Raw genomic sequence first — 144,179 nt, forward strand, 5'->3', positions numbered from 1 at the left:
TTTCATGTCTGTCTTAAGTCTGGAAAGATGCCCAAACCCAGAAAGCAAATACACCTTGGGGATGCAGTGTGGTTAAGTGCTGTATAGTAGCTGCAAATCATGTTCCTCTATTCCTGGCTGCAAACATGAGCTTTGTAAGGCATGTTCCCCCTAAGAGCTATTAGGGTGAGATTACATGCAACACATCTAATGAAGAGCTGGATTCTCATCTATCAACATAACAGGTTTTTCTTGAAATCCTGTGAATGTAGCCTTGGGCAAAACTTTTTAAATTCATGTGGTGTTTTCTTAGTTTTGGCAAACCTGCAGGTACCAATGGTTACCTCCTTGCTTCTATAACCCGACACGCTTTATTTTATTGCCCCACATAATCAGCCACATTTAAAAAGTGGAAATTAGTAAAGCTAAACCACTGCACATGTGCTTGTAAATGGTCTGCATCTGTGCATGGCTTAGCTGGGTGCTCTGTAATCTAGGTATAGTAATGTGGAGGTCTCCAGGATTATCCTGGCTGCACTGAACTACTTACCTCTGACTAGCAAATATCAGTGGTTGCATAATTTCTCATTATTTCTTATTGTTATTTATATTACGAAATACTAATTTTGACACAAGCCCCTATTGCTAGAGCATGCCTAAAGCTATAAGGTGAAGTTATGGATCAAAGCCATTTTGTTTGTCCGGACAGAGACAAGAGGCAAAGTTCCTTATACAGACTTGGAACAGATGAAACCCTGACAGCTGAAAAGAGGAGACAGTGGACAGGGATGGTAAAGTTGTCAGTCATGATGCAGAAAATAAAGTTACACTAAATTAGCATTTTCTTCGGAAAGTAGCAGGAAGATCAAACCAATATATTACAGTAAGGGGAGATACTTTATATCTCCTCATTATCTACTAGAGCTTATTAAGAAATAGTCATGTGATTAGAACAGTCATGAAGAATAGTCATGTCCCCACCATATTAACAGAAACAGCTAGTCTGGAAACCATTTATTAAGGACTTAATTAAAAAACAATCTCAATAATTTTCAACCCAAACAACTGCTTGAACCCTGAAGAAGTTCTATTTAGACTGGAAAAACCCCACCATTTTACATGGGGAACTATGGGCCACGTAGTCTGCCCTGAAGAGAAACTGCAGAGATCACACTGTGTAAGTATCACAGCTAATGCCAATCAACAAGGAAAGGGCAGACACCCTCCTGGTATGAAGGCTGTGGAATGGATGTGCCTTCTTCCTAACCCTGCTAGTGTCAGATCATGTCCTATTTTCTACTGGCAAGAACTGAAAGCTTTCCAGTTCTTCACCATGCTGTAATGTCTCTATAGCTTCTTGTGACTGATACATTTTACTGAGAAACCAGAGAGAAGAGCAGGAGTTACACCAGGAACCCAGAAAGCCACATCTGAAGCCAACTGTATCAAATACACTTGGACAAAATGACAGATTTGATTGATATACTCAGAAATAATTACCTGATGTACTAGATTCTTTTGAAGGCTTTTCTAAGATATTAAATATTTATTTGTTAGCTTTTTGATACAGAAAATTACAGCATATGAATAACTTTCATGCTGATTCACAAGCTGCTAGATATATGACAACAGCAGCATAGATATTTGATGGAGAAAGGTTATAGGCATATGTTTTAAAGCTTCTGCTGGAGCAGAATTAAATTAGGATATAAAGATATTTTCACATAAGAAGAAAAACTAAAAAAATTACAGTCAAGTCAAGCAAGACAGGTAATATCTGCAGAAAATATAATGCTGCCCCTGGGCATTCAGCTGTTTGTGGGCTTGTAGCTGTTCATCATGATCCTAAAGCCACAAAAGGAAAATTAGTCGTTATGATATTAGATCACAGTGTATTTTCTTATATGAATGTAAGAGAAATACAAATTTTTGATTAGTAAAAGAAATGAAATTGGAAAATAGTGTTAAAGGAATGTCAACTAGTAAAACGTGCAAAAACCTGTTTTCTGAAGAAAGGAACAAGGTGCTGTATAAACCTTGCCCTGCATCACACAATGGAAAGCAGGAGTGACTCTACCAAAATCTGAAATACATGGCATGGAACTGCTGGCAGCAGGAGCTGGCTCAGGCTACATGGTTTCTTTAAACACAATGCATTTGCAGCTCTGCAGAAGGTGTGCAGTAATTCCTTGCTCTGCCAGGGACAGGGAGGTGTGTGCCTCCCCAGGCGCTGCTGATGCAGATGATGTCAGTGAGGTGGAATAATTGCTGAGGTACCTGTCTCATTCTATCTCTGCTAATGGAACCACTCAGGTGTTAATGGATCAAGATACTGCATACATGTACCACAAAACAGGCAGCAGCTGCTCAAAAATTTGCACTGAAACTGTAATATCCTGGTAAAAAGGGAGAAAGATTCAACATGTACCTGCCTGAAAGTCATAATTTAAACGTTTTCAGCCCCATGCATGCAAATACACACTGATGTAGAGACAGTGCATTTCCTGAAAACTAAAAAAAAAAAAAAAAAAAAAAAAAAAAAAAAAAATCATATTACCTCCTGGGCTTTTAATGGGATTTTTAGCTTTGCAGTAAGTGGAGAGTGGAAAATGTCCTTACACAGAGCCTGTATCTGCACTGCATAAAGCAGCTGCATTTCAAAGTATCAAAAATACTCAGTAAGAAAGAAGATTACACAGCAATATACAAACAGTAGCATTAGTCTGCTTGTAATGAATTTTTATTTCTACTATTAATAAATTCAGTAAAAATTAATTCTGCCTTTTTTTTTCCTTACATTTTTTTTTCCAGGTGTATCTGCTGTGAGCCACCTTTTTTTTTTTTTTAAATCTGTTCTTTAAGTTTTCTCTGGCTAGATTTTTCTATGGTGGTAGCAATGACTCCATACACAAATGAGGTTCATGTACAGGGCACTACCATAGAGGCCACACATGCTTGCAGCACACAATCATTTTAAGGACTTAATTTCTGGATATAATAAAGCAAAAAGGGATAAACTATTGTTACCATTTTCAGTGCAAACAGGACAGAACGTATCTGGGACGACTTACTGCCTGGCTAGCAGTACCTAGTATAACACACTTAAAAAAATCCTTGATTGTATTATTCAGATGAAGAAATCTAACAGAAGACTGGCAAACCGGTTGTTTTTAAAAATGGGTGATAGCTTAAGTAAAATTAGTGAACAGCCTAAGAAAGTTAATTGCAGCTATTTTCTAGCCTATTACCAGCAATTCCTTGGGTCTAAAGTTAAAAATCACCACATCTGACAAATATCACGTCTTAAAAGAGGCAACTCCAGCACAACCTCAAGACTACAGAAATTTGGACAGAAGAAACTGCATCACCAGCCAGCAAAACGACAGTCCAGCACATGCTGGGCTTGACTGGCTCCACGCCCATGCCAGCACCTGCCCTTCCTGCACAGGCTGCTGTGCTGGTAGCAGAGGTAGGGAGCCTAAGAAAACCAGCAGGCTATTTCAAGGATGGAAATATTCATCTGGAGGGCTACAGGCACAGTTCTTTTCTATAACAAGACCTGAACAATCTGCAGAGAGCTCTCCCCAAAACAGAAATGATGCAAGGTGAAAATGCCTTTTGGTCACTATTCTGTTCCACACAAAGAATGGCTTCATTTTAGGCAGTCTAAACGGAATGTTTGATTTCTTCTTCTGCCTCACATATCCTATCTGGGAAGTTTGCTCATTAATTTAAAGGAAGCCAAAAGTGAGACTTTCACTACCTCATCCTCTTTATTGCCCCAGGGCACAGCTCTTAGAAACAGAATGGAAACCACCAAAGACCCTTGACTTCCCAAAAGCTATTTTCAGCAAATTGCCAAGAGCTGACAATATGCATACTTTCATGTTTCTTCCCTCCCTGCTCCCTGCTGCCAGGGCTGTGTATGGGTTTGGCTCAGCTCTCTGTCCCAGCTGGCCTGGCCAACTGCTCTGTGCCAAGGGCAGGCCTTCCAGTGCAGCAGGAACTGCACCTTGCTCAAGCTGGGCTGCTCTGCCAGGTCATGCTACAGGCCCTGCCACGCTCCCTTGCCCCAGGGCCACTCTGCTGTCAAGGACCAATTGAAACAACAAATTTGCAGCATTAGCACTTGCTCCCTTTTGGAGCACAGTTTTGTCTTTCTGTCAATATGGGACACGTTGTTGCTTAAAGTCCCACTATGAGGCACAACACTGCATCCCCTTTCCCCCATCCCCTTTCCCCTTACAGCAGCTTCACTGCTCTTTTGGTTGCTATGCACCCTCTAAACCCACACAAATATTGTGACAGCCATCACCTTCCAGGTTGTCAGTGACTGGGATCATCTCTCTAGTACTCATACAGAGACATGTTTTATTGTTTGACAGACAGAGCACCACAGGCTATTGAAGAGCCTGGGCTGGAAGGGACCTTAAAGATGATCTAGTTCTACACCCCTTTGCGTGGACAGGAACACCTTCCACTAGACCAGCTTGCTCAGAGCTCCATCCAGGTGGCCGTGAACACTTCCAGAGATGGGGAAATGTTATATTGTTAGGAATACATGGATCTCTAATGAAAACACAGACTTCTGCTAAGTGTCATTGTACTAAAGGCACATTAACAGAGAGCTCTGTGTTCACACCAAATACCCCAGCTTTTATTGAAGCAAAATAGTTTTTGGGACCTTAGATTTACTGTGTGCTAGTAAAGACGTGCCCAAGCATGTTAGGACCTGACACACAGGATATGTTTCATGGACCTTCTGCATTAGCACCTGTGTGATTTTATGAAAGAACTGAGAAGCCACAAAGCACCACCCAGCTCCCTCAGCCATCCGCTAGAATAGCACCTTCAGGTACCCATGTGCAGATTCAATGCTACTGCTTTTCCTGAAGAGGAGTGCACATGGAAATACTTCTCCATTATTTATCTGTGCAATCATTCCTACTCTGCATTTCCACCACTTCTCACCTTCCCTTAATTTTGATATTGTTTAGACACACATTTTTTCCCAACTGAGAAGTGTGAACCATGAACCACATTGACATACTTCTACCTTTTACATTGTGCATACATGTGTAAAAACAAAAGCAGTATTTTCCTTGAAGATGATAACTGCATTCTATAATATTCAAGTGTACAAAAGCAAGTGCAAAAGGATCCAAGTTTTGTCCAGGACTTGTCTACATGTGAATGTTATTTTGTACTTGCTCTTTAAACTGAGAGCTCTTCTAAAAAAACCAAACACCATGTATGATAATAAGCATTTGTAATCTGACTTTTACTGAGTAATAAATGCCCAATGCTCAAATATAAATCAAGTAGTTTATTTTGCAGAAACTGCTGCCAACATGCAAACTATTACAGTCAAAAGGTTATTAAATTGTAGCTATTAAGTATCACAAACAGTCCTTTGCTACTTTGCCCTGCAGATGTCATGGGAATACTAGTCAAAAGTTCTAGATGGTATCTTGCAATACAGTAAGCATAATCCATCTCCATTATGATCTCTTCCCTGTTCTCTCAAGAGAGCATGAGCACACTAACAAAATCCAAGGTTGGAAGCAGTGGTTTGTGAGATGTGGTACATTCTAACACAATCCTGAAGCAAGAGGTCTTTCCGAAGGCAACTAGAAGAGATCTTAGTTAAACAATTTCTTGAGTTGAATGTAGAATATTGACACGGCATCAGTGCTGGTATTTTCAGCACCATACTGCACCAACACAAACCATCTAGACTGGCCTGTCATGAACGAAAGCAATTTAAGCAGCATAATACAACACCAAAGATACTGGGCTGAATAGTCTGGAGTGCTGCTCAAATGCAGCTGTGACACCCTGGATACACTCTCACAGTGCAGTCTGGGTGAGAGGCAGATCTGGGTACTCCAACCTGTGTCACAATAAGTGCAGGTACCCTATATCCTGCCTGGCTTTGATATTTTACCCCACTTGCCATCTTGTAAGTTGCAGTATCTGCATATTGTGCATTGCAAGGGAAAGAAGCACAGTGCACACCAAGAACAGAAGTGACATGAGAGGACTGTAAACAAGGCAAACAAAAGCTTTCTTTCTTCCCTCTTCATTTGTTTCTCTGTAGCCTATAGTCCTATCTAACACACTTCTGTTTGTTACAGAAAAGCCATCTTGTTGTACTGGCAATTCTTAAACACAGTGTCTAGTTGTCCAGCTACTCCTAAAGTGCAAGACTTAATCACCAAGGAGAGGACAAGGAAGAGAGAAAAATACTGTTTAATGGGAAAGCACAGTGCCAAATTAAGCCAAGAGCAGAAATACTGCTAACCTATCATTTTGTTTTAATTTTGCCAAAATAAAACACAATACTTTATTTTATACCTTGTTTACAGAAAGGCAAAACACAGTGTAAATTTTCTTTTTTTTCTTTAACTGCCACTTAAGGCATTGCTCTGACATACACCACAGCAGACGGATGGACTGCAGTGGAAACCAAGAACACCCTGTGTGATCTCAGCTGTATATACAAAGGCCTTAAAAACTAGGAGTAGGGTTTTGGCTTAAGGTACTCAGCATCAATTGAACGGAGACATTTAGTGTATCATTCCAGTTCACATCCTAGATATGTTACTGTAACACTCCCACAACAATGACGTGACACATCTACGTTCTTGGGACAGTCCAGTTTTAGGTGGCACTACACAAGTCCAAGAAAACTGAGAAGCTGAAACAATTACAGAGTAAGGAAAAGCTTATGTAGGAGTCCTTCAGTACTTTTCTCCTGATGCCTGAAGGATTCAGGCATCCTGTTCTTTGTAGAGGCACAGTAATACACATTTTAAACACAGAAGCTAGTAAGTTGCCAGTACTATTTTATCTTATTAATTACAACTTTTTCACTTCTTAAAAAAAAAAAAATCTTGTTTGCAGAACCTTCTATCCATTTCAGAACATGTGCCTCTCTCTGAGGACAACAGGTGCTTGATCTGCTCAGGACTGAGTTTCTGTTAAGTGTTAGTTTCGAAACAGATGAATACTAAAACAGTGACTGCATCCTGAATACCAAAAAACTAGTCACACCTGTCAATTAAAGAGAGTCACATAAAAATCTTGCTTACCTTTCCATAAACAACATGATTTTTTGATTATAAAAACCCAGTAGTATAATCTGGTGTATAATACCCATTTAACACTGCATTTATTACATGTTATCAGAAGGGACATACTTAAACCAAATTCCAAGCACTTCGTTTTTAACTACAGTGAAATCACCTTAACCATTTCTGCTGTACACTCCCCCACCTTATGATCATCAAATATGCCATCATCATTTGGGGATACATAAGATACCAAAGTCAACAACAGCTCATATTTAATAATTAATACTCAGACTCTCTTATGGGATGGGAGAAAACAGAGTTACATTACACGTCATTATGTTCACATAATATTTACTGAGGAATGCAAAATCCAATCCTACTATGATATCACAGGTTGTTGTATTGATCAATCTTTCAAATGACACTAGTGCTAAAAATACTGCAAATGGATCGAGATCTAGCAAGGTTAAAGTGAAGACAAGACACTTACTTCTGCAGGTGTTCCAGCTCTGCGGGGAGGTCACAACCTATATAAACTCTGTTCATTAAACTGTATTCTAACAGTGCACAAAAACAGGGATCCTACAAGAGAAGATTAATATATAACTGTAATCACGGTGCACTGTGAAGTGAATTTTCAAACAAATGAACATGGCACATGAATGTAAGAGATTTAATAGGACCTCTTTCAGAAACAACTCTACAAATGGTGCAAGCATGGTGTAACATGTGAGGAAGGTATCTACAGCTGCTCTAAATTACATGTAATTACATGTTAGGTATGGGTGAATTAAATTTTTACTCAGACCATTTCTGGAATACTGTTTTCCTTCTTGTTCCTGAAGTAAGACTAAATAATAAAACAAATAAAATAGAATAAAATGAGATATTAAGACAAGCTCAACTTATTCCTGTGAAAGGACCATGCATGAGTTCAAAAGGAGTCCTCTTCCCTGGCACTCATTGCATCAACTGGGAACGATCACTTCTGCCACACTCCATTTAAAAAGTGAAGCAATTACATTTTGTGAAGAATCTGACTGCATGAGTTTATTCGGAACATGCTTACTGGACTTGGCAGGCTGCTGGAGAACTTCAGAGGAGGTCAGAGCCTCCATGCTGGAAACAAAAAGGAGCTAGGAGTCTGTATGCACAGAGCACCACTTCCTTTGCGCTTGGAAATCTACTGTATGTGTGCCTGAACTGTCTTTTCGTATGGGAACCCAAGGAGTTCAGATATTCCTAAATGCAGATTGAGGACAATGTACGAATTCCTAGCATATTCTGATGCTCCCTCACATCAGGTTAAACCACAAAATCATTCAACTGCTGTGGCAAATAACACACACAATTCAAAGATATGAACCCAAAACTTACTTTCACAAGAACGTGAGGGTTTCCCACGACAATCAGCAAAGCTTTTGCTCTAGTAATTGCTACATTAAATCTCTTTGGGTTACAGAGAAAGCCCAAACAGTGTTTTTCATCATCAATTAGGACTTTCTGAGATCGCACCTAAAATTAATTATAGATAGTTTTAGAAATAAAATAGTAAGAACACAACACAGGGTAACTTTAACATATTTCCTTACTCCAACAATCCACTCAGGTGAACGACATTTCACAATGTGTCTTTCAGTACGCCTTCTTCAATAGCCTCATCAGTGTGCTTTGACTTAGCATAGGAAAAACAGCCAAAGCAAGTAGTGTGCTAAAACTATGACTCATTAGATTTTCACCCATATTTCATCTATATTTGAGCCTATGTTTGAAAAAAGAAAATTTTCATAACTAAATAACGAGTTCTTATAAATAAGAGCATAGTACATACTCAGAACTACTTTAAGAGAGATCCAATGGTGGATTGAAAAGCTATGGTATTATGTGGAACACTGAAAGTAAGCTCAGTACCACTGCCCTCAGGAAAAAAACCACAGGTGAGAAAACCCCAGACTCTTCCTCCAAGCTACAAATGTGAAATACTACTACCATATTTTAAACAGAAAGCAACAGATTTTTAATAATCCAGATTTTAAAGAGCAAAATAACTCTACATGCATGCACTTAATAAGCTCTGCTTTCAAATACTGTGACAGACTGACAAAAATATGGCTTCTAAATTTTCTTTTAGAGGCCTGCATCAAAAAGGAGACACAAAGAATTACACATGTAAAAATTCTCAAAAGGACCACAGTAAATTTACATACTGTTGATAAGATGATAACCATGTACTCCTGCCCTTGAAACTCTTCTACTGTGCCAACTTTTATGTCTTCCAAATCAATACTTCTGAGAAGAAATCTAATTTTTTCCACCTACAAAACAAAACAAAACAAAACAAACAAAAAAACCAACAAAAAAACCAAAGCAAAACCAAAGGGTTTGAATTTAGTTTTACATTTGAGAGTGGGCTGCTTTAAAACCAAAACCATACCACATATATATGTATGCGCTTCAACATGGCAATGTTGAAAGGAATGACTACACCGAGCTTAACCATCAATCATTAGCAAGATTTTAGAATAAAATAGTAACTTTCCTACAAGAAAGTATCACAGTTAATACACAACTTAGAGACTACTCCTTCACCTTCTACCATAAATTGAGCAGAAGGCGAGAGATTTTTAGTAGTCCAGATTTTTAAAAAAATAACTTAGATCCTTAAACTCTCTTTTTCCAGTATGCATCATATCCGAAACCATGCACACCACAGACGTGGCAGGGCAAGCAGCTTTCCTTAGCCCATCAAGAAGACTACAAAGATTCCACCTTTGCTTGCCAGATGCATCATGCAGAGTGAAAGGCAGAGGTGAGATATGATCTTAAGTACCCTCCCAAACCAGAAAGAGAACAAGGAGTTTCAGGCACTGGGATCCTGGTACATGTGGGATTGCTGTACTGCCATCTGCTAAAAGCTGTTTAGAGATTATAACTGAAGTGCTCCAAAAGATTTAAGAAGAAATCATGCCTGACTAAGCTGAAGATTATGGTCAAAGACTACTTTCTAATCAGTGTTCCTGCAATACAAAGTGACTTTCTTAATGTGGACCATACTATCACATGCCTTGTATTATAGGCAGATGAAGGACACATTAAATCGTGTGAAATCATCATTTAGGGAGTATAAGAAATTCAGTCATATCAATTCTATGAATACATATTTGAAAAAAACAAATGACTGCAAACACAGGCAGGTGCATGCACCTGACCAGTCGGATCGGTACAAGCAAAGCTTTAATTTGCAAGTGAGGTTTCTTCACAAGGGCTTGGTCTTTTCTACACACCTCCCAGTGTTTCCCCCAAGCCACATGTGCAAGGTTACGAACGCTGAGATGTGAATACCAAAAAGAATTATGTGCACTGTCCAAAACCTTCTCTGCAACAGAAAGGGGATTAAGTTTATTTTTAAAATGAAAGTAAACATCACATATTTAACACACCTGGATACAAATACATCAAAAAATAAAGCACAGCATTTCAAGTTAATGTTCAGCATTCTCTAGAGGTTTCAATAGTAGTAGAAACTTCAAGTCTGACTATAGGACAGCTAAGAAGTCACAGTAATTGTTTCCTCTAGTCTCCTCAAGGCCACAACAAGGTGTCATGCCACCTACTTCACAATAATTCCCTTTTGTTCCAGTCTTCAGTGCAGAGAGTGACAGAATCAGACTGCTATTCCAGCTGTTGGATAATAAATTCTTGACTTGCACTCTTTAGTTTCAGCAACTGAAAAATCTGCTTCTATTTCCAAATTGGTCTCCTTAATTGCTTGATTTTTAGAACTAAAAAACCAGTAGAACACCACTATTGCTGTCTTTCTCTAGGTTCAGATTTCAATGGCAGCACCGTTGATGACTGATAATACACTGTGTAACGTCACAATTTCACACAACAGTGAAATTCTGACATATGCCCTCCTGCTTGAACAAACCACAGCCACCATATAAATAAAAGAGATGAAATACAGCAACTTTGAAGCTCTTAAGACATCAGACCTGTTAAACATTATACCTGTTTACGATATGGTGCAATCACTCCAATATCTGTCACTGATACTGCAGAGGCTTCACTTTTAGCCAGTTGGCAGCAGTACTGCATTACTTGAACTGCTTCAGTTGGATTAAACCATGAAGGACTGCAACCTTCACGTGTTTCACTGCCCTGTATTAGGGGAAAGGAAATGACACGATGGAGATCAGGTGCAGAAACGACTATGTATTTATTAATAGATTATTCTTATACCTCCTGAATGCAAAAAAAGTGATGGAATGTTATATATATAATTTCTTTTCCTCTCTATACACCTTTTCTAATGAACAAGTATCACCTCACAATTTATATATATTTTTTATACATTTATAAACATAATTGATATGACAACATTATTATAAGTATGCAACAAAGGAGTTACATCTCAACTCAGAGTAACATGTGTTAACACGCTGGTATCTTGCTTTTGTGAAAGACGGAAGAGTTCAAAACCAAGCTTCTCCAAGCAGCAGGTATTACCACTTCTTACTAACTTCTTGGAAGACGAAAGAAACCTTACTTTCCAAGGTACTATTTTTTCCTCTGCCAAGTTAAACCCTCATGATCCTTCAGTTTTAGAGGCTTGTATCCATCCTAACATAGCAAACTCTCATCAAAACCAATCTAAAGCAGCTGATGGTAACTCTATCCTGGTCATCTGCTATGAATTTAAACCTGTATGAAAATGTCTCCACAATGCACCTCAAGAGGCAGCTGCTCAAGTTCTTAGCAAACATTTGACTTCAGCAGTTGTTTCTAAAACCAGATGGCTAGGAAGTCACATTACTTGTGAGAGACAGTTTAATCTTTTTCACGTCCTTTCTAGAATTTATTCTAAAGAAATCAGCAAACTGCTAGCAAGCCTATACAGTTCACTGTATGAACATTTTACATACCTTTATTCCATGAAAAATTAATGGAAATCCCTTCCTGGGCAATTTCCCCCAATTCAAAAAAGAAGTTACTACTGAAGTATCTGCACAAACTTCTAGCTCCTTATGATAAAACAATTTAGATGGCAAAGCAAGCAATGCAGAATGCGACCTGTAGTTCTTTGTGAGTTTAGTGATCTGCAAAGACAAAACCCAAAATCAGTAACTGAAACAGGTAATTATTCATCAGACTTCTCAGAACACACCTACTACCTTACCATCTGCTAGCATTCAGCATTTCTAAAGCTGCCGAAGAACTGTATTCAAGGCAAAAACCGCAGGTGTGGTGCTCTGTAAGTAAAAAGTACACCAAAGCGGTTTTTTTGAAGCACCATCTCCTTCCCCTCCAAAGGGGAAACCAAGAGAATTGAATGTACATGATAGATGAATTGGTCATTCTCCAGTTTCTTAAAACATGTGATCTACAAACATATCATCTTTTTTTAAGGGACAGATTATTTCCACGTGTTTCCCCACGGATGTAACATGCTCTTCTGAGGAAGTACTGACAGGCAAAAAGGGAGCATCAGAACAGCTGATAGAAGCTGGCCTTAAGACATCTGAAACTATTTGTCTTTAAATGAAAGAACAGTCTCAAGGAAGCATTCCAGACAGTAATAACCAGCTAAAAAAACCCCAGTGCTGTAGAAAGGATAATGTACGATATTCCAGTTGAAACGTATCCTTAAAGCTCTCACACTTCCTGCTCTCTCACTATGCCAAATCTCCTTAAGCACTGCATATGGAACACAACAACCAAAGTTTGTGGTAACAGATTTGAGGAGGGCCAAATACCCTCACTTTCACCTTAAATCTGCCATCAGATTTCCTGCCTTCTCTACTTCCATGGCCATCTAGTCATCCTTTGCTCTCAGTTTAATTCTTCGAAATATGTTACCATGAGAATAGGAAGGTATCTTAGGAAGCTTAACATCAGCCCTGTTTTTCAGATTCAGACAGTAACTGAAAGCAGCTCAAACATCTGTACATGTTTAAATACTATGCTACCTCTGCCACTTAATGTGGACTTTAGCTACTTGCCCATACAAGAGTCTGGGGAAGCTATCCTTCAAAGGAAGAGATGATGAAGAAATAAGAGCAGTTTCTCTTCTTCCCTTTGTGAAACATGATGTTTGCAAAATTTATCATCAAAGAAGAGATTCTGCTTGTCTTTTTACATTAAAAGCAGAAATTGCATTTTTTCATCTTGAAAAAATAAGTTATGATGGTATGGTAAATGTGGACAATGAAGATGAAAGAGAATTTGAAACTATTGTGCACCATATTTGACTTATACTGCTTAAGAATAGAGGACCCCTTCAAGGAAAAGTTTTAACATGCTGGAGGGCTCAGCATCTTTACTGTTCAGACTACATATGCAAACTAATCAAGCTTTTCTAGAAAACTAATGCTCAAGATAGACTTGTCACTAAGCATCAGGGAGCAAAATCATGGTAAGTAACCACAACTTCTCCTTTTTTGACGGAGCTGAAAAGGGCTAATGGAAAGTTTAACTCACCAATAAAGGATTATATGCTCCACAGGAACCAAAAGCATCCTCATCTCTCTGATACAGCTCTCTTGATGACAGTCTTTCTAGCAAGGACATACTTAATCCAAAAGTCTGTGCAAGTTTCGATTTTATTGCTGGCCCTAACTGCTTTGGATCTCCAACGAGAATTATCTGTATACGAAATTTAAAAACATCCATCTTAAATTAAAACAATTGTTATTGAAACTTCATTTTATAATGACATACACATTTCAGAATTCAGAGATCAATTAATATCTGCTTTCCTTCAAACATTTTTTTGCAAAGGACAGAAGTATGTTTTTGTCTTAAACGGAACACATACTTTTATTTTGGTATCTTCCACACACTGACCCAGTCCTACCAACATAGACTTGTTCTAGATGTAAAGAAAGTTGTTTTAGTGTAGAGAATTGATATTATGCATGAATAATCTCTATTAAAAAACGAATTACCAAAATGGCTGCTTGCTTTCTACATAATTCAAAAATATGAAAATAATAAACAAGCTTTTTCCCTTTCAGTAAATGATGTTAAGAGAACTACCTGCCCATCAGCTTCTGAAACCAACCCAACTGGAATCAGACTCTCCGGTTCACTTGCTTGACCTGCCTCATCCACAATCACATGAGTGAAATGTCCAAGCCTGTAATTAAACAACATTAACCTGAAACAGGGCTTTTTTCAGATTACTTCATTCTGCCACCCTGTGGTTGACCTCAGCAATTCTGTTAACATCCCTGACAGGCAAGTATGCCAGGCAACCCCACAGACACAGAACAAAGATGGGTATTTCCAGAAGGAAATACAGAAAAAACAACTCTGTAACTTTAAGTTCTCATCTTTGATTTCACTTACATACTCTGATATACATAACCCTTAATTAAAACATTGTTTGTACCAATAAGCTTCCCTTATTCTCGGTTTCCTTAAGGTATTAAGTTAAAACAATGCACTTGATATAGCAAAGACAATCCCCAAGCTTTGTTTCTGCCAAACAACTCAAGATAGTAAGGTCTCAGAGTGTCCTTTTCCAAAGGTAAAATCTAAGACAGAGACAACCTTGGTTAATAGCACTTGATATGATTGATAGTTGTTTACAGTTAGTAAAGGTGACTTGGTAAAAGCCAAATACAATATAATTTTTAGTGTGGCAAGCATTTTGAGCCAAAATGATTGTCAAGAGCAATACAATTTCCACTGGTGGCAGAGAAGTTATTGTTTCAAAAACCTTAAACACTACTCAAGATAATTCTTAAATTTACCATGAAGAAAGTTCCTGCTGAAACATTACCAAAACCAAGTGCTTTGCTTTCTTCACAATAAAGGTGCACGCAATAAACGATTAAAACAGCCCAAGTTACAGTTCAGACAGTCTTCAAAAGCTCTGGGGTTTGTGTCATCCAGCCATTTCAGTGATATTCCTATCTATGGTACTGTACCGTGTATTTGTTTGATAAAACAATCCTGCACTGCTGCATGTTGTAACCACAATCCTGGACCACAATGCTTTCTGAATATCATCCCCATCTTTGCAGTAAGGTTTCACCATGTCATCAATTTGCTGCAAAACAAAAATGGTGTAACAAAATGCCAGCCTAAACCAGAATTTTAAAATTTGAATAGAAAAGCTCTCTGAAGACTATTTTAAAAGCTGAGCAAAACACATAGATTTAGACCCATTCATACACCAAAATGAATGAATTAATTAGCCAAAGCAAAGCAGTACATATGCAGGACATCTGTGCTTTATTATAAGGATCAATATGGAACACTTGGATACTTCACATTCGTATCTATATATACATCCACATACATACATATATATACAAATATATCTCTATATATATACACACACATATGTATAAATATATATACATATGTATAAATATATATGTATATATGTAATGAACCCACAATGTATGTGTCCTGCATAGAGATGATGGTTCTACTTGCTTACTTTCTGTCTAAGTAGTCTTGGACTGATAAAAAAACCAAAACCAACGAATCAAATAAAAAATCCCCAAAATGCCTATTTGCTGCTTGTAGAGTTAAGCACTACAAGAAAGAGGTGAAGATCTTATGCTCATACAGTAAAATTAAGGATTATGATCAACATTTTCCACTTAATCTTCTGGAAAAGCTGAAGCAATACTTTGGATCCTCAGCAAGCCTAAGCAGCCTAATAGCCACTGAGAGTTAAAATACTAAATCAGTATTTTAAGGTAAAAATATTAAAATGGAAATATTAAGTGGCAGGTATCTGTAATACTTACCTCTGCTGACCTGAAGGCAGCATTAACTCGGACCATAGTTCCTGGTTTTAAGAGATTGCTCTGATGCAGCCGCAAGCAGATCAGATCTGTTGCAGCATTTGATGGTGCACATACCAAAATCCGACTATCTGGGAGACTAAAATGTATCTATATTAAAGAATACAGATATTTAAAAAAAAAAAAAAGGTTATTTAAGAAGCATCAATAGCACCAACATTCCCATTTTATTTCATTGAATATGGAACCCAGAAGAGTTTTGCACACGTGTGATATCCACTCATTCTTCTGCAGTTCAGTAACACTCCTGTCAATGGTCACGACTAAGTCCTCTCAAACTGAGTGTATCCACAACAGAATTAATTCATGGTTATCATATCAATGTACACCTGTGCTTCATGAATACATTATGGACTACTGGAATCACAAGGCAGACACTGTTCACTGAACTTTTAAAGACAAAGAGACTTGAAAATAAGCCATTCAGAATTCTGTTACATCCATATGAAGATGGGATTTTCCTCCTTCATGGAACTATAGAAAATGATTTTAAAAAGAGTATTTTGAAAACTCCTTGGGAAAAATATATGATGGTACTTACGGAAATACTATAAATGTTCCAACATGGAAAAGACTAGAGATGACTGATTTGTCATTCACCACTACCTGTAAAATAGCTTCAATTACTGTTACTGTTTTTCCAGTTCCTGGTGGTCCAAAGAGAAGATAAGGTGTGGGGCGACATTCACCGCTCAGTATCCTTTTCACTGCCAGTTTCTGTTGCACATTCAGCACAGGATTGAAAAATCCACCATCTCTCTGTTTAAGTGCCACAGTTTCACCAACTATAATCAAGACAAGCATATCTCAGAACTTCACATATATATTTTTAACATATGTAGATAAAAGCAATTCCAATTCACAATATGCTGCTGCAAATTTTTATTTTCCTTTTGTTGTAACAACTAATGAATTTCTCAAAAATCAGTTTTCATAGAATACCAAGTAGAAAATAAGCCATTAATATTTCCAAAGTGTACTGGCTTTTTACTGAAAGCCAGAAAAGGACCATGATTACATAACCCAACAATCCATAAAAGCTCTATTCAGTAATTTTAGAATCAAGCTCACTTTCTTGTCCTAGAATAGCAAAACTTGAGAAACTTCCAGTAACTGGCACTTCGGGGATGGTACCAGTACTACATGATCAGTCCTCTGTTACAACTGCTGGAATTTTTTTCTTAATCCTGTCTGAATTAGTCTAGCTTTAGCTTTCAACAGCAGAATCTTACTAACCCTTGGACAGAAGTGCATTCTAGGTAATTACTCAGTAATTCTTTAGCACCCTTTTGATAAAAAATGACACAATTACCCTCTTAGGCATTTCAGTACAGTGATATTTAAAGTCACATTTTCCAAAAATAGCGTAAGAATAATCTGAGATACTTGAAAAAGTTTTAGCATCTTTAGCGAAGCTTTCCCGAAGATGAAAGACAGCATCCCAGTAACAAACTGAAAACCCTCAGTATGACCAAAAAGTTTTGAGTAATTGACTGGGATATGACAATTTATTCATTAAAAAATATATCATCAGATGCTTGCTCCCCCTTCCCCGAAAGTGTTCAAGGCCAGCCTGGATGGAACTCTGAGCAACCTGGTCTAGTGGAAGGTGTTCCTGACTGTGGCAGAAAGGCTGGAACTAGGTGATCTTTAAGGTCCTTTCCAACCCAAACCATTCTAGGATTCTGTGAATTAGCGATGTTTAAGTAATGCACCAAAAAAGTCTCCATAGAAACCTCCTGTTAGTAGTTCTAGAATCTGTCTTTAAAAGACAGAGCACAAGGACATGTTAAAGGTATCTTACTCAGCCCTGATTTACTGATGTGATACTTATTATTCAAGCACAGAAAATACACCAAGTTGGCTTGTTTGTAGAGTTACTTCCATCACACCTGTTATGTCCACCTCCCTCGATGTCATACCTTTTGTCTGTTTGTTCTTTTTTTTGACCTGAAACAGTAAGTGAAGACAAATGCATTTATAACCTTAAGAAGACAGGCAACTACCTTCCCTAATACTTTTGAAGTTGCTAAGCTTTAATTTTTTCCCATTAAATAGATTATCTACTGTTAAGACAGAAAGATAAGAGTAGTAGATGATGGTGCCCGGAACTGGCATTTTAAGTTTAAGATTTCTAATAGTTTGGCTCTGCTAACATTAAACATATATTCCACAAATATTTTGCAGGCTCAGATGAGGATTTTGAAGCCATGACTACACAACTTGTTTGCTTCCACAAAAGCAGTCATATTCCAGACCACTACACAAGATGCACAGACACATGCATCTTCCTTAGTGGGCATGTCCTTTCAGACTGTAGCATGGGAGAAAACTGCTTGTAGGGAATGTGGTGTTGGCAAGGTTCTGGACATCATGCCTCAATCATCTTAATAATACTGATTTCAAACCAGATTGATTGATTACTCCTTGTTGCAAAAGACAAATTGCAGCTGAAATAATTAGGGAATTAGGAAAAAATCTTGAGTGTAAAGGTGGTGAAGCATAGGTTATGCAGACGCTGTGAAAACTCTAGACAAAAGTAAAGAAATGCTGCCCACATCCCCCAAGCTGACTGATTTACTGCTGGTGACAGTCCTGCTTCAAAAAGGAAAGAGAATTAGGCAGCCTCCTAAAGTCTGTTTTAAGAAATATTTCTACATTTTATTAATACAAGTGGCAGCTGAACCTGGGTAAATCTACTCGGAAGAGGATGATTACCTTCTATCACAGTATTATTTCCTGCCACAGTGACTGGACTTAAGTATCTACTCAACAGTAGCCAGGAAAACTAGTCTAAGGCAAATCTGATAATTCCCATCACAATCACACATTTTTTTAATAAGCACTTTCCATTTTGTTAGCTTTATAGTATCAGTTATCATAAAATCCCCCATCTCCAGGCAGCAAACAAAAACTTCTGTCATCAGAATACAGCTTTGATTCTTTGATACTCCATTATGCAATTCCTTCCTGCCAATAGCTGTACAGTTAGTATCTGTAACCAATCTGAATGGAGGTTAACATTTTAAGGAACATTTACAGAATAGATACCTTACTTTCCTGCTGTGAAGGCTGTTTAAGGCTGTCATCAACAGCACAATACTCTGCAGTGTTCTGGGTCTTGACAGCTTGTGGTGATTGTAACACAAGCCTTTCCGGAAATAACACTTCACATTTAGCAGAGAAAAAGAAAGTAGAGAAATTTCAAAGTCATACAAACACTTGATATTTCACTGATTAATGTTACTGTTGATACATCAGCTTAGTCTGAGCTGCCAAAATTGATTTATCAGAACTAATGTGGTAAAGACCTGCATGAAGGTCATATGCATCATTCAACTCAACCACAGAACAAAAAAATCAGTGTTTTTTAACAAATTCTGAGATAACACAAAACATGGCCATTTCACTGGCTATTACTATAGCAGTATGTATGAGTCCTACATTTCTTGTTGGCTCTAACAGTTCACAAAGTTTGCTTCCACCCATCCTGCCTGTGACGGCCAACAGATGAAATAATTTGGACAAAACCTTCACTACATTCAGCATTTTTTTTCTTAAAAACCAAACCAAAAAGCCCCCAACAACACATGGAAAACTCCTGTAAGAACAAATTACAATGCATTCTTCTCAGTATGCCCTGATGTGAAAGCAATAAAACCCACAAGACTCCGCACACAGAAACTCCTCTAGACAACTTAATAGTCAAATGAAGTGTATGTACCTTTTTCACCCAGGTAGAGAGCTTGCTGAATGGCCAACTGGCATCGCCTGCTAGGAATCCTGTAACCACAACACAGGTTTGTAGATTAAAGTAAAAGCTTACATTTTCATATACTATGACAGTACACACCTATGAGGTATCTGGTACTTTTTACTATGCATAAAAAAAAAAGTTTTATATAAAATGCGTATTTTAAAAAAAAGCATCTGTTGAGAAATATGCTGCAGAAGTATAAACATCTTTGCTATGGATAATATTGATACACATATTCTCTAGCTTTTCAGTGATACAAAGATGGCCTGGTGTTCAACACTTTCAATGAACTTCTTTACAAGGCTGAATTTACAGAGAAGATTACGTAACTTCAAACAGATAACAACATCCCATGAATAAAACAAAAGTATAAAAGAATGGGTGATTATCACCAGCTATTTTTTTGTCCTGCATAGTCTTGCAACCATATTGTTACATTTTTTAAAAAAGAAAAACTAAGAAAAATACCTACAAACACCTCACCTCATTCCCCCTCATTTCACTGTCTGACATCAGTGTGACTATCTAGAAATGATTAAGATAATAGCTCTTTGTACACTTGTACAGTTACAGAGAAGGACATACTTAAAATCTTGCCAATTTTTTTCACTTATTTCCCTCAACACAATTTTGCCATCATATTCACTGTTAGAAGACTGTAACTACCAAAATAAATGATCATATTTTAAAAGTCACTTTACTAGAGGAATCATTAAATGCAGCTTTGGAAGCTTATAAAAACACCTGCAATGAACAAATTCCACATCCATGGGTTCCAAGTTGTAAGTCTGTTCGAAGTCTGCATTAACCTTAAGTGTAACATCTTCCTCACATATCTGTTACAAAGATAAAAAAAAGTCAGGATAATCATGAAGATTTAGTACTTTAAACATAAAGAAGCACCTCTGAAAGCACTGAACCCCCCATCAACACCAGAAAGTATATCTAGATTTACCTACTGTCAACATATTACAAATCTAGATTATGTTAAAAGTGCTTTCAGAGCAGGCAAAGATTATATAATCTCAAAAGAATAGGGAAGGCAGAGTCTTCAAAAATACAATAAAAATACAAAATCACCATTCAAAATATAGATAAATAAACCTAGCTTCTCAGAAGTCAGGTTTAACTAGTCTGTAACTCCATGAATTACAAGCTTCTCTTATAAAACCTGTGGACCACAGTATTTTCAAGAGGAGAGACACTTTGCTTACCTCAGAAACATAAGCGATGTACTCTATGATATGCTCCGAGTAGATCTGACTTTTCAGTATCACCTTATCACCTAATTGTAAAAAAAGTTAAAAGGCAAAATACTGTTACAAGGAATAGCAACATTTTTACTGCAGCATATAATTTCTTTTTCTCTTCTGCATGTTTAAATTAGGAATTTGAAGAGGCTAACTTCAGCAAAGTTGCTGTATCCATCAGTACTGTTCTGAAATGCCGTATGTAGTTGTATATTACATTTTAAAAGACATCTAGTATTGATACCATCAGACAACACCTCCTGAAAACGCTATCTTGTTTATTATATTACTTGAAATTCTGAATTTAATTTTAGCTGCTTTCACAGCTTTTTGCTGCACCTATTGCTTTTTAAGCTATTGCTACACTGCAGTTTATTGTTGCTGAAAACCCCACTGATTTACATTGTAAAAGAAAAATCTATAGAGTTGAAACATTTGTAAGAACAGACACGTGCAACGCTACTTCAGATAGCAGCACCTTTAAGACTGAGACACTGTGTTCCTGTGTCCCCAATCACCTAAATGAGTAACTTTGTGCTCAAATATGTGAAAGACTTCTTGAAACAAATGAATAAACAACAGAGTTTGCATTGAAGTGAAAATACAGATCAACATGCTATTTGATTTTATCTCATGTTCATTCCTACCTGGAACCAGGCGAGGTCTGCCCTCTTCTACTCCTGGCACTTCCAGTGCTAACAAGTTCCCATTCCTTTTTAAAATAACCCCACTCATGTAGTAATCTTTTAAATCCATTTCTGCTTGGATCTCTTCAAGCCATAAAAGAGTAGAAAAGTTTGCTTTATAATTATCTAGGTTAAGACGCTGAAAAACAAAACAGTATACATTATTGTTGTACACTAAGATATGGAACCCACTGTTGCTAATGTTATACAAAACACCTCTTAAGATAGACTGCACAGCAACTGGGTTGCCAAATAAAATACCTAAGTACATGCATCCATACACTAGATAATATTTTAAACTCCCTTAATAGTCAAAGCAAAATTAGTACAGTCCTTGGAGCTCAAATACAATAGCCACTCAGCTAAAGAGTTAACCAAGTCTCTCCCTACTACAGTGGCAGTTTCAACATCTGAATTCAGGGACACTCTACAAACTGAGTTCTATGCTCAGTTTATTCCCAGAAAGCGTAAAATCTAAATACATGGACAGAGACAGCTGAAAAGAGAGAGCTATGTCAGTCTTGGCCTTGGCTGATGATTATAAAATTTATGGCAAGCTGAAATAACCTGAATTTTCTCACTCAGAGCTTAATGAATCTCACTGCAGAGGTATTCTCCAACAGTACAACGTCCTATCTAAACAATGATAGCACAGAATACTTTTTACTTGGCATCTCTCATTCAAATACAAGGCCAATAAGCAGCACCTTCTGATGCAGACATTTAAGTCACCAGTACCAGCCAGAACTTAAGGTGTGGTTAAAAAGAAGTAGCCATTAATAGCAGGCCTTCAGTGTAAAATTATTTTAAACACTACAGATCTTCTTTCAGAGAGAGGATCACTAACCTATTAGCTTAATGCTGTGACCTCAGGTTTAATGTGAGCTGTTCAGTCAGCAGACAACATAGCCTCTTAAAAAAGTGTCAGCTCCAGTTCATAAGTACTTAAAAATTTACCATAAAAAAAAAAAAAAAAAGTGAGTTGCAGCAATGTTCTACCAGAAATCAGGGCAAAGTTTTGGAAAAGGAATCATTGTAATATTCTTGTTAGGACTTTATAGCTTTTTTGGGGGTGTTTTGTACGTATTCTGAAACTGCTATACTTGTGGAAGAATTTGAACATGCTGTAGTGAATTAAAGCTGAAGATGCTTAAGAAAACAACTTTGAACAACCAGAAAAGAATCCTCTGTTACTGCAGTAATTTAAGAAATTGTGCTTTCATTTTCTATGAAATAACTGTTCTAACACCTCAAAAAACCCTTTCCAGTGATGCCTAAGAAGTGAGAATACAGAGAAATCTTTGTTCAGCTTCTGTGATGTCCCCCCCACATAAACAGAAGTTATACTTCTACTCTCTTTTCACATTTATGCTTTTGTGGTTTTGTAAGCTCGGATTCTGTAACATACTGAAAACCATGGAAGTTATGGGATCCAGATTGAAGTCTAAGTCTACCCAACAACAGAGTTATGTTATCTTCTCTTACACTAGGGACTACACATTTTTTTAAGTTAAGGAAGCTTAAAAAAAGCACCATGTAAGAAAATACCTTTTTTAATAAAACCTACACTTACATACCTCTGCTAGAAGGGGCTGAAAGGTCAGTATGTCCAAGTGCTGTTCTACACATTTTCTTAACTCATCCGGTATGGTATAATGTGGGAGAAAGTTTGAACACCACCATCTCTTATTTCTAAAATGAAAATATATGACATATCATTTAGCTTTCTCAAGTAATGTATGTGAAAAACAGCTAATTAGCATGCCACATCACCAAGATTATAAAGCCAAAACACACACACATGACAGACTAATGACTCCTTCAAAGGGACAACTGAGAAGTTTGTTACACTGGGAAAAAAAGAGATCCTCTACAAAAATGCTACTCAACACTGTAGGGAAAAAATTCATGTGGCCAAAGCTCAATTGAAGGTGAAGCTGTCCAGCATTGAGGGAGGCAATAAAAAGGTTTTAAAAATGTGCCAGTAGCCAAAAGCACCACAGGAACAACATCAGCCCATTACAGGATGAGGATGGTCACCTCACACACAGGGACACAGACAAGGCACAGATGTTTAATGCTTTCTTTGCCTCCATCTTCAACAGCAATGAGGGACTAAGGGGGTGCCAGTTCCCTCACCTGGAGGGCCATGACTGTGAGAATGATGAACTCCAAGTTGAACCTGAACTTCTGCAGGATTTGCTGCTCCTGCTGGATCCCTGTAAGTCTATGGGGCCTGATGGTGTTCATCTAAGTACTCAAAGAGCTGGCTAATGTCACAAGACAGTAAAGCTTTTCATACTGTCTCTCAGAGCACCCTTCAGGACAAAATATCCAGCCCACAGCTGGATAAATACATCATGTGATGAGTGGGCAACGGCTCATAGGTTGGGCACAAAGGGTTACAGTGAAGGGAGTAACATCTGACTGGTGACCTGTCACTAGTGGGGTTATGCAGGGCTCCATCTCAGGGCCAGTTTTCTTCAACATCTCCTCAAATGATTTGGATGCAGGATTTGAAGGTATACTGAGTAATTTTGCCAATGATACTAAATTGGGAGGACCTGCTGACTCCTTCAAATGCAGAGAGGTGCTGAAGAGAGACCTACACAAATTAGAAAGATGGACAACCACCAACTGTATGTATGACACTGAACAAAGACAAGTGCCAGATCCTGCACCTGGTCCACCTGGATGTATGGAGAGACTGGGGGACAAGACACTGAAAAGCAGCACTGCAGAAAGGGACCTGGGGGTCCTGGTGGATGGCAAGTTGAACATGAGTCAGCAGTGCCCTGGCAGCCAGGAGGGCCAAGTGTGTCCCGGCGTGCATCAGGCACAGCATTGCCAGCTGGGCAAGGGAAGGGACTGTCCCACCACGAGGATGGTGAATGGCATAGAGGGGATGCCTTATGAGGAACTGCTGACTCACTTGCTCTTTTCAGCCTGGAGGAGACTGAGGGGAGACCTCACTGCAGTTGCAACTTCCTTGTGAAGGGAAGAGGAGGGACAGGCACCGATCTAGTGACCAGCGCACAGGACCTCAGGAAACGGCATGAAGCTGTGTCAGGAGAGGTCGAAGTTGGATATTAGGAACATATTCTTCACCCAGAGTGTGGCTAAGCACTGGAACAGGGAAGTGGTCACAGCCCCAAACCTGAGAGAATTCAAGAAGTGTTTGGACAAAGCTCTCAAGCACATGGTGTGACTCTTGGGGTGGTTCTGTGCAGGGCCAGGAGCTGGACTTGATGATCCCTATGGGTCCCTTTCAGCTCAGGCTATTGTATAATAAGTGTTATTCATACAGATCATTTGAAAACACTGTTTCTGCTTTTTCAGATTACGTATATTTTTATAACTAAGCAAATACTGTAATTAAAATGGAAGCTTATTTGCAAAACAAAAGTTTTGAATGAAAGATAGGAGACATTAGCCAGATGTAGACATTAAAGTTGTGTAAACAATTAAGAAGCTTATTTCAGAAATCTATTTTCAGTTTCCTGTCTTTTTTCTTAATAACATAGTTGTTACTAAGTAGATAACTAAGCAACAGTGTTTTATCTTGTATATTACCACATTACACATTAGAGATCCTGTTTGAAAAATCTACAAAGAAATCACAGTTACTTACTTAAACAACTTCTTCTATCAGCAATGTTCACGACCATCTTGTTTACTATATATATATATATATTAACATATACAGATTCTCCCAGTTTCATATCTTCTTTCTCAGCATTACAGAACAGATATAGCAACACCAAACAGAGCAGTGTTAGGTGTTATTTTTTGCTCTAAGTGACAGTACCTTCTGTGTTTAGGGCCAGCCACTGTTGTCTTCCTTGGCTGACAATCTGGAGTAATTTTAGGCTTTCTTGGAGAAAAAGGTTGTACAGGTGCTATAAGTAATTCTTCTTGATTTGTTACAGTGGCTTCAATATAGCGGCCAACAGTAAAATCAGGAAAGCCAAGCAACAGAAGCTCTTTACTGTGTCCCTGAATCCTTCAAGTAAACAGAAGTTATCTTCTTAAAACCAACATGTTCACACTTCATTTTCCCTGGCCATGAGATAGATTCTCATTTCAGTTACATATGAGAATTGCTAACTTAGGGTAATTCCTCACACTTACTCCCCACCTCAAGTTCAATCCAGGTATTACAAATAATTGAAAAACCCAACCAACCAACCAACCAAAAAGACCCAACCCAAAACCACAGCAAAAATGTCAACCCCACAATTTCATCAAAAAAAGAGCAGGATTCCTCCACTCAACATACTAGGGTACAGAATTAATACTTCTCTCACAAGGAACATCTTGGAATTACTGCTACTGAAAAAGATGAGCCAGACAGCTCCATCAGACGAACCTGATGCAAATCCTTTCACTGTCTGCAGCAACAGCTTTGCAGCACCTTGCGAAAGGCTACCCAGAAATGAAACCTAACTATAAACACATGGAGAAAGTAAGAAAAACCCTTTAATTCTGAAAAACTTACTTTATTTCTACAAGTGTTGCTCACGGAGTGACAAATGGGAAGAAATCAGGAGGGAAACGTTTCTTCAGAGTGTTTCTAAGAAACTTAAGCACAACTACAGTGCAATTCTCTAACTACATGGTCCAACACTGCTTCCATGTGTCTGAAACAAATGTATCCCAGAAGTATTCCAGCTTACCTTCTCTTTGGCAGGAGAGCCACTTCTTAAACTTCTGCCAACTAACACTACCTGCTCAGGTTAAAACTATAGCCTGTTTTTCTCTGTTATAAAAACTCAAACCAGACACTGAAGTGTCCAAATTTATGGTCTAAGTTTGCAGCCTCTACGGTCTCTTAAGTGGACAGCAAACACTTGTTAAGTTCATGCTGTAGCCTTCCATGGAGTTTTGTGTGGATTACTCTCTATTATTAGAATATTCTGAGACTTTATACTTTATGGCTTTTACAGATTTAAAGTGAAATATAAATTGTTCTTTCTACATGTCTATCTCCATTAAGGCAAGCCAGGCCTGAGCTCTTTCAAACTAGAGCTAAATCATCCTCCTAAGATATTTTCTACCCCTTGCTTCGCTATTTAAAATGACAAGAGAAGTAGTGTGAATACTATTGCAGCATTACTTTGATGAATGAAACCTGGTTTTCCTCTGTCCAATTTTTTACTTTACCATCCTAGGAATCAATGGCAGTGGAACACAAAGTCTGCAGAGCTACAGCTGGAAATAAGTGAAAAGTACACAAACGTAAGCTTTGCTGCATAAGGTTCCTACCCCTACATGAATGAAAGCGCTCCCACAAAGGCACCTTCCATTCTTAACTAAATTAATAAAGTATTTTGTACAGCAGAGTATTTTTTGTTTCTGAAGGGTTTTCTAAGACTTGCAAACTACTTCCTCTGTGAATTACATCTTCAGTGAAGAAAGCTTTTTCTCTGTTATTTCAGCATACATAACTTTAATTTCCTATCACAAAAAGGAAAACTTGAAATCAGGGCATGTAGCAATACAAGATACTAAAGACTAGAAGAAACGTATCAGACGTAACACAGCAATTCCCAGGAAATCTGCATTAGCTCTAGTGCTCATGGAACGATGGATATCCTGCAAAGAATATATCCATCTGTAGGCATTATCTTCACCTCACCGTGTCATTTTAGAGATGTTACCTACTCCAACTAATATCGTTTCATTAACTACTACCATTTTCTTTCAATAAATATTCAGGATCAAGCACTAAAATGCTAACTACTTTCAAAGTCTAACATTGTTTTCCAGATAATTTGCTGATATATATTGGCTTACTTTACACTATACCATGTACTGGTTTTGACTGGGGTAGAATTAATTTTCTGCATAGCTAGTAGCTATGAAGTATGTTAGTATGGGGTTCTGTTTTGGGTCTGCACTGAAAAAAGTCTTGATAACACAGGGATGTTTTTATTGTGTTGAAAAGGGCTAACACAGAGTCAAGGCCTTTTCCCCTTCTTATATTGCCCCACCAGCGAGGAGGCTGAGGGTGCACATGGAGTTGGAAGGGGACCCAGCTGGGACAGCTGACACCAACTGACCCAAGGGATATTCCACATCATAGGGTATCATGCTCAGTATATAAAGCTGGGGAAAGGAAGAAGGGAGGACATTCTGAGTGATGGCACTTATCTTCTAAAGTCACCATCATGCGTGACAGAGCCCTGCTGTCCTGGGGATGGCCGAACACCTGCCTACCCATGGAAAGTGGTAAATAAATTCCTTGTTTTATTTTCCTTGTGTTTGAGGCTTTTGCTTTACCTTTTAAACTTTATCTCAACCTATGAGTTTTCTCACTTTTACTCTTCCCATTGTCTCCGCCGTTCTGCTGGAAGGAGTGAGCGAGCAGCTGAATGGGGATTAGTTGCCAGCTGGGGTTAAAGCACAACATGCCAAGAAGAGAACTATGCCCAGAATGAGGGAACTGTTAAGTCTATTTTCATTACTTGTTGCCATTGTGTTAGTTAGAAATAATGGACAGAAATACTTACACAGCTGTGCATATAATCACTACGAATATTTTTTCACCTGGCGGTATCACAATTTCTGCAGTAATATTGCTGTGCTTAACTGGTTGCTCCACATCATCTTTTTGCTCACTTTCTCCATTTTGTAGATTTTCATCTTTCACCCAGGAAATGTTTTCTTTTGTCCTTGATAAATTTGTATCTTGAAAATTAATTCCTTCTGTAGTAAACACATAACAATAGATTTTGTTATCACAATTTCTATTGCTAACATAGGCAAGTCTTCTCAAACAAACCTAACGGTCTTCTGAGGAGCAAACATTCAGCACTCAAATGTTATCATTTCACTGTACCTGGAATGACTGCACTCTTCATAATGGATGTATGGTTCAATGACTCATATGTTGTTCCTCCACTGTTGTTAAATGAATTCATTTCAGCTTTTGAGAGGTTTTCTTGATTTTTTGGAACAGATAGCAGACATGGTTCTGGACTGTTTTCACCTTTTTGAGGAATCTCAACACTGAACTGCTTGTCTTTCACCCATCCAGCTAATCTGCAGCTGATTAAGGACTGTGGTACACTCCCTTTATTCCTAGAAGTAGTTATGTGATTAGTTGCATAATTAAGTGCATGGCAAATGTTCTCATTTGATTTCTACCTGAAATCAAATAAAATTGTCTGTAGCACGTTAGCTCACCCTGATTTAATAACTGCTATCAGAAAGAAATCGCACTGCTGCTTCTAACTCATGAGGACAAGAACCTCTGCTTTATGTTAATATTCCTAAGTCACATCAACTACCATATAAAGCATATACAAATATTGTGTTTAATAAAAACCAATGGGAGCTTAAAATTCATCTTCAGGTAACTAACTCTAAGGAAAGAACATAGAAGAACAAATAATGGGTATTTAGGTGTGTCTTCATTTAAGCCTTTATACCCAGATGTAAAAAAGAAAACACCAAAAAAAAAAAGAAAAAAAAAAAAAAAAAAAAGAAAAACCCACCAAAACAAAAACCTCCCAAGGATACACCAACATAGTTCTTCAGCATCAAAGTTTACAAAAAAAAAACCCAGGAAAAAAAAATCATCTGGTCTGCTTTTAATACATGAATATGCACCAGTTCTCTTGTTCTAAGATTTTGAAGATGGCAGACTATCTGCAGTTTAAATTAAACACACAAGTAATCTATTTTACTTCAATCCTCGTTCTAAGAAGGATTTTACTAGGATTGAAAAGAGATATAGGATTGGGGAGTCTCAAAGCACTATCTGCAGGATAAATGCTCAATATCAAAAAGGCTATCCTACAGACATTAAATTCTGCATGAAATTCTTTAATTCCATAATATCTGGAGGTTAACTGAAGATCACAAACCACAAGGCTCCAGTAGAAAAGGCTTCTGTATGTAAGACAGGCTAACAGACTGCGGAGTGATGGAAATAAAGAAATCTTCAAACAACCAGAAAGGCTTACTCTATCCAAATGATCATTCGTTTAGATTCCCCCTGCTTCAGAGTTCCAAAGTTAGTCATTCTTGATACTTTCAACTCTCCTTTGTCTCTCATTAAGTCTTCATAAGCTTCATCCATATTACCTCCATTAGAGTGAGACTGTCTGTAAAAATAATTTTAGGTAGCAATTTTTAAACACTAATAGAGACTCAGCAAGTATCTTTGATTTAGCACAGGTTTAAGAAACACTATACCAAGGCATAGTCACAATATTTAGAAAGAAGCAGGTGAGACAGTTCATTTTGTTCATTTATTAGATGACAATTAGATTAACTTTACTAATTTAAGCAGCAACAAGTCTTTTGTCAGTAGCACAATAAACCAGCATAAAACTTTGGATGCAAGACTAAAATGATTGAGAAGTTAACTAATCCCTGCTGAAGAGCTGAATCAAATGGTGAGTGAAGTCATTATGGCTCTCTTTGGGGGCTGAGCAAAGACATGACAAAGACCAGCTCCTTAGCAGGAGTCATGATTAGCACTGCAGCTAAGAGATAAAATGACTAGACTGGAAGTGTTTCAACCTATGCACTTGTGTCTTCTGCTTACTGTTCCAATCTGAAATCAGCAAGCTGAAGACAAAATTAAAAAACAGCTGGAAACCAAAAAGTGCCCTTAAAAACTTTTATCACGTACGACTGATGAAAAATGCCTATGAAACCAGGCACATGCTCTTTCCTGTCAGAAACACTGAGCCCAGGTCTAACCCCTTGGTGTCTTCTAGCTGTAGAAACAATTTTTTACATGGTTTCTACTCTGTAATTAAGAAACTATTCATTTAGATAAACTGGCATGGAAATAACTTAGAAATATTTTAATAATATCACTAATATGTACACACCCTCAGCATTCCCAAGTTATCTGACATACTGAAGTAGAAAGTGAGTGCAGCTGCTTTTCATTAGCTGCATCAATTTACTAGCCAAGCCCACTAGGTGTCTCCCACTGCAGCTTAAGCTGCAGTTTTTGATATGGTAGGATGTACACTCAACCTGAGAAATCAACCCGGAAGTCTACTTTTGTAATTTGGCTTTAGTAATAAATTTATGTATAAAATCCATCACTAAAAATAGGTGCAACTGAACAAAATATGTGCACAGTTTGTACTGTTTTGCAAAATGATGTACACATTTCAAGTTTCATCTAGGTTCAATTTATTGTATCTGTTATCTCTAGAGAAAACAGCTTATTCCATTCTTTATAGATCCTTTGAAGACTTACATACTGCCTTGGCTAAATTTCCTAGAGAACTCCCAAAGACTATGTTTAAAATATATCAGAATGTCCTTTTGCTCTCCCCTTTGGACTTTCCAATTGATTGACAATTTATTTTTGGCCTGCAGAATTAGACTCTCTAATCCTGCCAAGACCTCAGCATGGAAAGTGATAGATTTTACAGGTAATAGATCTATTTATTTAGGTGGTATTTGTGTGTTTCACAGGACAGACACTTAAACTCGCACGTCATATTCCAGATCTTTGCTGAGGTCTGACTAGTTGCCTATTTTACCTTTGTGTATTTGATTATTTCATTAAGTTTTGCTTCTTCTCCATACTGAACATCATCTACATTTTCCAACCTCTTCTGCAGTCTGTTCGGATCCTCCTCACACCACATATAACACCTAAAGTGCCTGCAGAACCTCTCAGTTCAGTACCTGCAAGCCCAATGAATCTCTATTATTTAGATTATGAAACCTTTCCTTTTAGGACAGATATCTGAACCATCACTGTAACTTAAGCAAAAATCAAATAAAGAAACATGAATTTTATATGAGTTTTGCTGAGAATTGTTTTCAAACAGTAAAGTCTCTTCTGAATTGTGCTCCTCTAGTAGGAACACATGCACTTGGCATTTTTCTAATATGCATACCAAACTCCTTTCCTGCCTAGCAATATCCCTCATGCTCCTAGTAGCTCTGCTGCTACCAGTTTTGGTTCTCTAGTAAGCACTCACGTCCCCACCTACTGGAAGAAGAAAAAAAAAAAACAACCAACAAAAAGAGCCAAATCATATCGTGCTCTGGTTTTTCCAATGGTCTATTATGCCTTCTAGTCAACTAGGGAAATATTCACAGTATTTCTTGCTTAACAGATGCCATGAAATGTAAGCTGTATGTAAGCACTATGTCTCTAACAGTTATAAAGAGAACAAAACAATGTTACCCATCCTGGCTGACTGGCACCAAGCAGAGAGCTCTCCAAATGTAACAGGACTGACTGCTCTCCACCACAATCGTGTTCACTAGATCATGCTTATGAGGTGAGTAACCATCAGGAAGTCTCAGTGAATCCAAAGTGAAAAATATACTGTCATCTACTGTCCCAGTTCTTCCACAGATGCTGGAAATGCGAACCTGTAATAGTTTGTATTCACTGTTACTTGATAGTATCTTCTTAAGCTAACAGATGTACCAACATTGCCTATTTTTTTCCCCTGAAACAGCCCTTCCACCATTAATAAAAAGGCATTCTGAAATTACAGTTATTCACAGGAGGTAAACATAGAGCTCTAACCCAGAATCCCTGTGCTTGTCTTCAGATTTAGAACTGTAAAGAAACACAAGTACTTCAGACAGGCATTAAGTTCCACTGAAGTGCATACTACAAAATGTGCACTTGACTTAATCATGATTCTTGTAACATATCAACTTATCTAATTTATACTTCCATACTAGCAGTAATGAGAAGAATTTTTTTCCTATGCTTGACATGCAAATATTCAATACATACAGTTAAGACAAAGACAATAAACCATAAACCTAGTGTAGCCTATGCATTACTAGAGTGAACAAATAGTTTCAATTAAAATAAAAAAAAAGGCACAGTGGTGTTTTTTAAGCCAAAACACTTGAATAAATGAAGCATAATAAATTCCCCAGTCATGACACATCCTCATTATAACCAACTGTAAGCATACAAATCAGCAATTCATAATAGGTAAGTTACTTACTCTTCCTGTTCAACCCAAAATGTGTATACATTTTCAAAATGTCTTATTATTTTAGAAACATCCTCTAAATGGATGAATTGATACATTTTATCTTTTAATTAAAGATGTGTTATACAAGATCTGCCAATATTTGTAAACTGAAACCAACTGGAAACCTCATTTCACCCAAGATTCCTCTTTGCCAAAAACAATGTGCAGAACATTTACCTTGTTTACTTGTTTATACCTCAAAGGCCTTACAGCAACTGCTTCACTCTTCCATGTTGTAGAGTTAATATAATATTTGGCTTGCACCCAGTCACCCTCACAAGGTTTGAAATCTATACAAAACAGAGCATTTCTCAAGGTTAATTACTATTGATAACATATACAATACTCCCCTACAGAACTAGTGTAAGTTAAATATAAGCCAGAACAATACTTTATTCAGGCCCACCGAGTCCAAAGTTCTTTTTGCAGACCTTCGCCTTGCTGGTTATGACAAACTACGTAGGAGACGCTAGTGGAAAAATACACTTGCTTACATGTAACTTATGCTTAAATGCAGGTCATGCTCAGTGAGAACCAACAGGCAGCTTTCCTCATCCATGTCTGCCTGTTTCACTATGTTTCACTGCATACTCCATCAGAACTTATTTGAGATGACAATGGCTACTTTATCAGAAGATATTTCTATTGTATACACACAAATATTAAGAAAGAGGAAACAAGAAGTCCCTACACACCTTCCCAGACGTCTTGCATTGCAAAGTAAGTATTCTGATTAATATAGCCACCATCCACAGAGAGAGAGGTAATACTGCCAATTAATGTTTTCTTATTTAGTTCAGAGGCGTCACAAGTAGGACTGAAATCTTCTTGTGTATTCCGGATGGTGTCTACCTATTAATATAATAAAAACCCCAACATTTAAACAGCTGATACTTAGAATGAAACATATATTGCTACAATAAATATACAGAATTTCAACTGCTTATGGAGGCAAAGCTTCTTATTAGAGAATTACTTACTGTAGCTGTGACTTTGTACACAAAAACAATGAATAACGAACAGTTACTTCCCTTTTAAAGACTGCTGACAACTCTACACACTGCAGTGCTCACAACTACTATAATTACATGCTGATTTTTCAAATCTTTCTCACACACTCCTCTCTTTAGGTCTGCTTCAGAATTTTCTTCATATTAACAAGAGGACCATCCCCAGCAGTGTGACTGCACCCAACTTCTTGTGTTGTGTGCACAACAAATGACTCTTTCAGAAAGCAAAAAACATGTTTTCAAAGTGGTATTTATAAACACTACATGTATTTCAAACTGACCCTCTGCCATTTTTTAATTATTTAATTAAGAAAAGCCCTAGAGCTACTTCTTACAGACTCTTCATATCACCACCTCACATGTAAGTTGCTGAAGTCTGATCCAATTTGAAGTATACTATCATACTAAATTTTATATGATTTTGTTGAACATAACGCTTACCATTTACAATAGTAATAAATAGCCTGTGTCTACCTATACTTCAGAGTTTTGCAAACACTACAGTTCACGATATATAGCTATTTATTTTTCAGTCCATACTGTTTTACTTCATTAAAAGAACTATTATTACATAATATTCCTTTTGATGACAAGAAAACTTACTGGGAAAAAAAAAAAATCTATGTTTTGTTCTAGTCATATCTTCACATTCACTGAGAAGATCTGAGAATATCAAACTTTCTCCTAAGTGATTTTTATGGCTTCATAGGGATAGAACATGAGTAAGCAAACTGTTCCTCAGAAGACCAGTAAATTTACATTTCATGTAAATTACACATGGAGTTATACTTGAAAGTAATTTGTAGACCTAATGAAATATTTTTAAGACATGAAAACACCTTAAAACTCCCAACATACATTTTCTTTTGATACTTCTCAATTTTTCCTTACCAGTAAAACTGTAAAGTTCTTTCTCATACTAGATCAAAATGGCCTTCCTACTACCTCTGGCAGCAGCCTGCTTTTAAAGCTTGCTACAGAACCTATAATCATTTAATGCAAAGTTTAATTAGGACTTGACCTCAAATAAACTGAAATCCAGACTTTTGAGCCAGGATCTTTCCAAAACACATGGCCAGAACCTCCAAAGAGCAGCTGAAACAGTACATTGAGCAGAGAGCCATCCAAGGCTGACCACACTCTTTCTTAAAGCAAGTAACATAACCACACTGACAGCACCAAAGTTTAAACTGCACCTTCCAGATTCTCCCCCAAACTGCAGTGTCCAGGCTGCAATTAGAGGAGTACCTTCTAGATCACTTAAAAACCAAAGTTAAGTGGTAGTATCTCAGTTATCTGGAAGGAGATAGTACTGGTATCCAAGCATCATTTTGTATAGTATTTAATAGTTATGCTTGTCAGGAAGCTAAATTTTCTCCTCTAACTATGGGTTTAAAAGGGACTTAGTTCTCCACCATCCAAGACAACTATTATTCAAATACTGTTGTCTCTTCTTATCAAATGTTCAGAGTATCTGAAGTTTGTGCCTCTATATGGAAAGTAACACAATACATCACAAAGTACAGAACAGTTTAGGGGTTTTTGTTATGTTCTTAGAACAGACTTTGATGAAACGAGCTTTTTCTTCTTGCTTATTGTATTAAGACTGCCCTTGGACTTTGACTTTCTACAGAGTACAGTCAGCTTTTGACAGAAACTTGTCTCTAAGCTTTTCACCCAGCCACCAACTTACACTGCCAACAGTCCAAGATGCCTGCAGGATTATGGCTCACAAACTGGAATAAGATAAATCATTACGCTTTTGAAAAAAAGTACTTTTGAAAATTGCCATTATCTAGAACATACAGCAAAACATGCCACAGCGGCTAAAATATTCTAGTTGCTTTGCAGATCCATATGCAGTTTCTCAGTTACCAGGTTTACATATTTTGGAGCAGTGACAGTATTTCATCAGTATGGTGAAAGCTGTCAGTCAGAAGAAAAACAAGGAAGAAAAAGTAAGATTTAAACTACTCCATTTTCTGACTGTGAGTACTATTTTACCAAACAGCACTGCAATTGCTTGTTGGACAAACAATACTTAGTTTTTATGCAAGAAAGTAATTTAAATTTAAAAAGGAGAAATAGAAGCAAATAAGAAGACACATAAGGTTATCTTACAAGACACTAGGTTTTTGATAGCACTAGAGCTGGTAATACTTTAGAAACAAGTCTTCCCATTTACTTTCCTCCTACGTTTAATTTTGGATTGCAGAATAAAACTGTCTCCCCACTAAATCTTTCTTTGGTTTTATTTAATCAGTGAAACGACATTTGGTTTCAACATGAAATGGATTCGCTAAGAAAAACTCCCCTCAAAATTTGTGACAAGATATAATCAAGGTTGGAATAGGTTTGCAAATGAAATGTCAAGCAAGAAAGGTAGCAAAAGCTCCATTTTTATAGTTGTCTATAACATTAACTTGCCAATTTTTACAACAAGAAGTTTTAAAATTTCTGTTCTTATTCACAAGAACATAAATTACTTCAGTGCAAAAAGAGCAAACTTTGCACAAGATCAAACTGCTTTGATCTTCTTATCCATTCATATAACAGTAACATAAAATTGACTGTGAAACTCGGAAAAGTTGTACAGATCTGGAGTAGCCATGACTAAAATTCTGATGCAATTATCTCAACTAATAGCTTCTTATTCACTACATCTACACGTATATTCAGAGAATCAGTATTAAACATAATTTGAAAGGAGATGGAATAAAACAACCCAGAAAATCCAGCTTATTCCCACTAGGTGAAGGGCTTGCAATTTCTCCTATTTTGTAGAATTTGTGAGGCTAAAACTATAGCAACTTCCAAAACAAAGCCTCAAGGTGCTTACGGAAAAAGTGAGAGTGCTATTTATCTTCACCTCTTACCCTGACAGCCTTCAGGCCACCTGATGTTATATCCTCTTCCACAGTGGCAATGACTTCTTGTCCAACAGCCAGCAGCATGTTTTTTGTAACATCCTTCGTGAAGACTATCATGTCATCTATCATCCCATAATCATGGCAAAGTCTCGTCACTACTCCTTGTATCCTTTTCAATTCCTTATCACCTGCATCAAAAGGAAAAGTGTTCACAAACTCAAATCACTTGTTTATAGAACTATGCAAAAAGTTATGAATGCTACTAAAAGGGACATCCATTCCATCAAAAAGCCAAATGGAAATAGCAACAGTTACCAACTAATTATTTTCACAATTAAGACTTGAAGTCTTATTGCAATTTATGGTTTCAACCAATTAATAAAGCTAGTTAAATACAAACTATATTTTAAAACCAACATGCTCTAAGCTCCATTTAAAAAAAAAAACCAAACCACACAACATGTCACACTGAAAGAGACCCATAAGGATCATGGAGTCCAACTCCCTGCTCCTCACAGGACTACCTAAAACTAAGCAATATGATTCAGTGCATCATCCAGATGCCCCTTGAACTCTGAGAGGCTTGGTGTCTTCCCTGGGAAGCCTGTTCCAGTGACTGACCACCCTCCCAATGAAGAACAGCCTTTTCCTACTGTACAGTTTGAATCTCCCCTGATGCAGCTTCCTTCCACTTCCTTGCGTCCTATCACTGGTCCTCAGGGAGAGATCAGCACCATCCCCCACACCCAAGGTGTTGACTCTGATGAGGTCACACCTCAGCCTTCTTTTCTCCAAGCTGAACAAGCCGAGTGACCTCAGCTGCTTCTCCTAAGTCACAGCCTCAAGACCTTTCACCATCTTGCTCAGCCTCTACTAGACCTACCATAATGGTTTGATGTAGCTCTTACATTGATGCATCTGAAATTGCACACAGACTTGAGGTGAGGCTGCCCCAGTGCAGAGCAGAGTGGGACAATCCCCTCCCTCACCCAGCCAACGATGCTGTGCCTGAGGACAGGACACAGTTCGCCCTCTTGGCTGCCAGGGCACTGCTGACTCATATTCAACTTGCCATTGACCCAAACTCCCTGATCTCATTCTACACAGGTGCTGTCCAGCCTCTGTACCCATCTTTTTTTCCATTCAGGTTGAAAAGGATCTTTAAGATCAGGAAATCCAACTGTAAATCTAACATTAACAAGTCCACTACTAAACCTTGTCCCTAAGAGCAACATCTACACAGCTTTTCAAGTATCTTCAGGGATGTTGACTCAATCACTTCCCTGGGCAGCCTGTTCCAATGCTTAACAACCCTTTACATGAAGAAATAGTTTCTAATATCCAATATAAAACTCCCCTAGTCCAACTTGAGGCCATTTCCCCTCATCCTATCCCTTGTTTCTTGGGAGATGAGACGGACCCCCACCTCACTACAACCTCCTTTCAGGCAGTTGTGGAGAGCAGTAAGGTCTCCCCTGGGCCTCTTTTTCTTCACACTGAACAACCCCAGCTCTCTCAGTCACTCCTCAGCATTTTCCTCATCCACTAAGTGGGTCACCTCCTAGGAGGAGATGAGGTTGGTTGATGTGTTTCACAAATCCATGCTGGCTGAGCCTGATCCCTTGGTGTTCTGCACATGCCACACAAGATGATCTGCTCCACAGTCTTCCCCAGCACTGAGGTCAGGATGATAGGCCTATAGTTCCCAGACCATCCTTCCCACCTTTCATTTAGATGACTGTCACATTTGCCATCTCACATATGGGGATCTCCTTGCTTAGCCAAGACTGCTGGTAAATGATGGCAAGTGGCTTGGTGAGTTTCTCTGCCAGCTCCCTCAGTGCTCTGGGGTGGATCCTGTCCCATCCCATGGACTCATGCTTCATTCTGCTCCTCACCCCTATCTTCCAGCTCAGTAGGCTGGGTACCACTGGTCTTGCTATTAAAGACTGAGGCAATAAAGGCATCAAGCACCTCAACACTTTCCTCATCCTTTATTACTATGTTTCCCTCCAGACCCAAAATAGATGGGGGCTCTCTTTAGTCCTCCTTTTGTTGCTATTACATTTACAGAAACGTTTAGCTGGGCTTTGCCCCTTCTAATTTACTCCCTTCATAACCTCATGACATCCTTGTAGTTATCCTGAGCTGCCTGCGCCTTCTTCCAAAAGTCAAACTCTCTTGTTCTTTTCCTGAGGTTCAGCCAAAGCCTTCTGTTCAGTCAGGCCAGGATTACTCCATTTCAGAATCTGACACTTGAATACAAATATATATATTAAAAAAAATTATTCAAATATGCTGAAAAACTTGAAATAAATAAATAAATACCTGCACACTAAATAGCTTCTCCCAAAAACTGTGAGGCATCAACTATTTTTAAGATTTCCTACAGCAAAAGAAACTTGTCAGCACTGTTTGCATGGGGAATCCAACATAGTTAAGATTTCTATACTGAAAAAGCAGGAAAAGTAAACAAGCTATACAAATTAAGTCTTCAGATTTGTTTAAATGATATTATAGTTAATACACTTCTGAACCTAGATGTAGCGATGTTTCTCTGTAAACCTAGAAGTTTTTAGTCTTTGGATTATACGTACTATCTACTCATGTATCACACAGACAACTCAACTGCACTGCCCTGCAACTTCAGACTTAAAGGTGGGCTGAAATATGCAAGTTTAGACTTCGAATATATTACTAGCTACACTCACAGTCAAGACAAAAAGTGTTTTTTTTTTTCTTTCAAGCATTCATAAATATGAAAAGGCATTTCCTGCTACATTGAATAATGCTACTAGAAGCATTCTTAAATGTACATAATTTTGAAATATGAAAACTACACTATCATCTCCATTCTACAGCCCAAGTAAAACAAAAGTTTATTCATTAGGACACTAGCACAAGGGAAAGCCCAAAGCTTCACCACAACACTGCTCCTACACCTCACTCCATACTCTCAGCAGCAAAAGTAACCTGTCCTACCCAGGAAATGGTAAAAAAGCACTTCTGGGAAAACTTCCACATGCTGTGTAGTCAAAATGATGCCTTATAATCTCAATCTTCTCCTTACTTCTGAAAGGAGTGAGAAGGAGGTGTCTTAACAAACCGTGGGCCGGCTGTAGATAAAGCCAGATACAGAGAGATGAAAGAAGCAATGGGAGGAACCATAAATTCCATAGGAATTCCACTAATTGACACAGACTGTCACTCAAGACTTCGTTAAATCCCTCGATTCAGAGAAAAAGAACAGAGACACAAAGAAAAAGAAAAGAAGGGGGGGTACACATTAGAAGAGGGTCTTTACTACGCAATTCGGGAAGTCTGTGCCTCTCAAGTACCTCAGCCAATGGGGAAAGCGAGGGAAATGCGGCCGGGAAATTAGGATAAAAAGGAGGCCGCGTCCTCTAACAGCCTGAGAGACCCCATGGGAAATGCCCAAGACCTCTCCTTTGATTTGAATAATGTAACAGGACTCCTCCGTCTCCTTTTTGGACATAAACCTCTGGTGTTTGCGGACTAATTTTCCTAACGCTTCTTTTCTTAAGGAAACAGGTCTGCCCTCAATTGCACTCACGTGGGGGACAAGCACGCCTAACGGCTCAGAAGCTGCACCACAAACCCGCAACCGGCCCAGAATTCCTACCTGAGGGAGCCCATCTCTCATCTTCGTCATCTGCGCGTCTCCAGAAGAAGGAGACCGCCTTAGAAAGGAGAGACAGCATGCCGGAGAGCCTCAGCGCAGGGTCAGAGCCCTGCAAAGTCCGCCCGGCCGAGGCGTGAAACCGCCGCCGCGGCTAATGGCGCCGCTCGCTGCGGTCACGGGGCAGCGCCGTGCGCCGCGGGGGCTCCCGCGCGGCCGCGCAGGGGTCGCTCCGGGAGCCGCCCTCAGCGCAGCCCTGGGGAGCGGCGGGAGGCGCGCGGTGTCTGTCCCGGGTGTTGGCTCGGGGGCGCTGTGGAGGTGGTGTCGCACGAGGTTACCACAGAAAAGCTTAAAGCAAAGGGGTGCGTGCAGCTTGTTGCTTGCTGGTGGTGCTGTCCGAAATTGTGGTCGTAGTGTGTGACGGGGCTTCTTTGGTAAGACGCCCAGGGAGAACCCAAGGACAGGATCTCACCTCGCCTGGGCTGAGACCTCTCCGTGCCCTTCCGTGGCCCTGGGAATAAGCCAGGAATGGAGTCCTTCCAGTGTGGTGAAACGGAGTGGGTTGGAAGAGTATTCACGTGCAAATGGCATATTGATGGGGTTTGATGCTCTCAGTAGCAGCCGGTTTCAAAATGATAAGCTCTAGAACACGATAAACTTGCCGAACAGGAAAAAAAAACGGTGGTTATGTCTTAATATCATGAATGAAGGAGCTGCTGTAGTGCTAGTGGAAATAGAATTTTACTGACTTGCTTACTATGTCTGTAGTTCATACTTTCGCCAGTTCTCTTCACACAGTGCACTTCAGATATCTCGTATAAGCCCTCTTTGCATTTTGTTTAACAGTATTTCACAAGGCAAAGCTTTTTGAGTTGACGAGCTCAGCATCCCAGTAGTTTCAATAGGAACTGCCATATAAAGCTGTTAGAGGAGGTGGTTTCAGGAGGTTGAGCAGAGCAGTGTGTGCTTTTTTGTAGAAATCACAGAATACACTGCCTAAGTTGTGTGACTGAAGCACCAGTTGTCTTTGGCAACTTTTTAGTTTCTGCTTGTATGGTTCACTCAGCGTTATTTAGGCAAAGAAGGGCTAGGAATGCATTTGAGGTGCTTTAACACTTACAGAGTTCTGTACAGTTCTTAGACCAGAATAAATTCTGGTTGCTAGTAACTGCACAGAGGTTCCAGTTTTCATTCTGAAGTAACTGAGATGGTGCTATTGGAAGGAGAAACATGTATGATTTCTGTAGTCAATGCTGTGTTTAGAAAAGTGCTGAGAGAGTGTTAGCCTCTTTTGATACATTGGTTTAAAGAATTTCAACTACTGTTTTCTTTCACTGAGTTTCCAGTGGAGTTCTGGCAGGGGACTGTTAGTTGGCCAAAATGTGATGGATGAAGAAATTGTGTTTCTGGAGAAGATGATGGTTTACGTGAAGGACTAAATTCAAAGAAGTTTGCATTATACTGCGGGAGTAAATGTTATTCTGGGGGAGCAAGACATCAGTTTGAAGCTATTTGCTCTACATTTTGATCTTGGTTCAGTACATGCCCCAAGACAAGAGCTAGGAATCATGGACTGAGGAATAAGCTTCAGAGAAAATACATCAAAGAGCTAATTTTAAAAGAGCTGAAAATATTGAACAAAGAATACAGGTAACGAGCTAAAATAGTGTAGTTAAATATCGTGTGGAAGAATACAAGTGTAGCGCAGCTGTTAACTTACCAGAAAATGGAAGAGTTAGTCAGGATGGTAAACGTAAATTTCACCAGAGCTTCAGGTGCAGTTTTCATTTAGATTTGGGAACATGTGGCAAACCTTTGTTCAGGGCTAGGGAACCTGGCCCAGGACAGAATTCTTTTTCATTAGTCTTTGATAGCAAAAGTAGGACTATGACAAGCTTATGTACCTATTCGTCACACTATCCCTTGGCACTTGAGTTACAACTGTTAATCTATTTTTTTATCTTTTGTGGTTACTGTGGGGGCATTGCACAGCCTGTGGCAAATGACCAAATATCTGTTACAGCTGCATTTGTTCAGTGGTCAATCCTGTGGTGGAAGTATGTAGTTCTTCATAGCTGCTCACAGTTTGATTCGATTGTTGTCCCTTGACATTCTTTGGCCTAAGATAGAATTAAACCACTTAATTTTTAAATCCTTTTCAGAAGCCTGTCATGTTGTGTTGGAATTGTTATACATGGAGCATTCTTTGTGTAGGATTCCTATGCATTCTTTAGAATTAGGAGGAATCTCTTTGTACAGCACATTTGTACCTTATTTAACATTACAAGGTCTTGGTCAGTGACTTGTGTTCTAGTTACCAGATCTTGTTTTATAGTTGTGTATCCACAAAAAAGAGACTTTTTCTGGAATTAGGAACATGAAATGAAGGGAACCTAAAATAAGGGCCCCAGAAAATTTTTAGAGTAGAAGCTGAACTTTGAAGTTTAAGTGTTTTTTGTTGATGCTGATGCAGAGGATACAGTAATTATGTGGTGAACCTCTGTGCAAAAGGGAAATGGGAAATACTGAGAAGTGCACAGGAAAGGGGGTAGGAGGAATTTCACTATAACCTGAGAAGACACTGTAATACCATGCTTTAGAGAGGGAACTTTCAGGTACAATACTGGCTCAAACACTTGGAATTGTGAACAAATTGTTCAGGGTTTGAAGCCTGCTCTGGTCAGCAGTACAGGACTTTACAAATTCTTTTTATTCAAAGAGATTAGATCAAGCAAATACCTGAATATCTCACCAATTTTATTTAAAAAAACCCCAAAACAAACCTTCTCCCTAAACTGGTCAAAAGGGTTAAAATATGATTGTCTTTTGTATCTATGATAATTTGTGTTAGCATTCATTGAAAAAGCTGTCAGGTAAACAATACCCATTTTCCATTAAACCATAGTCTTTGGAAAGTTACGGATAATGGAAATAGTTGTGCAGTGTTCCTTCCATGAGCAGAGGAACAGAAGGGCTTAATTACTTCAGACAATTTTGCTTGACTGTACAGTCTTTTTTCCCCCTCTTTTCTAGCACAGTTTACAGCTGTGTCTACTGCTGTGTATAGTGTAATAATTTCCCTGTTTAAATCTATTAAAACAACTGTAACATTTTAATATTCTTTCAGTATTGGCTGACATGAAAAAAGGAAAATCTACAGTCTGTACAAACTGAGAAGTTGTGCTGTTCAGAAGTTTTTCTAGCATACTTTGAAGGTGATGCCCTTCAGAATACTGAAGATTTAATTGTGTCTTGGTTACAAGAGTGTTTAAAGTTTAGACAAAAGACCCTGTCATTGCTGTAGCTGTCAAGGTGCCAACATCTTCAAGATAAAAATGTTCTTTTTTGTTTCCCTTTTCATTGCCTAATAAGCAGGAGGACTGGATCCAAAGTATGCTGGCCATTGCATGTCACTGCTGCCTGCTAGATTTAAAATATGTTGTTTAGTCATCTGGTTGTTCTGTATGTATAAATGACGGCACAATTGAAGTGTATGGGGTTTATCTAACCACTCCAGAAGACTGAGGTTAGTGGAAAAGGACAAAGAAGTGTTCTACAGTGAAAATCATAATGTTGATAGATTTCTAACCTCTAACTTTTGAACCTCCCAACTTGCTGAGCTACTGTAATACTTGAATTTTTATTTGTAGTTTTTTCTAGGAGAATATTGCATTGTAAGTACATTTTGCTCTTTTGAAACAAGAACTCGTTTGTTGGATATTGTGATCACTGGCTATTATGGTAGCTAGAACTGTTCAACTGTGAGGAAGCTTTTATTTAAGATGCTAAGTAAGGCGTAGTATTCAAATAAGAAAGAGACATGAAACTTTTAATTTGTTGGTCTGATTTGGAAGCAGCCCTATGAGATGTAGTACAGTCATTTTCTAGTGTGTTCTGTTAATTAAAATTCAGGAGGCATTTTCCTGTTCCCTGGCTTAACTGAAGTTCTTGCTGTGCTTTTGTTCCATATCTGAATAGATGTTGTTGAAAGCCAAAGTGTAAGGGAGAACTTTTCAAAGCCGGCATGACTCACTGAACGGTGAGAATATCACAAAGTGTACAGGCAGCTGTGTCCACAGGGCTGTTTTAAACTGACAGTTAACTTTTCAGTGGAAGGTAAGCACAAAGGTTTTTAACTGTTGAAAAATCTGCAGTAACTTAATTCTAATATAAGATACTCCTCAAGGTATTTTAACAGATTGGCAAGCAGTGAGGTGAACAGAAAAGGACGAAGTGAACGAGAGAAATGGTTGATACTGGGTAAATTAGAAACAGTTTGCTGTAGCTGAGTTATTGTGAGTATGTGTGTTCATGGGACTCATAGGGAAGTCTGTCATTTTAGATAGGTGATAAAAAGTGTTGAAATCAAATGGAATTTATATTGAAACCTGTTTGATTATCTTTTCTGTCCTGGAGTTGAAAAAGAAAAAAGCTTTGGTTATAGAGGTATGCACTAACTAAATACCTCTAAAACTGGTTCTTAGATCTTGAAATAAGAATCTGTTGCAGTATCATAGATACACAAACTTTCAGTTTGTTGGTACTTGTACTGTATTATTATGAACTGTGACTGTAGGATGTAATTTACTTAATGTATTCAAGTAAGTTGTTAGAAAGCTTACATACTTTGAAATGTGAATACATCCAGTAATTAAATATTGCTTTTATTTATTTTGTCTTGAATACACAAAAAAACCTAGTTGAGCACTGATCTGAGTATGTGAAGGATCTAACTAATATTTTTTTCTCTTTCTTCATAATTTCCATTATTATTATTATTATTTAATTGCCTTTCTGAAGTGTTATGACCAGGGAAGAAGGTTACAGAGAAGAATTTAGCTATGACAGGATGGCAACTTTGGAGCGAGGAAAACAAGAGAATGGAAATTATATACCAGATATCAAATCCAGTGACCTTCAGCTGTCAAAGAGGCTGCATCCTTGCTTTAGTTACAAAACGTGGATATTTTCTTTGCTGATGGGAGTAAGTACTTTAAATTATACCAAATTTAAAAATATAGGTGAGGCCTTAGTGCCCAGCAGTCTGTTCTGTTTGACATCATTTGAAGACTCATAATTTCACTGATAGTGTTGAAAAAAATCTTTGTAAAAATAGAAACGTATTAGCAAATCTGGAATGTAGTAATTCACTGACTACTGGTATTCTTTGGATATTTTTCTACTAATCAGAGATGATATGTGAGGCTTATTTTTATCATTAACATTAATCATATAAGCAGACAATAAGTGTGATAGTGGTAAATACCAGCCTGTGTGTATGTATAAGCTGTGCCTTTTGGTAGAGCATATAGAGTATGCTGACCATATGCATTCTTTTAAAAATATTTTTAACTATTAAATGTACTGTGGCTGCCATGATAGCATTTTGGCGTTAAAAATATACTTGCCACATTCATCTGTCAGGGTTCAATAGCCACATAATTATTTGGTATAATCATTGTGTAGTGAGGTGTATACTTGTGTTTCTTACATGAACATCACAGTGATTTGAATTTTTTTGTCACTGCTAGAATCACAGGATACTCATCTTGCATGTACATCATATGGTTATCCATGTTCTGAGCCAAGTTAATTAAACTTCATTATAGCAATTAGAATTTGATCTTTTCTTTTTCTGTCAGCTCGTGTGTTTTGAAGCGTAATTTTTATTAAGTGCTAAAAGTGTCTCACTGTTAATATGGTAATTGCTTGTTTTTACACAGTGAATAAAAGTATTGCCTTATTTTTGTGGAAACAGCTGAACATTTTTTCCTTTCTGACAAACTGCAAGGCTTGGATTTCCTTTCAGATGTACTCTCACATGAAAAGAGAGCAAAAGAAGTGCTGGCCTTCTTTGCACTAAATTTTCTCAAACTTAATTGTCAAAAAGGACAACTGTCTGTAATTTACTGAGTTGTTGTAAATTTTTGGAGACAATAATGTCTAATGATAATTTGCTGAAGTCATATTATCAAGAATAAACTTCATGGAAAAATGAAAATGCAGTTTTATTAATAAACTAATGGAATAAATTCCTATCAGATTTTTCTCCCAAGCATTTAGTTTCTATCAACTCTACTGAAAGACAGTGTCCAGAAAAGAAAGTCTGTATGCTGAGCAATGTAAGTCATAGTGAACAGAATGATGCTTCAAGGAGCGGTTGCAAACTGTAGAGTGATACCAGAGTGGCTGATGGGCTGGTTTTGTGCAGAAACAATTTGATGAGCTTCAAGCACAATTTCAGCTTGTGGTCCATAGACTGTTCTTCCAGTCTGCCAGAGTTCTCTCTCTGTTTATACATGCACATATACTATCCTTATTTTCTGTCTTTATTTAACAAGGATTTTTAAAGACATCCAGTAATTTTCTAACATGAAAAAAATACCCAAATAAAACAAAAGAGCCCTTCTCTTACCTTCCCCAGCCCCTTAAAAAAAATGCCTACTCAGAAGAATGACAAGGAAAAACAAAATAATGTTACTAGAAGACTCTAATCACTTATTGCAGACTGTGTAACTGTGGTAGTTATGAAATAAACAGAAGACTTATTAAGGGAAGAGGAGCAATTGAACATTTTTGGATGCGCAGCTGAATGAAAGCAGGAAGAGAATTTGGAGGGATGCAGGAACATAGTGGAAGAAACCTCATTAATGTATCCCAGTACTATTTTTGCTGCTGTGTTCTAGCTGGCAGTTGCCCAGCTGCCCATATGCATAATGAATGTTGGTGGAGTCAAGCAGAGAATGCAAAGTAGAGACATAGCTGAGGTTTCAGAAATGTTTGTACCAGTAAAGACTGCAGTTACCTTTTCAGTATTTTATTGAGGTATTTGCCAGGTCAGGACAAAATGCTTGATTTAAACATGAACATTATTCATTATTAGGTCTTGGTAATCAGCAAAATATCTCTGGAAGTCAGCATATTTTGATGTTTTTCTTCAAATTTATTCACACAAAACCTGCATTCTTAAAAGTTCATCAGTAGCTCAGTTCAAAAGGGATTGATTACTGATTTTTATCTGATTAGTTGTTATTTTTAAAATAGTTTTATTAATATAAATTTATTTTATTTCTTGCTTTCCAGACTTGCCTCCTTATTACTTCTGGATTTTCACTATATCTGGGAAATATTTTTCCATCTGAAATGGATTATTTACGTTGTGCAGCAGGTTCAGTAAGCATTCTTAATTATTTGCTGCAGCTGTTTGACAGCAAATGGAATAGTAAATATTTTTTGTGGGTTTATGTCTTTTATTCTGTCTTTTTTTTACAACTAATTTTCTTCATGGAAGATTTAATTCTATTTAACAGTTCATTAAATGGATTTTTGTCCCATGGTTAAGGGAGTAACAGTTGTCATAAAGACAACTGGGTTTGTGTTACCATGTTTGTTAATCAGCTCACCACTGGCATGCAATATTCATCTGTTGAGGAGTTTCTCTGTGCTTGATTTTAAGAAAATTTTGATTGCTATGCATTTGGGAAGTTTTCTGGCTATATGGTATCAAAATTTATTTCAGATTGTATCTCAAAGTATTGATTTTTGAGTTTATTTTGCAATAATGTCCAAGTACTGAAGCAGACTAAAGTTTTGTTGAATATTATTATTTTATTAGTAAAGTATGCATTAAAGATGCCTGACATTTTCCAAAGCCCAGTATTTTTTACTATATTTTTAGGGGTGCATATATATGTTTACTGTATTTTACACTTTAGATATTCATGAGTCTGATGTACTTGCTTTATGGCAGTATTCTGTTCTGTCATTGTTATTTTCTCAAATTGACTTATATATTTAAGTTAGGTCCAAGACTAGTGCTTTACTTGGAACAAACAAGTCCCAGGAGTTACTCTGTGAATAAGTTATCACTTGGGTTTCCACTAAAGGTGTTAAAATAAAGTTGGAGGAGTTTTTGGCAGTCAGTATCCTCCCAGATACATTATTCTCTGCAACATTAGTGTTAGTTACTGAGATGTCTCTTTCTCTGCCCCTAATCTTGACTCTTTGAACTTCATGTTTATTGAGAATTTCCAAAGACCTGCTGGATCTTTGGATGCAGGTTGTTATCACATTGGGTTTGAAGGTGTATATGTTTGTGTGTCTGTATGTGAGGAAAGTGTTAGAGCTCCTGCTGCAGGTAATGGCATCGGTGCAGTCAGAAGAGCCTAGGCAGATGTGGAGCCAGCTGGCCACCAAGTATCTCATTTAGCCTGAAGCTCAATTGCTCTCTAGACATTCACCATCTGGACTAGTACTAGGACTCAGTTGCCTAAACATAGTCCTGTAGTGTTCTAGAGATTCCTATGTATCCAGGACATAAAAGGAGGTTTTAATTATGTTCAGTAAAGGTCATTTAGGTGTTAAGGAAGTGCTGCCAAGAATTTTACATATCAGTATTAATCTCTTTATAGTATTCCATTATTAAGCTGTCAGTGTTCAGATGTGTGGGAGGAGAATTAGAAATGTGGCATTTATTGCATGATTCATTATTTAATATAAGAACATTTTAATTATTATTTTAGGCATTTGTGTAAAACAGAGTTGGATCTGTAATGGAGCCATGTCTATTGTGGTGGGGAACAGCTAAGGGACAGAGAAATTACTTCGTGAGAATTTTCATTTATGCATGACTTTTCCATTTATCTTTGCCCTCAAGTATGGAAACATAGTTTTTAGTGAACGGAGTGGAGATCCCAGCCACAATTCTCCAAGTGTATCTTGACTCAGCAGATTTTTCACAAGGTCCTTCGGAACTGTTCTGAGATTGGGCAAATTTTAGCTTACTCAACCGGGATGATGTCTGTTTAAAGAATGTGCAGGCCCAGTTTGGGAGTAGCACTGTTTTCTCCTGCTCAAGGATCTCAGGCCTTCTAGAGTTAATTTAAACTAACAAAGCCATGAAATTCCTCATGAAAGACTTTTCTTTCTTTTGTTCATCACATTGTGCTGGGTAATTAATCAAAACTGAGGGATATGGAAGGTATATTTAAACTTCATGTAATTCTCAGACACTGATTGTGATTAATGAGCTCAGTCAAGTAACACATTTTCTTCAGAGTTTTTGGTCTTCTGTTTGTCTAAGTGTACTGAAATATAAATTCAGACACATAAAATACATCTATAAAAGTATATATAAAATTCGTTGTGCAGAATATCCCACTAGTCTTCTCTTTTAATTTTTCCAGTGTATTCCTTCAGCAGTTGTGAGCTTTGCTATAGCAAGGAATAAAATTAATGTGGTAAGTATGAAATTTTATTGTCAATTTTATTTATCTATCTGTCTGTCTGTCTGTATCTGTGTATATCTCTCTCTCTCTATATATATATCTATATCTATGTGTGTGTGTGTGTTCATATTCCCCACGTGTTTCAAATGAGAGAGAAACCCATTCTGAAACTGTTTTTCAGATACCAAATTTTCAGATTCTGTTTGTCTCTACATTTGCTGTTACAACAACGTGTTTAATTTGGTTTGGATGCAAACTTGTCCTCAATCCATCAGCTATAAATGTAAGTTACTAAAACAATTACTAATTGTGATACATTTACGTTGTTAAAAAGCAAGGCGGGGCGGGACATTAGGTGGCTGGAGATCACATTACTTTGCTGCCAATATCCCGGTGTTCCTGCTTGGTCTGTGAGGAGAGATCATATAGCATAACTTTACATTTCTCTTTGACCAATGTTAGTTACTTGCAATAATATTCACAAGATGTCCATGATGATGTGATTTTAATTCTTTTCACTTGCCTATTTCTTGTCCATACTATGTGGTTGATTACTGAAGAAAGATAAGGGAGAATAACTGTGTGTGCAAATCTGGCTCTGATGCTTTTTTTAAACTCTTCTGTCTTAAGAGTAATTCAGCTGCTGACTTGCCCTCCTCTTCAAAGGGTACTGTTCCAGTGAGACAGTCTCACTGTTAGGCAGTTCACTGCCAGCTGTTTTCCATTACCCATGTGGTACAAGGAAGATGTGGAATACCATCTCTAACTATTCTTTCATCATCATATTTATTTTGCCTTCCCATGGGAAACTGCACAAGAAACTAGTAGTAGGTCTTTGAAATCACTGCTGGTAGTTTAAAAGCAGTAAGACTCATAAAAAGGGTAAGTTTATCCAATTAAGTCAATTCACATAAAAGACCTGGATAATCCCTCATTGGTGTTACTTGTGTTGATACATATTTCCATGAAATAACTTTAGATAGATAGATGGAATGCAAGATACAAGCTATGCCCTAGTCCATGACTGTGTAGGACCACTCCAGGAGGGTACAGTTCTGTCATTAGTTTGCTATCAACATGATGGATGCGATGTGTAAAGATCCAAGCTGCCACTCTGTTCCTTCCCAGCTCTTAAAATAAGAAACCTGGTGGACAGAAATAAGTGGAACCTTGTGCATGCTGGCCACTGCAACTGAAAGTGTTCAGATCTTGAACAGGATTCAAATTAACTCCAAATTGTGTACATGCATTTTTTTTTTTTTGTCCTTGCAAGCTGAGTGTCTGTACCTTCATTATAGTTTGTGGGATACAGTCGGTGGGACCCTGCAATCTTGTTTTCCTCAGCATAGATGGCTAAGTCAGGATTCCCTGGCCTGAACTTACACTTCTCTTCCTTAAAAAGTGCTGTGAGATATTCTGCCCGACTTCTGTGTCTACTCTGGATGGGTGAGGGTCTCCCCTCAGTCTTGTGTCCAACATCCCATTCATGCAGGCACATTCTCCATGCAGCTGGTATAATTGAACTCCACCTCTAGTTACTGCTTGGCCCAGTAGCTTTTAAGGCTCCCTGTTTTTTCTCTTATGGATAAGGTCTCCACTGACAGTAATGGAAATATAGAGAATGTGGGTGCATGCATCTACTGGAGTGTAGGTGCTTGATTTGATCGCCTAACCATAAATGTGTGTCTCCATTAGGTGTGTGCTTGCTTGTCCTGCATTGCTGCAGCCACTGGTCCAGGGGGGTACCAGTGTCCTTTAGATCCTCTGTCATTTGTCAGACCTGTGCAGATGTCTTGAAACATCTATAGGATATCTTAAATCATATTAAAAGTGTGGATTTAAACAACTGTATTGAACTTAAAATTATTAAACTTGACATTAATTCAACCCTTTCATACAGTTTCAGTGAACCACATTTTAATACCTGATGCAGGTTCAGAGAAAATTGGATTAAAGTTGTGGTAATTTACTACTTTCTACTCAGTTGCACTTGCATGTTCTTTAGTCATGGAAGAGGGTTAGGGACACAGCTAGTCTGGTTCTCTGTGTCTAGTGATGGATTCTATGTACAGTGGTAGTTGTACAGGGAATTTTCTTTAGCTCTTAAAAATCCAACATTGAATCTCCCATTATTACAGAAGGTACTTCTAGCTTTAGCTGTACTTCTTTTTGAGAAATAAACTCAAGAAAATTATCTAAGCTCTGAAATTGGAGATGAGATAGTTTTATATTGTTCTAGGTGTACTGAACTAATTTTGAGTGAAAGAATCTATCTGATACTCTAGATATGTCGTATCAGAAAATAATACTGGAAAGATAAAACTCTAATTTGTTTACTGTTATTTTTTCAATTTTTGTTATTTACGTCTTGTACCTAGGACTAAGTGAGATGGTCCATCAGTTTTGTTACAGTGCTTCTGGACTCACACTTGTGCATCTACTTGGCACTGCGTTGCCAAGTGTGACGTGTGGCCTTGCCAGCTCACATCAGTATTAGTGCTGTACTAAAACATGTCTTAAGTCATGGGAATTTATAATCTGGTTTAAATTCCTCTGCGGGTCACACATTTGAAACCTCTTCTTTTGCCTAATAATTCCTGTATTCTTCACTGTAGCACATTTTCTAGAAGTTTACCACAATGACATTTTTTGCTGTTTGTGGAGTTAGTGCAACTGTACAGTCTGTTGGGTACAGCAAGGCACATAGTTCCAACTATTATTTCCTAAGCAAAAGTGAATTTCAGTGTCCAAAGAAGCCTCCTAAATCTACCACTTACTATTTTTTTCAAAAAACACGTGCTGCAAGATAGGTGTCAGAGAAAAACTGAGATTTCATCATCAACAAAGCAGGTGTGACATGAGGAAACAATATAAATCTGTTCTAATTTGTCGAACAATGGTTTACTATAATTGTATGGTTTGGAATGGAGTCAGTTCTCCTTAGACTTTTGGTACTTTGCCCCAGTGGCCTGACTGACTACCAGATGTTTTCTTGTGCTGCTGGTGGAAAAAACATGGTGCTTTTGAAGACAAGAAAGGGAGATCCACTCTGCCTAACTTGTGTGCCTCTAGGAAATGTTTCTGTCCATTTAGTGTAGGTATCTACCTCTTTTCATGAGAATAATAAGGAACAAAAGAGCAATGTTAAGTATTACATTCACTTACTTGTCTCTTGGATGTGACCAATGGCGGCACCCATGTTTTCACACAACAATGTAGACTGCGAGAGTCATGAAACCATGAAGAGTGTCTGTGAATGCTTTATTAGCAGTAGGCAGGCCACAGAACTGGGATCCTTGCTGCAGTTCTTTGGTTTGTGTTTTTGTTCAGCATCCACTATGGTAGCGCACCATTTGGGATTGCAGCCTAGGAGTTGCGACTTGTGGCCCTCCTTCCCCGAAGAATCTTCCATAGTTGCTGCAGTGTTCCAGTTTCATGTGGAAGGGCCTGCAAAAAGCAAATGTGCACAGCAAACGCTCCCTTGTCATAAGCTCCTCTTCTGGAACACAGCGATAAAATCCAGGCAGAATAGTTCCATAAATGAAGTAAATGTGTCTTTTTTAGGTTAGGCACTCTGAATGTGATTCTGAGTTGTTCTTGAAATTCATCAAGAGCCAATAAAATAGTTAATGAAGTATGTAATCAATAGATATGACTAAATCTGACAGAAGCCAGACAACCTGCCTAATCATGCTAGACTCAGCCCCTTCCTTTATTTTTAGTATGGAAGACATAACTCATTTATGTCTGGGATTTTACTGACAGATAAATTTCAACTTGATTCTACTTATTCTGCTGGAAATCTTCATGGCAACTACTGTGATCATTTCAGCTAGGTCTACTGAAGACTGCTGTACAAGAAAGAAAGTAGGTACCCTTAAGGATTGTGTGTGTCCAAAAATTTTCCATTTTCCTGTATTACATACACTGACAATTTATTGGCAACTCTAGTATATAACTTTGCATGCTAAAACTATATTTGAACTATAAATAAAAGTACCATACAAAACAGTTATTGCTTCTTCTATCTTTTAAAAGTGCAGTGACCCCTCTGCAAAATTACCTGTTCAAAATTATACAGCACAGAGTTCTTTGAATATCTTATGAATGGGCATGGCAAATGTTTTATTTCTGTTTTGTAGAATGAAACTTGGTCATGTGTGAAATATTAGAGTATGATAACTTGTATGTATGCAAGCAATACCTTTTTGAAGCCTGATGTAGAGGAAGTATTTGTCTTGTATGCCAGTTTCGTGGTATCTGGACAATGAATCTTGGCTTCTGGATTTGGGGCTATTGATAAAATTCTTTTTATTCACATGTGCTTTCCCAAACTCCACTCATTTTTCTACAACAGTACTTCTTTTAAGTAAGAATGAAGCAAACATGCTATGCCATTGGAAATGCTGACTGATAAAATTGTGTAGTGTCTTGTCCTCCTTTGGCTCCTGCTAGTCCACATCTGTAAAATCTGAAGGTTCAGGAAGAAAGTGGAAAAGGGAGACAAGATGACAATATTTTGTTATCAAATGGTGGCTGTGGAACAACTAATCTGGGACTAATTAATTTTGTTTTAATGTAATTGATGTAGCCTGGCACTGGAAGACATCCTGATGTGTCACTGTCACCTCTGCTGGGCCAACCAGATGTTGCATACCACTGTTAGGATCTGTAGCAGGTTGTACAAGATATTAGAAAGAAATGTATTGCTTTGTATATTTTTTTATCATGATTTTTTTATTCCCTCTAGAATACTGCATATGACAGTGCCATTGTTTTGAGCAATGTCAGCTTTCCTGCTCGAATTCTGAAATCATACTCAGTAAGAAAAGCATTGCTTCATTAAATCAATTTATTACTTCATCTTTCTAAGTGCTAAGGTTCTCTAAAGCCAGGATGAGATCAGTGTAGTTAAGAACTTAAAGAATAAAGACAAAATGAGAGATACATAGTAAAATTGCAAGATAAATCATAACTGCTCTTTATTATGGGAAGGAGACTATTTAATGACTTAAGGATAAATAGTGTAAACTGAACTGTTGTTGGGTGGAGCTAATAAATGAAAGCATAAATATGTAAGCTAGGTAGCATTTTTCCATATTTTAGTTGTGAGAAAGTAGACTTCATGCCTAGCTAGTAGCATAAATGCATTTTTTTCTTTCCAGTGTGTTCCTTTCTATATGCAAGTAGGAAATTTTACGTTCAAATACGTTGTTAATAATTTGTGTGGTCTTATTTGTTTTAGGTAATTGAGGTGATTATTGGAATTTCATCAGTATTTGGTGGAATAATTGCTTTGAATATGGATGTTCTAGTCTCAGGTCCATACCTCTCAGTAACGTTCTTTTGGATCTTAGTTGCTGTAAGTAGTGCAAATGGAAGGTACTCTTTTAAAACAATGGCTTTTATTTAATGTTTTTTTCACTTTTCTCCTCCCTACCGGAGTATTTATTTGGCTCTAATACTGTTTGGGAATTGCTGCTTAGCAAATGAATTAGTACTTCAATATACTTAATATATTTGTGCAATATTTTTGTTCTGTTTTGGTTTGCAATACTTAGGTAAACTGTTCTGATACATTTTCAGTCCTCAATTCAGTAAAATGGAAATGAGTATTAAGGATATTAGAAATGAGGTGTTTTGTCAAAAAAGTCATAGGTTCTAGAATATTTCAGGATGCAAAAGAAAAAGTTGAGTTTAGTTTCAGCGTGGTAGAATCCTTAGAACGTCTTATTTAACCTCTCAGTTTTAACTGTTTTAAAAGTCTGAGTCTGTGATTGGTAGCCCTTATCCCTAATAACAGCCTGTACCTGTGAGCAATGGATTCATAAAGGATGTTGTGCCACCCTGCTTGCCACAGAGGAACTGATTGAGAAAGAAGACGATGATTAGGTTTATATATGGCTCCTGTGTCTGTAAAATTCCTCTGCATGGAGTGGGAAAAGTTCATAAACAAGCTTTTCAGCATTCAGAATTCACAAAAGAAAAAAAGCTGTGAATAGTGGGAATTACTGTAACTCAATTGTAATTTTTGTAGTTTTCAAGTCAATAAATACTTACTTTGTTGCACTTTTTTGTTTAGTGCTTTCCAAGTGCTATTGCAAGTCATGTAGCTGCTGAATATCCAAGTAAATGTCTGGTAAGTGTGTAAAATTCTTGGATTTTGTCATTAGAGTGGAATAATGCTAAGAAAGTCTGCCTGACAGTGGGCACTAATCAAGTTTGCTCACTTGTTTTTAGCTGCTTCTACAAAATGTGACAGAAATGTGTTAGCTGGTATCCCTTAAAAGAACTGTGGTAGATCCTTTGGAGGCTTAATTTCATCAGTTCTAGAAAAGAATTTGAAGAGTTTGGTTTTTCTTTTTTTTTTGTTTTGGATTTTTTTTTTTTTTTTTTTTTTTTTTTTGTAGTGATTCCTTGGGCAAAGATATTACTATAGAAAAATGACATGCTTCATATGGTATGCCCAGAACTGCTCTCAAGCTTGTGAGATGAGGTTCCCTTTTTCTTTCATTATCAGTTGTGGTTTCTGAAAGAAGAAAATTAGGTGTGCAGGCTACACTGGACCTAGAACCTATTTTAAACAAGTTCTTCATGATTAGCAACAAGAACTAAGTATATTTAGTAGAGTGCATTTATTCCTTGGATGTTCTAGATGTGCAGTTAAGGCTCCTTAAAATATCTGTTCAAAGTAATAGTCATGCAACCATATTTAAGTGAGTAATGATGCATGACCACAATTGAAGTCAGAATATAATCCCATAGGGGTGATATTTGAATGAAACTTGGCTGCTGTTGTATGGCAATAAATTTGCCTCAGGGCAACTCAAATTTATTTGCATAAGATTTTTTTAGGTTGCAAGTCTGCAATATCTGTTGTTAATTCTCATGAATTCATATAAATTGAAGAATAAATGGTACTTCTATACTGGCTCTTCAGATTGGGTATTGCTTCCTCTATGTGCATATGAAAGGCACTTGTAAAATAAAGCAAAAACATCATCATCTGTATTGAATGAAATATGAATTACAAATCAACAGTGTTTTGGCTAGGAAACTTAAGTTAATCAAAGCTTGCTTCTGTATCTCCATGAAATGTGGATGGCTCTTAGTATTTCCCTTTAATGTGTAATCTTACACAGTTTTGCACACTTGTTATGCTTGCTTCAAGGGAACAATTCACAAACCAGAGTTAATTTTTAAAATTATTATTTAACATTTATTATCTTATTTTTTAGGTTGAGGTCCTGATTGCCATTAGCAGTGTTACCTCTCCTTTGTTGTTCACCGCTTCAGCATACTTATCCTTCAGTATCATGCAAGTGGTTGACATCTTTAAAAGTTATCCACCTGCTGTTAAAGTAGGTGTTTTTATGCAATTGAAAAATGAACCTCTATCTATTACAGTAGCAAGTTAGTAGTAAATTAGGCAATATATGAAGACAAGGTACTGCATTATAAAGATTGAATGAAATGTTATAGAAATTATTTAACGACTTTTGTTTAACTTATGATATACTTGAAAGTATGTTACATCTATTGGCACCCCAGAATTAGAGTTTAAAAAAAGTAGGATATTATTTTAAAGGCACAGTAAAAATAATATACAATATGCTAGACTCCTTGAGGCTTTTATAATTTGTAGCATTTAAATTAAAGATTCTAGGTCTCCTTGAATACATTTTTCTGTTTCTTAGGATGTTTACTAATAGTCGGGATTGTAAGCCTGTACCTGGATTCATTCAAAGTCTGGATTGGGACAGAGAAGAAAAAGTTTGCAAAGTTTAAATTATTTTGGTATGAAGTGTTACTCATGCACTGCTGAAGAGCTTTCCAGGGCTCTACTGGCAGTGTTTACCAATCCCTGACAATGTTCAAAGAACCACTTATGGGCATTAGACCAGTGACAGTTAAGAGTCTTTACTCTTAGCATCCACTAGTCATTAAGTAGTCTTGTAATTTTAGAAGAAAGGATGGAAAATGTTTATTAAATTGGTATCTCAGGGACTGGAAAATCAGCTTCTGAGTATGTGATCCTGTTCTTATTCTGGAGGAGTGTACTGTGTTGTTGAACCTCAGGAGTGGCCACCGCTTACATACCCTCTTTAAGTAGCTTCTCCTGTCACACATGTTGGAGACAGATGACTGCACTGTCTAGACAGTTGGTATGCCCTGCAGAGCATTTCCTATATTCTTACTCTGTGTCTGGTTACAGCAACAGTGGGCTGCTCTGCACAGGAGGATGAACAATAGAGCAGGAGTAACAGCAAGGCAGAAAAAGAACAGTAACTTCATTGGCAAGCAGGGCAGTCCTACAGCACCCCAAAAAATAGTAAAGCAAGGCAGGTCCAGCCATGGTAGCCAGGTTCAATCAATGGTTCAGTGATTGCCAGGTAAGTCTACAGTACTGAGACTGGAAGGTCATCCAGGAAGTCAGGTCAGCAGGGCAAGGTCAGAGCCAGCAAGGCACAGGGCCAGGCCCAGGCATAGCTGGGACATTGCTTAGGCCAGAAACAGCAGTAAGACACTGTTTTAGAGGATGATTTCCTCAGTTCTGTTCTGTTTCCAGAGGAAAAGATAATTTGGCAAATTAACATTTTTTAAAAAATTACAGATCTCTTCTACTTTCAGCAAACTCAGGCACTAAAATTTTAGTTGAAACTTTATGCTGAAATAAATGTAAATGATAATTTGAATTAAAAAATCTAGATATGAATCTTTATAGAGGTGGGGACATTATAAAATATTTTATTCTGTTATTAGTTAACAATGTATGTCTATTTTCAGCAATCTTATGATGTACTCCTGTTGCTTCTGATGTTGATGCTGCTAATTCAGGCATGCCTTACTATTGGAACTGTAATACAGTGTGTGAATTACAAGACAAAAATGAAACTACAAGATTCATCATGGACACCATCACAGGTTAAAAAACAGGAATACAGAACAACAGAGGTATGTATTTATACCCATGAGAAAATTTGAAAATATCTATTTTAAAATAATCTTTTGGTAATGTTTTGTGGTCTTAATTTCTGATCTTAATTCAGACGACAATTAAAAGCTGTTCTATGAAACAGAATTTTGTAATCAAGAGATAATAGTTCGCTGGTTGGATGATAACTGGGCATGACATAGGGCACAGAACTGTACCCCTTAGGCTTTCCTCTTTGCTGTACAGAGCTAGACCCTTAAAGATTAAAGACCCTTAAGCATGAGTAACTCATGCTTACTGCACTAGAAAGAGAGTGCTGAATTCAGTCCCTGCTCTAGGGAGAGCATCTGGACTGAAACAGCACTGGATAGAAAGCACTGGGAGCAGAGACTGGAATCAGTCAAGTCAGTAAACAGCTGCTAATGGAAAATGGAAGCTTTGGAATTGTGTCCCCTCAGGCTGCTGAGGGTATTTGGTGTAGGTTGCTTATTTTCTGGATCTGTGTCCTGAGACTTATGTTTTGTATAAAAGATGAAGCACAGCAGCACTTCACTGCTGCAAGTCACATTTTGGAGCATAGGTCATGGCACGGCTGAACACGTCTCTGCTGAGGATTATTTACAAAAATATTCCTGGTTTGTGAGTCACTGAAAAACTGGGCAAGTTAAATGCTAAAAGGAGCACTTTCTCCACAAAAGCAACACTTTTTTTGCTTACCTTTTAGTATTTAAACACATGAATAATGTTATAGGTGAACTTGCAGGTCCCTTTGGCTTCTCAGAAGTCTGTGTTCTTAGGCAAGGCCTTAATTTGCTTGCATGTATTGTAGGTCAATCTTGCTTCAGTTGCACCACTAGGGGCTGCTTCTGGCTTTGGGCTTAAAGGTTTAGGTGTGAGGGCTTTCAGTCATGTTTTAGAAAAAGTCTTGAAAAAATATCTTAAGTAACAAGTTTAAAATAGGAATTTGGCCAAATTTCTTTGACCCAAATGTTTCAAATATTATACAATTTACACTATTATGTTTTATATCCTAAATATAAACTCTGTAATATACAAAACTATGCAATTTACAAACGTATAGAATATTTTAATAGCTCTGGCTGTAACTATTCACATTTGCATTCTCCTAGCTTCTCTCAGCTATTTATTTGCTTGAACTTCAGGTTTTAATCAAAACATTTTTTCATGTTTGCATTTGTCTGAAATTTTTTTGCTTTTAGGTTTCCAATAATACCTTAAAGGATTTTGACAAAGATAAAGCTTGGAAAGCAGTTGTGGTGCAGATGGCTCAATAGTTTGGATTCTACAAATGCAGCCAATACAGCACAATCCAATACAGTCAATCAACTGTTTGAATTAAGGTTTAAAAACTTTTCAATTTTTAAACAGCAATATAGTTGCAGCAGTAGGAGCCATGGAATAACACAGTAAATGATGTATCTTTCTAATAATTTCAAAATACCTTGATAATATTTTTAACATATCTGTCTTTTCTGTTGGTATCTGTAGTCTAGAGTTGCTTTAGAAGATACCTTTAGAAAAAGGTAATGAGTCACATGGATTTATGCTGATGGCAAAGTAAAATATTGCAATACGTAGTAGGCTTCATATATTTGCAAGAGATTGTTATAACTGCAGTTATGCAGTCAGTGTGACTGATAAATGCTTTTGTAAAGTTATGAGTACAAGTCATAATTGATGTTTTTGCTTATACTTCACTTTTGTAGGAGTTGTAAAGTTGTTCTGCATCTTATTGCTTTTATATAAATAAAAGTCTTTATTATGTGGAAACTCGAGAATGTGGATTGACATTCTAATCAGAGAGGTGACTACAGAATATTCTTTCCCATTAAACTTCAATTTCTGGACTATTAAAAGGGGAAGTGGCATTTCCTGAGTGCTGGGACACAAAAGGTAGTAGCCAAAACAAAAACATCCAACAAACAGAAGGAATTGGCCAAATAACAGGAGATAATACTGACATTAAAAGAGGATTTTTTCACATAGGAAAATTTATTTTTAGGTATATTACTTTTCATTTATTTATTTTCCTAACTATCTTGAAAACCTATGAAATGTAGCTGCCCTGAAACAAGGGACATCCCCCATACAGATTACCTTTTCCTATAGCTGAACTGTGTGTATGATCATGTAGATTTCAAACACTATTAGAATTTCCATGTTAATAGGAATTCTGGTGTAACCAGCGTGATAGCTGCTGACAAGATGGTGGTGGGATTATTTTTTCCTGTTTTTATCATTTTATTGATGATTTTTGAGAGGTTAAAGACTTTGAAGTTCATTCTTTTTTTAATCTGAAGTAACTCAGATAATTTCATTTGTTCAGAGCATGCTGTAAAGCTTAACTCTTTGCTGGAGAAGGGGAAAGAAAAAGAAAAAGGTGTGTAGAGTGCAGAGCCTTTCAGGTACACTGGCATGTTTCTTTTCATTTTGGGAAAGCTGGCAGTTATTATGGGATTTAAATACATGGAGGGTACTCTTTCAAGTTTAGAGCAGTGCTTCTTAAGAGCCTGTACACAGCAACCTCCCTGTCCACCTAAAATAATAGGCTATGCTTTTGGTCCAGAGTAGTACATCAACAACCAGAGGCTGCAGCTGCTGTTTCTTAAACATTGCAAAATTTCATGCCTGTACTGGTGGTACTTGTGTGAACATTCTCTCAACCTAACAGCTAATTGATTTTATATCCGCCACAGTCCTACTGATTTTGCAAGTAGGAAAAGTTAGGGTTTGATGGTACACTATTTTTTTAAAGCTGCAAAGAAATAATGACAGTTCTACCTAAAAATAAACATCTAAACAACTTTCTAAATATCATACATGAAAGTGGAGAAAGACTGTAGACAGTGTAGAATTTCTTCATGAATTATTGTAAAGTGAAAAGAGAGTAATATGCAGAATAGTGCAAATGTAACTTAACTGTTTTCTTAGTGCTTTGTTTTCCTTTATGTGGTAAAACATTTTGCCTTTGTTTAACTGAATCTGGTTCTTTCAGAGATTATCTGTTTCTTTTCTGTCAAGTGATGATTAGCTTTGGTTATCCAGGTTAGATATAAGGAGATACTACTTTTGTAAATGATTTGGGTGGGAAAAGAAATTAAGTGAAGTTGCACAGCTGATGGAATTTCCTTTTCACAAAATGCTTATACCAACAAAGCAGACAAAGGCACTTTAACCTCCTTTTGAGTCAAATGGCTCGAGGTGCTCTCTTCTAAAAAGTGAGATTCTTTTAAACAGCTTTTTTTTTTTTTTTGCTATTGGGTTGACTGCAAAGAAACTAATGACAGGATATGTAATAGGAGATATTTGCATTTCTTTTGGGGAACTAAAATGATTTAGTGTTTTATTAAGAAGTGAAGAAAATAGCATTCATCAAAAGAAAGAGAGAAACTAAATAGGCTAAACAGGATGATTGAGTTAAAATATGGATTGACCCTGAGTAATGGTTGAGATATGACTGTATCTGAGGTTTTGTAGTCATCTTAGATTAACAAGGGTAAGGAATAGATGGGAATAAAAAAAGAGGTTGTCATAGAGCTGCCAGCCATAAATTCTGCTTTCCAGTGAAGATGGGCACCCCAGGGCTCTCTGCCTGGCCATGGCTCCCTTCCTGCTCTGTTCAGCACAGTGGAGCCTGGACAATCTGCCAGCTGCCAGGACTTCTCCCTGCATGCCTGGTAAATTAGGAGCCCCACCATGGATACCCCTCCGGAGGCTGAATTTTCTCATACCCTGCAAGAAGGAAAATCATGGAGGTAAGAGGCAGGCTTTTAAAATCATATCTAATGTTGGGCTGGCTGCTGATATGAAAAGCATTTCTCAGGCAGAGAAAGTTTCACTGTAAATATCACTCTGTGGGCCAATGTTTTTGTAACTCAAAACAACACCCTCCCATATGCCCTTCTTTACCAAGGAATTTTTTGTATTGATGTTTGACAGAGAGTAAATCTTGATGGCTTGAAGCTTTAATTAGGGTCTCCTGGTAGATGATCTGTTTCCACAACACAGCTAGAAAGCCTGTTCAAAGGACAAAAATCATACCCCTCTCTGAGGTCAGCCTGGTAAGGTGAATGTGTATGTGCCAGGTTAGAAGGGTTTCTGCTCGGAAATGTACTATTTCCTGCCTTGCTGGTTATCACTAGAATTAATGCCATGGGCTGCTGCTTAGCTTATACCAGGAGTTAGGTTCCTAGCTTAAAAAAAATATAGCCGTGGGTAAAATAAAGCAAAAAAGCAGACTGAAGCATCTCCTGAAAAAAAAATTGTGTGCACATGGCGCATGAATGCTTCCTCAGCTAAAAATTTAGCTAGGAAAAGCTAGGAAAGTGAAGGGAAAACTTGCAGTTTTAAGAGCATATTTTGATCCTCTCTGCTATTGCAGGTGAATTTCTTGCAGCATCTCTCCAGAAACAAGAACACACTGTTGACTTTTGATATATATTTTTTGTTTTCATAGTAACTTGCTTCATAAGAACAGGCACGTGAGGGGGAAAACTGCAGTTTGGATCTAATTTATCAAATCTTACCTTTGGTGTTTCTATCAACTGTTTTTTCTCTTTAGACACTTGACTAGTTAATGGTTAGTAAAACAATATGTCTGTGGGTTCATTGGACCTAAGCTACTGATATGAACCTGGGCTTACAGTGCCTTTGGGTGCTCAGCTGGAATGAGAGATCTGGATGAAGTGACCCACTGCCTTCCCACAGCAGGAATGCAGAGCTCTCTGTATCCAAGGGTGTCCTTGTGCCGAATGCACCACGCATATGGGGTTTTTTATGCACGTGTGTTCTGCATGGGTAGCTCTAAATTGGTAGGAGTTTTTTAGACATTTCTTATAATATTAAGAAGATTAATTAGCTGATCTAACTCAGTGCTGAATGGGGTTGTCTCCCCTTCCTTTGTCCTAGCTGGGGCTGGTATCTGATTAAACTGGCAGAAAATAAATACTGATTAAGAATTGAATAGTATCCTGATGATTTAGCCAGGTTAGCACACAAGCAGACTCATAGGGGCCATAAGATCTTGGCTATGTCTTCTTACCAACTGAATGTAGAGCTGGACTTCTACCTCATTGGAGGAAGATCAACAGTTTTTTTGTTTTTTGTTAGCACTTCTTTTGACCTTTCCCGTCACATTCCTTGTCTATGTTTTGCCTTGATGATATGCCCTTCTCCATTCCCTGTTTGAAAAAGTAGACTTGCACATGATCCGTACCAGGAATGACAACTTCAAACTGACCATGTAATCAGTTTGTCTGTAGATCACTGTAAATAATAGCTGGAGTCTCTCAGGTAAAAGATGGCATGTTTTGTGATCTGGATCTTTTGTTTTTAAACACATGGGATCAAAATAACAGAATCTAAATTGGTTTCAGAAACTGGAATAGTCAGGCTTCCCTGGTAGCTGCTTGGGTTTTATAATAATTTCCTGTTTTTTCAAACGTTGTAAGTAATTTTGGTTATTACTGAGTGGGAAGTGCCTCAGGGAGGCACTGAGGAAAAAGAAAATAATTGGTATAATCCATTTTATAAATAGTAGTATCCAAGGTAAAGTATCTTCAAAATATGAGTTTTGGATTATTTTTTCCTCTTTACCTGTCTAATTCTGAGATATTTCACAGTAAACTGTTTTTCTGCCCATATATTTATAGGGAAGGCAGCCAAGGAGTGAAGTAACAGTGATAGAGCTGAATGTGCTGTGATGAATGAGATTCATGCAAAAGGAAAAACATGCCTTCTATCTTTAAGCAATGAAGAAAGAAATGCCCATGAGAACAGTTTGTGGCTAATTATTTCCTAATCACTATTTTGTTAATATCTAATTATTTCCATCAAATATAAGAAAAAATTGCTTTTCATACTTATTTTTTCAAGACATGAAAATATCTTTATTTTATATAAAATATCTTTATTTTATTTTATAAAGTATAAAATATCCTTATGTAATGCTTACTAGAACTTTTCTCGGAGTGTTTTTTTAAATATTTATTTCCTACTCAATCTTTCTGTTTCATTAGTTCAAAAATTACAGTTTCAGTAATGAACAGATTTTAATTGTTTTCTGTTCTATAAAGATAAACTCTTTCTGGAGGGAAAAAAGCAATCAAAGTGATACTGTTTTTTTTTTTTTTTAAATTATTTTTTCCCTACCCAACTCTGATTTTGAAATCTGCTGTAGCTCCTTTTTGTGGTTTAGCCCCAGCCAGTAACTAAGCCCCACACAGCTGCTCACTCGCTTTCCCCAATGGAATGGGAGAGGGAATGAGAAAAGTGAGAAAACTTGTGGGCTTAAAGCAAAAACTGCACACACAAGTGAAGCAAAACGTGGGCAGGCTGGTGTTCAGGTATCCTCAGGAAGGCAGAGCTCCTTCACATGTAACAGTGACTTGGGAAGACGAATGTCATCACTCTGAATATCCCCACTTCCTCCTTCTTCCTCCAGCTCTATATGCTGAGCATAACACCATGCTGGAATATCCCTTGGGTCAGCTGGGATCAGCTGTCCTGGCTGTGTCCCCTTTTTACTCCTTGGGTGCTCCCAGCCTCCTTGCTGGTGGGGTGAGGAGCAGAAAGAGCCTTGACTCTGTGTAAGCTCTGCTCAGCCACAATGAAAACATCCCTATATTACCAATACTGTTCAGCACAAATCCAAACCACAGCCCCATACTTGCTACTGTAAAGATAATTCAGTCTATCCCAACCAAACCCAGCACATTCCTAATCCAAGAAACACATTTTATATAGATGTTTGGTAGTGGCTGTTTTCTCAAAAGTGCAGAGTGCTTAGGTTTAAATAGGCCCTGGTCTCTCTTCCTCCACTTATTTTGAACTACAGAGGCTGAAATCCCAATACTCAGAGTTTGCAGGGATTTGTACTACCTGTATGTTATGGAAAGGGAAAATAAGTGTTAAGGCACCATGTGAATAGGATAATTTGCTGTTTTGTATTGCATGGTTTTGTGCTTTATGCCATCAGACTTTGGACATCCAGAAGGAGCTTGGAAATTTCTGCAGCTCCTGAATCTTCCTGCATTACCAACTCTTGCTTCCCAGCAGCTACAAGAGGCCATCTGCTTCTGCAGAGGCTGAATTGCTAGAGTTTGCCCCAATATTTCTGGTTTTCAGAAGTGTCCCCAGAGAGGAGATGCTGATGGAGTGCCTCCTCCCTTTGTGTTTCCTACCTCTATACGGTCTGTGACAGCTGGACTTTCCTACTGGGCCCTACTGACAGTGCAGGGATCGTCACAGGTTCTTGGTTGTTCCTGGGATCACCACTTGACAAATAACCAGGATTAATAACTACTATGGAGCTTGTTTTTCTAGACAAAGGCCTTGACTCACTCAGGCTCGGCTCTGAGGATATGTACTCTTTGCCAGCAATCCTGGTTTAAATTATTCATCATGTTCTGCTGCTCATTTGCCCATTTCCATTGAAGGACGTGGAAAGAGTCTCATTTATTTCAATATGGCTCATCTTGAAGTTTTTGTATTTATTTTGTGTTCTTTCCAACATCTGATTTATATAAAAAATTACATAAAAGCAGAGTAATTTTTATTTGCATTATATAAACACTGAAGATTGAAATGTGAAAGAAAAAAGATAGCATTAAAACTTCAGCCTGCTCCATACTGTCTGCTACTACACTGAGCTTCACTAGGACACCTGTGATGCTTCAAATTGATCTGCCTAAAAAAAACCCCCAAACTACCAAAATTGCACAAAATCACTCTTTGTTCTGGAAGAGTTTTAAAGCTGCATTGGTATCCTGACTCAGTTTACATGGCTTCACACTCTCAGTTCAACTGAAGGATTGAGATGCATCAGTGCAGGACAACAGCTAGCATTGTTGCTGCTTACAACATCTTTTAAATCTTACACCAGACTACTTATTTTTTGAGGGCTGCATAACATCAATTTGTTGATGGTTGCCACTCTGCCAGTCTTTCCAGACTTCCCCATATCACTGTCATTTGCTGGTCCATTCTTTTTAAGTGTATAATCTGAAATCTTCCCCTGCTGACCTCAGCTGAAATTTTAATTGTTGGGATAAAATTTTTCTTTCAAACCTTCCAGGATGTTAAACGGTACTTTCTGTTCTAGAAACTGCTGGTGTCCTTGTGTTAACCTCCATTTTTTTTGTGTGTATCATGGCCCAATACTTTGATATCAGTTCTATTTATAACCTGATCCATAGATCTGGTATCTATACACAGACTATCTTTTTTTTTTTTTTTTTTTTTTTTTTCTAAAATCCAGTCTGTCCTAATAATGATGTATTAGGAATTAAAAGGTGAGCCATAATTGTACTCATGGAGATGTCTTGGAGTGTGAGAGAATCCCTTCCCTGCTGAACAATCCAAAGCAAAAGAAATGCACAAGAACTAATTTTTACCCCCAAACCAGAAAAATACAATTTGGTAGGATTTTTAGAAAGACAGTTAAGATAAATAGATTTAATAATTTATTTACTTTTAGTTGCAACTCCTCCACATTTGCTAATAATTCCAGTTTCTCTGAGCTTTAAGTTCATAAAAGTATAGATTGTCTACAAAAATTTTGGAGCATTGTGAATATGCTTTATTTTTTATTATTATTTTACTGTTTTTTCTGAGTGGATTTTTTTGAACACTCAATTTTTTTTTTCTTTAATAATTTTATTAACGATTTCATAGTGGTCTAAAATAATTTTCTTAATAATTTAAAAATATTCTTTATTTTATTTCTTTAATAATGCACAGGACTTTCAGCAACCTAATTTGGAACTAGATTATTTTTCAAATAATCTGCTAGCCCAAACCACTTTATGATTGTATGAGTCTAATCTTAGGAAAAGAAAGTCTTCAGCATCTGTGGGTTGTACCTAGGCTGTAAGCAGTGCTCCTAAGGTGCTGCCTACTGTGACAGTTGCTGTCATTGCTGAATACTTGTGACTCTTGAGGGAAAAGGTCGGGGTGAGAGAGGAGAGTGAGGGTCCTCTTGAATCACATCGATGAAATGAGTAGTGGCTGTCTTTGGACAGTGAATCAGTAACTTGTTGAAGCTTCTGTTTTACCAGCCTGTCTTGTGGCTCTCTGGGATATAGGTGCCCTGCTGGTACCTCGTAGGCTCACTCTGGACAGGAGATGTAGGCACCGTCCCGGAAAAGTGCAGTTCCCAGGTAGCTCTGAGTCACTGTATTTTGTTGAGATGACAGTAGCACCTCACACAGCTCCACTCCAGAACATGCCTGACATGACAAGAAGCTGTCAAGTTATAAACAGCTGTCCTATGGTTGATGTGAGTGGTTCTGAGGCAAGATGTCTGTTGCCTGGAGCAGGCAATACCACTGCACATGGAGTTAAAAGAACAGCCAGGGGACTGTGCTGGCCATGGCCCTTCATCTCTAGACAGCTGTTATAATATAGTATGTGTGCCTGTGTTGGTGAAACTGAAAAGCATGTACTGATATATCACAGGATCCTCTTGCAAAATGTAGTGTGAATGTGGCTATTGTGCTCCAAAGAAGGCTGGGACTTCTCCGATATGGATGTGACAGGGACATGCCTTCCAGGGTAGACATTGACGTGGTAATCTAACAAAGTCAGAAAATAATGTAGCCAAAGCAGAAATCTCTTTGGAGTTCTGTGCTTAAGCTCCAACACATCAGGTCACAAAATCCATTTCTGGCTGCTTAGGTATGTCTGGCGATGCATCTGTCCGAACTGTCATTTTCAAATAATGTTTCTTGTAGACACTTGACCAGCGGTGGAATTATATTAGTGTTCTCTTTTGAAGTGGGCCAAGTATGTATCCAAGCATGCAAAATTTGTGAAGACAGACTAAGTAAGAAAAAGAGACCTGAGCTGATGGTCCAGAGATCAAGCTTGACCCAAGAGAAAATGGGGAATACAAAAGACTGGATTTTACTCTGTACTCTAGGGTCTACCTCTGCATTTTATTAAAAACACTGAACAACCAGGCCACCATCCTGAAATGTGCAAGTTTTGGAATCAAACCTTCTTGGACTGTGAAATGTTTAGATTCTGGCTTTTTTGTGTTCTTGACCAGTGCTCTAATAAAGATTTAGGATGCAAAATATCTGTGTTACCAAAGTGCAAAAGGAGGCCCCTTCCTATTAAGGGTTTTTTATGAGTCTTTTTCTGAAGATGGAGGGAACATTGGTAGAAACAGAACAGGATCTTTTGCTATCATCTGTTCTTCAGGGATAAAGTAATGAAAGCATCAAACTAAAGACAAGTGTGGATTAAAATATAGGTAAGGTATAGTAAGTAACAAGGACAAAAAGACATCTGTTAGGAAGAAATTATTTTCAAAAGTATGAACAAGAGTCCCAGTTGAGCAGGGAGCCTAAGAGATAGTGTCACTGTAAATTTCAAATGCACTGATGTTTCTACATAACTGTTAGTTTTCAAAAAATGTGGCATGGGTTAATTATACTGCCCAGCTTTTGGTGAGAATCTTAACGGGGGTTCCAAAACCTGATGTAATAAAAACAGTGGATGAACACAGTAATTCCAGGATACAGATTATGCAGAAGCCGTAAAGTAGCTAGTTTAGACATTTAAAAAAAAAAGGTTCAAATGAAGCAAATAACAACAAGGTAGTTGTTGCCTGTTGAACTTAATAACAGCTTCAGTCCACACAGAAACTGTCTTGACTGAAACATTGTTCCTGCATAGAAAGAGTACATTGTTAGAGCTGTGCTATGATCGGCTTTATGCAGAATGTGGCAGAGGTTTGCTAAGAAATACCAGAAACAATAAGAGAATCAAATTTCATAAGGTGAATGACACTGTTAATTTCTATGGAAACTGGAGGTAAATGATACACTAAGGAGAGTCAAAATGGTGTTTGTTAGAGAGTAAAACATCCTTGACCTGCTCACTCCTGAATATTGTCTTCAGGACTCCTATCTTACAAAAGAGTATAGTAAAAATGAAGAGGTGTATTACTTATCATAGAAAATATAGAGGAGGTATGCTGGAAAACAATACAACTGTGACTATTTTGGCAAAGGTGAGATGAGAATGGGTATTCCGTGTTTTTTTTAAGCAACAAGGGGGAACCTGACTGAATTATTTGGAAGCAGTTTTAAAATAAAAACAAAGCAAATAAACATAGTTTAATCGCACAACTCACTGCTCCAAGAAGTTTTGAAAACCAAAAGGATAAATGATGCAAAGAGCTGTTTTACTAATATCTTTAAGAAAGTTCCAGAAGCAGCTATTAAAACCAGTGATGTCCATGTGTCTTTTGGTTCAGTAAATCCGTAAGATCCAGGTCATTGGAACATGTCAGCATACATGTTAAAATAATCCATGTAAGTAGGATATTTCACTTATTTTTTCTAAGCATCTGTTACTGATCCTCTTAGGCACAGGAGAGTGGGTTGGGCAGATTTTTGATTTGGTGTAGTTTTGTGCATAGATGTGTCACATCCCACTCCTGTGAGCACTCTGGATTCATTGATGCCCGTGGTCAAAGTTTTCCTGGACCTATTTGATAATGGGTCAGTGGGCTTTCAGGGTCTTTTGGTGTCTCAATCCACCTCTACTGGATTGACCCTTCCTTGACAGCTCCTGCCTGCTTGTTGATATCACTTCAGTGCTTGCTCTGTCCTTTATGTGGTCACCATGGACCAGAACAGGGAAGTGGGCCCAGAAGGATGCTTCCCTACCTCCATAAGGCCCCCCTTTCCAGACACAACCTGTTTTAATTTCCCTGCTTGAGTGGCCATTAGTGTTTGAAGCATAGCAATGTAGTAACTGCTTAATGTCTGAGCTTCTGCAAGTTGGCAAAATCGAGTCATTTTTTAACAAAAACATTTAAATTACATTTTGTTCAGTATGGCGATTGATGCTGCTTATCTAAAAATAAAGTATTGGAAAATTGACAAACTGGACTCACATGAAGTATCTAAAATACAAGTACAGTTGATACATTGGCAGAGTAGATGTATTTTATGTGTAAAGCCAAATCCTAGCAGATGCTGTTAGTTGTATATTCCCCACTGTAGCTGATATAAAAGGTTTTGTAAGAGCACTGAGTACTTGGGTCCTGGCACTCTCCTACTGAAAGATATCTCTCAGTGGTGAGCAAGCCCTCTCTGTGGAGGAAAACTTCCTATTCCCCTTGGGCATATCACATGTAGTCTCCATATGAACCAGAGCATGTGTTTTTGAAATACTTGTTCCTTGCAATGGGTAGTGGGACTATGTGAAATGAAGCACCCAGAGAGGCATTCCTGGGCATTTTGTTGTGCTAACAAGTATTGAGGTGTTGTGACTCACTCCTACCCTGCTTTCACAATTGGTGGTGTTGAACTTTGAAAAAACATGCATATTTCTCAAAGCTGCAGATAGGCTATAGAACAAGACGCTTCTATTGATACAGTTAGATAATAACTGAAATAAGTTCAAAGCACAGATTTCTAGGGTAAAAGAACCTGGTATTCCTGCTGATGAAAAAGAAGAAACTAGTCTTTCAGGACCACCCACCTCAGCAAAGCTGGTTTTCTTTTTATTAAATTCACTAGAAAACCAGGAAAACAAGAATGCATTTGAATACCCATGATGTTGCCTGGTACATAAGTCTAAAAACAAAATTCCCATTATATATGGAATTTATATATGGAATTTACAGAAAAGAAATCTGTTGATCTGATCTAATGCTGATGTGATGAAATCCAGAGGGAAGAGGCTTGTACTGTGATTTTCAGAAATCTCTGTTTCCTATTTTTCACTCTGAAACATGTGAAATGAGTTGAGTATGCTTTCTATTTCCCAGAACTAGCAATTTTCTGTCTTCGGGAAGTTTCAGAGGGAGGAGCTCAGAGGTGCTGTGGGAGGGACTAAAATTCATATTAAAGTTTTGGCACGAGAGGGAGAATTGTCAGAGTAGAAGGTTTCTTCTGAGGTTTTGCTTTTTGAATTTTTTTTTTTTCAATTTAGGATGATAGGTATTTATGTTCAGATTCTTCTAATCATTCTCTTTTGGAATGCTGATTGTCAGATTATTCCCAGGATTGAAGAATGTGGACTTTCATGTTCTCAGGTAATCTCTTACTTGTTCCAATTTGCTGTCTATTAGTATAGTAGTTATATGCTGCCACAATAATTGTAGGAAAAGCAAAAATAGAAAAATATTTCAGCTGTCCTGAACATTCACTTTATATTCCTGTCATTCTGAATTAAGTATCCAAACTGGCAAAGATGGCTCTGAAAGGGTGTAAAAAAAATGCATCTTTCCACTGTTTCCCACTGCTGCTGTTTGTTTAAAATCTGTCTTTTGTATTTGAAAAAAATATTTTGTTCATATCCACTGCTTTTTCAGAGTCAGTTTTTACAACAGCAGTGGTGCCAAAGAGATGCGAGAGGGAGGAATGGGAGGTTTCAGAAATTCCTAATTATGTTAGGAATATTTGAAACACTGACTTTCCTGTGAATAAATGAATTAAGCATGAGAAAGAGTAAAACATGTTTTTCATTTTGTGGGTTCAATGTAACTTCAGTATCAAATTTAATGACTTCTGTATGTGCATGAAAGGAGTGTGAACCATACCATCTCTTTAATAGCTTTGGATTTTGTATGATTCCAACTATCCCCGCAAAGGGGCAGTGTGGAGATACTCTGCTCCTCTTGGCATTCTGAAATTGTAAGCATAGAGTACATTGAAAGAGAAATTTTTAAAAAAGGATTATATAGGCAATCTGACTTTTGGTCTTAGTGGGGGATGATAACTGTGTACTAGCTACAGAGAAGTGGAATTGATAGTATGAAAGAATCTGGCTGTCTGTATACACTGCTTGAAGATGTCAGTATTTAGGACAGGCAGTGAGACATTCTAAAGATTATTTAAATGTGGTGCTACTCAGATATTAAGCTAATTCATAATAGCAATTTTTTATATATTTTATATGTATGGCCTAGAAAAACAGTAGGAATAAAGATGCTTATAAAATACGAGACTGAGCAAAAAAAGCCCTCTCTATATTTAAATATTCATGTATTATAGTTCATGTTCCTGTATTCAAATTCTGTAGTCTATATCTATTTAGATGTTCTTAGAATCATATAGCCATAAGAGATTAATATCTAGATGTACCTGAACACTTTTAAAGAATTTTTATGTACTTATGTTTATGAATGCAAATACACATCTATTTTAAATAATTTATGCTCATTGGTCCGCTGCAATGAGAGTTTAAAATACAAAATGATTTACCATTCTAATTTATCCCTCTAAAGAGTGTAGGACTATTGGACTCAGCATGTAAAAATCAATACCAACATTTTTTGATGAGTTTCAGTCTAGGGGACAGGATTTACCTCTGGGGACCTTAACAGGTATCTTTCTCTGTCAGACCTTAGGTATGTATGTTACCAAGACTGATTCACTAATTGCCTATGATATAGACACAGCCCTGAGGTTTGGCAGACTGGATCCCTTTCTTTGCCATCAAGAGTCTGTCTTACACTTTTTCCAATAATGAAGATTGATTAACTGAGAAAGGTCTTATTTGCAGGGGAAATACATTGTTTCCAGTATAATGGAATCAATCAATCAATCAATCATTTGTGATATTAGGGACAGGACTCAGTTCATGTGCTGTATGTGATGTTTCTGCTAGTTGTATTCAGTAGAATCTTGAGTACATTAATGACAAAAATGTTTTCTCAGAGGGAAAAATAATGATCCCAACAGGATAAATTACTGCCAGCATAGCATTTTCAATCTAGTGCAAAGCATTTTAACTACATGAACTTTAGGGTCTCATGACTGGCTTGTTAGAGGAAACTACTTTTCCTTTTCCTTTGAAAGTAACTTCAAATTCTCTGCATAACTGACCATGATTTGTGGGCTCAGTCCAATTCAGGAATTATTCTAAAAGGGAGCAGTCAATCTTGCCCATGATGTGTAACTCAGTGTTCTTCATAGGGGTATTAGTCAGGGGTTGCAGTTTGTCTGTGTGAAATATGTGTGTGCTGCCTTCTGCTACGGCACATCAAATCACAAAGTAGAGAACCAATGACTTGTTTCTAGCAATTTCCTTAATGTGATAATGAGACACTGTAATTTTAAAATTATCAGAGATTTCTGCAGCTGCTGTTTTTACAAGTGAATATTATAGAAAATTAGGGTTTTTTCTTGTGAATTTTTCCTAAAGTTGGTACAGTAAATTTCTCTTTTGCATTCAAACTTGAGGCTGTGTGGTTTTTCATAAAGCAATAGGGGGATGAAAAGCAATTAATTAGCATTTTTCTGCATTTTTCAAACTATGGGTATTGTCAGAAGGTTTTTAGCAGGTTTAATAACTGAAACTGTTGAGTTTGACCAGTAGACTAGATTTTAGTGTGTCTGTGTCCACTGGATATTTGTGAGCAGTTTTGACCTCCGTGGGTACTCCTTATCGGAGTAAAGCACTGGCTGTACTTAAGAGGGAAATAGTGATATAACTGTTTTGAGGCATATGACTTGCAAAACACCTGCATTGAACTGTTTAGATTTTGAATCTTATCACAGCTTTATGAATCATTCTTGGTTTACCATGGGTATTCAGAAAGATATTCTTGCATTGCCTTGTATAAGGTGCTATTCAGGTTTCATTACTGTAACACAAGCTGTGCATCTGTTCAGTACAGGAAAGGAAAAAATAAAAGAACATTGGATGTTTATGCCAGTATTACGTGGAATTTTAAAGAGCATGAAAAATATGGAGTTGTGGGTAGAATGATGGCAAATGAACGACTAAGGTCTTATTAAATGTTACGATTTTTTCTCCTTTATTTTAAGAGCTTGGCTTTAGAGCTCACGTGATACTCTAGTATTCAAAGTTTAAATGCTGCAGGCATGTTGTCCATGCCCCACCCAATAGCAAACACAGTTATCAACCAAGTTTCCCTGTAAAAGCATAGGGGAATCCCAGCCTGCAATTGAAATTGGGTTTGTGCCCTACTCATTTTACAATCCACATTGTTTGCAAGCTGTACACAAAGAAATAGGCTTATGCCAAATTTGATTCAACAGCTGGTAAAGATCAAGAGCACTAGATTTAAAAAACACTCCCCAGAAAACTATGAAATAGTATTTGTGTTGTCTGCTATTTAATGCAGTAATGCTTCCAAAGTCTATTGCTAAAGAAGGAAACCCTAAACTGAATCTGGGATTTCCCTTTAGTTATAAAGGTTATTGGCAGCAAATTCTTGATAAAACTACTGCTTGTTCCTGCTATTCATAATCAAAATGTGTGGTGTTTCTTTACTGGATATTTATACCATGGATCAGTCCATTCTTGCTGAATATTACATACTGCAAAACCAGTGATATAGTATGGCCCTTAGGCCACAAAGTCAGCTGACATAAATTGGTATTCTTTTTTCATTATTAAGCAATTTATATTTTAAAAGTGATCCCAGGCCTCTAGAAAAGACATGATAATGTAAGCGACATAATTCAGTTGTCCTCTAAAGTCTGATTGAAAACATGATTTTAGACATGGAAAATGTCTAAAGAGACTGATCAGAGACCTGACTTCCTCCGGGTGAGTGAGAGAGATACACCATGAAATCCCATGGCAGGAATATGACTCAACACACTTTTTTTTGTATGTACTGATATACCTGATGACTGAAGGAGATGCATAAAAATATAAAACATATCCTCTGCTAATATTTGCTGAGGTGCAGTACAATCCACCAGAGCATGCCCTAGACAGAAAGCCTGGGGTCTACCTCCCTTCCTGTCATTGACTCACTTGTGTGGCCCTCTTCAAGTCATTTCATTTCTTTGGTTTTCACAAATATAAAAGAGCGCTGACCTTCCTGTGTGGTGTGTCTTAATTATGTTTTCATTAACTGCTTTGAAAATTATAATTAAGAGTTACGTACTCATTCATCAAAACAGTCATACTTAAGGGGCTCAGTCATTTTGAGTCATTGTATTAGAGTGATACTAACCCATTTGCTTAGATCTCCTTGCTTGCCTTCTCTGCTGGTACTTAGGAGAGCAGCAGTTTAGCAAATTTGGGTGGCTTATCTCTTGGACTGTGTTTCACATTTGCTCTTTCAGTCAAAAATAGCTTGGCAATGACATAAGACAGCTTTCTGTGGTGTCCTATGTCACTGGTTGGGTGCTGTCACATTTCCTCACCCCCTGAAAAGGAAACAGCCTGTGACAGGTACAAACAGGGACTTACTGCAGCGTTCCTCAATGTTACAGCATGTACCACCAGCTCCTGTAAGAGAGGTGGAGATGGAGAAAGCTCTGCAATTCAGATCTAGCAAAAAATTCAATGGTAGATTTTGTGCTTTTTCCCTTCTCTCTTCCTCAGGAACTCTGGAAAAAGGTTGTAAGGTCTGGAAAGAGACTAGCCACTGGAATAGCAAGAGCAGAATACAAGCAGTCGTGAAAGCTGGGGGTGCAGACTTAACAGGTGTTGGAACTGGACCTGACAAAGTGTCTTGGAACTAAAACAAGGCAGTGCTAGAAGCTTCACCATGAGACATCAGCATCAGTTCTGTGCAATCAGTACCCATAGCAGGAGACACATATTTAAAAAACCCAAAAAGGGATATATAAGCAAGGTCAGCAGAAGATGGGAGCAGCTGGCCTTTATTATTAGCAGTGAATTTTAGCTACAAATCTCTCTCAGCCCTATTCTTAGGAATCTGATCTATCCTTTGGCTCCATTTGGACCCAAAACTAAGTAGTGGGTATTGAGACTTGGAAGTAGGTGCTTTCCACAGCTGTCTGACTGCTTTGCAGTTGGAAAACTACTCGTGATTTGATCAAATCTGGGTGGGACAGGTTTTTTAGGAGTGGTAATAACTTTAAGAGACCATGTGGTGTGACCTAGCTGGAATTCTTGCAGTAAGGTCTAGAAATAGTTTAATTTGTACTTTTGTGGAGCAGGCAGTGCTGCACCTGTTACATTGTCATGTCTGTTTATACTATTCCATTCTTCCTCTCCTGCCAGAGTGCCTGCGTATGCAAGAGAACCAGGGATGATCAAAAATGAGAAGGACCAAAAAGAGGCTTAAAAGACTTCTTTCTAAGGATAGGTTTGGATACTCTCCTGGCTTTTTGGCTCAGCATTGAAATGCTAGGCTTTGGTTATGGATGGATGGATGGATAGATAGATAGGTAGATAGATAGATAGATAGATTTAGACCTAAGAAATGATTTTCCTCCTATCTCTGCCTGAAAATACATTGGTTTTTGGAAGCCATAAATTTCTGTGTGCTGTGTTGTGGCTCAGTGGTTGTTCAAACTAGGATCCCACATTTGAAGTTCTATGAGTTTTGTTACCATTATCCCCACAAGATCCCTAGGTTTTATATACCAACCTGTTACAGATTTAGTTTTTGCAGACTGTTACAGACATAGTAGTTTTCATAATGTCAGAAAAATATATTTCCTTGTAAAACTTTTTTTTTTTCTGATTTTGTTAACATTTATAGGCTATTTTTTGAAAACCAGGAAGTTATTTGCCATCTTAAAAATACGAACCAGAAAGTATGCCCCAAACTGCAGTGTGCTGCTGAGGAAGTTCCAGACCAACTCTGGTCTGCTTGGCTAGGAATGATCACAGAACCAGTAAATTCATGTATACTCAGATGTAATACAGACACATCATAGCACTACCCCTGCATTCACAACCATAGGAATTCACTGGGCCAGAATTTTCTGAGGTCATGAATAAACTGGAAAGTCATAGTAACTAATGATGCTGAGCACTGGGATAGATTGCCTGTGGAGCTTATAGAGATCTCCACACACACTAAGAAACTATAGCTATGTTTAATGTAGCTCACATATGTCTCACATAAAGGTCATTCTTCCTAAGGCAGAAATGCAGGGTAGATGATATCTTGAGTTTTCTTCTAAGACAAGTGTCTCTGATTTCATTCATTCATCCTCTTCTCTTTTGTGGGCTCTACAGATGGTCTTTCAAATCATATTTGACTTATTCCTTTGAAACAGTCAGCAGAGCCAAAGACCTGTTTTGCTCTATGGCACATCCCGTCCTTCCAGCCTGCAAAATATAGGACTCACCATGAAAAGCATATGGGACATTCAATCTCATTCAGGAAGTGTCTATGCAAAAATGAAGAGAGTTTTAGTTTTAATTTGCAAATTACTTGTGGGTCTTTCTCTTGCAAGGAAATGTTTCAACGTAGTAGCTTTGAGTAAGTGTGGTAAATTTCAATAATTTCTGGAAAACTGATTGTCTTGCTATTGCCTCTACTTGTCTGCATTTTCAGAGAGTATGAATCACATAAACAATGCTGTACAGTACTAGAGGTGCATTCATTGTCTTTCCTTGGAAAAACTTTGAGGAAATAGAATTTATTGCAGTTAAGATTTTCACTGCCTCCAGTTTTGTTTTTCCCTTCCATCCCTACATATGCAAACTTCCTTCATCTTTTTCCAACTTCCTCATCTCCCTGACCTGCTGTTCTTTTTTTTCTGCAACTGCAATGAGTTTTTTCCATTGCTTTTTGAATTTTGATATAATTTTTTCATAATTGCAGTTATCACTGTAGTGTGATGATTCATGCTTAGTTTTGATCAGTAATATGTGTTCTTTGGAGTTTTTTCCCCCTTATTTTTGATGTATTTTGTTTATATATGATACAATAGAATAATTTTTAGAGCATGGTCAGATCGTGTGCCTATTCAGTCAGCCTTTGTAGCTTATTTTCTCTGCAACTTAGAGGTCAAAAATCACATACAATTTTTAAGCAAGTGTATGGCATAGGTGTTTTTCAGTAAGTGCTATCATTAGAAATGAGGCACAGTGTGAAGCAGCATATGAAAGTACTAAACACTGATGGGTTTATTCAGCTGAGGCCATGCCCAGGAATTACTGCTGCTTCCAGGGACTACAGTGTGATCAGTAGGGTCAGATGATACAATGCTGCCATTGTGAAGTTGGTAGGATCCTGCTTCTTTGGAAGCCCTTCTCTTGGACCTCTGCCTCCTTTAATTGCCCTGTGCTAAGTTTAGCAACTACAGTATAAGGTTACATTATATAAATGATCTGATTATTCCACAATTTGTTCCCCCTTTCCCGTACCCCCAACAAAATTATGATTAACAGTAAAAAATTTGAGGAATAGATGTATGTAATGACTTTTCAAATGATTTTTTTTTGGTATTTTATATGATTTATTTCTCTTTAAATTTCCCAAATTTATACATAATTAGCTTCTCTCTATCACTTATCTCACACTGCAAATGTTCCATCTACAATACACACTAGATTTTTTCAGTAGGGCTTCTCTACACAGCAAATCTTGAATTTTTTATTTTCTCATGTACTCACATTACTCGTTCTTTCAGGGAAAGGTGTTTTTGGCATTTGTTGCTCCTGATAAGACAGCAAAGACATGTATGTAGGAATTCTGGTATAGGGTTTCTGATGTAGGATTCGGACTTTCAGACCCCCTAATAACACAAATATGAATAGCCAGGAAATAGTCGTCTCTCAAAAATTTTCAAGAGTACAGCTGCAAAAACCTTCACACTCTTAAGATTTCCCTCATTTTTCTGTGGCTAGAGTGTTTCTGTAACTCACTATTAGAGCAAGTCAGGCATGTTTAGCATTGTCTTTAATAGAAGAAGTTCCTGTACTGATGCTGTGGCACCAGGCAGGAATGCAGAAGCCTCCCAGGACTGTCATCTGAGAGTGTACTACCATGGCTTGTACGATGTCCTGTGCGATCATTTGTATGGCCTTACACCCTTACACAACAACATAACAAGCTAAGGCTAGAATGAAACCAAAGTCAACGTTAAAAAATACTTCTCATTTGGAAGGGCTATAATCAGGGGTAGTTCCGGGATTATTTAGACTTGAAATTTTCTTCTGTTTAAGGAGAAGAGGGAGAAACATCATTTTGATGGGAGCTGAGATTACCAGTTTGCTTAAATTATATTTCAGGTACTTAAGTCCTCCTTTAAAATTTGGCTGACTTAATCCTTTTGAAAATGGCTGACAACTTTGGCTTTATGTCACTACCCACTAATAATGCAAAACTCACAGAGAAATTGCCTTACTTGGGAATGATGTGACCTCATGGGCAAAACTGTTTGCATAGGTGTGTTTGGTTTGTGAAGTTTTGGTAGCTGGGGTAGGGTGGCTTCTGTGAGAAGCTGCCAGCCAGCTCCAAGACAGACCCGCTGCTGGCCAAGGTCAAGACCATCAGTGATGATGGTAGCACCTCTGGGATTTCAGCTTTCTGTTATCACCTGATGGAGCAGGTGGGTGCCTGAAGGAGGTTGGGACCCTGTGGGAAGCCTGTGGTGGAGCAGGCTCCTGGCAGGACCTGTGGCCTGTGCAGAGAGCTGCCACACCAGAGCAGGTTTGCTGGCAGGATTTGTGGCTCTGTGGGGGACACACACTGGAGCAGTCTGTTCCTGAAGGACTGCACCTTGAGGAAGGGATCCACTCTGGAAAAGTTCATGAAGAACAGCAGCCCATGGGAAGGAATCATCTTGGAGAAGTTCGTGGAGGTCTGTCTCCTGTGGGAGGGACCCCTTGCTGGAGCAGGGGAAGGAGAAAGAGTATAAGTAGTCCTCTCCCTGAGGAGGAATGCAGAGACGATGATGTGATGTGTGATGAACTGACTGCAGCCCCCATTCCTTGTTCCCCTGCCCTGCTGAAGGGGAGGGGGTGGGCAAATCAGGAGTGAAGTTGGGCCCATAAAGAAGAGAGGGATGGGAGGAAGGTGCTTTATGGTTTGTTTTTTATTTTCTCATTAACTGACTCTGATTTTAATTGTCAATAAATTAAACTAATTTCCCCAAGCTGAGTCTGTTTTGCCTGTGATGGTAACTGCTGGGTGATCTCTCCCTGTCCTTATCTCAAACCAGAAGTCTTTTGTTAAATTTTTTATTCCCTGTCCAGTGGTGGAGGGGAGTGACAGAGTGTCTATGGTGGGCACCTGGCATCCAGCCAGGGGCAACCCACCACAACAGGCAAAAAAATGTATCCCCACTTGCATCAGCTTCGAAGTTCATTCAAATCAGCGGAATGTGTCTCACCCACAATTTCTGAATGTGAGCAGTGTGGCATTTTTCATTTATAAATTTGACAGTGTAAAGCTGAACACTGAGCACTACTCCTGGGACTGACTCTAGACATATATAAAGAATAGTTGCCTAAAGCAAAACAGTGAGGGCTTTGCTGTGTATGCCAGAATACTGGAAAACCAGGCCTGCCGTACATCTCCTCTTTTTTCTGAGCAATGGTGTTAGGATAAATGAGAAGACAGTAACTGGAATAGAAAAATATCTCCAGGCAAAAATAAAAATACATATTTCCAAATGAATTAAATACTGTCTCCAGCAGTAGGAGGAGCAATTCTGTCCTGGAGGGTCTCTTCTCATAATCTTCACTTAAATTCTTGCTTTTTTATTTCTTTTTTTCCTTGTTTCCTGTTCTATGGCAATCTCACTGCCCACTGGTTTCAGTCACCACTGAGACTGCAAATCTCAGTCCTGTCAGTGTTGCTGAGGAATCTTTTTTCTTGTAGCCTGTTCTGTGCTACAAAGATCATTATAACATCCTAACCTCAAAGCACAGGATATCCGTGGTTGTCTGGAGGGCTTGTGGAATCTGTGTCTTCCAGTTTTTCAGGAAATGGCCAAAATAATGGCTGACATGATCTGGTGTTGGTGATGGTACTGCTTCTAGCAGGAGGCTGGACTTGGTGACCTTCAGAGACCCCTTTCACCCTAAATTTCTTTGATTCCATTTTATCATTCCCTGTATGAGACCTCCAGTAAGTCATTGAAATAATTAATGTTGTGTCAGAGTATCCCTGTCTCATTGTTATGCCAGAAGTGCTGACTTAGTATATTAGTTCTCCTTTTGTGTAGTTGAGTGGTCTGAAATTTTTCACACATTGTGTATGGGAGGGTGCTGATTTATACCAACTGAGAGTATGGCAGTCAAAGTACATTTTAATTTTACTGTGTCTATTGTATGATATTCTGTTTTCTTAACAACTTATATTAATATTTTAGGAAACATGACATCAAAATGATTGACAAATTTTGGTTGGGTTTTTTTTTGTTTGGTTCTTTTTATTTCTAAAAGAAAGAAGTTAATGCATACTGTTGCTTCAAGCAAATTCTGCTTCTAGTCCTGGAGCTGAAGCATACAATAGAACAGGCAGCTTTTGTTTCAGGCAGTCATAGCTCCCTTTGGTCCAATAAACTTAAAAGCAAGTGGTTTATATGTAGGTCCTTTTTGTATCTCAACGTTACTTTTAAATAAAATTACTTTAAAAAAATTAGGAGCGGGGAATATTCTTCCCAGTTGAGAGACCTCAAAGCAATATTGTTTTGTCTGGCTATTCACTTATAGGGTAAATGTATGTCACCGCCAAGAGTGAAATTACTGTGCTTCTAACTCTTCCAATTGTTCTGCTCAGGGAAAGGGATCCAGCCATGCAGCCACTGCAAGTGCCAGAAGATGTTATATGCCACGTGCAGTCCTGATAACATATGGAATGGTGTAGTTAAAATACGGGAGCAGGATTCCTCTACATCAGTACAGAGCAGGAGGAAATGCATTCTGACTGGAAAACAGAAATCTCTGTTATACCTGACTAGTAGCAGGTAAACAGAAGGACAAAAATCTAACGGGGCTGAGGGTCATGGGCTCCTGAAGTACTGCTAAGCTGTGATGGAAGAGTTGGCCTTGTGACAAGGAGCAGGTTGTGGAAGACAGGGTCTGTACCTTTGCATTTACATGTGAAATGGGAGATGGTGCAAAGACGGTGATAGGCTCTGCTTGAGATCCCTATGAAGTCTTACTGGAGAGTGTCCAATAATCTTCAGTAAACACAATCATGTGTTCCCTGTTTGTTCATGGTTGTTTCATGTTGTTGATGAGCTCAGAGCACATCAACAGAGTGTTAACACAGCCAGAAGTTACTTTGCTCTGCTGGACTCAAGCCAACTCTCATCCAAAAAGTGCATGACCTCATTAGCACTGTACTGAACCTGAGCTTGATATCCCACTTCTGAGTAGCAATTATCCTCTCAGAGTCAGCACTGCACAAATGTGATGGGATGTTTTTTATTCAGCTTAGAACACACAGGGAAAAGACTCGAAGCTGGGTAACGTGTAGGTGTGTCTCAGATGTTTTGTTTTTAGCATTCTATAAACAATCCAGCAGCATCCAGGTGTTTTTGTAGTTTAAAGTAGTCCAAAATACTGCTTTTCCATAAGTTTGGGTGCCTCTTTCTTTTCTGCATGATTTCCAGGGTGGAAAGCATCTATTTAAGTGAAACAATAGTGAACACAATCAGAAATCAGTAGAAGCTAACCATTACTGTGTTCGTGAAAGAAATTAAAAGATTTGGTGCTGGCAGACAACAGGGCTTCTGGAATAGCCTTGGCTCTCACAGCAATGCACACAAAAGCCTGACTGATTTTAAAATGATGCTTAACCAGTTTTTGAAAGGGATTAGATTATATGGTACCTGTGGTTATCAGGGGACTAGACCCAGTGATCTGGGACACCCTTTCTATTTGTCTGCAGAATGAGATGGATTTTTGCAGAGCATTGTCTCTCAACTGGAAATCAAGAAAGAACATGATTAAATTAATCATATTTATTGGCCTTTTGGATAAAATTTCAACATCAATTATTGCAAACCCACCCTTTTCCTGTGTTCTAAAAATCCATACAATCCCATGCTTGCTTTTAGCGATGGTTAAAGAATAGAAATTGTTGGAATAGAGGGACACATCAGAATATGGTCATGTTCCTTTCTCTCTGCCTTCTCTGACAACTGAACCTAAACTAGAAATGTAGCTAATAGCTTTGCCAGTGAAGATCTCTCAAAAGGGGGGAAAACTCTTCGTTCTACATTCACTGACTTTAATGTAGCTATCTTAATGAATGTTAAATGTCTGACAATCTAGTCCCAACTAAAGAATACATTTTAAGGCATTTTCAGGCTTCTTACTATTCCTTACAGAATTGTGGAAGAGCTGCCACCAACCCTTCTTTGAACGAGATATGACAGAACTAACAGGTAGCCTGTGAAACCAAAATTTCCTCAGACTCTTTCCTGCGTGACAGAACATCCAGGGAAGAATTTCCACAATTCTGCACTTGATTTAGTGCCTGGAGATACGAAAGGAAATGGGAAGCAGATCTGATCTTTGTTTCTTTTTCTTGGCAATTTTAACTCATGATAACACTCTCTGTGCCCCCTAATCCAAGTCTTCCTCTGCTGATCTCACTTTCTTTACAGTCGTTAGACAGAACAATGGGATATTACAATTAGCTTAGATTGAAGAGAAGTTGCTGTGCTAGCTAAAAAGTTGGCACCACATCTTCTATTCAGAATGCTTCACGGTGGTGCTGTCTGTTCAGATAACCTCTAGCTACAGTTGAGTAACACCACAAATGGGGAAAACCCCAGAGAAATAGGAAATTCCCTAACTGTTTTTGCATTGTGTAAGTATATTTTGCTTAGGCTCTTTGCCAAAGAAGATATGAATCAAAGATTCTCCTTGTATAGGAGTAAAATGTGCCATCATGCTCAGGATCTTATTTTTGCATAAAAGATGCCCTTGTCATTTGTGAAAGAGGAAGAAAATTTCCATTCTGGTTTTAGTGTGTTATGTTTTTCTATTGCACTCATCACTGAAAATTCCTGAAAACAAAAGATATAGAAAGTGGGAGAGGAACTTGGTTAATTCATTTGAGTTATTCTTTCAGACAAATGGTCTCTTTGGACTGTTTTGCAAAATGATTGTAAAAGAAAATACCACCCCCACCCACTTGGTATTGTACAATAAAAAGAAACACTTCTTAAAAAAAAAAAAAATTGGGCTGTGACCAAATGTTGCTGTAACTGGCAAGTGTTTGTGCAAATATTTGATTATTTATGTAAGCCTTCCCAACAACTCCTCACCCAGAACACAACCAAGTGCCCAAGGATGACAAAACATCTCCCTACCAGAACAAAAGTCACTGAAGGACATTTCTTTCTTTCCTGTGAAAAAGGCAAGAAAATAAATGTAAGAGCTCAGATGATAGGATTCCTCTATGCAATACTGAAAACCAAAAATTAATTAGGATAGACTAGAAAGTATAAGAGCAGTTCTTTATCATGCCACAGCCCCACAGAAGTGGGTGTTTTGGTTTTCCCCCTGCAATGTATGTAATTTAATTATTCTACACACAATTTTCATTTTTCAGGTGTCATAACAGGGGTATGACCTCTAATTAAAAGGATGAAACCTCTGATTTTTGTGAGATTTTTTAATTGTTTAGTTCAATAGGATCTTGGGGTTTTTTTAATGCATTTTTTGCACTAAGGTTGTAACCAGAAAGAATGGTTAGAGAAGTTAAAGATGCTGTTCTAAGAAATTTTGACTGACAATTGGGTACTCTGTCAAGCTACCTAACCAAGATATTTTCAACAGTCTGGCTGCAAAATGGGAAGTTAAAAATATGGAAGTAATTTGCTGAATGATCAGCCTCACGAGAGATTAATTTCTTCCAGTAAGTAATGACTGAGAAATTAGTTGATCCAGCAATTAGGTTTTCCCAACACAAAAGTGAGCTCCCTAAGTCACTCACTTGATTTTTCGCAGTCATTTTGTATATTTGGCTATTCCACCTCCTAGGGCCATAGAGAACCTCGAGTAAAGAGAGTCAATTCAAGTTTTCTTGCAGCATACTTCTGCAGGATTTCAGTAGAAATAATTCAAAATTAGGACTTTGAAACAGCAGTTAAATGTCCACTAATTTTATATGAGCTGGCATGTTCCACTTTTATTGGCTTAGTGTTGCACTGAATAATTCAGAAAATGATAGTCTTCTTTCTATTGACGAATGTGCAGTGGGATCATCACCAAACTACCAATGAAGCTTATTTTGGGGAGATGGTGTCAGAAGTAATTAATAACAACCATTTCTGTAATACAGCAGAAATTAGGTTTTATCTGTTACCATTTTCAGTTTTTCATGGGGATTTGAGGAAATTATAAAACCATTGAAATAGAACTATCCCAGTTTTAGAATGGTTATGTAAAGAAGTTTGGTTTATTTTATAGAATCATAAAATGGTTTGTTTTGCAAGGGAACTTTAAAGGTCATCTAGTCCATCTCCACTGCAGTGAGCAGGGATAGCTCCAACCAGATCTGGGTCCTCAGAGCCCCATTCAACCTGGCTTTGAATGTTTCCAGGGATGGATCATCCACCACCTCTCTGGACAGCCTGTGCCAGTGTTTCACTGCCCTCACTGTAAAACATTTTCTTACTTATGTCTGATCTAAATCTACTCTCTTTTAATTTAAAACCATTACCCCATGTCTGGTTGCAACAGACCTTAATTTGAGTGTCAAGGTATTATGCTGTAGGAGCAGCCAAAACAATATCTTTAACGTCTCAAATATTTTTTGTAATGTTCAGTCTATGAAAGTATGTTACCATGCCTGTCTTATTATAAAATGTGGTTTAAAATACTACCTTTTACACATTTGCATTTTTGTGAGTCATAGTAACAAGGTGCCAATAGTAAAAGATGATAACTTATGTCCAAAAGTGATTGTTAAAAAACAGAAGTGCCAAAAGGACAGAAGAATGGGAACTGATACTGGTTAGGTAGTGGTCACTGGTTTTCTAAAGGCCTCCTTTAAAAGAGATCTTATTTAGCTTAAATGAAAAGCTGTGATGAAGGACAGGACACACTCCTTGGGTACACCGGGCAACTGCCTCAGGGGAGCAAACATGCTGCCATTTCTCACCTGCAGAAATAATATGCTTTTGCCCTACAGCTTTGTTTCTGAGGAGCACAGAATTCCCTGTGGACGAAAGCTTCCTGGAACACCAAGCAACAGTTATTTTATGATGTGCTAATGCTTGCCCAGGCTGCAGTCTCTGTGTTTCAATTCAAGTAACTTCTAAATGTCCACCAGAAGACTTTTGCTGGCTCTAAAACTCAGATAGTTGGCTTGTTGACGCGATCCTAAAATGTTTTTGAAGGACTGAGAGCTGCCATCCCATTTGAGAGCAGAGGAGACAAAGCAGTGCTTGCTACTTTTGTGGGTGTGATAGAAGTATCTGTCAACAGGGCACTGCTTTTAAAGGAAAGAAAATGGGAACATACATTCTGTATGCAAAAGAATACTGGTATAAGGGCTATGCCAGAAACCTGAATGCCAGAACAGCAGCAAACAGTATTTGCTGTCTAAGCAATAGCCTTTCTTTAGAATGTCATGCATAGCAGTCAATGTAAGATTTGTTATTTTTGTACTCTACAAAATTTTAGTGTGTGGTTAAATGTTTATTTTACTGGGAAAATGGACGTAGTCTGTCTGAAAGATAGCTGGAAGCTTGTCAAAATCTAAATGCCAGGTTCACATTGCATTTTACAAAGACACTTTCCCTTGAACACAATAAGTACTGTGGCTGAGTAATTTAATTTTCAGTCTTCTAAGCCAGATGTCAGAAATAAAAATTCTTATTTGTAGACTTCATTTTCAATTGCCATAATGCTTCCTTCTAAAAATCATATAATATTCAATAATTTTCTAGATATCTTCCATTATAAAATCATTAGGTTTCTTTGCTCTGGTGGGAACAAATCCATTGTAGAGTTCAATGAAGTAATACATAAACTCTTGGTCAGTAGGAATGGCAATACCTGATAAAATGATGCCTTTATTTGATGGAACTGTTATACTTGTTAGAACAATTACACACCTCAGTAGGGATACATGAAAATGAGGATAGTGCTGATCTTGTGTCCCCATATGTATCAGTCATATGCAGCACTGATGTGCTTTTTCACTGTATTTGAAATTCTTTGTTTTTAAATGTTGGAAATTATTTCTGTTGTGGACTATGAATATGTTTGCCTGTTTAAGGTGTGTTTACTTGTGTACAATGATTGAGCAATATTTATTTTTATTATTACCTCAGCTCTTATAATATTTTGTTTCTGTTTGCAGGGGATTCATTGTAAAAGCAAACCTTCTGGTGAGTATACATTATTCACATTTTTACTGTGTTTGTTTCTAAAGATAATTTATTAAAGATATTATATCCACTATCCTAGTGACATCAGATCACTGTCATGACAGGGTATTTACCACCAGTTCTTTTGTAAAAAACATTGGAAATTGGTAGGTTTTGATAAATAATAGGTTAATAATGACAATTGCTTTATAATTTTCCTTACTGTAGTGAAGGAAATGACTTGGTAAGTCATTTCACAGGTTTTTATTGCTTCTAATTATTATTATTGCCTAGAGTAATAATACAGGGTCTTGAATTACCTGAGCTCTGAAGCCTCCATCAGTCACTCCTCCACTGCACACAGTCATTTGCTGGGAAGTATGAGGCAGCTGCGTCACAAACAGTCCCTCCTAAGAGGACAGTCCCAGTTTCCGCTGAGAGGACTGTCACAGTCCCCACTTGAGAAGACAGTCACAGTGCCCTCTGAGAGTACAGTCACAGTCCCCTCTGAGAGTACAGTCACAGTCCCCTCTGAGAGTACAGTCACAGTACCCTCCTGAGAGGACAGTCACAGTCTCCCCCTGAGAGGACAGTCACAGTCCCCTAGCTGAATGTCAGCTGGCACGAGTCCTTACTCAGAATGCATGGCATTTATGGGACCAGTGTTAAGGTGGTGAGAAAGAACATGAGTATGGAGGGGATGCAGTTAAAAGTCCCACCAGAAAGTCTCTTGACTTCTGCCAGAGAGCAGAGGAACCTTTGGTGACTGGTTCAAGGGTTGTGAATGAATCTTGTTAGGATTAGGCAGCTGAGCTGGTAGTTGCACAAACTATGTGGAAGGTAGAAGAGGAAATAGGGGTGTTGACCCCTGCCCTGCTAGCTGAAGCATGCCTTCATGTCCTTGAGCGGTACGGGCTGAGAAAATCAAGCCCTTCAACCTCTTCTCAAAGGGAAGAACACCTGTAATTCTGTTGGTTAAAAACCTGTGCTGGGTGTTACACAAATGCAGATCTAGATAGTGGAGACTCATAGGTACCACGAGGTGGTGATTCATTCCATCCATTTTAGGGCAAGGGGATTTATATTCTGGGAGGGAGGCAAGAGGGGTTGTCACTTTCTGTTGACTGCCAGAGTTGCTTAGATCACAGACAATGCGTGGCTGAGGTTGGAAGGGACCTTGGGGAGTCATTTGGTCCAACCCCTGATGCAGGGACACGCAGATGATGCATGTCAGGTAAGCTAGATATTTCACTCATAACTGGAAGGGCACTGAAAGGTTTGTAAATTAAAGATCCATATCTTTGAAGATGATATATGTGAAGCTAGTTGTAGGTTTTTCAGTGCTGTCTGAAAAACACTTATCAGCTATCTTTAACACAAGTAACATGTAGGATGACTCAGCCTTACAGGGATGATGAAAAAGCATTTTTTTGTTTTTGTCCTAATTCACTTGTGCAACAGTGGGTGTACACTCCTTTCCATACTTCACTGTCTATATTATTTTTTAAAATTATTTGTTATTTGAGGTTAAATTACCTTAAAAGACCTTAACTCTATAGTAGAGGACTTTGCAGAAGTAATTTCTTTTACCTGCAATGAAAAGATGACTTTATTTCCTAAAATTTGCAACCACCACATCAGTAGTATTTGTCAATGTGGCTTTGACTCTGTCTTCTTCCTCCTGCTCTTCTAGACTGTTAGGTAGTACATAAGAACTACTGTAGTATTTGAAATTCACTGTAATATATCCATACATGGATATTAAAATATCCATGATTTTAAAAAAATTACACTTTCTGAAAATGTGTTTGGCACAGTAAATCACCATGTTGTTCGATATCTTTGAAAGTTTGAAATGTTTTCTCAACACATAACCATGAAGCCCGTTTAATTTACTGTGCATTGCAATCTATTGTGAAAGAGAGGCTGTCAGTCTGAAATTGAATCAATTTCATAATTGCTGTAAGTACTTTCAAGTAGTGAATTTTGGCACTTATTAACTGAAGTGCACCATGCGGTTATCGTAGGAGAGCATATCTACTTTGTTGATGAATTTTGTTGAATCATCCTAATGAACAGATGCAGCAGATACTGTGGTAAATCATATGCAAATAGGTTAGAAATACTACTGTAATTTATACTCATGGAATGATGTGCCAGTGAAGCAATTCTAGTAAGCTTTAGAGATGCTCACAGATTTAGCACTGTTAGTATAGTTAAGCAGTTCAAATTCTTACAATACTTGTAGGCAAGACATATCAGATGAAGAACAGTTAGGATTTTCTATTGGGTGTTGTCTCAGCCTTGTTAGAATAGGTTTTCTCTGCCTTTTTTTTTTCATGCTGTTCTCCAATTCCATCTTCTTACCTGAGGCTTCAAATTATCCATCTAATAATTTCTATTGCGTATTCATTGCTCAGCTCTGGCTTCTATCATCCAACTGTACATAAGGTGTGATTTTCTGTCATGACAGTTCTAGGTTGATTGCTGCATCATCAGATAAAATCAATCATCAGATTAAAAAAAATTATCTCCTGTGGTTGAGCTGATGGCAAAAGTACAAGGATATGTCTACATGCTGAATAATAAGCCTTGGTTTCCTTATGCTTGGGCTTATATGTGTCCATAATTAAGGAACCTTTTATTAAAGCAACAATCCCTCTCTCATGTAGGGCTAATTACAGCTATTATTCATAAACACAAAATTTAGGAAAGATTTACTCAGCAGATGGTTTGTGTAGCAAGATGCATCTTTATGTCTTCTTGGGGTATAGATAAAACTACTTGTGTGAAAAGGAAAATGGGGTGTGTTCCAGAAGAAAATATCTTAAGGGAGGATTAAAAGATTATAAAGTAGGAGTTTACTGGAGAATTAGTCAGAAATGAGTCTCATATTGTGATGATTTATACAATGAAAATTATTTTCTGTCAGGTCTTCCTTGTATCATGTATTTACTGTAATTCAAAGCTAGTACCTTCATGCATGATATGATCCATTTAAATTATTATTAATGAGTTTTGCAGCATATTTTGCAATTCTTATAATCTATCATAAAATTAATGGGAAAAAAATCCAAAGTGTTAGCATAATTTCATTTTATTCAGTGCATTACATATTTTTCTCAGTTTGAAAGTAGAAACTATGATCAAAGACAACATCTCTGCTGACAGGACAGTAGCCCCTAAACCTGTGTTTGTGCATCTGCCTGATGGTGATCCAATGCCAGTTATGCACCCAGGTTGACTTAGAATTCTCGTGAGATAGTTCCAACCCTGTGGCGTCTGATGATATCATACCTCAGGCTGTAATAGCTAAGGAGAAAATTCAGCTAAGTCATGACAGTTTCCCCCCCAAAAAAAATACTGTCAAATGATATGGAGAAATACGCCTGAATAGAATGCTTTGTAAAGAACTGTCAGCTTTGAATATCTATCTGTCTATGTATGTATGTATGTATGTATCTGTCTATCTATCTATCTCTAGCTTTCCACATATGTCTACATACATTGCCCTTCCCTTAAATCATTTCTGTGCAGACATGGGAATGGGTGAAGTTACAAGGTTATAAACCTGGATCAAGAAATTTGCACCAATAACCAAACCTTAAGCAGAAACAGTTACTCCCAGATACCATTGGGTATCCACATCTGCATCTCATACGATGCCATCAGGAAAATATATTTTTGAGCAAATAGACAGAGCTGAAACTAATCATCACTTATCACATTATTAGTAATAGTTATCAGGTAGTTCTGCAATATGGTGAACTCCCAGTTAGTTGTGGGTGGATTAATTGACTGTTGTACAATATCTTTCCATCCTGAGATACCTTCAGGATTATTACACCACTCATTCTTGGAACTTGGAATACAGTGTTCATATCCAGCTGCTGGGCACTGTACTTCTAAAGGCTGTCTCATCTCTGTGGAAATGTGTATAAATTCTTCAAAAGTCAATGTATTCCAATTGCTCTTAAAGCCTTATTTGTAAATTTCGGGTGATCTGTGTTTTTTCTTTGTTTTGCATAAACTGTCTTCTCTAGTTGCCTGTATTTCTTTGGGTAATTCAGAGTTGACCTACTGCCAGGTGAGGTAAAGTGTCCTTGTTTTCCCACGCTTTTCTACTTGGTTCACATCAGCATATCCTGTTGCCTCCAAAATATGCTCAATGACACAGAACCAGGATAACAGAGTGGAGATTCAGGTGTGAAGTGCTTGTCTCTTCTGACTGTATGTGTGTGATATGTATCACGCAGGACTTATTTCTCCTGATACCAGGTGTGAGGGCACTTAAGGCCTAGCAGATTTAAGCCAAGGTGTCACATTTATGTCAGCCTGTCTTCACAGCCTGCAGTATCAGTATCTGATCTTTGACAAAGAGCTTCAGCTGCAACCGGACACTGGGAAAATGAGGATCTCAAAATACAGGGAGAAGTCCTGTTCAGGTTAATACACTTTCAGTCTTTGAATTTAGAGCACTTTCCTTCACTGGAAGGGTTGGAAGGATAAGTAAGGATAAGCTTTGTCTTTCCTCCTCCACACCCTTCCTTTCCTCTGTGAGAACTGTGGATGTATCTTCCATGTGAGTCAATGAGCATCCACACTTGACAACAGCTCTTAGCTTGACATTGAGGGATGCTCCCTTTCCTGATGATTCCCATTAAGAATGTTATCCTGAATTTTATGGCAAGCACAGTATTTTGGCACTGCTGTTTCATACTTTCATACTCTTTGTCATACTTGTTGAACTCTTTCTAGGAGCATTTTGAACAGTTGACTAATATGAATTTTTTTTTCTTTTCTTTTTTTTTTTTTCTTCCAGCCTCTCACCAGGGGAAGGAGAATGTTCAGTAAAATACTTTGTTTTACTTCGGTGGTTTTGAACTTTCATGCTATGTACTGAAGGGAGAAGGCTGAGAAATATTTCAAAGAAATAGTTATGTAGTTACAGCTAAAAAGAGGTGTGCTGCATTGCATACCACAAAGCCAAGGGACAAAACCTAATTCCCTGGCTATTTGTTCTGATAATTTCTTGAACTCCTAGTTTTTGGGACTACAAACAATGGATGTGAAGTAGAGAAGCCCAAGGAATGCATTGGGGATTAAATCCACTGTACCAATATAAATTAATAAATAAATAACTGATTTATGTGCAGGGCAGCCTGAGAAGTAGAAAGAGATGAAATATGCTAACTGATGAGGTTTGGGGCCTTAAGACTACTTTTTCCTTCTATACTAGCCTACAGTTTTAGCTCTGCAAACCCATTTCCTACGGCTTTGGAATGACTAAATTTCTATAGGGAAATAGAATGAGACATAGTAGCTGTGTTCTGTGCCTACTGGTTACTGTGTTCTGTGCCTTGAAGAAGGCCTGAATAATATTTATTCTGCTCTTGTTCTGGTCTAAAGCAGAAGGAAATCCTGTAGGTGTAAGGTATTTTTCCATGACTAGGAATGCAATGGTGCCCTCTTGTGTGAAAGAGAAATTTTAAAAGTAATTGAGACCATCAGAAAGTCCTAAAATTAAAATACTACTATGAGAGTGCTCATAATATCCAGGTAATGGTTTTGAGAAAAGTTTATATAAACTATTAGTTTAGCTGTGATCTAGCAGATCTAATTAATTAAAAACAGTATTAGCCTAGGTGTGTTCTGCTAATCTTAGTTATTAGAAGTGTGATTGCTTCCTCTTGTGGGGTAACATTTCCCTAAGCCTAGAAATTTATACCAACCCCCTACATTGCTGCTAACCAGCCAACCAGCTATTGTTGGCCATGTGAAAGTCTTAGGTAAAGTACTGGCTTTGCTAAAGTCAGTGGTGACTTTCTTACTGATTTCAGGAGACCTGGAACTTCCCCTGTAGCGCTTGCTCTGCCCCAGACATCCTGTGTGCAATGAGGTTTCTCTGTGCTTGTGTTTGCATTTGCAGGTGGCATTTTTAACAGCTTCTGCCATGATGCTCCTGCATCTTTATCTTCTATGGTACTGAAAAGCATGAAGATCTCAACAGTGATGAAATGTGTCCAAGGAAGCCCATGCTCTCTTCATTTAAACATTAAAGGAGCACTGAGTCTAGATGGTAGGAATCAGCTTTGCTACTGAGCCCTTTCTGTTCACTTTGTGTTTACGGCTGTTCAGCCAAAATTTGTTCTACATTGTAATATTTGGGACCAAGCTGTTTTCATGCAATGATATCAGAAAAATGTTTTTGTGAAAGCATTTTACTGCAAAACAGGATGAAATTGTGACCCTTCTCAGGTGAATGAGAACTGAGATAATGAATTCTGCCTTCCAATATAACACACATAACTTGTCCTCTATCAGTGCCCCAAGCACACAGCTGCCCTTTTCTTTCTTGCTCTGGCATCCATGCAGGCACACACACTAATTCTGTCTGCTCTGATAATCTGGACATGAGTGACTGCCCCAACAGAAGGAGAAACAGTTTAGTCATCTGAAGTTACAGTTCTGCACTAAAATAAAATGAAAGTACACAAACTTCTTGTGCATAGTCTATTTTTACTAAGATCATGCCATTCATGTGCTCCATGTGTTACCGTTTAGACATTTCCTAGCTGCTCCACTTAGACTTAATAGGTTTATTTTTTAATTTTGCAAAATTAAAGCTTCATTTATAGCAATCTGTATTAAATCCTTGTTCCTACTCCCATGTGTGGATTATATATAATGTCCCTTTTTTAACAGAGATAAAATACATGTTCCTTTCACTTAGAAGGAAAGCTTATGGTATGGTATATTTTAATTTATGTTTTTGTTCTTCTTAAAGATGCTTAAATTATATTTTTGCAATCTGTTCCTAACTCATTTCAGAGAATGTCCGTGGGCTGGAAATATGTTCTTTTTCACTGGACACACAGCAATCTCAGTGCACAAATGTGAGATTCACTAGGAAAAAAAGCAAGATGCTTAATGGAAAGAAGGTAGACTCCTTTTTGGGGGGGAGTAGTGTATCATTTAAATGTTTACAAGCCTTTGGAAAAAAATATCTTTTGTATCTCTCTTATTTTCTTCTTACTGACTTTGTGGAAAACTGCAGTGAAACATATGTTTCAGCATTGCCAGATGAAACTCCACAACCAAATTCCCTTTTATAATGTATACATTCAATTCTCCACCATTTTTGTACTTCTTCCACTTACCTTTTGATAAGGGAAGCTGCCTCTGCAGAGCCTAATTTTCATATCAGTCTTGGTAACTTTCTTTTTGTGCCCCCCAAATTGTGTGGAAGATTTTCTGACTCCAGTGTCTAGGAAGAACAATGCTACAATGATTTTAAGTATGTATTACTTCAGTCAAGCCATGTCAATGGAGTTTACACACCTAGAAGACAGACAGGTGCCTAAGCACTTGTGCTCATCTGTCCTAAGCCCTTGTAAGGGGCAGTATTTGTTAAGGGAAAGTATTTGTTATTAAAATTTGCAACTGGGGAAAAAGAAAAAAAGAACCACCCTTGACCAACTATTTAAAAGGCATGAATTTTTGTAGTTACTGGTAGATAGCTGTTATTAATCCTATACACAATGTGTTGCTTCATGTGCTTTGTACACCTTACACTGATTGCACAAGGAACAAAGTTCTCCTGAGCTGCAAGTGCAGATTGCACTTGGTGTCACTCGATGATGGAACATCCCTATGGGCAATGCAGGGCCACTAGTCAGCAACCAGTATCTTTTAGAATAAGGCAAGTTTATAGGCAAGAATCAACAAACATATTTAATGAAATTTTCCTAGTTTCAGTTCAGTGACTAAAATGGTGACATAACACATCTTTTACCCTCCAAATGCCTTGTACCAAATAGGAGAATATCCCACATGAAAACCGATATGGAATTTAATAGTTAACTGATAGCAGTGAGGGAATGACCTGCTAGAACTGGACCTCAGCTTTTGTTTCCTAAATTGCTTTCTGTCTCATAAACAGAAATAACTCATGTTATCGTAACTAGTAAATTTTCTGTAGTTGTCTTTAAATATTTAAACAGACTTGTTTTTTTCTATTCTGCAAATGTTTGGGCTTGTAAAATGCCTATAGACTGGGGCTTTTGTATTTTCATGCTTTTAGGATTATTCAATATCTTGTAGATATTTGGATTTCCAAAAGTGAAACTGATAGCAACATCCTGGATTAGAAATAATGATACTTTTTGAAATCCTTTTATTAAGTTGTATCTGCTTTTGCATTCCTAATACTACCTTATTGACTGCTTAATGCTGCTTGTAGATGTAAATATATCTGAACAAAAAATATTTCTTGCTTAAATATCTTAACCAAAGGTTTTTCTGTGTGGATGCTAGCAAAGGCTGGCAGAGGAATTTTCCTATGAAACTTTTTTTTCTCATGAGAGAGCAGTTAGAGAAATCCAGCTTCTCACAGCTCCTCTGTGAAAGCTTTCATTCTCATGTGAACTGGATGGACAACAGTTTAGAGAATGTAAACCATTTCTACACCTGCAAGTTGTTTTGAGAACTGTGAAAATTATTTTCCTTCTCTAAGAATAATATTTGGAAATGGGTGTCTTACTGCTCAACCTATCACCTTGAGAGGTGGTGGGTCAGTAGGCCAATCATGTAATTGCTCTTTTGCGAACCATGCTATAAAAGCTATGGGTGATTAAACGAGGTCGCTTCGGCCACATCATCTTATGGATCATGACCTGGACTTATGTCATGATTTCGCTGTTCTCTGGGGATAACAGCAGCATTTCTGTATCTGGAAGTCATGCATGAACTTGATTTTATAAATGTTTTAAACAGGTACAGGTACAATTCAATTGCTTTGAAGTCAATGTAGCACAACACATCTATGTGACCATGAAAACTGTACCACATTACTGTGAAGTCAAGCTGAGTCAGCAATACTATGTTGAAGGTAGGAAAACATCTTAAATCAGATGTTTTTCAAGAAATATCTCATAAAAGAAAAAAACCAAGCCAAACCAAAGAAAAAAAACCCTCAAAGGCAAAAGCACATCCAAATCAGGTTCTGGGATACACTGACCCAACTGATGGTAGACTGCATAGGCCAGGACCAGTCTTAGTTTATGTTTCAGTGGGTTTTTTTGTTAGCAAGTAAAGGTCTCGACTTGATGTAAACCCCAGAGTTTGTATGTAAAAGTATGTGGAAAACTGAATTTACACTATGCATTTGTCCCAGTTGCCCTTCTTGTGATTGGCATGTGCTCTTTCTCTGGCTGTAGGTTCAGCCCTGCCTGCTCTCTGTGCCTCCAATGAGCTTCTGCTTCTCTGCATGGGTGGGCCAGGGGTGGCTTCAGAAGCTGAGGAAAACTTAATAAGAAAGCCTATGAAAATTTGTTTTTACTTTCATTAACTAGCCATTCTATAGCCTGTTTATATGTAACTGGAAAAGATTAGGTAGCATTTTTCCATGTTGTTGGGATGAAGTGATGCCTTTTCTTGGTCTTAAAATCAAGAGTCAAACACAGTTAGAAGGGGAAAAGGGATTTTACCTTGGTATTTATTTTAAGGATCTTTAGGTACACCGAAATGCACACCTCAATGCACACCCCAAAAGATCTGGTATAACATTATAGGTTTTACTAATTAGCATATCTATCAAAGGTTCCCCAATGAGAGGCTCGAGTGAACCCCTCTCCCCAAGGAACCTTCTCCTGGATGGTTCTATCTTAGTTTACAGAATGTGTTCTGGAGATGACCTTGGGGTCTGGGGCACACTATCTTCTACTTATGAAGCTTCTAAAATGTTTAGTCTCTCAGCTTGACAAACAAGTCCAAGAATGTAGGCAAAAAGCACTAAGAATACAGAAGTTGTAAAAAAGGTATAACAGGGGTACAAAAGAAAAGGCAAAATATCTTCATGGCATCAGAAGTGCCTCCAAATTTTTTACAAATTATGCCATGTGCATACAAAAATTGATTCAGCACCGTGGTCCAACCAAAATACAGTGTGGCCAGGGAAGGAAAAAGCAAAAAATGCCATGACACCCCTTGTTCGATCCCATGCCTGGGACTGTCCTGCTTTCCCTTCTCCAGAGCCCATGGATGGGTGGTTCTTGCCTTTGCCCCTTGGTACGGTGCCATCCCTGCTACATAATTGGACACTTTGGTACAAGTAAAGCATTTTTGTGCTTAAAAAGCCTTTAGTTTTCTTATAAATCCTGATTCACTGTTGATGTATACAAGTACTTTGTGAACAAAGAGTGGGGAGAAACAAGGCCCAGTTTTTTTAATAAAGCCCAGTTTTAAGACACATTGCCAGGGTGAGTGAACAAATGAAAATAGGAAATATTTCTTGGTGGAAAAGAACTTTGTGGGGAAATTAGAGTAATTCTAATACTGTGTTATGCAAGAAGGGGTGAAAGCAACACATGAAAAGTTGTTTTAATGTTCTTAGGAGTTAAGTTTTGGAGATAAAAATACCAGATGTTCTGAAAACGTTGCCTGGCTTCTAATTCTGGTAAGCTCCCTAGGAGCTAGATAGGGTGTTTCTTTCTAAGGCTGGAGTCAGAATGGCAAAAATACAGAGTTATTGATAACAGAGAAATGAGCCTGGTAAACAACAGGAGTTGTTTTTTGAGGAAAAAGTAACCAAAATTAATATTATTGCTTAAATTATTGTTAGGTTCTAGGTGAAGAAGTGTGATGTTATGCCCTCAATTGCAGCCTTAACTGCTGATGATGTTTCTCAGTAGAAACCCCAGACTGGGGAGATAGCTCCTTAAGGCATATTGTGATATAATCTCTGTGTGTGGGAAGAGTACTTTCCTTTTTTGCTGTTTATCTAAAAGTGGATGTAAATCTGCCTTTAAAAAGAGGGATGAGAGAGGTTTCCTGTTGGGAATCTATTTGATAATTTGGCAGTTTGTTTACACAGTTATATGAATAAAGCATCACTGAGACAAACTCTGGCTTCTACTTTTCAGATTGCAGAAACAGTGATGTGGGAAAATATATTCCAGCTTGTTCAGGTGAGCTGACCTTCTATGCAACTTAGAGCTGTGCGATATTTCTGCTGACCTATACAATGACATGTTTTCATACTTTGATAAGCAGGGAGAAAAAATTATGATTTCCAACTACCACTACTTATAAGTGCCATGTAGTTGATAGGTAATGTTCTGGAAATATATTTCTATGTATTTCTATTGAAATGGTACCCGGTAGTGTTCTGGAAATGTATTTCTATTGAAAATGCTACATGGCAGGTAAAGATTTTGATCGTCTATTTGATTCCTAAAATTTTGGAAATAGATTTGTGTCCTTTTAATGCACTTTGGATTGCTAGTTTTATGTTTTGTCTATAGACAAACCTCATAAATAGACTGAAATTAATTTGCCAAACTGCTATACTGATTTTGGCATACCCATGAATATATATATAAAAAAATATCCTCTCACATATTGCATTTGTCTGTCATATTCTCTATATAATGAAATTACAATCTTGGGATAATCAGCCCTTATAGTAGTATTAGCTTGTATATTTCAAATGTTTGTACATAAACTACATAAGATTTCAAGTATTGAGGCTGAGGTGAAATTGGTAGGTGTCTCGGCCTCTCAGTATTACAAGTTCTAAGCTAAATAATGCTGAATGATGATTACATCTCATAAAAAAGAACATGAGGACTATCAGGTTATAAAAGTAATAATAATTTCAAACATTCTAAGTAAGAATCTATAGATGTTGAGTTTCATCTCCATCAAGTTAAGAAATATATTCTGTGCCTTTTATAAGTAGATAAAATAGAAATAATAAAATTATAAAAAAACATATGTAATAATTTCATGCTTGATTTTTTTTTTCAGCTGGAAAGTTAGATTACAATTTAGACAGGGCAAGGAAAACTGTAACAGTGAATGTATCTAACTTCCCCCGGGATCAAGATTATTACGTTCGCCTCTGCCACAAATGGTTTACCTGTGAAGATGTCGGGGCATTTGCTGTGGTGAGTTAAACTCGCGGTGGTTTGGGGAACTGGTGGGGGATGCCTTGCAGGTGCCAATGCTCATTAAGGTCACAGTTATAGGAAATGCCATCTATATCTATATCATCTATATCATCTATAAAATCTATATCTCTATCATCTATATCTATCTATATCTATCTATATAATCTATGTTTATACCTATGTATCTATATCTAATCTATCTATAATTTAGCTTTATTAAAAGTAATTTACTGTCTTGGATTTATGACCATCTTTTTCATTTCAGATAAAAGGAAAGGAATCTTTTAAATCTGTTTCTCTGAAATATTCTCAGCTACTCCCTTGTCTTTGCGTTGAGGTAATACAGTCTGGAATTTGGTATATATTTGTGTATCTGATTAAAGAAATTTTATCAGGGATTTGTGCTAAGAAAGGAGGAAAAACCTAAAGAAAAAGGTTCTAGACTCAACTTTTTGACTAAGACTTTTTTCACCTTAGGATTACATAAATGTAAGGAAGAGATTTTTAAGGAAATGCTAATTAAAACATGACAATCAGAAGAAAATGGGATACAATTTACAATAATTTATGGAATGTGTTGTGTAATATTTTGACTGATTTTTTATAACCAGTGAAAAGACACAAAATTTAATCTGACTGAATATCAGCAGCATTTGAGATAGTATTGCATGAGAAACTAAAACAGGAATTGAGGAAACTGAGAGTGAGAACAAGATTTGTATGGTAGATAATACCTAGCTGCAGGGCTAACTCAGCAACTCCTGTTGGATGGGCCTCTGCTGGTAGGGAGGTTACTTGAGGACCACACTGAGAGCCATTCTCATTCAAATGTTTTCATCCAATGACATGGGCACAAAACGCAGGAACGTGTAATGGAATTTGCTGGAACACTTTTGGGACATGTAATCAAAATGGAAGAGAGTCAGGGTAATTGGAAGACACTAGAGGTCTCCATTTGTGACATAACTGAAGGATGATGCAGTTTAAGGTATGAAGTACAAGTTCATGCACTTGCTCTAATAAAAAGAATGCTTGCTGTAAGATGCGAGTCCCCATTTAGAAATAACAGTGGAAGAAAAAAGATCTGGGTGAAATAATTGATCACAGGGTGATTAACTAGCTTGCTTCCATAATGTAAGCATGAACAAAAGTCTAGTGAGTTAGATTATTCCAAGGTAACAGGAAAGTATGGGCAAGGCCTTCCTTGAAATACTGTGAGGAATCCTTGTATCCATATTCAAGAAAGATTAATTCAAAAGGAAGATGTACATAAAAAAAATCTGTACTGATTGGGGAATGAAGAGACTGTTTTACAAAGGACATTCAAAGACCATGTTTCCATTAGCCTGGTAAAACACATGGAAAGAGAAGATATGCTTGCCGTGTAAAGGTCACTTATAAGGAAAAATAAGATATGTTTAAAAAAAAAAAGCCACTCTTGCAATGAGATGAAGGGGGATAAACTTCATTCCATTAATATATTCAGGTTAGTTACAAATTTTTCTGATAACCTGAGAAGTGAGATTTTTGAATATCTTTCATACAAAGAATAAAAGGTCCCAAACAAATTTAAAAATATCTTGATAGCATAGAAAGATAGTATGTGAACCTAGTTTCTCACTGAATTTTGGGGTAGATTTACCTTGGGGATTAAGAATTTAAATGTAGATATCCAATACATATTGCTGCATTTGAATTAGGTGTCCAAACTCTTAAAGTCAGTGGAGATCTGATTAATGCAGTCAGTTGCTCAACTGACCAAAGGTAGGTGGCCCTTTTGGAATGTGCTGGACTGCACTGTAGATTCCACTGGCTGCACGGGCTAGGTCTTCCCATTACTGTGGTAGTAATTTGAGCACTTTAGTCACGCTTAGATGTCTACATTGTGGGACCTAAAATCACATACCTAAATACACAAGCAGAACCCCAAAATCTCTTCCAAGCCTAGGAAATTTTTTTGTTCCACCCTGGAAATATGAGGTCTCTAGAAAAATATTATTCCTCTCAGTATATACACAGAAAATTCTGCAATAGGATTGCTGAGGAAACAGATGGGAAGTCTAAATAACAGAAATCTTTGCACATGAATCTAAATAACTAGGGTATAGCAGCACTCATACACATATAGTTGAAGACTGGGTTAAGTGTTAGTCTTCAGATTTTAAGGATGCATCCTTTACCATTGGCGAGGCCAGGAGATCTGATATTATGATTATTGAATGTTTTGTTACCCCTAGAAAGTAATGAAACTGTAAGAAACTTAATGAAAATCAAACTGGAAGACTTTCTAAATGAAATTGGGCTAAATATACGACTTAGCAATAGTAGGAATATAGTGTTAGAAGGGATCACCTTAGTTCAATGCCCCTAATGATGAACAATAAAATAAAAATATAGTTCAAAATTTATTTTAAAAAATGACTTCCAAAGCTTTCTAACAAACATAGCATCATTATCTTTGGTGGAAAATTTTTCTGTCACATTCTACCTGAAATGTTAAAAACATGTGTGTCTGAGAATCTCTAACTGATGCCTACTTTTTGGCTGTAGGGTTGGCTGGCACTTCCAGATGCAAGGAGGATACAGCTTTGCCCCTTTGAAAATGGTAAGTATTGCGTGATTACTCTTTATGGGAGTGATTTTCAGCAGGTCCATTAGTATGTCACAATTTAATCTACAGTGAAAATCATGTATTGCAAAACTTCAAGGAAGTCATCATATTGGTTTATTTTACTGTGGGTAGATGAAATAACTTACTTTCAGACCAAATAGTTCACCAAGTTTATGACAACATAAACACTAAGTAACTTTCTAGTCATTTCCCACATTTTCTTAAGTGACACACAAACTGGCCAGAAGGAATGAAAGGTCAGCTTAGAAATGATGTGAGAAGAGGTCTTCAAGGAGATGTTTGAAGAAGGTGTACAATACCCAACTTAAAGGAGAGAGCAGGGAGTTGAAAAAGGCGGTTAATATGTGAGTTCCATGCTTAATGCGAAATTATTCACACAAATATTCCAGCAATGTCAGAATCTGGTCTGAGATGACAGCTGAAAAAGAAATTGCCTTATTTACACACACAAAAATATGAAAGTAAATGTTTTACCTGGCAAATAGAAAAAAGTGTGGCCTAAAAATGTTTTATTGTTTTAAGTCCAAGGTTTTGGTTTAAAGCAGATGTAAAAGTACCAGACTTATTAACAGTGTTGATTCATGTCTAGACATCTTAAATAATGTTTTCCCTCTCTCTTTGTGCACAGATACACAGGTTCTATGGGACAATACTGTTTATAACCCATTGACACAAACCCTTGCTTGGGAGCCAGCCTGTCCTGTCCTTGTCATGGTTAACCTGTGCAGGTTCACCAAGTCGAATGACCATTGTGAAGATATAGAAAACTCTTTCAGAAATTCTCCTGAGAAAGTAAGAGCTATGTGGATTAATTCAAACTGTGAGATTGAAGGCCATCACCAAAGGCATAATGTGAAGAGCTAGACTTTGGAATAAGAGCAGCTGCAAATTCCTCTCTTCTCTGATACTTAAAACTATTCATGATCACAATCTGTTCTTGCACACTAATCACATAATTTATTCAAAATGGTTATTGACTCATTATAAAGAAATAAAAAGTGGACATGACTGGGTAGGTAGTAATGTTTGCTAAATTCTTTGGGGTAAATAGGATCTGCTTTTTATTTATAGTTCATGTCAGATTCCCTTTAAAGTAAGGGAGACAGACCCTTTGTGAGGACAACTCATCCGTAGATAGGCGTAATAGGTTGGAGGGATTTCTCTCTGATGGTACTGCCCTCTTTTTACTGTCACAAGAGTCTATTTTGATTAGATCAGGTTTAGATGGTTAACATTTAGACACTGAAAATGTAAATGAGATGAAGCTAAATCTCTTTAAATATTTCTGGAGACAGCAGTACTTTGGTAGGACAAAATTGTTTTGTAATTAAGAACTTTCTGAAGTGCCTTCCTCAACCTGGTCCAGTGTCTTGAAATTGTTGGTGCTGAAATACTGTGTCCCTTAGTTCTTCCAGGACTTATTTTCTCAAGTTGAAAAGGGTTTTCAAATGCATATGTCTTGAATGGTTTAACACTTCAATCTGAAATCTGATGATACTGAATGCTCTGGGTTTTTGAGGTTAATTAGAATTCGTTTCATCTTGAAAAGTAAGTTTCAGGCTTGTCTGATTGTGGAGAGAAGGCAGTAAATTTAAAGTAACAACTGAAAAGGTAAATAAGATTAAATACAAGATATTAATTTTTGAAACTTTTGGATGAATATTATTACTCTGATGACATGATTGGGGAGGGGGTGGGGCTGACTCAAGACTGTAGAATGCTTTTGTGATTAGGAGCTCCTGGCCTAGCCTTTAGTGATTGTTCAAATTCACCATTTATGAGTTTCGACAAAGCTTTGATCTTGAAAAAACAGATTAATTTAATTTTACATGTGAGTGATCCCTGTGGGTTTATTCATCTGCTGGTAACAAGTACGACTCATTGCTTGCAGGAGAGAAAAAGAAAACAAAAAGAAAATAAGACTGAAATGAGGTCTGGCTGGTAATGATTGTATCTGTTACCAGAACAGAATCCAACTTTGTTACAGAGTATGAGTGTTTTTCTGTATTTACTCATTGCATTTAATGGCTGAACATTAATATTAATCATAGAATCACAGAGTATCCTGAGTTGGAAGGGACCCACAAAGATCATGAACATTCATGGATAGAAATAATTCCCTTTTTTCCTCATTAATTCTAGAAAGTTTGATATTGAATTTGATCCATTTATTGTACTATAACCCTGAAAACCGTCTCTGTAGTGTGCTGGAAACTACTGCAGATTCCTCAGATAGGGCCAGCTGCCCAGTAAAGCCACACAAGGCCACACACTCTAATACTATGCACATGTACTGACTTAGGCTCAAAAGCTGCATCTCTCCTCTTTAATGAGGCTGGGGCTTCCTCTGTCGGTGACATCGCTGACTCCAGGTCTGAGCAGACTCTTACAGAACTATCTTCTGGAACGCCACTGTAGATGTACCTGGGGACATATGTTATGTTCTCAAAAAATGTTACAGGAAGGAAGTGTTTGGCTGTGTATTGTGCTCAGTCACTTGAGCAACAGGGTTTATTTAAGTAGGATCACTTATATGGCTAGTAATTGTTTATATAAGACAAGGCTTTTTGTGGTAAAGCCCTTGGTGGGTAAACAGTTGTTAATCAAGAAAATAATGTTTTGTGGATTGCTTAAGTGGATTTCTAAAATTCAGCCTACATTTCACTGTTCTGAAATAGGGATATGGGAAACTGAAAGATTTCTCAACTGATGGTGGAATACTTTTGGGTGTATGTTTAAGTGTTCTGCTGAGTTGTTCATGAATGGCAAATAAGGGATTGAAACAAGATGACTGTGTAATCAGAATTTTGCACAAGCCACCATGGAATCAATTAATTTAGCTCTAATGGGTCAGGCTGACCATAAAAAATACTATATGTTGCAGATAAAAAGAAGCAAATTTTTCAATAATCCAAAGCAGCAGTTGTTTCTAACTATTTTATGTGATTAACTGCCTGGGATATTTATGAAGTAAACAAACCAGTTCCCTTCTCAGTAATCAAACCATGAAAATTTTGAGTAATTGATTTTACTAGTGAAATTGATTAACTAGTGAAACTAGTTAATAAAACTAGCTAATGCTGAGTTCTTTGTCTTTCAGCAGGTTAAATATTCTCGTGTGGACACTCACCCAAGACTTTGCATGAAGGTAAAGGGATTTCTTTGTAAAACACGTATTAACTGCCCTTTTTCTGTCTCTAAAAAAAATGAGCTGCTGATATTTATGATCAATATTTTGTTTCATAGGTCTGATGAATGGGAACTAAGAATGAAGGAAAAGTGAAAGATTAGATTAGAAGGTGATTGTTTTGAAGTGCAACAGCAATGATAGATAGGACACAGGTCAGATTTTGCCCTTCATTTTTTCCGTTTAAGAACAGCACAAAAAAATGGTTTTCATCAATGCAAACTCTGAAGAATGTGCTAAACTTAACATATAAAGTTTTTCATATTAAAATTTGAAAATAAAGTGATCAATACAGTACATTTAATGGAGTATCTCTTACTAATCTAGTTGAGAAAAAAAAAGCCAAATAAGGCTAACACAGGCATATTATTCTTTTCTTTTAAATTACTTTTAAGTCAGTGGAACCAGATGTTTCTGTAAAATATACATGACTATAAATATCTGAAGAATCAGGGGATCTAATTTAAGTCAAGGGTTGGAAGATATCATAAAGCAGGAAAGCTGTGAATTAATCTTCTGCAACTTTCTGGAATGTTCTGATCATCACTAGTTGAATATTTTGCCACAGATTGAAATTAAAAATTTGGTTTTCCTAACAGATTTTTCTGCTTTCAGTTTACAACCAAACGAGGATCTTGGATTAAATGTCCATTTGCTCATGGAGAATTTCCAGGTAAATATATATTTTTAAAATTACATAAAATTATACTATGGAAAACATTTAAATCAGTCACTAGATATGAGCTGTCTCTGTTAAGTGAGAAGTGTTCACAACACTGTAAGTTGTAAGTTAAGTCAAAGAGATTTGAAAGCTCGTTACTTCTATGTATCCTCAGTAGATCTAGTGTTCATCAGCATAAAAAGTAACTTGTAGGAATCAAAATAATTACTTACATATCATATGATAGCATTTAACAAATACAAAAAGATTTATTTTAGGCATAAATTTTAGAATATAGTGTATGGTCCCTTTACATCTAAAAGTAAGTCTTTTCCCCTAATATCAGCCTGGAAAATGAGGACTGCTGCAGTTGCAGAACAAATACAAGTTTTCTTCACATCCCAAACCAAGGCACAGTTCTCAGTGCTTGTGTGTAACAGGACGCAGATGGCTTCATGTGAATCTCTTGGGATGCACCATTCAGTCTCTGTGGTTTGTATATATTATTTCTTAAGCACTGTAAGACTTTTAAACATACCTAACTGCATTCATTTATTATTCCATTTATTGTTCTGCAGCTTGAATCCATTAATAAATCATGTACATATTGGAACAATTACTGGAACATTTTAAAAGCATGTAGTTCTAATTCTGATCTCACACTGAAGCAAGAAATAAACAAAGATCCTGAAGTCAAATGAGTCACATCAAAGGATGTGACTATTGAGCATATTCTTCTAATGTCATTTTTGTAGTGTGGTATTTGTATTATGTATATAGCAAATGTTACTGTTAGTATTTCATATATGGGTCACTGATATAGCTGACCTGGCAAATCACACATCATGAAATGTAAGACTTGAGGCATCAATCCATGATGAACTCTAAATGTCACAGCTGCCAATACAAACTCAATATGCAAAAAGGGCTAGTTTTCAGCCAAATTATCTTTTTGACCCAGCTGATTTTTGTGGCTACACAACTGCTTCTTCCAGCAAAGTGGGGACAGAATAGGAAAAGATTATGGGAGGACGAGATTTCTGTTTCAGGCAGCAGCTAGTCATGAGAGCCTCATTCCTCTCTCACAACTAAGTCTACTTCTCACACATTTTCAGTGCAGCACTGTGGTTTGCCTTTGCCCATTAACCCTGCCTATCAGTTACCTTGTTGGCCCAAACTGTGGTCTACTGAGAGACACATCTGGAAAGTGAGGTCAAACAGCAAAAGAGTGGCCATGGCATTATTTTTCAAGCAGGGGACTATTAGCAGGATATATTCTAGTAACTACTAGGACCACCATGCTGAAAGACATCCCTCTGGTTCAGCAGCCAGCTCCTCAGTAGTCTTATGTCCACTGCTAAATATGTGCTCCTGCTGTCTGCTCCACTGACCAAGTACATGAGGTGTCATATAATGAATTTTGAGAAATTTAAGAAATCTAGATGTTGTGATTTGAATTTTTACTCCTGACTGTGCCTGTTGACTTCACTTCACTATAGGGGGATGTGCTTTTAGAAGATACAAGCATAGCTCCTCCATCTGCCCTCTCTTTAAGATATATTCCAGCTGTACTTATTTGCCACTATATGCAGGGACACAATGCAGCTGTGCCTTCTTCAAGTACTTGTGATACTTCTAGTGAGAAGGGTGCACATACAAGGGGTTAGCTGATAACCAGGGAGCTATGAACGAGGATTTCTTAAACATAATGGGCTGGAGACTGAATTTGGCTGGAGGCTGCATTTGTTTTCTAACAATTCAGTTTAGATAGTTATTGCACCTCTGGTGCTGAATGTAAAAGAGCAGCTGTTAAAAGCAGAGTTCTCTCACTCAGCTCAATCTGAGGACATGTGTAAGCAGACGGTGACAACTTGCTCCTCTAGGAGATCCCAGAGCTGAATAACCATGGGGGAAGGCCTGGGAAAAAACAGCTATCCTAATTAACCCAGACCACAGAGGGCATTGGTGGTAATATCAGGAGTCTGTCCTAATGGGAAAAGCTGTGTGGAAAATGCTGTATTACTGGCAGAGATGGAGATCTGTAAGGTAGAAGAGTTGTCAGTGCTCAGGGAATGTCCAGAAGCACTTCCCTTCAACTGGTCTATTTCAGATGAAACCTGTGGAGTTTATACCTTCTGGTTTTAAAGGTTCCCTGTGTGAATTGCTAAGTGAAAGGAGTAATGGTGGAGCACCAATAAATCACAGCTAGATAATGAAGTGTGTGTTTCATGAAGGCACTGATGCATTTAAAAATGATGTTTTCTTCCCTGTGGTACAAAGTTGTTATGTCCTCTGCTACTGTGACAGAAGGGGATCCCACATAAATTACATACGGTTCCTTTCTCAACACCATGCACAGTATACACAAACTTTTCATCAAGACCTAACTCTGTGTTCTCAGAAACCAATGTTGATCCCTAACTACTAATTCCTCGTCAGTCATGTTTGAAAATTTTCCCCAAATTACTTTATGAGTTTGCCACTCTGAAGAGAGTGGTGTAGGATTCATAGCTATTGGTGGAGTAACAAACATTATTTTGAGGACAAACCATAATCAATCAAATATTAAATGTCAAGCTAGTCATTTAGGACAATTTTACCCTGAGGCTCAGCTTGTTCTCAGCATACAATGGGACGGGATGTCCAGAAGAACTGTAAAGACGGGGTCATTCCTTCAACTCGTACACCAGGGAAAAGAAATGAAGATGGTGTGAGGAAGCAAACATGGTGTGAGCTGCCACACTGGGGGGAGAGTGTCCTTCTTATGAAGCCCATAAAATGCAGTATCATTAGCCCTCTTCCTGTGCTGCCACACTGTGCTTGCCAGAACTACACCAGCTGCTTATGGTCATTGAGATCTGGGGTTATCTCTGAAAATAAATAACCTTTCATTAATTTTCTAACACAGCAGAACATGTAGCAATATGGGCAACCAAACCAAAGAGCTGGAGAGACACAGTATGTTTTCATTGTTCTGGGGTATAGAAAATAGTATGTTTCAATTTCTTTTTTTTCTTCATTAGGGAGATTCTGTTTCAATCCCCATGTCACGGGAAATGTGTGGCTCAACAATTTGCATTCAGGTATGTGTCTTGCTTTTGCCAAGTACCTTGTACAAAATAAACTAATAAACAAATCATTAAAAAACCAAGCAAACCAGCAGGTACTCTCACTGCTTTCTCCTCTCAGCTAAATCTGATTACTGTGCAAATCGAGTTGGCAAAGAGCATTATTTATAACTTGGTGTGCTGCCACCACCTTGCTTTGAGATGACATTAATTAACTGAGAAGTTGCTCTCCGTGATCTTGCTCCTCTGTCAGTGGTAGATAAAAGGCTATCACCAGGATATTGCTAATTCTGTCTTTATATGTTCCTCCACAAAAAAAAAAATCCAAGCTATCAAAAGATCCAAGTAAATAATAGATGAATTTTCAAAAATTGACATTGGCTAGAAAAGGTGAGGCATATAGCAAACAGCCCAGCACATGCATGGTATCCTAGAATTAGTGCTCAGCAGACACTGAGTGAAATGAAACTGATAGTGAGCTCTGAGGCTTCAGTAGCTGCCCTGGAAGGCCCTTCTCAGCTTTACTTTCTGCTGCTGGGAAGAAAGAGGCAAGATGAAAGTGAGATTGGCAAGAGCCTTCTGAGTAATGAGAGTAGTTGTTCTTTCCCTAGTGAGAAATGAAATTTGGTGGCAAGACTGTTATTTTCCTGCATAAATTATTTATTTTGTAAATAAGACATGTCAGACAAAACCAACAAAAGTTATGATTAGCTCTATCATTTAGAGACCTAAGTGATTGCAACTCACTCAATATACACTAGACCAGCAATCTCCATATGTGTTTATTTAAAAACAGATTTAAAATGCAGTCACTTGAGTAAACCAATAAAGCAATCTCATTTTGTCAACACAAGTGTTTAGTAACAGTTCTGCTGAAAAGGGAATAAGCCTCAATTCTTTCTTTTAAAAGGGCTGGAGAACAGATGTAGATTATTCAGTTCCACTGCAGGTCTGTGATACCTACTGTGGTAAGTATGCATGATAACAAAAGAAACATTGGGTCTTGATTCTGTAGAAGAGAACATTTCAGGTGAAGTGTGTTTTCACTGGGAAACTGAGGTGGGATTCACCTGACTGAATGTAGATGTGTGCATGAGAGCTAGATAGGCTCAGGTTCCTCTACAGACAATGGACTCATATACCTCATGAGCTATTTTAATTAGCTCTGCAAGGGCAACTTGTGTGGCTGGCTGCTGCCTCTGCTTCCTGGGTGAATTTTCCACCCTGTGCCAGGTTCTGTGTGTCACACCTGTATTTACCTTCCTGTCAGTACATGAAAAAAACATGCCTTGGCAAGGAGAAAAAGGGGACTACAGCACAGTCCTGATGTCAGTTCCCTACCACTGCAAGTGGGTCAGCAGCCCTTCCCTCACCTTCCCAACAAGTGGAAGTTTGCTTCTGGATATTATTTGAGGTACACTCAGATACACTATGGAGTCAGAATATTCTGAAATCTCCAAGCCCTGAAAGTAAGGCAGTGTAGAAGTTAGTGAGTTCAGAGCAAACTAAGGCTGTGGGGTTTATGATTAGGAGTACAGGAACGGATTGACTAATTTAGAAATAAGAAGTCTAAAAGGAATCATGCTGAGAGAAGCCTCAATCTGAGCATTTCCAAAAACACCTCCCCAAACTCACACAACCAACCAACATCCCCTTCCAGTTCACTCCAAATATAGTAAATCCTGTGACAGATTTTCCCTGTTGTCTAAAAGCACCTGTCAGTGAACTACACCTTTAGATCTGAAAGCCTGATAATAAAAAGAAGAGAGCTTGAATTTGCAGTTTGAATATAGTTCCCTGTGCAATCATTTGTATAATGCCAGTTCAGGTTTCTTCTCCACTGAAAAACTCGTAACAAGCCCACTCAAGATGAATAAATTAAATAATCAGAGTGTTGTGTTTCATACAGTGTGGATGAATGTTCATTTTTCATGTTTTCCATTTAACAAATGCAGAGTATGACAAAAACATGTAAAATAATTAAAAGCTCTAAAGCTGGCAGTCTTGGAATTTCCCTGCATCTCATAATAGGAGAGACTATGTGTAGTAAATGAAATTAGGAGAACACTGAAAGCTGACTAAAGAACTTTTTGGGCACAATATTTGATTTAAATGTTGAACATTTTGTCACAAGTTTCTTTGGTTGGTTGGTTTGGTTTTTTGTTTTGCTTGTATGTTTGTGCGTGGCTTTTTTTTTTTCTTTTCTTCTGATCAGGAATTTATAGAGATTCAGAAAAAAGAAAGAAATTGTGCACTTACCAAGAATATTAGAACTGTAATATGTCATCACTGTGCTCATTGTACATTAAACTTATGCTTCATGGATTCTGACATAACTTATGTTTTTGGAATAATGGGATCCACATTAGTTGGTAGATAAATCCATCTCTATCTGCGGACCAGTGTTCTCAAAACCTCCTTCTAATGTTAAATGTGCATGTTAAGTATTACCATTAAAGATATCAAGCAGCCTCAGTGTGTCCAAAAGAGTCATGACATTATTAAAAAGCAAGATTACAGTCATAACAACATCTACTATAAGAAAAGTCAGTGTGTCTAACCATCAGGAAGGCTGCTTTTTACCCAGGCTTCAAGAAGAGCTTTCTGGCATGTAGAATTTATTATGCTACAATGGACTGCGTTTTTCTATAAGTAGCTGTGCTTTGGGAATTACAATTCTTGGTCTTGTTTTTTCTACAATGATGGAAATGGGAAAATAACTTTTTATTTATTTTTTTTTTTTAAATTTCCATTTAATAGCATTGACTTGGAGGCAAAACTTTGTGTTCTTTTTAAATTTTATATTTCCTTTGACCACTTTCCTGGGTTCTGTTTAATAAAGCCAAGCATTTTGAGACATTATTTCACCTATAAAATAAGAAACTTGTGTGTTTTGTATGAAAAAATAACCAAAATCAGTTACTGTGAGAATAAATATGTGAACCATAACGAAAACAAAATGGCAACCTATATTTGAACTTGTTCCCTCAGGTTTTCATGGTCAGTCACACAGTGATGGAAACCCAGCAAAGGCCATGACACACAGGTATTGATCTAATGTCCAGTTTAAAACATCTGTGGGAATGTGTGGAGTTTTTAGTCTTGAAACCATATCATTGGCCTTGATACAGGAACAGAAGGAATATCTGAATGAATTTTGTATATAGCTATAAGGAATATCAGGTTCTTAACTCTCTCACTGAAGACATTCCTTGGTTGTGTGCTCTCTCTCCTCTTGCTTTCTCTCTTTGCAGTTTAGTCTGGAATCAGAGGTCTGCTGCTAAAGTGAGAAGAAAGGGAGCCAAATAACCAGTGGAAGTGAGACATTTGTAAAGTAAAAAGGCAACCTTTGAGAGCCCTGAAACAAACTCAGATCTGCTGTGCATGATCATGCTGTGCATGATATTCACATTACTAGCACCTGTCCCCTGCTTTCTCACTGATGTTTGCATGCAGATCAGTTCCCTCTGTGCTCTCACTGATTAGACATGTCTGCTCAGCCATTCCAGTGCTGCTTCTTATTGCCGCAGTCCTTTACAAAATACCTCTCCTAGGCTACAGACAAATCAGTTATTAATGCAGCCCATCGAGGTGCAATTTGGTAGACCCCAAGCCCTTAAAAATTCTCTTCCTTTAAGGACACCCTTTCAGAGCCAACATAGAAGAGTGTAAGCAACCTAGAACTCCAGAGAAAAAAGAGATGGTCTGAAAAAGCCTTGTTAAAAGATGGGGAAAAGATGCAGCCTTGCAAAAGCTATGCAAATCATGTAGTTGAGAGGGGGCTACCATCCTTGCTTTGAGGCAGTCTTTGGCTTCTCCCTTGTCAGAAGATGCCCTTCAGAATAAAGTATCCTGGTTTTGTTTATTTGTTCATATGAGCACAGTTTGAACTGTGACAGTCAAGAACACAAGCTGTAGACAAATGGTTAGATTTGTTATTTTACACCAACTATATATGAATGCAATGAACTTTTTCACATTTTGGAGAAAATAACCTCACAAAAATCTTCTTTCCTCTTCTGTTTTTCTCCTAGGATGAAGAGTGTGCAGTCCTTGCATTGAATTAAACATGTTCTCAAGGTTCTCAGTATCTTTTCAACATTGTATTTTGGTGCAACTTGCAAATCTTGTCTAACTCTCATTATACTTTCTAAATACTGTGAAATTATTCTCATGAGTGAAGAATTGAGCAACTTGAGCATACTCTAATATGACAAATTCAGATTATGATTCCTCATTTCCCAAGTATTTCAAAACAAAAAATGTCTTAGATCACTTAGAAAATCAGGTCCACATTTCCCATCTAAAGTAGCATTTTATATAAAACATGCTATACTTGAGTACTTTCATAGTACTTTGTGTACCTATAGAACAAGTATTTCAGATTTTCTTGTTTGTAACCTTCATTTTTAACCATAAGCAAAAATTTTTGAGAAATGAAGTATGGAGGAAGTTTTCTCAGCTTTGATACATTATTCTTCTTTGCAATTTCCTGTCTTGACTTTCTCATGCCATTCTGATAATCTCACCATCACAGACCATATTCCTCAAGTATATCTAACAACTGCTTTCTGTGTTTGCATTTGTATTTGACTTGGAGATAATTTTCCTATTTGTCCGAGGTAGTACATGTCTTTGGTTCAATATCTATTTAAAACTGCCTTGTGGAAATCCACTCTAGAAGGAAATAGTTTAATGGAAATATTTTTCCCCATTATATCATTATTTATACTCAATTGTTCAGGATAATATTACACAGTGTACTGATTATCAAATATTTGGCCTTTATTTCACTGAATAGTCCTGTCAAACATCCTTCCTATTGTGTAACATGGGAATAAAGGCAACTAAAAGATGATTAATGGCATATCATGAAATCATGTGGAATTGATCATGTGAGGTCAGGAATACGGGTTAGGAGTATCTGGAACAAGAAGTCGATCAATAAAAAATATTTTCCATCTGAGTGTGTGGGTTTTTAAAATTTGTTTGTTTTGTTTCAAGACATTCATTGAGACATTTACAGAGTATGGGATAAGAGACATATCCACTGCATTGAAACACAAGATTTTTTTGAAGTGCCCTGGAGAGGACAAGTTCTTCTTGACTCCTTTGATATAAAACCTTTACTGTTTATACTGCACATCTATTAGATCTAGTCTCATTCCAAGCACTGCTGCAGCTCCAAAAGCAGAGGTGGCAGGGCAGCTTTCCTAAAGCACTTAGTTACTTTCTTTGTGAAGTTGAAGCTCTGATCTATCCAGACACATGCTTTTCCTCTAAATACCTTTCCGGCCATCCAGCTGAGAGAGCATTATAATGCTACTCTCTTCAATTTCTTCCAGTGAAAAAGTCTTTTCTGCAGGAAAGGTTGATTTGTACAGAGTGATTTTTATTGCCATGGTATCTTAAGATCAATTTTATGAATATGTTTCAGACAGAAAATGAATTAAAATGATGCAGGTGTATCTAAGGCTAAAGCAAAACACCACCTCCAATGACAAGCTCATCTGAGGTCCTGAAGCAACAATAGCTGTACTCAGCTCTATGCTTTCAGTGAGAAAGTCCTGTTTCAGCTGCTTAGACACTGAATCTCTTGCACTATATCACCTCTTGTTGGCTGCAGCACTGAAAATACCAAAGAGAATATGACAAAAGAATATGAAATTTCCTGTTTTACAAGAAAATTTGGATGGTGGACATAGACACGTCACTTAACCTGAAAGCGTTCATCCAAAGATAGTAGTGTAGGCCCCCACGATGGCCACTACAGAGAGACAGGTAGTTTCCAGGTATTTTTCATTCTGCTTGGATACTTGCTTTAAAGGGAGCCTAGGCAACTCAGCCTAAATGCTTACCATTGCAATGTTCCTGCTTACACCAAATGTCTGCAAATAATCCTTAATAGTATTTCTATACTTTGGCTCAGGTCTGCCTGTTCACATTTCTGTAGTGAGAAAATTGCTGGTAGCTTTTCTGACTGACTCCCAAGCAGATCTGTATGAGTCCTTTTCTAATACTCTGCTTCAGGCAAACATTGTCTCTTCTAATTACAAAATTCCTGGGACCAGCTCTTCCTGCTCTTTCAGATGGTGACTCGACCACCCCATATATGTAACACATTTGGAAGAAGTTTCATGGTATTTTCTAGAGAAGTTACAGCCTCTACTATTCTTGTGACTTGATAGCTGCAAAAGTAAAGGTGTTTAAAATTGTCACAGGACATTTTAAACACTGGTAGACCAGTCCTGAAAGAAGGTGGTACTAAAATCTTTCCCAACTCTAAAAGTATTCATTACACTCTGCTGACCACTGAAATGTTTTCTTTTTCTCACCCAAAATATGCAACAGTTTTGCAATGTTGACCAATGCACAAGTAAACGTGTTGTAGCAATAGTCAAATGCAAAAATCCCCTATGTGCTGCCTATAGACTTGGCTAATTCTCTAGAGCCTCCACTCCTTTGTTGAAGGAAATTCCCTTCTTGCTTACTGTGGGCCCAGTCTAGTCACCCTATTTTGAAATAACCTGCATGTATTTTTTTATTTTTTTTCATTTCATGTATACATTATTACTAATATCACAGAGCATCAATGTCCTAGCTCTGAGATATTAGCAAGTACCAGAATATCATTGAGATATAGCAAAAAAATATTACTTAAAAGCATCTTATCAGTGTTTAAGACTTTCTGTTATGTCTAGTGCATTGCACAAACCTGAAACTAATATTTTAAGTTAACACATAAATTAAAGCAGTTTTGTTCTGCTTACTTAAGGACTTCTTTTCTTGCTATGCTGACATGTGGTCTGGTGTGGGAAACCAGCCTGGTGCTGCTGCAGTATTCTGGACATCCTTTCTTGCAGTAACAGATACATTTCCTTGATACCAGCAAGCTACAACTGAGTGCCATGCTTGAATTCCCACATCCCACATTAGAGTAGCTGTGTGCTCACCAAGTTGTAACAACAGCACAGCAGAACTAGTCATGCTCTGCAGGCTGTGTTCCTAACATACCTCTTTTTGACTTCTGATAAACTACTTCAAGGAAATAAATGGGAAGAGAAATAACAACTACTTTTGTAGGACTATTTTACTGCTGATTTCACTTTCTGGACTACAAAATCAGGCCTATGTGAGCCAGCAGAAGGGAAGCAGCCCAGCTCTAGGGGAGTGCAAACAGTTCTGCTCATTAGATCCGTAGCTGGCAGACTGACTAAATTGTCATACCTGACAATACACTGTAACCTGAACACACCTGTGCTTAACAAACAGAAGGAAATGTATTTGCTTCAATTTAGTGTGGAAAAGTTCCCCTTACTCATATCCTGTAACAGTTGGCCTCAAAAAATGGTGACTTATATCTCATATCCCCTGTAAGTTTTTTTACTGTACACAGAAATATCTTTCCTGGATTACGAAAACAATTTCTGTCTCTTATCCAGAAAGGCCTTTAGTGCAAACATGTAAAGCTGCTGTGTTCAGTGCAGCACTGGAACAAGTCCAGTAACATGACAGGAGCTATTCCTCCCACCCCCCTGCTGGTTTTCTACTGCTTCAAGCCACTGTCATTATCACTGACTTATTTTGCAGAAATAGGCCCTTTCATGTGGCACTAAGGGCCATTTTTGAAAAACTTTCACTAAATGTAGAAGGGTCACTTCTGGTACTAGATTCAAAAACACTCTAGAAATTATTATTTTCTAGGAACTATCAGACAGATTAACTCTCCATCATATATAGGTCTAAATGACTTCTTAATATATAGCTGATACAGTAAAACCAGGACAGTTTATCTACTGAGAAACACATGATAATTTCTCTAGACTGCTTTTTTTAATAGGTGAAATTTGTCAGATTTATTTTCTATCATTGACTACATTCTAAAGAATGAAACCTAAAACATCCTCTTTTAAAGCTGTGTAAGTTTCTATCTAACTTCTAAAAGTCAGTTTTCAGTATCAGCTGTGGATGGGATTGTGTTCCCTATTGCTGTCTCCACATAAGTGCTATAAAGTTTTGCACCTTTTCATATCATAGCCAATAGAATAAAAAACCTCTTGCCTTTGGCTTGATAGCCACTATTCTCATATATTTCACAGGTTCTAGTGTCTGACCACACACTGCAGAGATTTCCAAGCTTTGCTTACATTGCTTATGTGCATTCAGAAGCTGGATTTGTGCTTGATGAACGGTTTTAGCACGAGAGATTCCTTGATGGGATGTGGTTGGAAGAAGAAAGGATGAAAACCAAAAAGAATGCCCAGAGATAGGATGACTAGGTAAAAGATGGGGAGAATGTACTTTGAGTCATCTATGGGCACAGGTAGGGAGAAGCTCTCAGAAGGAAACACTGTATATGAAGCCTGCAGAAGAAAGCCCATAAAGGATGAAGAATGACGCAGACATGCAAAAGTTTAGGCAGGGGTGACTGGAGGTGGGGCAGGGGAGATGGACTGAAGGGGACAAAGACTGTGAGGCAGGAGAGGGAAGGGGGAGGTGAAGTTGGCCAGCCCGGGTGTGATTCACATTCCTGACTCACAGCTACTCCCACTCAGAACCTCCAGGTAAAATGGGAACACAAGTGCAGAGTAACTACAGATGTGCTGCTCTGCACCCAACATATACATTTTCCCTACCTGGCTGCTTCTCACCTTCATCCCTGTTATATTCTTGTCCCGTTCTTCATGGGGCACAATGCCAGAATGAGTGGGAGGCAAACTGACCCAGGACCTCTCTGTATAGCAGGGAGTCCTCTCCAGTGAGACTATGGGCTTCTTACCTATGGGACTTCTCAGTTTGTCAGGTCCTCAACAAGTAATCTTACAACAGCCTGTGGAAACAGCCTGTCATTTTTATTCCTTTCTTCAATAGTAACAGTCCTAACAGTGGTGAGTGCAGGAACTCATGCTTTCTGATCAACAAATCAATATGATTACACAGAAGCATCTTATTGTTTAAAATACACTCCACTCAGACATCTCACAACTTTGACATCATACCCTACTTACACATTCTACTTACTTGTACATACTTAACTTATACAGTTCACTTACTTATACATTTTATAATTTATAACTTCCACATATCACACTACTTATACATCTTACTTATGCATTTTACTTGCTTATCTTATACTACTTATACATGTTACTCTACCTATACAATTTACAACTTATCCATAATACAGTCCATATACATTTTGCAACTGCTGTGCATGAGATCTCACATTGCTTGATTGGTCCCTCTATTTTGTCCATGAGCTCTGCACGCACTTTTCTGAAAATATGATTGGTTTCAATCCAGTGCAGCACACTCCTTTTTTATCTATTCCTTGCTGTCTTGGTATTTAGTTTTTCAGCTTCTTCTTTCTCAATTCTTTTCCAATTTAGCACAGTTTACCTTTCAGTCCTTGATGAATTCCTGAGGGCTCTAACAGGTGGGACTCCTGATCCAGGCAAGCAGCATCGAGATGATGCCAGCAACAAAACCCATCCAGCGATGGGCAGCCAAGATAGCCCAGGAATCCCCAAACAACAAGACAGCCAAGGACAGAGAACAAATATAAACCTACCCCACCTCTCCCCTCAAACCTTCAGACTGGAGCTTAAAAACCCTCTTGGGGCTGATGTGCTGCAGCTGAAGGTGGAAAGGCCAGGTGAAAACAGTGAGGGTAATTCCAGCCTGGTCCCACTCTGAGGGCTCTGGTAAAAATAACTAAAAATGGTTTGGCTGGGGCACACTATCAAGGTTCAAATACTTTACAACAGGTGAGAGAAAGCAAAGGTGGTTCAAACAAGTGGAGAAACACTGAGGTTCACAACAGCCACACACCTTTGATAGTCCTTTCATGACCATTTTCCCCCTTAAAACTAGTGAAACTTGACAGAGATTTTATTTTATTTTTTCATTATGTAAATTTCCCTTTATTTTTTAGAAGTAAATTTTCACTTTCTTTAGTTACTTAATATTATAATGAATCTTACAGCATTGGCCTTCTGTGGCAATCAGCTTCCTTTCAGGTGGCTCTTCCTCTTCTGTCCTCTCTTCACATTCCTTCTGAAAACCAGAATGTCTTTTTACATCTGTAGTTTTCACTCATTGATATTTTTCTGCAAGACCCTGGCCAGCTGAGAGCCTTTACATTGGACTGTTGCCAGCTCATTCTGGAAAGGCATGGTTCTCTGTATGCCTGCAGATACCAATATCATAATAACCCTTGAATGTTCTGCTTGTTCCATTGATGTATTCTTTTGTCTACCCAGTTCCTTATCTGTGCCCTACACTAATGAACCATGAGTGTCTGAATATTTGAGAATATTTCTAGACCATACAAGCATTTTCTCTCTGTTCTAAGATGGCTGTGTGTGTAGCTAAGTCCTGGAAGTCACTTAACTGTATCTGTGTGGGAATATGGCTAATTGAAAAAGATTTACTGGAAGTCAGGATAGATTGATTGATCAGCACTAATGTGGTTTCCAGACTGAGGATAACTTGCTCTGGCCAAGTCAGAGCACAGACAGCAATCAGGTATCTGTCCTCACTTTACTATAAAAACAAAAAGCCAGCCTTTTTTTCTGGATATATATTCTGTAGTGTTATTTGAGATGTGTTTCCCAAATTCACGCTTTTTGTCTTGGCTTATTTAAGGTATGAGACTGAGCTGAGCCAAATGAGCTACCTCATTTGGGGTCCTCTCCTTCAGAAACTCAAGCTGAGACTGTGAGTTAATGATGACCAGAAAACTGTCATAAATATCTCCCCTGACTCAAATCCTTTGTCATATTTCCAGGCAGCTGACTTCTGTGGTGTTTTTGACTCTCAAGTTTCTTTCTAGAGGTACATTTCTAGTTCTTTAAGGCTATGCTATAGAAGACATTAATTTGTAAGCACTAAGGTGACCAGATTTTTAACTGCTTCTATGGCCAGGAGAACATTCAGCAAATAATCAGTTGTTGCTGTGCTACAGCATATATACAACCTAGTCTGCACAAGCAGACTAAGATTTACTCCATGAAAAAAATCACAAAGATAATATAAATGTACTTGAGAGGCCTGTTTATTACTGCTTGGTGCAGAGACATTGGGTATCACAGGAAATAGCTGTACAAAAATTGCTGCTGTTGTGTCACTGCCTCAGATGAAAGAGGATTCTGTGATTCCTGAATGGATGCTCTGCTGTACTCCAGTTTAGCAATCCTCTGCTTCCAATACAAGAGAAAAAGTAGAGATTGTGTTTGAAGAATGTACCATGTGTGTTTCCGGGGAACACACATTCCTATTTTACAAGACCCAAACACTATAAGCTAATTATTTTGGATTCTCACAAGTTTCTGTTCTCTTTCTCCAGAAAATACTCCAATACATTCTTTCCAGCTCACAGAAATGGAGAACCATTTCATCCAGTCTTTAATGGAGATAATTTGTGTATGACTCAGCATACAGGGTAGCAGCATTCCCTTATCTATTTCTTAAGGTCTGTAAAGAAATGGCTTTAAAATGTAAGGCAATTTTATGGAATTCTGAAAAAGTACAGCACAGTGGGGGTGTCACTTAAAGAATGTTCATTGTAACATAATTCATAACCACAATTCCCTATGTCTAATCTGACAGTTGTGAATTTTTGTGAAGGGCGTGTGCTGTTCATGTGGGTGAAGTGTGAGACAAAGGGAGACAAGGAATGAACATTGCAAGAAACTTTCTCTTGCGTATCACCTGCCCTGTGAACCACTGCCTGACAGCAACAATTTCTATGCCTGACAGAAACAATATTGTTCCCTGCCCACTTAGTATTGTCACGAAGAAAACAGATAGTGTCCTGCTTGAGGAAAGTATGTCTTGTATCTGTAAGTCACTGTAGTTAGTAGTAGTAGATCCCAGTCAAATAGGGATTCCATTTTTCTTTTGTATTACTTTTTGCTTGGCGATATGCGCACACTACCGAGTTTCATTTCCCAGAAGCACAGAACCTCTTAATTCTTCTATGAAGTCCAGTGATTCATTTCTAGGTAAATGGAAACTGAGTTTTTAGACTATGAGGCATACGGAACAGTTTTTGAAATGTGGGTAATTATAGGATTATTTCATAGAGAACAAATAATATGCATGAGGAATCAAATCTATTCCTCACTAGACAAATTTTAATGGGCTCTGGATCAGAACATTATAAGCTTCCATGCTTTTGCTGTCATCCTTGCTTGTTCCTCTAAAGGCTGAAATTTATGTCCCCATGATACCACTCAGGGCAAGATGCTGTTCTGATATTTTGTGGGGTTTGCTACCTTTTCATTGTGTTCCATGATAAAGATCTCCTCCTTCAACCATGTTGCATCTCACGATGAGACAAGCTGCTTCCCCTTATGCCATCTCCAAATCAAGTCCATCCTGAGGGAGGATTGTGAGGCTAGAGCTAGAGGCACACATTTCCATTTTGCCATACAACAGTGTATTTTCTTTCCTGTTTGTGGAGCCCAGATGGTTGACATCTGGAAAAATTGAGGGTGAGGAGCTGGAAGAAGCAAAAAGTACTGTCTGGGGAAAGCAGGAAAGCACAGACAGTTAGATCTTTTCCTCTCTAAATTCCATCTTTCTCTATCTGTTGCAGAGCACTTCAAACCTAATCTTGATGAGTTAGCCAAGAGCAGAGCTTCTCTGAACCATTCATCACCTTTTCCACATTTCTATGCAGTCACCTCGGGCTTCTGTAACTTTGTATGAGGACATATGAGAGTTGGCACTGTGTCAAATTAAATGTTCATCTAATTTGTACTCTGTCTTCAACAGGTACATCTGCATTTCTTAGGAAATTAATGAATAAATGATTCTTGTGTGTTTAGTATCTCTGGAAGGGTTTTTCGTACACAAATTTACCTAAGTGTTCTTTTGAACTCATGTAAATCTCGTATTTTCTATTCCTCATTTCGTTAAACTCCACAGTTTAAGCAGGTGATGTGTGAATTATCTGTCCCTGCTTTAAACCTGTCACCAGCCACTACAACACTCACTGAGCTCTAAAGTCCCCTAGTTTATGTCAAGAGGAACAATGAACTGTTTCTCAGTACTTATTTTCTCACATTCCTTATTCTTCATTGACTTCTATGTTATCTCCTCTTGATCTTTTTATCACTTTGAAGAATTTAGGTCTATTTAGTAATTCTTTATATGGAAATCACTTGAACTGTATACAGTATTCAAAACATGAAAGCTTATGATTTTATACAGTGGCATAGAGCTGTTCTGTCCTGTTCTCTCTTCTCTATCTAATAATGCTGACAACTACCTGCCTGTTTTTAACAAGTACTTCTAAGTCCTGAACTGTTGACAACATGGAACTCTTAGAAATCCAAGATCTCAATCCCTAGTGCTTATGGCTAAATCAGAATATAGCACTATATTACAAAAAGATGCAGCTTTATGACTTCTTCAGACTCTTCTTCTTGTGACTGGACAGAAGAGACAGATGCTTCATTAATACTCCTTCAACTAAGCAAGTTCATAAGGAAAAATAGACAACTGCTGAAACTTCCCTTGCATTAGACAGTTTTTGGTAACACTTCCATGAACGTTAATATGCCCTATGCCAATCTGCAGGGAAGACCCAGCCAGAGGATGTCCACTCTTTAGTGGGATGTTTGTACAGTAAGTAGGTTGCTATTATGGTATATATGGTGTGGCCATGCAGTCTCTACATAGCTGGGTTTGAAGGGAAAAGAGTCCTGATCCTCTAGTCCAAATCACTTCTGCAGCAGGCTGTACCTGGCAATATCATATATGGACTATAATATTTTTCAGCAAGATAGGCAGCTTTAGAAAAGTTCTGCAACTAACTCATTATGGTAGGGTTTTTTTCCATGAGTCTACCAAGACACTGTGAGCCAGCATAGGACACATTCTGCATTAGTTAAGGTTCATGGTAAGAGTGGTGATGGTGGTGGTGGTGTCCATGGTGTTTTCTGGAGCTACAGAGTTAGGACTGTTTTTCCCCCCACAAATCACTTTATTTATCAGCACTGAGAACCACCTACCTAGCATCATCAGCTTCTCACTGTTGCAAAACCCATTTATAATTTTTCATATTCAGCTTGAATACCTTAGGCTCATTGGCAAATGTTTTATACTATTAGCTATACTATTTTATAAGCATGTTGAACAGTATAGAAACCAACAGATAGCTGTAAAAATGTACATCAGTATTCCTTCTTTAATTGCTGGATACCTTTTCCATGCCCTCTATCTCATCTTCATATTTTTGTCACTAGAGACATCATTGTCTTCAGATAGATTGATAATAGCACAGCTGGGGCCAAAACTGAAAACTTTGGAATTACATTGCACTTATTTGCAATTAGCCATGGAATGCTCCAAAGGGAAGTGCTCCAAAGAGAAGTGCTCAGCAGTGAATGATACATCTCTCTGTAGTAATCTCTTAATTTATGCAAAGTAGTGTTTGATTTGGATTACTCTTTTTCCTTCACCTTCTCAGCTGTGATTTTTATCAAGTGTTTCTTAACAGCTGCATAGGTTCAGCATTTATTTGATTAATTGTGAAAAACTGAACACAGCTTTTAAACCACAATGACTGGTGAGGAAAGAATAGACTACCCATTGGGCCTAGGCTCAAGTGTTGCTGAATTTGGGAGTTTGATGGGGAAATTTTAACCTGTGTTGAAATGTAATACCACAATTGCATGGTTCCTCTGAAACTGCATCACAAAATTCTCCACACAAGATCCAGGACACTTAGTTATCTTCTCGTTTGTTTTCCTTTAATTTATTTATTCATTCCTTGGCATTCTTGACAAATCCCTATGATTTTCCAGACAGTCCATTTGGAAAACTTTCTGGATGCCATTGCTCTGTGTGTTCTCAAAGCCCAACAAGACTCCTCAGCAGCAATTCATCTTCTCTTTCTCTTAAAAGTGACAAAGAGAAGAGGAAACCAAAAGAAGGCCTTCCCTCTCTTGGTGCACTGGATTACTGAAGGCTATGATGTGACGGTTTGGAAGTTACCTTATCCAGTAGCTTAGTCAGTAGGAGGTGAAGCCAGGTGATTCCCAATGCCAACATGTGTCTGAGCTCTGGTATTGACTTTTTATACTGTCCTGTCTCCACAATTTGGGAATTATGGAAATCACCTTTTGGGTCTGAGAGAAAAAAGGAGGGGGAAGAGGGACTCCCATCCACTTGTGCAACAAAAATGCAAAGCAGGGTCTTGAGGTACAGTGAGGAGAACAAACAAGGCTGGAAACTCCCTCTGGGAACTGATGAGACTGAACTTCAATGCAAACTTGTGATGATCCACACGCTGACACTGATGTGTCTCTGAGCTGCCTTTGGCTGGTGTCTCAGTAACGCATGGGAAGGAACAGGATTCCTTGGTCAGAGCCAAGAACAGGCCCTGGAGCATATGGCTGTGCAGGGGTACCTGCAAATGCAGCACTGCAGCTCTGTGGCAGTGACTCTGGGGCAAGTGGGGAGTACAACATCGTGGCCAAGTGTGCTGGAAATAGAGTTCAAAACCTGGTGTCTGAGCCAGATTGTAGATTGAGAGAACTAACAGTGTGCCAGGAAAACATCTCTGAAGCATTTATTGGAAAAGAGTATATATAATAGGTAGATGAAATGCTCTGCCTTCCTGTTCTAACACGCATTTCATAAAGCAAACACATGCACATACAGTGTTGGTTAACAGATGAGGTACAGGGCAGGCCCAGGTGTGGCTCTGTTTTGGCTGCTGCTCATTCCAGAGGAGAGCTCCTCATCCTGAGGTGGAAGGATTACTGTGAGGGTGACTTCCCTGCTGCTTCACAGGAAAAGAAACATGGGTTCATAAAAGAAAATGAAAGCCAATTACAGATTAAACTGTTATATTCTATTGTTTCATGGTATTTGACACTGAGAATGACTTTCCTCATGAAAAGCAGTGGTGGCTTTGCCATGATGGCTGTGGGGCTTTGTGGCACTTTCCATAGATTTGGCTCTTCTGATTTCCCTAGTGTTACTCCATGTACAGCTTTCAGAGGAAAAATGGGCACGAGGCTGTGAATTTTCACATTAGTTTTTGCAAAGCTTGAAATCCACAGTTCCCTATTGGTTTGTTTTTTTTCTGACAAGGCAGCTAAGAAACTTTTTCACATCCCTTTTGTTTCTCACATCTCTTCAGACACCCGTTTCCCACCCACCTCTATCTATCCTCAGCAGTTTCCTTTTCATGATGCTTCTGTTTCAGCTTCGGGGCTCCAAAAACATTTTTTTCAAACCAAACACTTAACCGCAGTCAAAACACCAAGCGCTGCCATTTTTTTACCTCACAGATCTTGATTTATGACTAAATTTATTTATTAATATAGCAGCATCAGACCTTGCAGGAGGTCCTTCCACTTTGCAAAAACAAATGGGAAGCAAATGCAAGTTTGCAATTTTTTTCCTATAAAAATCTCAATTCACTTAGATACAAAGGGAAAAAAGAAGAAGGTTAAAAGCATATATATGAGAGGAATGCACATGAGAGGAATGTGCAACATATGACTCATGTAGTACCTTTTGAAACAAAATACAAAGGATATATCTGCTGTCAAATTATCCCTTCTTTTGAGGTAATGACTGAGGTCTGAATTGCAGAGCCAAGTCACCAGGGACCACACATGCACACAATAAGACATAGCTTCTAAGGAGAGGAGATTACTTGGTTGTGAAGCCTGGCTTCTTATATTACAGAGGCATTACTTCTTAGTTTGTATTAATCTGTCTCCCATTATTGCATAAAAAATTATCTCCGTCTGTTCATAGCATCCTTGGAACCAGCCATGCAGACCAAAGATTGGCTTCTAGCTCTGCATTCTTACTAGTCCTTCTTTTCTCTTAGTTTTCATTTAGTAAAAAACAACAAAAAACCCCCACAGACATAATATTGTTTTATTGCATTGTGATTTCCTACACTATTTTCCCAGAGACATTAAAATATTTATTTTGCCCTACATGTTCCTTATGCTGAAAAACTGGCTTCAGAAGTAGTTTTTGTGTTTTCTTCTTATCTTAGCCATTTTACTTTAATAATTAGTTACCTGCTTTACTTTAGTAATTTGCATTCTCCACCTGTTTATGTGGGAAGAGATAATCTGTCACTGGGTAGGAAAAGGTATATGGTATCAGTATTTGTCTTTCAGGTGAATTTTAATTCATTGACTTGTCAGAATTGCTTCACTTTCAGGTAAGAATCTAAAAGCTGCAATCAATAATCTTTTCTTGTCTCTTTCACTATCTTTTTCATCATCTCTTTTTTTTTCTAGACCTCCCTAAAAATTGTTCCAGTTCTTAACCTTTTTTGTCTTCAGGCTGAAATCATGGACTGATTTTTAGCTGGATCTTCACCACCAATGGCAACCATTTCAATGTAAATTCTCCTTCCAGAATTTTATTTTTAGCTTTAGCTGATTGCCGAAGAAGAAGCTTTAAGGTGAATTCCAAGTACTCTTTTAAGCAGATAATATGAGCAAGAGAATTATGCCAGAGAATTCAGAGGGAAAATTCATGGAATCAATGCCTGTGCTATGGTGGCTGTGACATTGCAGGGAACAGCTGATTGCAGTGTCCAGGTAATGATGTTACTTTCTTGGCTCTGATGGCTGCACGCAAATTTGGGGAGCCAAGCCTCTGTACAGAAACAGCAATAACCACGGTTATTAGCTGACACACAACCCATTATAAAACTGGTTATCTTTTCCCGTTACAATACAGCTTCTTTTCATTTTCAGAGGATGGTAACTCAGGGAAAGTAAACCAGGAAATTCTGAAAGCACAACCTGTTCCCAGCTTCCTATAAGGAAACGAAGCAAATATAATGTAGACTGTAATCTGTGTAAATTTGTTCAAAGTTGGGAATTTCCGCTTGACAAACGCTTCTTGGTGCAGTAATAACTGGTGCAATAAAAACAAATGATGAATTCTGTGAAGAATAACAGCGGGAACAAAAGTTTCCAGTAAGGCTATCATGATAAGACCAAGCCAGCCAGTGCTGGGAACCACTGACAGAACTACCCAGCAACTGAACTGTCCCAGAGTGACAAAGGGAGAAGCTACCCCAATGTAGCAAATGCCATTACTGTCAATCACCTTTCATGTGGCTGTGTGAGGAAGTGTGACTTCCTCTTCTTTGCTGGTTATGGGTTATATCAGATGAGAAAATCCCTTGAAATTTGCATAGATAACACCAAACAAATTCTGGCCTTTGCAGACTGGGATCTTTCTGGGCTCCCCAATGAACTGCACTGCTCAGGGTATGCTCATCTGAATGATCTTTACTGGTATGTTGCAGAACTGAACAAAAGTTGCTGCTCCTATGGAGGGCAAAGGTCAGTCAGGAAGGTCTGTGTCACTGGTTTCTTTGCCATGCTCACCAATCATGTTCTTAGCCAGTTACCAGCTACTCAAATAGCAAGATGAATGACATTAAATTAAAAAACACCCGAACGTTAAAGATGTCTACAGATTTTATTTTTCTTAATGTTATCCCATGAAGGGAGCGAGACAAGGAACCTCCAGAGGAGGAAAAGTAATATGGTATACCAACTCCCTGGGTATTTGGAACAGCTGTAAGGAGAAGAGGAGGCTTTAAGTGTAGCATCATCTAGCCTGTACCCTGCTGTCAGAAACGACCCCTTCCAGTTGGGTGCTTTCTGTAGAAGGGGGATGGAAGGCTTTGCAATGGTTCAGCTGATGGTTACCCACTTACATTTTACTGCTGGAATTTTGAAATGGATATTTGGGGTTTGCCAGAGGATCACACATGGATTTCCTGCTCTTAAGCTGCAGCAGTCAGGAGATCCTATAATAGTTCCATTTTCCACAGAGCTCCAGCTGTGTCAGGGATCTGGGCAACTGAGGACACTCATGATGAACACACTCTAAGTGTGTGGTTTATCATTGCACCTCTCCACTGAGTGTTGCAGGAATGAACCACCATTTTCACTTTTAATGAGGCATTTAACTGTGCAAGTTGAGAGAGCGATTGATTACAGGCAGATCTGCTCCATTTACTGTAGGTGTTCGCCCTTTTGCAGGCCAGCTTCTGCCAGATTTTTGGATGATGACACACTGATCTGAATTATGGAAATACTTAGCAGGAATTTATTGCTGATATGCAGTAAGCCACAGGAATGTAAGCAAGTGAAGGGTGATAAGAAATGTCTACTTCCTCTTTTGGGTGAACTTCTCAGCTTTCATGTGTAGGCTGAATTAATTATGCAGTCCTAGGTATTAAAATGTTGTTCCTTGGCTAATGTACTGTGGAATGACTTTTTGGAGAAATAATTACCTATGAATACATTGTTCTGATTAGATCTATCTGAAATACCAGTGACAAATTTATGCTAAACAGGAAAGGACAGTAATTTTTTTCCAGCTTTTCAATCATGATAGTGTTGATCACAGTTATAACAGACAATTCAAATATGGTATAGAATGGGAAAATTGGACTTTTTCCTTCTGTAAAAACTCATTTGGAGTGTATTTTTGATCAGTTGTTCTGGTCAAGAGTCCTCTGAGACAAAAAGATTGCTAGTAGGTATTTTCATAAAGGACTGTGTCCCCTAATGTAATTTCTTAAATAGAGTAAGTAGGAAAGAGTAAGTGTATTGTGAGCTTCTTTTTTCAAGAAGGAGCAGACACAGCTAAGCAGCAGAAGAAACATTACAATTTCTGTGCAGATACAGGCAGTAAAAAGTCCTCAGGGGACTGTGAAATAAAAATAGAGGATAAGGCCAATTCATAAAAGTTACCAGGATTTTTAAGACCTAAGTACAACCTGCTGGTTTTTGGTACAGATAGAAGTGACAGTGAAGCATGTGGGATTATAGTTCAGGAACAGGCTTGGGAATTGGAGTGTAGGTATCATCAGCCTGTCACCCTGTGAACATTCCCTTCATGCAACACCAGCCATGTGTCCAAAAGCTTTTTAAGGGGTATCCTCAGGCAGCTGCTGACTTTTTGGCATGCTGAATGTGTGCTGTGTTCCTCTCTCTCTCTCTAGCTAATTCTAGTAAGGAGCTGCCTCCTGCAGCTGGCATCTTCTCACCAAATTACATGGTTATTTATAGAAATTCTTCCTTCTCCCTCAGAAACCCAATATCTCCACTTGTTTTCTTTTACTCCCTTCCTTTCCACGGACATGTTTTAGTGGTAACATGGCAGTGCTGGGTTAACAGTTCGGATGTGGTGATTTTACAGGTTTTTTCCAGTCCTAATGATTCTATAATTATATGAAAGATGGTAAATATTTGCCATCTGGCAAGACCAGTTACTGTCTTTTTTTTTTTTTTTTTAATGTGGACTCAGATGTGATAACACTGAGTTACAGAGACATAGTGATATTGCTGTTATGTTTGCCTGTATGTGGATTATGGGGATGAGGGAGAGGTGAAGGAACCTATTTGTCAGCATGCTTGTTACCTATATAATATAATGAACAAGTATTGCAACTTGTTTTTAGCCATATGCCTCTCATATTTGGTTTCCCGTAGCTCATAGTTGTTTCCATACCAGCAGAGCTACATCCTAATCAGTCGCTTTCCTTTCTTACTAGCTTTTCAAAAATACTTACATGCAATTCCTTTTCAGTAGTGTAGATGATCTGACTAATGAACTCATTTGGATGATGCCTCATTTTATCTTAATCACAATATTTTTGCAATATCCGTTCTTCCTAGTACTTCTGTGTCACCTAATTCCTAGCATGAACTTTCCCAACCTGGTTTCTGGTTATATCCATCAGGTCATGGCACTCCTTGAGGCTTTTGGTTTATTTCTGGTGCTCTCTCTCTTCACCAAACCAACTGAAAAGGAAACCTCAGCCTACAGAGTGTAGTGACCGTGGCCAATGCATGGCCAGTGGATCTCCTGGGGTGGTCTTGATGCACAGCAACTCGTGGCTCTGCAGCCCTGTGGCTCTGTAGCTGGCAATCACATGGCTTTGGAGATGAGCACCACAGATCTGTCAGCAGATAATGGATCTGCCATGAGAGACTACACATGGGACTGGGCATTGAGACACCTGATGACAGGTGGGAGGCAGTGCCTGTGGGGCTGAATGGAGTGGGCATTGGAGGGCTCAGGATTAGATAAGGTTTTTTGGGTGATGCATAAGAGAAGGTGATGAACTGGTACACTCGGAATTTTGGAGGCAGTCTGCAGGTGCAGCGGTTGGGTCTGGAGAAGCAGTCTTGGGAAACAGAGACTAGATGCGAATATCTACTTGTGCCTGGCCTGGCAGGTAGGGGCCCTGCCAGGAAAGTGGGCTAGGTGCTGCTGTGCATGAAAAAAAGAACTCTTCATAGAATCATGGAATCATAAAATAGTTTGAGTTGGAAGAGACCCTAAAGGTCATCTAGTTCTGACCCTGCTGCCCTGGACAGGATGCATTTCACTAGATCAGGCTGCTCAGAGCTCCATCCAATCTGGTCTTGAACACTTTCAGGGATGGGGCATCCACCTCTTCTCTGGGCAACCTGCTTCAGTGCCTCACCACCCTCACAGTAAAGAATTTCTTCCCAATATCTACTCTCACTCTACTCTCTTTCAGCTTGAGGCCATTTCTGCTTGTCCTGTCACTACAAGCTCTTGTAAAAAGTCCCTCTCCAGCTTTTTTGTAGGCTCCCTTCAGTTACTGGAAGAACACAATTAGGTCACCCCGAAGCCTTCTCTTTTCCAGGCTGAACAACCCCAATTCTCCCAGGCTTTCCTCACAGGAGAGGTGCTCCATGCCCCTAACCATCTTGGTGACCTCCTCTGGACTTGCTCCCACAGGTGAATGTCTCTCCAGAGCTGGATGCAGCATGCCTCATGGGGTCTCACTAGAGTGGAGCAGAGGGGTAGAATCCCCTCCCTCAAACTGCTGGCCATGCTGCTTTTGATGTTGTCCAGGATACAGTTGGCTTTCTGGGCATAGAGTTGGCTTAATTGACATAAGATGCTATCATACAGATCTGAAGTGATTTCACATTTTTTGCATTGTTTATTGCTATTGCTCTGAACCATAGTTCTCTGCGAGAAGTTTCCAGTCAGTCTTTAAACACAGAAGTGTAAAAAACCCACTATAATTCCTCAGGGTGTTTTTCAGTGTGACAAACCTGTATCTACAAGATTTTGTACAGAATCTTAGTTATAGTAATTAATATTTTTACAAAGACAATGAAAATGATGTGCTTGCACAGAGATGGAATTTGGCTGTGAGAAACCACTCCTTCTCACAGATTTATTGGTCCATAAAAATTACAGGCATAGAACCAGCCTTCTTTTGGGTTTTTATGAAATCTGTTAAAAAATCTAGCAATATAAAAAAGTGTTATAATTTGTGGCATTCCTTAAGTTACCAAAAAAGACTGAATCAGGGCAAACCAATTCAAATTTATACATAGTGTCTACAGTGCTGCCAAAAGATAAAATCATGCTTGAGTGCCACAGCCTTATTTTATAGCTCATGCCTGAAGATAAATTTTATGGTTCCGATAAGGCCTTTTGAAAATAGACATTTATAACTCTTTTATTAAAGACAACTCTTCACTGGGCACCACTGTAATAAAATCGTATCTCTGCAAAACAGTTGATAGTGTCCCTTCAACTTTTACCATACAATAGAGTGCTGCTTCAAAGCCTGGCCACAAACCATACACAAAAATGCTCCAGTTTGGATCGGCAAATATTTATGTTATTCTTTGTATGGAAACTGTACATTCCCTTTAAGGCCAGTTGTCCTAAAATTAAAAGTGAAATTTTGACATTGGAAAGTTTTGGCTTCAGAGAACTTCTGAGCTAAGCATGGTGACTAGATTCCAGTTCTCCAATCTGTGAGTTCCGAAAGCCAATGATGGACCATTGTTAAACATTTTATTACAATCTGAAGATGCTACTGCTGCTAAATGCACAAGGGCAAGGGAGAGAGACTTTGATCATTCAGTCTGTTTAGCTGTAGCTTCACGGCATGGCTCTGGTTTGTCTCTCTCCTATCTGCTTTAGCAGGGACACAGCCCAGGCATAGCTCTGGGGACAGTTCACTCCAGGCTCTTTTCCCCCAGGTATATGGAACTACCCTGTCTCTCTTCCCCTCTATAGTCATTCCATAATATGCCAGCATCTTTTGCCCTCCAGTCACTGCTGCACTGTATCCCTGGGGATGCAATACACACACTGCATCCTTCGCTATCAGAACACCCTGATGGACTGCAAAACACCCCTTACCTTATTTTGAACACTTTCAGCTGAAAGCAGCATCTTAGAGCCACCAAGGTATGACAGAGGCACGAGGATATCTGCTCTGAAGGGAGCTAACCTTTACTGGTGTGGCCATGAGCTAGTCTACACTTACTTAGAGACTTTTACTCAGCAGAAGTGAACTAAAAGCAAACTGCAAGCAAGCTAAACAGTGCCAAGGCATTGCCTTGAGAAGTAACATCTATCAGTACTGTTTGGTGTTTACTAACCCCCTACCTGGCCCAGTTTTGCCACATGACCTTTTAACCAGAACTGCTTCAGAAGATGGCCAGGAGTGGCTTGAGGGATAACATGAGGTCAGGGGCTGGCTGCAATACAAGGTATAGTGAAGACCATGCTGTGGAAAGGATCCAGCTGTGCTGCTGTAAGCAAGCTGGGCCATCCCATTCATTTACATGGTCAGAAAACATACCCCAGTCATCCAGCTGTAGCCAGTATTTCATTGTAATCAACCTCATGGTTTGCTACAGCAAATGTGGAAGGAAAACACAACAAAGCTGTTTAAATATGGTAGGTTCTCCTTTGCTGTAATGTCCTTTTGTAACTTGGTGACCTAATTGGCTGAATTCAGTATGATTTTAGTACTGTTAAACAGAGCCCAGTTTCAATCCCAAGAAAAGTTCCAACATTTCAATACTGTTTTTTATTACACATGAAGAAAAAACGTGAGCATGTACTTCTCCAGAAAACAAGATGTTCTCACAAAAGTTTAATTAAAAATCTCAACGTTTTCCTGCTGTTTTTAAAATCTAAATGAAATGTTATCATAGACCACAATCAAAAAAATCCACTTTGGTTTACTGAAGTGAGCCCAAATGATTCATTTTCAGGTCTTCACCTCCCATCATACATCCAGCTTAATGAAGTAGTGTGACTATGCAGAATGATCAAAAGAAAACATATATTCACAATGAAAAATGTAAGGATTGAGAAGCCTCTAATCTAGTAGCTGGGGCAACAATTTTTCTGATGATGGGTTTCATCTGATCAGGTGTAGACATCGACTGCTGAGCTGGTTGTCTGCTCTCTTATTAGAGTCACTGGAAGGCAACAGGCACTGTTTGGAAAATGAACAAGGTTCAGTTTCTGAATTTAATTTAACCATGCAGACTGAACTAATGATCTAATTCTAGGTAATTTTAATGAGTAGAAACAGGCCTTTTGGAGTGAAATCCTTTGCCAATATTAACTTCAGATTGAGACATAAAAGGACCCAGAGGCAGGCACAAAACATATTTAACTGGCATTTTATATTTTTTCATACTTGTGTAAATTTCTGTCAGCTATTTTACTGCCAGTGTTGCCCAAGACACAGACACTCTTTGCAGACTCCTCTGGCACTGGAGTCTGAAGCAGCCCAGAAAGCCTGTGAATGATCTTCGTAGCATCTCTCAGGTTAATCAGTGTCAGTAATGATAGACAATGACAATGAAGTGAAAAACAGAAAGAGTTTTTCTGAATGCCAGGAGGTAATGAAGCTTTTGAACTCATGCATATGGCATCACTCTGTGCTGCAGTTATTAGAACAGTCTGGTGGATCATTTAATCAGGCACATCTTTTAACACCACAAGTGAACAGTCACAGATTCTGGACAAAAAAGATTTTCTTTTTACTTGCTGTAGTGATGCCTTAGGTTTTAACTTTTATATTTTTCAAATCCTGGACTACCTAGTGTGTAACTCTGAAGTTTCATGTAGCCTATTAAGTAATGTTCTCTCACGCTGGTTAGACATAAAAAACCCTCTCTAGGTTTTCACTCCAAGGACACCTTGATTGTCCCAGGCCCCAAAATGTGTAAACTAAAAGCCTTTGAAGAGGAGGGGCAAATGTGGGGTAATTACATCATTAACTGAAGTTACAGTTGGAGAATTAACCCTGATATGCAAATGGACCAAACTTATAAAAGTGTGAAGAAGCCATGACCCAGGGTCCATCTTGGATGTAGCCTTTTGACTGCCCAAGGTCTATCTTTGAAGGCCTTTCAAATAAATACCTACTTTTATTCTCTTATTTTTGTCTAGCCTCTGTTTTCAGTTAGCCACATCAAGGCATCAGTTCCTTTCAGGACTCACCAAGAAGAAATTGTTTTCATTTCTGAAGACCTCAAGAGTAAGGAATGCCTTGCCAATGTCTCCTGGGCAATGGAGGAATTGCCGTAAGCTTGCTCTCAGCTCCTGATTGCTACAGCTTTTCAGAAAATCAGAGGGTAAGCCCATCAGTCCACCCAACCCAAACTTTGTGTACACTATTCTGTTGTCCCAGAATGGAGGTGGGAGGAAGAGCATCCCATCACCCATAGCCTAAAGCTAGATGGTTGCTGTGATAAATGAAAATCCCTTCTCTACTAATCTTTGCTACGTTAATTGTCATCAGCAAAACCTTGATAGGCAGAACTGCCCAGCTTTATAAAGAGCTTTTTATGTCTGAAAGACATTATCTCATACGGTGCGACATATTGCAACTCTTCAACTACTGTCTGGAGACGTAAGAAGCACTGAAGCAGCCTGTTCCTAAATTTCATCATGCTATGATAGTAGATCCTGACTAACTGGACAAGATATTTCTTAAAAATCCACTCCATTGAAAGTGAATGGAGAATCTTGGATAACCTAAAAAATTCAGTTATGTTCTTCCCCAGAGCTATTCTTCCCATACTTCCCATATAGGAATAGTGGCATCGAATTTATATATCCCATGTTTTGACTTTTGGATTCTATGTTTTGGCTTTGTTTTTGAGTGTTGCTGTTGGCCATGGTGGAGGCAGAGAGTGTGCCAAGCTCCAATGCTAATCTCCAACTATTTAGAAACTCTCAAAAAGATCTTAGGTTGTATAAAGAACTCTTACAAGATGGTCAAGATTGACTTAGTTGTGAGTCGAAGAGTATTTTTTTCATTTTTAATGGACCATTTTCTGTAGATGTTACCATATTTACACTTTTTTTTTGTATGCAACAAAACAGAGCACCAGAGATGTCTCAGCAGTGCCAGTGAAAAAAAGATATTTGAAAAAGAAAACCTAAGTCTCTGATGACACTTTAATTTACCGAAGCCTCTGAATTTAACAGTTGGCAAAGCACACCCATACTGTTCTCCTTTGCTTCTGCATATTATGAGTTTGGTGTTGCCCACAACAGAAAATCCCTCAAAGGGCTTCCCTTTTGAGATGTTTTCTTAAGGTAACTTCTGTTACAGTAGCTGGAGTTTTTCAGACTCTACTGCTGCCTACTCTTATAAGCTTTGTTTTCCTCAGCAAGGGAACTGCTATGTTACAGGCACAGGGTGTCCTTTGTGGCCCCATCATGCAGCGTGAACCCCCACAGAGTGCATGATCTCTGTGAGTTGATATAGGCAGGCATAGATAATTAAATATTCACACTGTTGTCTCTTGAATATACACAGCAAAGAGGCCAGATATGAGTGCCATGCATATGCCATGAACTCTCGCACAGTTGCACAAACAGCTAAAATGACTTCTCACTTCTAAACGTGCTTTCCTCTTACAATCTCACTGCTGTCTTGCAGCCCAGTGTGATGGTAGCTCTGGTATTGTCACTCATGTGACTTTTCTGCCAGGGACTGACTGGCAGAAAGGCATGATTCAGTCATTGGGCCAGCTCAGGCCCTGGGGTCCCTAAAAAGTAAGCACGGGCACACACTGTTTGGCACTTCCATGCAGAATGGTCGAAAAATTAAATTAAATTGAGTAAATTAAACCGAAGTCTATAGGCTTTGAAGAAAAGGTTTTTCTTCAGTCATAAGCAGTGCACAGTACAAATGGGTGTAAAAAAAGGAAACATGGGAGGAGAGAAACAAAATATGTAATGAATATCCCGAAAGGCAAATTACCACCCCAGAACATACCAATGCCAGGATAAATCCAAGTTTTTCCACCTTGTCAGGGTGGAAGCAGAACAGTGACTCACCCCAGACAACCACAACAGCCATCACCTTGTTTGCTTGTTGTGCTCTTGGAGAGTATTTTTCAGGTCATGTCTGAAAATGAAGATCTAGATTTTCTTGAACAACTCTTTGAAATTCTTTTTCTCTAAGCCAGTTGCCAGTGGATAAGTAAAGCCATCCTCACCTGTGATACAACACCTGAATGGAAAGCAAGTCACTTTATCAAAATGTTGGTAAAAGATGTCTTTCAAGTTCATGACAAAGAGCTTGAAAGAAAATATCGCAACAAGAAGAGCAAAAAAAATTACAATTGATGCATGAAACAGCTTCTGATTCAACTTTTCCCACTGCAAATGGCAAAAGATAACCCCCTTCATAGGAGGTATTGACCAGTAATTTTTCCATGGTAAACACTTTGCTCTGTATTGTCTGTCTAATATATTGCTCTGTTGTCTAATATAGACTGGGCCATCTTTGCTGGGCTCCCAGGAACTGGGGATTAACTTCAACTGTGGCAGTCTTAGCTCATGTACAGGAATTTTAGTGGTTGTGGAACTCCCCTTTAAAGTTTTTAGTTTACATGGTGACTAGAAATTACCTGGCCAACTTCATAACCAACTGAGAAAAGATGTAAACTTGAGAGTTCCTCCTTTGCATTTCAGTGACAGTTTCTTTCTGTACCTTCCTGCATAGGCGAGGTTTTGAAACGTCTTATGCACCACAAGGTGCTCATATGACTTGGATATCCCTGATCAGAGACCAGTCTTAGCTGCTTCTCCCACTTCTCCCAGTCTCTCACACGTATTCCAAGACTCTGCTCAGAACAGCTATTTTTGGCTGTTTCAGAAAACTGTGTTGTTTATTCCAAGAATCTGTCTGAAGAATTTACACACCAGAACCCATGTTGCCAGGAATATGGAAATTATAACTGCAATACAAAGGACAGTTAATAAAACCAAGACATGATCCTAATGAAATAAATGCCTATTTGTGTCCACTCTAGGAAGCAGGAGATCTTTATGTGTGTGAAGATATAAGACAAAAATTCTTGCTGCTCAAAATGGTGGCATAATTATTTTAATAGGATAATAACTAGGTGAAGACACATTCAGATGATGTCAATGAGATGTATCTTTCAAGTGGAAGTGCAGAAACTGCGCCTGTGAATGGGTTCCTGTGACTTGTCCATAAACTGTGGACATGGTCCTGCAGCAGCTGAAATGGCTGGAGCTGGCTTTAAGTGAACTATGGTACTAGCTCTGTTTGTGGAAATTTGTTGAGATTGCACATGAGAACTAGTATCCCAAGCTGGTAATAGTTATTTTCTGCCAATGCAAGGCACATTTCAGGATTGATATCTTACCAGACTTGCAATGAAATTAAAGCAGTGGTAAAGTAGTACAATGAGAAGCATCAAACAGTGTGATGTGAAAGGGTGTGAACCGCTGCAGAAGTATGGTACTAGAGTTAGGTGTTGGACAGCAAGGTGGGCTGGATTCAGAACTCTGGCTTGGGCTTTGTTCATTACTTAGTTTATGACCTAGAATGGGACACTCAATTCTTCTGCTTGTTACCTTGTGTACAAATGATACCAAATTGTTATTCAGTTCTTGCTTGTACACTAAGGAATTAAAAACCCCCAACCCTTATGCAAATGATGATTAGTGCAGTTCTCGGACCCAGGACGCTCCTGGAAATCATGCCTTGGGTGGAATGCCCTTCTCCTGAGTCAGCTGCTTCCCCAGACCCGCCCCGCGCCTCCACACAGAAACTCCGTGTGCCGAAACACACAAATTCGTGCGGAGTTTCGTCCCTGAGACGACCCTCGACTCCTGCAACTCATTATGCCATTTCGACTTGCTCAGTACCATCTGGCAACGGTCTGGAAATGCCATTCCTGGGATTCCAGCTGTTCTTGCCTAGGAAAAACAACAGCAGGTCGCGGTACCGAGGAGCCTCGCTGCCCTGCCCGCCTCCCCGCGCCAGCTGCCGCTCTCTGTGGAAAGAACGTGGCTCTGGCTCAGGAACACGGACTCCCTTCGGCAGTGACTCGCCGTGGCGGAGACCGAAGCAGCCGGGAAAGGGCCCGTTCGCGATCGCCGCGCTGCCAGCGCGGCCTCTGCCCCCGGCCTTGCCGAGCCGCGGCCTTCGCGCTCCCCCTGCCGGAGCCCGCCGCGCCCGCCGCGGGGGAGAGCCCCTGGGGCACGGCTGAGCGTGTGCCGGCCCGGGCAGGTGATACCGTGAATTAGCCGAGACGACTGAACAGAAAGTGCTCCCAAGTCTCTCGGTGTTCATCTGGGAATGAGATTTCATATGGGTTGTTTAATAAAGCTGAGCTGTGTAAGAGTAGCAGCGTTCCCTGCGCGTTCTGAGCGTTCTGACACTACAGGACAGGCCGGCCGTGGGGTCTGTCAGGGCAGGGCTCCACTCCTGAAAAAAACCAGAAGTAGTTTCCATGCTGGTCTTTCCAATGACTGCCAGCTGCAGTGATCTCCTCATTGGTGACAGGGGAGGATAGTATGAACACACTTGCGAGGCCTTGCACTGGTATTATTGTCTGGAATTATTGTCTGTGCTGTGGGCCAGGCAGGTCCCCCTGCACCTGGGCAGCTGGGGACTGACTGGCTGGGAGACAGCACTGCCAACAGGACCTGGGATACAACAAAAAGTATTATCCAGAAATGCATCCTTCTGCAGGGGTGGCCAGCAGCATCCTGCGCTCCACTAGGCAGGGCACCAGCAGATTGAGGGAGATGTTACTTCTCCCATCTTGGCTCAGCCCTGGCAAGACCACTATCAGAGTGTTCTGTCCAGGCCAGGGCTCTCCAGGACAAGAAGGACATTGACATACTGGAGTGAGTCTTGAAAAGGATCACTGAGGTGATTAGGGGATTAGATCCAATCCTGATGTGTAAGAAGCTGAGAGAGTTGGGATTGTTTAGACTACAGAAGAGAAAATTCAAGGGATTATTATCAATGTGTGCAAATATCTGAGCAGGGACACTAAATGAGATGGAACTAGACTCTGCTAAGTGGATCCAGTGAAAGAACAAGAGGGGATTGGCACAAACTGAAGTATGAGGAACCCCACTTGAATATAAGGAAAACTTTTTAACAGTGAGGGTGCCAAACACAGGCACATGTTGCTGAGACAGCCTGTGAAGTTTCTGTCCTCACAGATGCTTGAAACGCAGCTGGACATCGTCTGCAAGAACCTGCTCTAGGTGACTGTGCTTTGAGCAGAGAGATTGGACCACATAGTCTCCAAAGGTCCCTGCCAACCTCAGCCATGTGTCTTCTTTTTAAAATAAATGTAAAGAAGAAAAAGGCAGTAGGAGAGGAGAAGATTTCCCTTGCCCTCTGGATTCTAAAGACTGAAACAGATAAGAGGGTTTTTTTTTTCTCTTTTTTTTTTTTTTTCTCTTTTGTTGTTGAATTGAATTAGGTGAAAACATGAATAAGAATGGGAAGGGCACTGGTAAACATAATACTTCTGTTATTACTCAGTCAAAAGGATTGCAAGCCTGAGATGGGGATTTTTTTTTTCTGGCCTGTAAACCCATTTGGAATGGATTGTGTTTTGGCTGGCTGCCTTTTTCAGCAGGGAGATTAACAGTAAGTTTATTTGTCATCTTTAGGCAGGTATAAGCCACCTTCACCATTGAAGTGGTATGTGTGGACTTGTTCACTGCAACCTTTTAAAAATTAATTTTAGCTATGTATTTTAAGCACCACAGAAATGAAAATTAAGTTTTAAACTGTAGGTCTGAACATGGATTTAGAACATCTAGCAATACAGAGTGCAGTCATTTGCTTCTGCAGTCCAGTGTCCAATTGGATGCTGCCTGAGGTTAACTGGAACATGGCAATCAAGCTTCTCTTTGTTAAACTACACAGTGTGAGATCCTTATGCAAAGAAAATCTCAGCTTCAGGATTTGGGTAACTATTAATCCTCTTTGTAGCTTTTCTGTAAATACTGTGTAACTAGTAAATACACTGACTTTTGATCATGTTTGTCTTTTAGGAGATGTCCCAAAACACGTACATATGACCTATAATATATATGATCTATAATATAAATGATCTATCTATAATATGATCTCATTAGGAAAGGTATTGGACCAGTCCTGGTGTTAATCCCCATTCCTTAGTTAAAATGTCAGTGAAAGAAAGTGGTGTGCTCAATAATCCGTCTTTGCATCTCAGAGCTTGCTGTGGACTAACACTGTCTACTTATGAAACCATAATTTCTGTACTCTTGTAGTCTGTAAAATGTGGGCCCATATTAGGCAACACGGCAGGAGAAGTTGCAGTGTTCCTGTGTCAATGCAACAGGAAGCATATGCTTCTTTTCTGGGTTGTGCACACTCGTGTTTCATAAAGCCAGTCTTCTGAGGATTTTGATTTCTTCTAGTACATGAAGATGAACTTTGCCTTGGGATGCATGATGAGCCAGGTGAACACTTATGAGCTAGGGTTTGTGGGCAACCAACATGAACGTTACAGTGGGTGTCTGCTACAGACAGGAAGAAGATCAGTAGTCAGTGGGTCTCCTACCTAAAAAATGTAATAAAGGAACATAGAAGAAGTAGAAGGAGGGTTAGGTTATTCCTCCAAACCTTGGAGGAACAAAGACACTGTCTAGGTGTGTAGGAAATCAATGAGGAAAGTGAAAGCCCACCTGAAGTTGGCTCATTTCACATTAATTAAAACGAACTATAGAATGAAATAACTTTTAAATTTGAAAAGCTGAAAATGTTACTGAAATTCACTGCTTGGAGGACTTTTCTGTATTTTCATCTATAGAGAACTATAAAGGGAAAACTGGAAAGAGTAAAGCTGAGACTTAGCTTTTCCCTTGGGAAAGAAGATGGAAATGGCTTTTGCCTGATTCTTCCTAAGTGCCTTCTTAGACTAAAATACTTTGAGGGTTTGTTTAAACATAAGGTTGATTGCCCATGTCTGAAACAAAGTTGAAAACATTTGCTGGTAAGGAAGCTCAAATTAAAACTTGTGGGAATTACAAAACTAATTAAGGATATTCTTAAACATACAGATGTCAGGCTGATGTATTATTTTGGAATACATCCTTTGGACTCAGGCACTAAAATCGTTTAGACTCTCAGATATAGCATCTCTTGGATTTTTTCAAAAATACTTGAAATTAGTAGGATTATTCCCCAGAATCAGAGCATTCCGCAGCTCTGCTCTTCCATCTTCTCTAAATGTGTAACTACACTTGTAACTTTATTCCCAAGAAGCTTGGAAATATGCAGGTTTATTATTGAACAAGGCCAGTGGAAGTAAATATTCATGGCTTGGGTAAGAATAAAGTTTCTATAAAATACATGTTGCTGAATTTTTCATTCTGCTTTCCAAAGTACATTATTCCTCTTGAAGCCAATAGATTTGGGGTAAAACTGGAAGATAATTTTCTCTTACTTTTATAGAAGATAAAAAAAAAATTAATTATCTCTTGCTTGCAGCCTGTAAAGGAATTTTTTTAGTTGTTCATCATATACACATTTTGAAGGCTGGTGCAATGTGCACTACACATACTTATAGTTAAAATGCCTCAGGTCTGTATTTTAAACATAGTTCTGATCTTACAGTATCAGCAAGCTGTAGATTTGCTTTGAATTGTATCTTGGTTTGGATATGAGAATCAGGCTACAGATCTAGAGTTGATGACAGTATGTTTTATAGCTCGCTGCCAGTTTTGCATGGCAGGGATTTTAGTACTGTTCTGGTATTTCTTATACTCATTTAGTGGGAAGACCAACATTAACACCTCTAACGTGGAGCAGGAGTGCAGTAAAATGACAGCACAAAGGCCTTCCTGCTTGTCAACATGTCCACTAGATGTCCCTCCAGCTCTTTGTGATGATAACACATGGCTGATTTACTCATGCTAAATGGATCCAAGCTGAAGAGCACTGCATTTTTTGTCCCATATCTTGCATATGTAGCTCTTCTTGGGTTCCTACAGCAGTTATGAATATAACATAAATACAATTTCAGAAGGCAATGGTAGGTATCCTCCTTCTGTACATGTACACATGTGATTTTGGCCTCTCAAAAGCAATCTCTCACTGTGTGGAACATGTGATTTTGATCTCTCAAAAGCAATCTCTCACTGTGTGGATAGTTGGTAGATACTACCCTGGGGTGGAAAAGTGAATGCATTTTTAGGTTATGCCTAAATTTTTACAGAAAAAAAGGACAATTTATTTCAGTCTCAACATTTCTACTCTGCCGGTGACGACTAGTCTGGGAGGTAATATAACAGCAGTTTAGTTAGGTGGCCCTATCAGCCATTCAGTCTTACTATGAAAGTAGCCAGCTCAGAAACCTCAGAAAAGTTAAGATACTTTTTCACTGCATCCTGAAATATGAAAATTAATCTCCTCTGAAATGCTTTTATCGCTGTTCCATATTTTCAGCTGCTACCTCTCAATTTGTAATCTTTTCGACCATGCTGCTGTCCTGATGCATGTGACATCTGGAAATGCAGTTCCAGAGTTTGGGCAGATATCACGTGAGATGATATTCTATTTTTATTGAATATCCTTACTTCTGTGGTTTGATGTGTAAAAAATTAATTTAAGTCTTGTTCTTTGTATTTTTTAAGCCTGTACTCTCTTATTCACATGCTTTCTAAGGAAAATAATCCTCATATTTTTTTGATTTCTACCAATACCCCCGCTTTTTCTCATCACATTTTCCTTGATTTTTTTTCCCCTCAGTTTCTCTATGTTATGTTTTCCATGGTGAGGTGACTAGTGTAGCATGAATTTCTTTAGATGACAAAACCACAAGAGATGTTGTCAAATTAATATACTAGAAATATTAGTTGCTGGCAAAATAAATTAGTTAAGATAAAGAAAAAAATAGCTCTTTGTGTAACTTCATCTGCAGCACTACTCATATACTGATTACACAGACTGATAGTTATTTTTAATAGACATAAATCTATGTTGAAGATAAGGGCTATTGCTTCATAATTAGGAGGTGCTTCTGTTATTAAATTTTATGTGACCATTCCATTATCTTCTGCTTGCTGTGCATTTTGCCTCTCAAAGCACATCCCCTGTACAGTAGCATAGCAATTGTAGCTAGATAGTTAATAGAGAGTAAGTGGTCTATGAAACCTTTGCTAGGTGTCAGGGATGTAAATAGCATAGGACAGATGTTTCCATTTTAATCTTGTGCTGTAGGTGTGTGCTATAATCTGGGACAAGAGGTGCTTGGTTATTTGATGTGGTAACTAAAAGAAAGGAGACCTCAGACGAAAACCCTAGTGGTTCAGAGTTATACAAACAGTGCTATTTAGAATCAGAGCAATAGTTCATCAGATCCTCTTGGTTCCTTCTGCCCCAGCTCTGATCAGCATAGCCCAGTTATGTAATTTAAAATTATTGAGCTTAAGTTGTGGGTGAGATGTGTGGAAGGAATTATTTTCTCTGCATAGACATGGCAAATGCCTTCAACATGTCCAGCGATGACAGTGAATTGGAGTGAGGATGGGGGAAAGAGAGTATACAAGGAGGCTGTGCAGATTTACTTTGGTAAATCAGACCTCTGGACTCTGAATCAGCTCTGGCACAGAAGTGACTACTTCAAGCCCTTACCAATAAAATGGGCTAATTTATATCCCTAACGGAAGGTGGTAAAACTATTAAAATACCAGGTTTTATTTTTCGCTGTAGAGGATTTTACCCAATTCATGTAAGACATTTTTCTCTGATCATGGCTGCATAGCAAGTTGAGAAAACCACAAGTTAATTCACTGTGGGAAAAATAGTCCCAGTTACATATAAAAAAACTCCAACCCCAAACCAACAACAAGAAGATTATCTCTATGCTTTTAGGGTTCCCTGAGTAAGCAGAAGTGGTGAAGCTATTGTTATTGTCCTGGATGAGCCTATGTTCATATGCAGACTAGGCTGCTATGGAGTTTCTTAAGGTGTATCAATAATAAGGGACCTGTCATCTCCATATCCCCATGACACCTCCCTCTTGGTCCTTCTAGACCGCTTTGATCCTTTGCACCTGCTGTTTTAATTACTGTTCCTGTGGTATTGCCTGTCATGGATAGGAAGGAATTAAAACCACATTTTCCTCTTCTGCTTAGCATTTCTTCCAACCTTCCTCTCCTCTTTTCTCCTATGATAATGGGAAAGCAAAAAAGGGAAGTAAGATTAGGGAAGCTGATGGTAAATTCCTTTCCTTTCTCTGCTTCCCTTTCTGAT

General features: G+C 38.3%; 2 protein-coding genes across 2 annotated transcripts; both read left to right on the forward strand.

Moving 5' to 3' along the window:
• Nucleotides 1-44,888: 44,888 nt before the first annotated feature.
• MLC1 (modulator of VRAC current 1) lies at nt 44,889-59,541 on the forward strand (the record flags this gene model as incomplete). Its single annotated transcript, XM_082279573.1, has 11 exons — nt 44,889-45,068; nt 47,168-47,257; nt 49,270-49,323; nt 49,493-49,594; nt 53,077-53,178; nt 54,062-54,133; nt 54,557-54,673; nt 55,394-55,450; nt 56,550-56,672; nt 58,099-58,266; nt 59,467-59,541. The coding sequence occupies 11 exons, from the start codon at nt 44,889-44,891 to the stop codon at nt 59,539-59,541; spliced, it is 1,140 nt and encodes a 379-aa protein (XP_082135699.1).
• An 11,678-nt stretch (nt 59,542-71,219) lies between these two features.
• Nucleotides 71,220-112,828, forward strand: IL17REL (interleukin 17 receptor E like; the record flags this gene model as incomplete). The annotated part of the gene is made up of 17 exons (XM_082279587.1): nt 71,220-71,321; nt 87,261-87,288; nt 93,197-93,346; nt 94,099-94,208; nt 96,043-96,157; nt 98,190-98,234; nt 99,076-99,215; nt 99,484-99,555; nt 101,769-101,823; nt 102,479-102,642; nt 104,951-104,998; nt 105,653-105,710; nt 106,045-106,190; nt 108,722-108,781; nt 109,677-109,734; nt 111,758-111,812; nt 112,801-112,828. The coding sequence occupies 17 exons, from the start codon at nt 71,220-71,222 to the stop codon at nt 112,826-112,828; spliced, it is 1,434 nt and encodes a 477-aa protein (XP_082135713.1).
• Between the last annotated feature and the right edge of the window lie 31,351 nt (nt 112,829-144,179).

Source organism: Coloeus monedula (genome assembly GCF_965178545.1).
Source record: "Coloeus monedula genome assembly, chromosome: 4".
Classification (NCBI taxonomy): domain Eukaryota; kingdom Metazoa; phylum Chordata; class Aves; order Passeriformes; family Corvidae; genus Coloeus; species Coloeus monedula.